General features: G+C 40.2%; 1 protein-coding gene and 1 long non-coding RNA gene across 2 annotated transcripts; one reads left to right on the forward strand and one right to left on the reverse strand.

Moving 5' to 3' along the window:
* Window positions 1–39,772: 39,772 nt before the first annotated feature.
* Window positions 39,773–110,275, reverse strand: TMEM260 (transmembrane protein 260). The gene is given in 17 exon segments (XM_006068137.4): window positions 39,773–42,096; window positions 45,972–46,062; window positions 47,516–47,569; window positions 49,304–49,480; window positions 54,220–54,368; window positions 57,465–57,636; window positions 59,958–60,127; window positions 62,567–62,681; window positions 64,497–64,580; window positions 69,902–69,942; window positions 71,479–71,658; window positions 75,269–75,382; window positions 76,550–76,727; window positions 99,369–99,520; window positions 100,252–100,283; window positions 110,100–110,226; window positions 110,228–110,275. Coding segments are annotated over 17 exon segments (2,124 nt in total). The 5' UTR covers window positions 110,261–110,275; the 3' UTR covers window positions 39,773–41,841.
* Window positions 110,276–110,391: 116 nt separating this feature from the next.
* LOC123328020 lies at window positions 110,392–111,368 on the forward strand. The gene is made up of 2 exons (XR_006542721.1): window positions 110,392–110,705; window positions 110,835–111,368. It is a non-coding gene; the product is annotated as an uncharacterized LOC123328020 (long non-coding RNA).
* Window positions 111,369–144,179: the final 32,811 nt, after the last annotated feature.

Here is a 144,179-nt window from a genome sequence, read left to right on the forward strand (position 1 = left end):
AAGCATCTTTTAATTTCATGGCTGCAGTCATCATCTGTAGTGATTTTGGAGCCCAGAAAAATAAAGTCTGACACTGTTTCCACTGTTTCCCCATCTATTTCCCATAAGTGATGGGACCAGATGCCATGAGCTTCGTTTTCTGAATGTTGAGCTTTAAGCCAACTTTTTCAGTCTCCTCTTTCAGTTTTATCAAGAGGCTTTGCTTTTTAGTTCCTCTTCACGTTCTGCCATAAGGGTGGTGTCATCTGCATATCTGAGGTTATTGATATTTCTCCCGGCAATCTTGATTCCAGCTTGTGCTTCTTCCAGCCCAGCATTTCTCATGATGTACTCTGCATAGAAGTTAAATAAGCAGGGTGACAATACATAGCCTTGACGTACTCATTTTCCTATTTGGAACCAGTCTGTTGTTCCATGTCCAGTTCTAACTGTTGCTTCCTGATCTGCATACAAATTTCTGAAGAGGCAGGTCAGGTGGTCTGGTATTCCCATCTCTTGAAGAATTTTCCACAGTTTATTGTGATCCACACAGTCAAAGGCTTTGGCATAGTCAATAAAGCAGAAATAGATGTTTTTCTGGAACTCTCTTGCTTTTTCCATGATCCAGCAGATGTTGGCAATTTGATCTCTGGTTGTTCTGCCTTTTCTAAAACTAGCTTGAACATCAGGAAGTTCACGGTTCACGTATTGCTGAAGCCTGGCTTGGAGAATTTTGAGCACTACTTTACTAGCGTGTGAGATGAGTGCAATTGTGCAGTAGTTTGAGCATTCTTTGGCATTGCCTTTCTTTGGGATTGGAATAAAAACTGACCTTTTCCAGTCCTGTGGCCACTGCTGAGTTTTCCAAATTTGCTGGCATATTGAGTGCAGCACTTTCACAGCATCATCTTTCAGGATTTGAAATAGCTCAATTGGAATTTCATCACCTCCACTAGCTTTGTTCGTAGTGATGCTTTCTAAGGCCCACTTGACTTCACATTCCAGAATGTCTGGCTCTAGGTCAGTGATCACACCATCGTGATTATCTGGGTCGTGAAGATCTGTTTTGTACAGTTCTTCTGTGTATTCTTTCCACCTCTTCTTAATATCTTCTGCTTCTCTTAGGTCCATACCATTTCTGTCCTTTATCAAGCCCATCTTTGCATGAAATGTTCCCTTGGTATCTCTAATTTTCTTGAAGAGATCTCTAGTCTTTCCCATTCTGTTGTTTTCCTCTATTTCTTTGCATTGATCGCTGAAGAAGGCTTTCTTATCTCTTCTTGCTATTCTTTGGAACTCTGCATTCAGATGTTTCTCTCTTTCCTTTTCTCCTTTGCTTTTTGCTTCTCTTCTTTTCACAGCTATTTGTAAGGCCTCCCCAGACAGCCATTTTGCTTTTTTGCATTTCTTTTCCATGGGGATGGTCTTGATCCCTGTCTCCTGTACAATGTCACAAACCTCAGTCCATAATTCATCAGGCATTCTATCTATCAGATCTAGTCCCTTAAATCTATTTCTCACTTCCACTGTATAATCATAAGGGATTTGATTTAGGTCATACCTGAATGGTCTAGTGGTTTTCCCTACTTTCTTCAATTTAAGTCTGAATTTGGCAATAAGGAGTTCATGATCTGAGCCACAGTCAGCTCCTGGTCTTGTTTTTGTTGACTGCATAGAGCTTCTCTTTGGCTGCCAAGAATATAATCAGTCTGATTTTGGTGTTGACCATCTGGTGATGTCCTTGTGTAGAGTCTTCTCTTGTGTTGTTGGAAGAGGGTGTTTGCTATGACAAGTGCCCTTATTTTACCTTTGCCCTTTATCTACTTTCCCTTAATTTGACCTCATCTCAAATTTTACCTCATCTCATCTTCTGCTTTGGAAAAGCTTTAATCAATGAGACATCATGGTCAGACCCAGGATACCACTGGACAATAGAGTCCAGGGCAGCTCTGTCCAATAGAAATAGAGTGCAAGACACAAGAATTACTTTAAATTTTCTAATAGCTACATTAAAAAGTAAAACAGAAATAAGTGAAATTAATATATTTTGGCGTTTTATACAAGTATACCAGGGTGGTTTGCCATTCCCTCTTCCAGTGGATCATGTTTTGTCAGACCTCTCTGCTATTACCTGTCCATCTTGGGTGGCCCTGCATGGCATGGCTCATAGCTTCACTGAGTAACACAAGCCCCTTCACCATGACAAGGCAGTGATACTTTTGAACTGCGGTGCTCGAGAAGACTCCCAAGAGTCCCTTGGACAGCAAGGAGATCAAACCAGTCAATCTTAAGGGAGATCAACCCTGAATATTCACTGGAAGGACTGATGCTGCAACTGAAGCTCTAGTATTTTGATCATCTGATGCGAACAAATGACTAATTGGAAAAGTCTCTGATGCTGGGAAAGATTGAGGGCAGCAGGAGAAGATGGCCTCAGAGGATGAGATGGCTGGATGGCATCACTGATGCAATGAACGTGAACTTGGCAAACTCCAGGAGATGCTAAGGGACAGGGAGCCCTGTGTGCTGCAGTATATGGTGTTGCAAAGAGCCGGACATGACTGGGTGACTGAACAACAACAACAACAATATATTTTACTTGAACCAATATATGAAGAAATTATTTCAACATATGCACAACTTACTTTATTCTGCTTTGCAGATAGTTTTGTTTTGTTTTTTAACAAATTGACAGTCGGTGGTAACTTGACATTGAGAAAGATTGTTAATGCTATTTTTCCAACACCAGTGGCTCAGTTTGTGTTTCTGCATCACATTTTGGTAATTCTCACAATATTTCAAACTTTTTCATTAAATTTGTTATAGTAATCTATGATCAGTGAATCAGTGATATCTAATGTTACTACTAAGACTCACTGAAGTCTCAGACAATGGTAAGCATTTTTTAGCAGTAACCTATTTTTAATTAAGTTATGTACATTGTTTTTAAAGATATAATGCAGTTATACTTCATTATAGATTACACTATAGTGTAAATATAATTTTTATATACACTGGGAAACCAAAAAATTTGTGTGACTTGTTTTATAGCAATATTTGCTTTATTGCATGGTCTGAAACCAAATGCACAATATTTCCAAGGTTTGCCTATAATTAATCAATAAAATTATCAAGATATTTTACTTTCTTTTTTCATATGGAATCCTCAAAACCTAGTGTGTATTTTACACACACAGCCAATTTCAGGTCAACCCCATTCAGTCCAGTTCAGATCTCAAGTGCTAGTGGCTACCTTCTTGGACAGCACATGTCTAAAGTCCTGTCACTGGCCCACCCCACCCCTCGAAAGAAAAAATGCTCTTCAAGTGGACTTATGCTAGAAAAAAATCTCAGGCATCCTTGAAGGAGGCAAACCACCCAAGAATGTACAGATGAAGGAAAAATCTCCCTTGTTGCTTACTTAGGTGGGAGTGGGGCAGATTGAAGGCTGTTGATACATTTTTTTGCAAGCTGCAGACCCATTGCCTTCTTCCTCAGTGGTTGTCTTTCCAAATCAGACCCTCAGTCTCTCTGTCTTAACCATAGCACTCCATATAAAAATTCAGATTTGCTAAGGAGCTAAGTGACTATTCAATTTAAATAAGAGTCTGCTTTACCAAAGGATTTGCTTCAGAATTGCTTAAGCCTGAGCATTTCTCTCATGTATTTCAAATACATCCACTTATTTTTGAAAGATTTAATCACATTTCACCAACATCTATTGAATGAAATAAATTATCCCTACATGTGAAGCCTTCCTAAAAGTTGAATTGGGGGATGAGTATAAGCACAGAGAAGAAATACTTACAGGATATCAGGGCTGTAAGAAAACATGAAACTCACAGAATCTAGTCCAAGGATGGCAAATGCAGGCACCTGGGTCATCACTTTTCTTGGCAGACAAATGTGATGGCCTACCCTCATGACAGTCCAAATATGGCCCCAGGAATCTACACCTCTCCCTAGGCAGTTGCTACTAATAGACCCCCCAATAGTGTTGAAATAAAATGTTATCTCTGTTCTGATAACTTGTGGGTAAGCTCTGGGATTATCCATCGGGCCCCCATCAGTATTCTGAAATTTTCCTCAGAGTTCCATCCAAGGTTGATAGATCTAGAGTGGGCATCTGATCTAAGGTGAATCAGAGTGGCCCTGAAATTCCACATTTAGACCAAGAGCACATCCTGGTGGCTGAAACTGTGAGAAGGAAAATTCAAGAGCTGTCTGGGTTCTGCTTTATCATCAGGGTAGGAGAGAGCCGTTACTCTGAAGAGAGGAAAGATAAGAGAACAGGGCCCTAGAGGTGTTCTCGGGGCTCTCAGTTGTTCAGCTCTCCCTTGATTCCACAGAACCACAGTAACCATCCACTGAATTATCTTTATCTTCAGAATGAGGATGACTTGATTTCTCTCATTTGTAAGTCTAGACTCATAACTAGTATACAGGGCTGGTTTACTGAATTGTGAGACCTGGGCATTTGTACAGGTCCCCAAACTTCGGTAGGCACTGATCTTGTTTGTATGCTCTGCTGTTGCCAACTTGAAATTCCTGAGTTTTTAATAAGGAGCCCTGCATTTTCACCTTGTATTGGGCCCCTAAATTGTGTAGCTGATCCTGCGAGTATACCTTAATTTCACAATTAAGGAATTAGTAAATGAAATTGAGATAAAGTCAGTAATTCATTTAAAGTTGCAGAGCTGGATACAGAATCCATTTTCAGTCCATTTGGAGTTCAGATTGGGACCAGAAACCATTATAAATGGGTGAAAAGGGAGGGAGGGGTTTGTTTCTATTGCTTCCTTCATAACACAGACACACCCTAATCCCAAACCTTAATGGCCATTGTTTTCCTACAGATAAGAAGGAGAAAGAGTAAGTGGAAAAAGGCTGGCTGGTGTCACAGAGCAATTGTTCTGAGAGAAGGAAACATTTGCCTTGTTGCCAAAGCCAACCTCACTTTCCACTTTCCCAAAGACCCAATTTCCCCAGCTGCTTTGTTGACATAGCAACAGTGAATTCTGAAAGGGCTGTTATAATATTAATATGTATTTCATGGTGGGCTTGCCCTGTGTTCTTCCCTAACCTTGTGATCCAGGTCTGAAAAGAGGTGCTTTTGGCATCTGGCCACTGAAAACAAGAAAGCCAAAGCCCAATTCTCCTAGTGGGATGAGAAGGCAGGGGCAGGTGCCTCTGTCAGCACATTTAGACAATGGATAGAAAGGTGGGGTAGCCCAGTCCCGCCTGCCTCGGAGTGAAGGGGCTGACTGTGGAGATATTCTAAGTAAAAGCTGCACCTTGGGATGCATTTCCATCCTCCTACTACTCAGGGTGGTAAATGTAGCACCTGTGAGCCATTGTGTAGAGAATCAATTACACCTTGGGCCCAGTGATAAGAATTCATCCCCCCTGAGCTCAGTTTTCAAAAGGCTTCAAAAGGCCTCCCACCTCTTTGCCTTTTTCCAATGCAAATGAGCAACACTTCGGAAATTTGCATGCCAAATTCCAACAAGGGTTTCAAGCGAGTAAATGGTCATATTTATTAGTAATAGCAGTATGTAGATGAGTAAGAGGTATTTAATAAATGTATGCTGAATGTGTAGCATTTCTATAGCACTTAACAGTTTTCAAAGCTTTTTTTAACTCCTCTGTACCTCATATATTTGATTCTTAAATAAGCAAACAAATCCAAAAGTCCCGTGATGAGAATGGAGGGGAATTATTATCCTCATTTACTGAAGAAAATAAGGCTCAAGATAGATTTTATTTTGCACAATGTCATATCCGTTGGATCATAGAAAAAGCAAGGGAATTCCAGAAAAACATCTACTTCTGCTTTATTGACTATGCCAAAGCCTTTGACTGTGTAGATCACAAATGTGGAAAACTCTTCAGGAGATGGGAATACCAGACCATCTTACCTGCTTCCTGTGAAACCTGTATGTGGGTCAAGAAGCAACATTTAGAACCAGACATGGAACAACAAATTGGTTGCAAATTGGGAAAGGAGTATGTCAAAGATGTATATTGTCACCCTGCTCATTTAACTTACATGCATAGTACATCAAGCAAAATGCCAGGCTGGATGAAGCACAAGTTGGAATCAAGATTGAAGGGAGAAATATCAATAACCTCAGATGTGCAGATAACACCACTCTTATGGCAGACAGCGAAGAGGAACTAAAGAGCCTCTTGAAAGTGAAAGAGGAGAGTGAAAAAGCTGGCTTAAAACTCAACATTCAAAAAATGAAGATCGTGACATCCAGTCCCATCACTTCATGGCAAATAAATGGGGAAACAAGGGAAACAGTGACAGACTTCATTTTCTTGGCCTCCAAAATCACTGCAGATGGTGACTGCAGCCATGAAATTAAAAGATGCTTGATCCCTGAAAGAAAAGCAATGACAAACCTAGACAGTGTATTAAAAAGCAGAGACATTACTTTGCTGAAGTGAAGGTGAAGTGAAGAGAAAGTCACTCAGTTGTGTCCGACTCTTTGAGACATGGACTATATAGTCCATGGAATTCTCCAGGCCAGAATACTGGAGTGGGTAGCCTTTCTCTTCTTCAGGGGATCTTCCCAACCCAGGGATCGAACCCAGGTCTCCTGCATTGCAGGCAGATTCTTTACTAGCTGAGCCACAAGGGAAGCCCTTGCTAACAAAGGTCCATCTAGTCAGAGCTATGGTTTTTCCAGTAGTCATGTATGGATGTGAGAGCTGGACCATAAAAAAGGCTGAGTGCTAAAGAACTAATGCCTTTGAACTGTGGTCCTGGAGAAGACTCTTCAGAGTCTCTTGGCCAGCAAGGAGATCAAACCAGTGAATCCTAAAGGAATGAACCCTGAATATTCATTGAAAGGACTGATGCTGAAACTCCAATACTTTGGCCATCTGATGCGAATAGCTGACTCATTGGAAAAGACCTTGATGCTGGAAAAGACTGAAAGCATGAGAAGGGGATGACAGAGGATGAGATGGTTGGATGGCATCACCGACTCAATGGACATGCATTTGAGCAAACTCCTGGAGATGGTGAAGGACAGGGAAGCCTGGCGTGCTGCAGTCCATGGGGTCACAAAGAACCGGACATGACTGAGTGACTGAACAGTGTCACACAGCTGAGTCATAAGTGTCAGAGTTCTGACTAGAACTTGAGTTTGACTCCCTGCCTTACTGCTGTGCCACATTGCCTCATAGTATTTTAGAAGGGACAGGAGTACAGAACAGCAGCTGTATTAAGTAATAGCAGGAAAGTGCTATCAATAATAGCTAAACTGTATCCCTAGGTTTCCCAGGTGTCTGTCATGGATATCCACTAGTTTAACTATTCATTTCTAAATATTTATTTATTTGGTTGTGCTGGGTCTTAGTTGCAGCACACAGGATCTAGTTAAAGCTTCCAAACTGAGTTGTGGCTTGTGAGATCTAGTTCCCCAACCAGAGAGTGAACCCTGGCCCCCTGCATTGGGAGCACAGAGTCTTTGCCACGGGACCACCAAGGAAGTCCTTCATTTAATTATTTTAAACTTTTTAGTTTGGGATAGTTGTAGATGCATATGCAATTGTAGGAAATAAAAAGACAGTTTCTTCCAGTGGAAGAATGACAGAGATTGTCAGACAGACAGTGTCTGAACCAGGATACTGATACAGTTGAGATACACTATTTCCATCACCCCAGGATCCCTCAGCTTGTCTTTGTATTCACACCCACTTCACTCTCTTCACCAAACCTCCTTAACCCTTGACAACCACTAATCTGTTCTCCATTTCTATAAATATGCTATTTCATATTTATACTATTTCAGGATGATTCCATAAGCGGAATTATACAGCATGTGATCTTTTGTGTTTCTCTCCCCCACTCAGTATAATTGTCTAGAGATTCATCCAGGTTGTCTCATGCATCAGAAGTTCATTCCTTTTTATTATTAAGTGGTATTCCTTGGTATGATGCACCAAGTTTGTTTAGCCATTCACTTCTTGAAGGACAGTCTGGGTTGTTTCCAGCTTGGGGCTAAGAAGAAAGTTATTATGAATATTTGTGTATAGGTTTGTGTGTCTTCATTTTTTGGGAAAAATACCCAGGGTTGCAATTATTGGGCTATCTGATAGTTACATGCTTAGTTTCTTAAGCCATTGCCCAGTGGTTTTATATTCCCACCAGCAATGCATGAACAATCCAGTTTTTCCACATCCTTACCAGCATTTGGTGTTGTCACTATTTTTTAATCTTTCTGATAGGTGTGTACTAATATTTCATTGAAGTTTTATTTTGCATTTCCCCAATGATGTGGAACAGCTTTTCATGTGCTCATTTATTATTTGTACATCATCTATGTTGAAGTATCTTTTTATGTCTTTTGCCAATTTCCTACTGAATTGTTGCTTGTTTTCTATTTTTTTTTTCCTGTTGAGGTTTGAGTTTTTGAATTTTGTATATTCCAGATACTAGTCCTTTATTGGATATATGATCTGCAGTGTTTTCTTGTACTCTGTAGCTTGTTTTTTTCATCTTAAGAGGGTCTTTTGCAGAGCAAATATATTTTGATGAAGTCCAACTTATTAATTTTTCCTTTCATGGATCATTGTTTTGGTGTCAAGTATAGGAATTCCTTGCCTAGCCCAAGTGGGGAGTTTTACCCACTGGTTCTCATTTCCCTTGGTCGAGGCTTGCTCCAAGGAGTGCTGACTCCCCCACACCTCCAGGTCTGCTCATGGAGATGCTAGCATGGCCATGCTGGCTCCCACAGGCAGCGAGGGAGAGGAGCACTGGGCAGAAAGTAGGAGTAAGGAAGCACAGTTGAGGGAAGGGACCGTCAGGCTACAGTGGGTGCAGGGGTGCCCCAGTAACAGCTGGAGCTAAAAGGTGGCCGGAGTCCACATGAGAAAGGACACAGAAACTATCTGGTGAAAAGAAAATGTTATCTGAGGGGAAATAAGGCACTACTGGGACTTCCCTGGTGGTCCAGTGGTTAAGAATCCACCTCACAGTGGAGGAGACACGGGTTCCATCCCTGGTTGTGGAACTAGGATCCCACGTGTCATGGAGCAACTAAGCCTGCACGCTCTGGAGCCTACATGACACAACTAGAGAGTCTGTGTATCGCAACGAAAGATCCGCATGACATGACAAAGATCCTAGTGCTGCAACTAAGACCCGACACAGCCAAGTAAATAAGTAAATATTAATATAAATAAGTCCCTGTTACATTAGGTTAGTGTCAGTCACTGGTTACATATATTCAGCTCTGATGAAGCATTGGTCGTATGACCCTGGCTTGCTCATTCAGGGTCCTCCTGAGAAAACAGTGAAGAGGGCAGTAAGCTCTGATAAATCAGTGGAAGGAGAACAGTTTGAGGGTGGAGAGGGAAGACCCAGGAGTACAACTCACATCACTGACTGCCTGAGAAGAATGCAGGCGGGAGCCTGGGGTCTCCTAAGCCTGGAGTCTCCTCTGGAAAGGAAGAGAAAAGTGCCCAAAGCAAATCTCTCCAGGGACTTCAAGAAGCGATAGGCTGACAAGTCTTTGAGGAGTCTGAGAAACTTGCATCCTTAGCATATTTTTTTGAACTAATACCACATTGCAAACCCAGGCCATTGCACATGCCTGAAACATAAGACGTGTTTCCCCAGAAGGCGAGGCCAGTTTCTACAAAGATTGGTCATAATGAATAGCCTTCTCATTGCTTCACCAAACTTGGGTCTCATTGGAATTGAGTTACACCCTTGCTGCTTTGAACATACAATACGCTTCAGCTGGGAGCTAACTCACTAGCTCGGTGGCTGGAGCTCTGTGCTCTAATAGAATAACTGTCAGAACCACTAGGCATCAGTTATGACTTCTTTCCTTATTGGTGTTGGAAAATACCATAGTTGTGTTTAAAAATAAATGCCCAAGTGTTTTATCCCAGAAGACCAAATATAGCCTGGAATTCTTCAAGTAACCTGGGCCCCCATAATAGCCCACATAGTTTATTTTTTGTGTGTGCAAACCTGCAGAGATCCACATGCATGGACCGTAACTCCTAAACCAGGAGAGGATAAAAGAGAGGAAAAAATCCACAAGAAATAGTTTCAAATCTCCGAAATCATAGCTTTATTAACTAAAGCTGCCATTTCTTGCATCCTTACCCTGGGTCAGGCCCTGTATAGCACATATCTTCTTGTTTAATCCTCAGGACAACAGCGTGAAGTAGGTGTCCATTTCCCCATTTTTAAAAAATTGAAGTGTAGTTAATTTTCAATGCTGTGTAAGTTTCTGGTGTACAACAGTGATTCAGATATATATATATTATTTTCATTTTAGTTTATTACCAGATACTGAATATAGCTCCCTCTGCTATACAGTAGGTCCTTGTTTATCTGTTTTACATATATAGTCGTTTGTATCTGCTAATTTGAAACTCCTAATTTATCCTTCCCCATTTCTCCCATTTTATAATCAAGGAAGCGTGATAAAGTAACTTGCCCCAAATCACACAACTTTAAGGGGAAGAGCCAGGATTCACAACTAGGTCTGATTCTGAAGCTCAGGCTTTGGACATTGAATGGCGAAAAAATGATGTTAAAAAACAAGAATAAAAATATACCCCATGAAAACACCTTCTCTCAGGCTGGGTTGAGATGTTTCTAATAATTTGTCATAATTGCTTCGGATTCTCAGCCTCATGAACAGAGATGATTTTGTTATTGTTGTTTTCCAGTTGCTAAGTCGTGTCTGACTCTGTGACCCCATGGACTGCAGCAACTCAGGCTCCTCTGTCCTGCAGTATCTTCCAGAGTTTGCTCAAATTCACGATTATTCTTTTACAAAACCAGGCCACCCAGCCATCCCCCACCCCTCCCCCAAACCACAACCAATTAGTCCTACACACTCCTGCTAATTATGCTGAGTTATTTAGGTCCTTTTAAAGGCAGAGGGAGTGGTGGGGTCGGTCGGCCATAAAATATCTTCCTTCTATGAATATTCCTCTCTGGGGCTGAAGAATATTCTTGGCTGCCTAGGGCTGGGAACATAGTCCATCCTGAGCTGGGTAGACATTTTCTTCCTTCTCACTTTAAATGATATTTGATTGCATCCTGTGGTGCTGAAAGGAGAAGGGACTGGGTAGATTAGTTGTCAATTTCGACTGTCTTCTGTGGTTAGGCCATGGCATGATTGATTTACCTCTATTACAGAGAGTTCCTCTTTCACACACATGGATGCCTACCGAACTCTTCAGAGACCACTTGTCAAGCAAAATGAGGCACTTGAAGACAACTGAATGAACAACCCCTCTTTTAAAAATTTTAATCGATTCTTTCATTTTGCCCTTGCTCTTGGTGGGTGACTTAGCATTTTAAATGCACACCTTTTCTCCATTATGCCCTCTTACCTGCTTATCGTGCTTTTCACCATCTTCTTGTGGAACAGAATCAATATTCTGTTATTCTCTGTCATTTGGATGTTACTTTGTGCAAACAGTAGTTTTTAAAAAAATAACATCAGGAACTCTGCTGTCTACACAAATCAACAACAACGAGAAACAAGAAGTGGATTACTACCGAAATCCTTTTTGTTCTAAATTGTAATCAACTATATTGGATGCGAGGTTTGTCCATTTTAAAAATTTAATAATGGGTTTTGGTCCTCTTGGTTCTATAAAAAGGGCATTTATAAATATTAATATGGAATACCAGGGAAAGAACAATACATAACAATAATGAGAATCACAAAATCCCATCACATTTGACACTGTCATATCACCAGCTTAAGGATTAGCAGGTTAACCTCAGAGTTAAAAATATTGCTTCATGATTAAAAAAAAAAAATCTCAGAATAAAAAAAGCTTCTTGTTGCATTATATATTCCTTTTGGCTTCCTTATTTTTCTTCAGGTTATGGGATCACTGCTTCGATTAACATTTTGGGGGAGAGTAGGCTGAGGGGAAGGTGGTGGGTTGACTTATCTGCATTCTTTTCTGCCCAAGTCGTGCTGGGCTTGGCTTTTGTCTAATTCTAACCTCTGACACTGCTTGAGTCAAAGGCCTGGTGACTAATACCCCTATTTTAGCTGTTTTTTTTTTTTTTTTCTATCCACCCGAAGCTCCATTTTAAATGATAAAGTTACCCAAGGTGTCAGTTTTCACCAGTATTTCTAAATATATCTAGTAAAAAATGCAGCAATTTCATAGAAAATCCAAGCTATTGAGATCTAATCACTGCGTAAGCTGTGGCTTTATTCAAATCTGGATCACCAATATGGCTTAAGATGTAAATGAAGTGCAGAGAGAAATAAAGCAAGAAAATCTCCGATGGCCTTTCTCTCTGCTATTTGATGCCCGGGCCCTTATCAGTCAATTAATGCCGCTAAACTTCAGTGGCGGCATCGGTGTAACAGCCCCAGTAGCTGCTGAATTCCTCTAGCCTTAGCCAAACAAAACGCACTTTCAGTAGCCTTAATATGAAACGGAAAAAAAGGTCAAAATAGACGGGCTTTGCCAAATAAATCCTGAAGATCCATTCTAATTTCCACCCATGGGTCTTTTAAGTCATCCTGGATGCTCTTTATGATACGTTGATCCACATTTAGTTTCATTAAAACTTTGTGACTTGGTATTTTTCAACCTGATAGCTTCACTGAACTGGTTCTCAGAGTGTTCCCTAAGCCGCTATGCATAAAACTACTTTGCTGTCATGGTGGCTTCTAATACCACCTAAAACGCAGGCAGTGGCTGTCCTGGAAATGAACCTGATCTACATGCATTCCATCTGAGCTGGGGAATTACTTTGCTTTCGCTTTGACTGGATGCCTTATGAGGAAGAGGTGCTGTCCTCTGCAGCCCCCACCCTAAGCCCTCCAGAAACCAAATGCTGAATTATCTAGCCCTCTGTATTTGTTCTGGAAGCAATCTACACAGAACACGACTTTCATCTGCTGAGGTTTCCAACCGGGATTAACAGATGCTAAAACATTTGGAGAGGAGGGAGAGAAGAGGGGCCCACAGAAGAGATGAAAATAAAATCAAGGTCTTTTCCAACAATGGCATGGCCAATACAGGGAAGATTCTGACTAGGCTGGAAAAGCAAGAGGTTTCTCAGAGGGGTGCACCAAGAACCTGGCTCTGCTACCATGATTTTAAAATAGTAAAAGAAAAGGAAAAAAAATGAAAATAAAACCCCACCACTCTGGGTTCTTGACTCGCCTGAAAATTACTTCCGAGCTGGCCAGGTCTCCCTCACAATCAGTGACCCCTCAGCTTCCCTCCACCCTGAGATCTAACAGAAGCCTTTATTTCTTTATCAATTGCTGTGGTCAGTATACATTACTGCAGTCAACAGAACTATTGGCAAAGGACTTCAAAAGAGGTGGAGATCATTTTTCTAGGGGAAAAGGGGATTAAACATAAAATAAATAAGCCAACAAGGCGGAATAACCAATTCCTAGCCTCACCTGAGTCCACAGTTGTCATGTTTTCAAGTAACAAGTTTGTCTCCCAAATGTGTTGTCCTCCCAACAAGACAGGTGTTCATGGCTCACATCTACTTGGGATGCACAGTGGGAAGCCAGCCCTCACTTTAGCTGACCTTGCCTTTCTTCGTGAGCTTTTTTCAAGGTGGGGGAGGTAGAGGCTGCGATCTGACACCAGGCCTGCATTTACACTCATAAACTCCCTGGCTTTGCAGCCAAATCAACCTGGACTGGAAACTTGACTCTTTTGTTAACCAGCTGTGTGACCCTGGGTACCTTCTCTGAGTCTCAATTTCTTCATCCAGAAATGAAGATGAAAGAAACTCCCTCTACTTGAGTTGATGAAATGAGATAATTTCTGTGAAGCAGCTAGCCTAGTGCCTGGCACATGCTTGATGTTTAATGTGCTGTGCTGAGCTGCTGAGTCGTGTCCAACTCTGCGACCCCATGGACTGTAGCCCACCAGGCTCCTCCGTCCATGGGGATTCTCCAGGCAAGAATACTGGAGTGGGTTGCCATGCCCTCCTCCAGGGGAATCTTCCCAACCCAGGGGTTGAACCCAGGTCTCCCACATTGCAGGCGGGTTCTTTACCGTCTGAGCCACCAGGGAATCCCATGAATAACTGGAATGTGTAGCCTATCCCTTCTCCAGGGGATCTTCCTAACCCAGGAATCAAACAGGGGTCTCCTGCATTGCAGGTGGAGTCTTTACCAGCTGAACTACCAGGGAAGCCCCTTGATGCTTAATACAGGACAGTTAGTGTAATGAAACTTATTATTGTTGTATTATGACTCTGCGAGTTCTGAGAACTGAATGTGACTGTTCACTTGGTCTGTTAAACAAAACAAATATATGCTTAAGCATAAACTTCCACTTTTCTAGTGTTGTTGAAAACCTCTCACTATTACAAACTGTGCCTAGATACCCCCATGACCTGGGAATCAAGAATATTTAATTCTTCACTCACTCACCACCCCTTCACCAGATTGTATATTGTATATGACAACCCTGGGCAAGCTTGAGTCCCCAGAAATGTTGGGAAAGGTGAAGAACCCCTAAGGAGAACTCTTAGAAAAGCAGAGGGGGTTTTACTGGGGACCCTAACTCCATCTGCCTTATTCTCTTTTTTTTTCCCATAGCATCTTTCAAAATGGCTGTAGGTGCTCTGCTTATGGGCCCCAACTGGCTCATTTCTGCTTTCCTAGCTGAGACTCCATAACCTTGGGAATCTGGTTCAGAAACCTGAAGCCTTGTGATGAGAAAGTGATGGATATAAAGGCCAGAGGTAGAAATAAAATCAGCTGCAGGATGTGTTTCCTGTAACCCCAAAGAATCTGTTTTAAGGTGTGGTTTTGGGCTTCCAGAGAAGTGTGCTGATAACCTTTACTGATTCATGGAAAATAAGTCATCTCCTTGTTAATAGCACTGAAAAGTTGCCGACAGCTTGGGGTGCTGGAAGAGTCTCCTTCAAAGAGGAGTGGGTGCATGTCGCAAGGCAACTAAGACTGTGAGCCACAGCTACTGAAGCCCAGGCACCCTAGAGCCTGTGCTCTGCAACAGGAGAAGCCACCACAATGAGAAGTCCACGCACTGCAACCGGAGGGTCCCCACTTGCTGTAACTCGAGAGAGCCTGCACACAACGGTGACCCAGCGCAGCCAGGAGTAAATTAAAAAAAAGACTACCCTTTCTTCACTGAGCTGCCTTTGCACCATTGTTGGAAATTAATTGCCTATTAAATGTTTGGGTCTACCTCTCAGCCCTTTTTTTCTGTTAAAAAAAAAAAGGAGTGGGTAGAAAGAGCACTGGATGGGGCCCCCATCTTTGCTCTGCCGTGTTATCATTGACTTCAGCTCTCTGAACCCTCACGTCCACATCTGAAAAACAAGGTGGTCGACACGTGTAACAGGGATTCTCTTTGAAGTGTGAGATTGCCGGGAGAGCTCTCCCTCCCCACTATGAACACCACTGCTTGTGTAAGAAAATTCTTCTTAACAACACACTTGTATTAGTTCTAGAACATAAACTTTCATTGAACATGAAACTAAAGGGCTAGGACAAGATACGCTCTAAGATCCAGAGGAGACGGTGTGTATTATTGTAGATGTGACCAAGTAAAGACAGTTTGGGTAGCCGGGGAAGCCTGCAAGCTTTGTAATGACCATGACAGGACAGGATCTGAAATGTGATCGTAAGATAATCCGATGAAATGGGGCCCCAAACACCTAGATTCTATTAAGACCTGATTCCCACTCATTGCATAACCATATGACCAACTCAGCTCCCTCCCCTAAGCTGCTGGCGGCACCATGAAATGGGATTCTAGGGGGAAGGGAAGCAACCAGCATTCTGTCTTGATTTGGAGAATGACTCCTATTGTTCAGGCTAGATTTGTACAAATCTAGCCTGAACAATAGGAGTCTTGCGCTTTGGGTTCGCTTGCACTTGGAAAATGGTGACCTGCCTCCCACCAGCTTTAGTCACGATACCCTGTGCCCCACTGGTCCAAGGTACTCTCCCTGGTACCTCTGCTTTTCTTCCCAACTCATGCCCATGCCCTTTCACCAACAGGTTTCACTCAGTAGTTCTGCATTTCAGACCTGGCTGCATATCAGGAGCACCTGGGTAGTCAGTTAATAACACAGATTCCTGACTCCTATCCCAGGCAGTTCTTCAGTAGATCTGAGAGGGACCCAGACGTCAGCACGGATTATGAAGCACTCCAGGTACTTTGGATGCCACCAGGCCAGTACAGTGATAACCACTGTGACACACTACCAGAGGATGTTTTCAGGGTTTCCCAGGTGCAGTGATCCAGGCCTGAAAACACAGCCACGCATGGGCAAACCATCCAGACAGGTGACCCTAACAGTAATCTCAACCTGCCCACACACCATCCACAGGTGGGTATTAGTGATGGCAACTCCATGTGGGTCACGGGTGTTTTGGCAATACCGAGGGTGCCTCTCCCCTGCCCTGGGCGCAGTGCACACCTCCCCTCGGGCCTCCCCCTTCCACCCAGTGGCAAGTTAACACAGATGGAACAAACGTCCAAAAACAGAACAGCTCTGCGGGAAGCATTCTTGGCTATGGGAGAATTCAGTCCAGTTTGCCACCAATATCAAGGCTGGCTTTTGATTATGTTGATGACAAAGACTGTAAACAAAACAGCCTTTCTTTACTAATTAACTCCCTTCGAAGAACTCTAAAGATCTTTAATTACACAGTTTGAAAAGCAGCGTTTACCCAATCGGGCTGATCAGCCTGTGCACTCCTCTCTCTGCCCACTGGAACGAAATATTTTGTTTTCCCTGCTTCACACACCTAGGATGGGCTTGCAGTAAATCCTGTCAACTAAACGCCTGACAAAAGTGCTCTGATGTCAGGTATAAAGAATGCCACCTACAGCTTAATGTCGGAAAAAAAATTTCTGAGGGCTGCAAACAATGAAGGTTTTTGTCTTCTTAATGCCCAGTATGCAATCGAGTGGAAATGCTACTTCCATCTGTAATCTACAAATGAAATTAAAGTTGTTGAAAGACACAGGGTAAACCAGAAGCCTTTGTTTCTTTGCAGAACGGGAAAAATTTAAACCACTAAATGTTTTAGCAGATTTACTAAATTTCCAATTAAATCATGAAATCTATGATTGCAAAGCTTGATGAGAGCTGTCTGCTCTACCCCGCCCCCCGACCCTAGCATACATATGATATCACAAATTAAACTATTCCCCCATATTTAGCTTCTTTCTGTCCCGCCTGTGGGGAAATTGGGGGGCAGAGTGGGGCACACAAGCTTGAAGGGGAATGTGGCCAGCCCAGCAGTGTTTGAGGGCATGGCCCAGGTTGGTCTTTGGGGAAAAAACAGCAATTTGCCCCACGTGAGGGTTCCAGGGCCTCCAGCTGGTGGAGGCAGCCTGGCTGGAGCAGAGAGTTCATTGGTGGGGAGGGAGTCAGATCTGCTATACAAGAGCACCCTCTGCCAGTTGGCACAGAGGGCTGGCTGGAAAGACCTGTGGTCCAGAGTTGGGGGTGGGGCTGCTGGAGGGCACTGGACTCTGCTTACAAAGCTGGCGGGGCTGGGGGACCAGGCAGGAAAGAGATTCTATCTTCAAAACTAGACAGAGCGCTCACCTCTGGAACAATAGCTGGTGCAGGCAAGGGTGATGCTGATTTTTCCAAGGGCTCTCCACATTAATCCGCCCCACCAAATGCAGCCACTAGGAGCCTGAATGGTCCTCCAGACACCCATTCAGGAGAAAATGACGGGTGATTTTTGCCCTTGTCTTGGGAGATCTCCCGTGAGCACCGCTGCTCTGGCTGACATGTGTTTGTAAAGATAAAACACCAGGCTACTTTGGGGGCCCTCCCAGGCTATTACAAAGAGCAAGTGGTGCCAACTTGGCCTCTGCATGGCTTTTTAGAATTGAGTTGTTAATTTTTTTTTTTTTTAATATGTACCTCTTTCTGAAAAAGGATTTGAAGCAACGTATAATAAAGGCAAACACAATAAGGTCATTCAACTAAAATTAGAAAAGCAAAGTGGTGGAAAGAAAGAAGAAGCAAGCATTGACTGTGAAATGTAATGGAGTTATTGTAATTTAGCATCAGATTAGGCTTTGAGCTTCCTGGCAGCCATGGCAAAAAGGGACATTCAATTAGTCCATACAACCTACTAGAAGAACAATTCTCCAAGAGAGGTATGCTTTTTTCTTGGCATTAAGTTTCTTGTAGAAGGCTTGGTAGAGGAACTCTGAAAACACACAGTATGTTTGACAGTCTAGATGTGGAGAGGTAGAGCAATAAACAAGCAGGCAAAGTCCTACTCGAGGGGTATGATCTAACACGACACTAGAAAAGAGCTTGGCATCCTCAGAGGGGTGGGGGGGAATAGCAGGCGAGTTCTCTTTAGCTTAGCTGCTGAATAAGGTCAGATGTAACAGATGCGATGTTTTCAGATGTAAGTCTCAGAAATCCCACCTCACACTGGCCTAAATAATAGAGAAATGTGATTTCTTTGGTTCAGCTGCTCAGTCATGCTTTCCCTGTGCTACACCAGCATCACCATCGGCTCCATCCTCAGGCTGATAGCAATATGGAGGCCGCAGTTCTGGGAGTCACACATTCAGGACAACCTTCACAGCAAGGCAGGAGATCATTTCTTCCTGTGACTTAGGATGGAGGGAATTTTTTATTGCTGCTGTCCCCATCCCATTCAACAGACTTCCTTTTTCATCTTACTGGCCAGAATTGGCCCACATGCCCATTCTTGATTCAGTCCTGGCAAGGGGGATAGGGCCACCCATAGACCAAGTAGGCCACGCCTATAGTTCTTGGCCAGGTGGGGAAGGAGAATTCTTGATCAAAATTGGGGTTGTGTTAGGTAAGAAAAAGGGCAGGAGATTAATGATTGCTGGAGTAGACAGCTAACACTGCCATTTTTGTCTTTAAATGCCCTCCCTGGATGTCAAGATTGGTGTAAGTAAATAGTTATCAAGGCTGTTGGAAGGTCCGTCTGCTTGGCTTTCTCAGAAAAAGAGCATCCTTACTATTTTCCGTATTTTTGAGTCACATTTAACATTTCCCATACCTTCTGCCTTTACTTACTTCTCTCAGGTCTTTGCTCCCACTTGTATACATTAAAAAAACAAACAAACCTGACTGCTCTTTTTCCATCCAATTTTACTCAGATAATAATCCTTCTTCCATACGGGTAGAACAATCTTCTTAAAAAATAAATGTACTTTAGGACTCCCTGGTGGCTCAGTGATAAAGAATCTGTCTGCCAATGCAAAAGACACGGGTTCTATTCTTGGTCCTGGAAGATCCCACATGCTGTGGAGCAACTAAGCCCATGTGTCACAACTCTTGAGCCTGTGCTCTAGAGTCTGGGAGCCGCAACCCCTGAGCCCATGCAACCACGAAGCCCATGTGCCCAACAGCCCATGCTCCACCGCAAGAGAATCACTGAAAAGAGAAACCTGTGCATCATAACTGGAGAGCAGTCCCACTTGCTGCAACTAAAGAAAAGTCTGAGCAACCGCAAAGACCCAGCACAGCCAAAAATAAAGAATAAATAAAATTATTAACAAATAAAATAGATGTACTATATTACTCCTTTGTTTAGCAACTTCTTCAACTTCCTATCATCTACCACACAACATCAACAATCTTTGCATTAGCACATAAAAATGAAATACTTAGGTATACATTTAACAAATGTGTACAAGATCTGTATGAGGAAAGCAAAAAACTCTGATGAAAGAAATCACAAAAGCTCTAACTCAGTAAATTGAGAAATATTTAATGGCTCAAATATTTCCTAGCCTCATGGCTAGGAAAGCTCAATATTGTCAAGATGTCAATTCTTCCCAACTTGATCTATAGAGATTTAATGCAATTCCTATCAAAACCCCAACAACTGAATATTAACAAACTGATTAGTAACATTGTATAGAAAGGCAAAAGACTTGGAAGAGTCAATGTAATATTCAAGAAGAGTGAAGTTTGAGGACTGATACTCCCTATGTGTCAGACCCATCAAAGTCCCTATCTTAAAGAAGCCCATAGTCTATCGGAGAAACAACAATTCAAACACCTTAATAAATATTTCACTAAAGAATTCAGCTACTTTGTCTTGCTGATTGTAGTCCACAGGGTCAGAACTCTCCTTGCAGTTATGGGATGGCTTCTGAAAGCTTCCCTGTTTTCTTCAGATGGTGATGTTGCCACTACCTAATAGTAGAGAGATGAAATGGCTATTGCAATATTAACTGTCATGTGTATTTCCATTGTATTTTTCCATGTAAGTAGTGTGCCCGTTCTACAGGGTTGCAAAAGAGACTCAGGGAAGTTCAGGAATTTGGGTAAGGTTGTTCTACCAGAAGACAGCAGAGCTGGTATTCAAACTCGGGGCTTCAGAAGAAGAACAGAATTCCTACCACCTGCTGGTGGCTTCAACCCACACAGAGACCCGATTAGCTGGTATGTGAGAAGGGAGGACGGCATCATGAGTTGCCTGGGCTCAGAGCTCATGCTCTTGATCACATGCCACCGGCCAGCTCCTCACCCAGGACTAGTGCTCCTGGAAGAGGTGCTTGGAGACGCAGACCAGGAGCTGGAGTGGGCAGTCCCGACTCCATCCTCATAACCAGGGAAATGCATGGTCATCTCAAGAAAGCAAACAGATTATGGTGGTAAGATGTAAAGGTGCTTTGGGTAACAGCCTTAGTGAGGAATGTTTGAAGGCTCAGCATGGTTCACTGACCTCTGGAAATACCTCAGGTTACAATAAAATTACACCTGTCATTCTGAATGTGTAGGTAGAGAGCTATGTGGGAAGCTTTCTGCCAGTCTCTGAAGGCAAAGAAAGGGGATGGAGCCAGAAAGCAGTTCTGGGTGAGGTGTCCCTATGTAGAGACCATGGAACTGTGGACGTTGGGGATTTCCTGCCTCTGTCTCCAGCAGTGAGAGGGAGGAAGGCAGTGTCTACCTTATCAAGTACAGGGCCTGAGCCTGAATGGCCTGGGGGCCGTGGGACAACATTGAATGAACTGTGCACCTCTAAATGGAACTCTGAGAGGAAGGGCAGCAGCATACGAATGATTTAACAAAGGAAGAAGTGTTGTGATGCTGAGGTCTTTTTATCTTTCCTGCTGCTGCTGCTGCTGCTAAGTTGCTTCAGTCGTGTCCGACTCTGTGCGACCCCATAGACGGCAGCCCTCCAGGCTCCACCATCCCTGGGATGTTCCAGGCAAGAGTACTGGAGTGGGTTGCCATTGCCTTCTCTGTTATCTTTCCTGGTATTTATCAAATTCCAGAACATGCAGAGCAATGTTAAGAGGTGACCCTGTGATGGGGACTTTCAATTACTACCAGGCTCTGAGGGCTCCAAACTTTCCAAAGGGATCTGTATGCTAAGCAACTGAGGCTCCAATGTGTGCTGTCTGAAAACACTTAGGAAAGATGGAGAGAGATGAAATACTTCTTCCTTTCTCTGAAGTAGGGATAAATTGAAGGTCAAGTTGAAGATCAAGCCTATGTTAACAGGTCCTAAAAGGATAGTCCATGATTGCTACAGGTAGGAGTGAAGAGGGCAGTGCAAGGGTTGATGCAGCCCCACTCAGCATGGGGACCCCTCCTATCATCCTGGGAGGTGCCGAGGACAGAGGATCCGGGGACTGTCTGGCAGTGGGGAAATTGCTAAGTCATCTCAAAGATCCCCTTTCAAGTCTTGGCTGAGACATGCTAACAGGGGAAGCAGGCTGTAGGATGGCCAGGGGCTCTTCTTGTATCTTCAATACTTGACTGCCCTTTGGAGGGCAAATACCACCATGCATGACCGGGAGAAAAAACATAAAGGAGAGGCCCTTCTACCCCAGATGTTTCTCTAACCTCATCTCATCCTCATTCCCCGATAAAGTCCAAATTCCTGTGGTTGGCACACCAAACCTTTCAGGAAATGGCTGCAATGAACCACTCCGTGCTATCTCCCTGCTACTTCAGTTCTCACTTCTGCGTGGGCATCACACAGACCTTATCCCCTAAACACAGCACATTCCTTCAAGCTTCTGTGCCTTTATCCATGCTGTCCTCTCAGCCTGGACCACCTCACCCTCTCTTAGGGTTCAGTTTAGTTCAGTTGCTCAGTCGTGTCTGACTCTTTGCGACCCCATGAATCGCAGCACGCCAGGCCTCCCTGTCCATCACCAACTCCCGGAGTTCACTCAGACTCACGTCCATCGAGTCATTGATGCCATCCAGCCATCTCATCCTCTGTCATCCCCTTCTCCTCCTGCCCCCAATTCCCCCCAGCATCAGGGTCTTTTCCAATGAGTCAACTCTTCGCATGAGGTGGCCAAAGTATTGGAGTTTCAGCTTTAGCATCAGTCCTTCCAATGAACACCCAGGACTGATCTCCTTTAGGATAGATTGGTTGGACCTCCTTGCAATCCAAGGGACTCTCAAGAGTCTTCTCCAACACCACAGTTGAAAAGCATCCATTCTTCAGCGCTCAGCTTTCTTCACAGTCCAACTCTCACATCCATACATGACCACTGGAAAAACCATAGCCTTGACTAGACAGACCTTTGTTGGCAAAGTAATGTCTCTGCTTTTGGATATGCTATCTAGGTTGGTCATAACTTTCCTTCCAAGGAGTAAGCGTCTTTTAATTTCATGGCTGCAGTCATCATCTGCAGTGATTTTGGAGCCCCCCAAAATAAAGTCTGACACTGTTTCCACTGTTTCCCCATCTGTTTCCCATGAAGTGATGGGACCAGATGCCATAACCTTACCTTTCTGAATACTGAGCTTTAAGCCAACTTTTTCACTCTCCTCTTTCACTTTCATCAAGAGGCTTTTTAGTTCCTCTTCACTTTCTGCCATAAGGGTGGTGTCATCTGCATAGGTAGCCCCAGATCAGCTAGCTCTGCCTCTGAAAAGCCTTCCATTTCCTCTAAACTGGAGTGGTGCCCTTCTGTGAACTCTCCATGCCCACCCCCAGGGCAGCATTTATTGCATTGCGATTACCCGTCGCCCCATCTGTTTTGTACTCCACTGGAGACTCGGCAGGGGCAGCACTCTCCCAGGTTTCCAATAGGCACGCAACTCCTTGTAGGAGGCCAATCACGTATTAGTTGGTTGACAAATGAAGGCTGAAAAGAGCAAATATTTGCTTAGTAAATGTGTAAACAAAACGTATTCATAATTCCAGTCACTATATTTAAGTTCCTATGTGATTAAGTTTTTGTTGTTGTTGTTGTTTGATTGGGCTACACTGAGTCTTAGTTGCAGCATGAACTATTTTTAAAATAAATTTTTAAATTTAATTAATTTATTTTGACTCTGCTGTGTCTTTGTTGCTGCATAGACTTTTCTCTAGTTGTGGCACACGGGTTTCTTCTTGTAGTGGCTTCTCTTGTTGCAGAGCACGGGCTCTCCGGCACATGGGCTACAGGCGTATTTGACCATATTGACTCCAGTAATCATCCTATCTCTTCTCAGTCTGATTTCTTGGAGACTTGTCCAAATCATCTGCTAAACTCTTGTCTGCATATCCTCCCTCTGACTCATTCTTCCACACTGAAATTGGACTGTCGCCTCTACCATCTCGAGGCTACCATTCTTTGTCCGCTTCCTCTCAGTCGTGTTTGACTGTGGATCCCTCCCTCTGTGGAATGCTCTGTACCCTTGGTGGTTTGATACCATACCAGCTGTTTCCTAGTCTCCTTTGAGGATACCACTTTTCTTTGTCCTTCTCTTGAAGGTTCATGTTTCATGGGACTTGGTCCTAACCCCCTTTCTCTCTCACTTTATGCCCTGCTCATGGGAGATCACATCCATTCCAGGAGCTCTGTATATCTATTATCTATCTATCTACCTACCTATCTGTCAGTGGCTTCCAATCCTCATCAGCCCAGAACTCACTCCTTCGTGCCAGACCCATAGTCTGAAGTCTTAATGGAATCTTATTCCTTTATCCAACAAACATTTTACTGAGCACCTCTTATCTGCCAGACATTGTTGCAGGTGCTGGATATATGTAGTGAACAGAACAGACAGAAAGTCCTGCCCTCATGAAACAAATATCTTACTAGAGAAGTCAGAGAGTAAATTAACCAGGAAAATAAATAGTATGTGGAAACCACAGGCTTCCCTGGTGTCTCAGTAGTTAGGAATCTGCCTGCCAATGCAAGTGATATGGTTTTGATCCCTGATTCAGGAATATCCCCTGAAGAAGGGAATGGCAATCCACTCCGGCATTCTTGCCTGGGAAATCCCATGGACAGAGGAACCTGGTGGGTTACAGTCCATGGGGTTGCAATGAGTTGGACATGACTGAGCAACTGACACATACACACACATGAGAGCCACCGGAAAGTGATAAGCAGAGAAGGGATGTCAGCCGCTCAAGTATCTAAAGGCTCAACCTGGCTGCTGTGTTACAAACAGACTGGGGGAGATGGGGAGGCAGAAACAGGGGTGCCAGTTAGCTGACCTCTACTTTTGAATGACGCACAGGCATCTCAGACTCAGAAATCCAAAAGTAAACATTCCCCAAACTTGCTTTTCCTCCCATGCTCTGCAGTTCAGTGAAGGACAACTGAATCCACCAAGGACTGGGGTGGGAACCAGGGATCCCTGACCACTCCTGCCCCTTCCCCTCATATCTAACTAGTTACAAATCCTCTTTTTTCTAGCTTATGAGTGCTTCATTCATTCCTTCGTTCATTATTTCACTCGGTTACCAGATGTTTACTGAAACTTATGTTTCAGGCCAATAAGGGGAGGTAAGCAATCAGATGTGTTCCCTGCCCTCTTGGAGCTTTGAGTTTACTATGGGAAATAAATAATGCAAACAAAAGTAAGCCAATACTCACATGACTTCCTCTCATGATAAGGACTATAAAAAAAATAAACTTGTTTCAACAAAGAAGAAAAATATGAGAGAAAAACTTAGACGTTGGCCAGTGAAGAGCCCCACAGGGAAGGCTCTGGGCTAAGAAGGGATGGGTCATGTGAGAATGGTGCCGTAGCAAAAGGCATAGACTGGGAGGCTGAAAACAACAGAATTTTATTCTCTCCAAGTTCTGGAGGCTAGAGGTCAGAAACCAAGGTATCAGCAGGGCCATGCTCCCTCCAAAGGCTCTAAGGAAGAATTTTTCCTTGCCTCTTCCTATTGCTTTTGTCCACAGTCCTTGGCTTAGAGACACACCACTCCAACTTCTGCCTCCATCTTCACAGGGTCTCATTCCCTCCATATCTGTATCTTTATATGCCTCTTCTTATAAGAAACCAGTCACTGGATTTAGGGCCCACTTTTACCCAGTATGACTTAATCTTAATTAATTACATCTACAAAGACCCTACTTCCAAATAAGGTCACATCTTGAAATTCTGGGTGGACATGAATTTTAGGGCCCAAAATCTGGGGACATGATTCAACCCAATACAAATGGCAGGATCTTTTCCAGGCAGGTGGAGAAGCTTTCACATGGGCCCTGCATGGAGAAAGATGCTTGGAGTGTTTGGGGCCAAACACTTATGCCTACTTCAGTGTGGCTAAAGTAGGCATAAGGCGCAGAATAGACCCAGAGAAGCTTGGAGTGAGAGGCAAAGCCAGATCACAGAGGAAAGGGGGGTGGGGAAAAGAGAGAGAGAGGGAAAGCCTGAGGCACCAATGATATGGAAGAAAAGTCCAAAGGATCAGCATCCTGGACAAGGTGGCCAGCACAGGATGTCACATTTGGGACAGAGTTGGTTTGTGATAGCAGGAAGGTTCAAAAGTGGAGAAGGGGAAGACTGGCAGAGGCAGGTGAGTGTGATGGTGAGGAAAAGAGAAATCCTTTCTAATGGCTCCTTTTTGCACAACTAAACAGGAGATAGCTAGAAGGTGGAGGAAAGGGAGCTGGAGTTTGGAGGAGAGAAGAAACTTGTGATGGTTGTCCTGGGGAGAGGGAAATCAAGCTTACCAGGATGGGTAGGCAGAGTTAAGAGCCTTTTCCAGGTTCAAGGTTCTCTAGTATGTGCCCATTTCCCTGCCTTTCCACAGTCACTTCCCCAGCTTTGGCCACATTATCGCCACTATGTGACTGTGACCGCATCCATCCGACGAGTTTCTCTTTCCTACCTTGCCCCTACTCCAGTCTGTTCCCAACATCGCTGTCACTTTGATTATGCTACACTCACATGGCATCACGCCCCAGTGTGGAATTCTTTTTAATAGTTTCCCATCGCCCTAACATACAACCTTAACTCCTCCATCTGAGTCTTCAGCTCCGTCATGGACTGGTCCACTCTTGCTTCACATTCATCTTGCCACTTTCATTTCAAATTCTGCATTTCAAATATCCAGAGTTACTATAAATTCCTTGAATGTGCTACACACTCTGAGACTTTGCACTCACCATTCCTTCTTCCTGAAATTCTCTTTCCCCTCTGCTCTCCCCTCCTCTCCTGTCTGCCTGCCTAACTCTTCTCCCCTTTCAGTGGTCCCCTCCTCTTGCAGCTTTCATCTGTCATTCACCCACTCTGAGTTTGGGTAGGTTTCCTGCATAACCCTCTATGCTTCCCTTTTCTTTCTCTTCAAAAGCAGATACCATATAACAATGTAATTGCTTCCTTATTTCTATTTGGCTCTCATAAAACAACATCCCTAAAGTACCACGTCTATGTTTTTCATGTTGCTTTCTACATAGTATTTTTAAAAAAACTATTAAAAAGGTAAATAAATGAAAAGATTAAGATGAATTAACGTTTGTGCTGAAGGTTGTGAGTAACTCAAAGCTTTCGAGCAGATGACTGCTTCCCCTCAAGGCACGACAATGCAACTGAAGTGCATGCTGGTGACATCAGGGAACCGCACTCTGCATGGCCATTGCAGCTCAGCTTCCTGTCTCACGCTCTGGTTCTCAGTTGGACTCCTGACTTTCCATCACAAATTGCACGCGGCTTTGTAAGGGTTCCCCACAGGATAATCTCTGCTGTGTCTTTTTGCTCTTTCCACCTCCTCCTGCAATCCGTGGTCTCTGTTATTTGGTTATAGGTTATGCTTTTCTTAATAAGTGGTCTTCCGGCTTCTTAAAGCCTTGGGACAGTGTGTGTATTGTAGTCTCTTGGGTCATTGGATTTTGAGTTCTCAGAAATTCTTTTTTTAAGCTGCTTTTTTCCTGCAGCAAAAACAGCTTTGTCCTCGTTCTAACTCTTGAGTGGTACTTCCTGCTCTGCCTCCCAGCAGTGGCCCAAGGATATACTCCCACTCATGCCCAAGTTGTCCTCAGATGGCTTCTCAAGTGACAATGGAAAAGAAATACAACGTGTATTTCTCTGTGATCGGCAGGCTTTCTGATCTTGTTGGAGGCATGTTGATTCCACTACTCCTGCAGGCAGATGGACTGTGACCAGTTTACATCTTTAACCCATTCCACTGATGATGCAAGAGTTTCTTTTCTCAGTTGTAGACTTCACAACAGGGGAGTCCACACCAGTTCCTGTGCCATTACTAGATGAAATAGGCTACCGTTTGCCCTTCTGCCCCATCTTCTAATAATGTACTGCTTACCATGTTCCAGATATCACATAAACAGATACAGTGTACTGACCTTTGTGGATTCCTCTATTGGTAGGATAGAGGAAATAAAAGAATTCCCATCCCCTCTTTCTTTGTGTGTTGACCTCAATACCTGTACATTCTTGTTGGGACAATCCTGCTTTAGGAATTTGTCCATTTCAGGATGCACATTTAATTTTGGCTCAGAAGAAACCATTTTCTCTTGTGTAGAGTTTGTAAATAAGCCTTTTCCAAAAAAGCATGTTTTCAGCACTGTAGTCTGTTTGAAATGTAGCAGACATAGCTTATTGATGTTTGACGTTTACTCCACTGCCTTCTGGAATGCCCTCCGTACTGCAGAGGACAGGAAACGAGAACTGTGTTTCCAGACACCAACCTTGCAGCTGGGGTTCTGGGGCCGAGCTCTGTCCAGCCAGTCAGATGCATGAGGTTTGGAAGGCAGGAGTGAGACACAGCCCTCACTTCTGCTCTCTTCACTGGGAAGCATGGTCACTCACGTTCAGTTTCACTGTGTCTGACTGCTGCTCTGTGTGTTGAAAGCTGTGGTGGGTCAGCTGTTTCTGGTGTGGATTCTAGTGGACACTTGGGTGGTTCTGGTTACAGCAGATACATGGGCTTCCTAACCATGATGGCTCCCCGAAGGCAGCAGTGGTGTTATGGTTCTGGGGTTGGGGCAAGACGTAGCTCGCTGCTTTGCCGGAGAGCTTCCTGGTGGTAGAGGCTGCAGCTCTGTTGGTGACCGGGCTCTGCAGAGCAGTGTTGAAGTCATCCTAGGAAGGATCAACGTAGAGCCTGTTTCTACTAATTTGTGAGCTATTTAATGTCATGTGCTAAGTCCCTTTCCGCTGAAGCTAGTTGGAATGGATTCTGAATTTTGCAAGGGGACTCTGACTGATATACCAATGGGAGTAGTTATTTGCAATATTAAACATAGCTTCTGCTTAGAAAGATTTTAGGGCAAGAGAAGCAGCTAAGAAGAGAGGCAAGAATCAGGCTTTTTGTTGGCAGCTGCAGCTATGTAGGAACCAAATTGAGGCTCTTGCTGTTTTGGGTTTGTATATATCTCTCTGTGCCAATAGGATTTTGAGTGATGGATGAGTGGGGTACAGAGCTCTGGAGACCCTAACTTTCACATTAAATTGAATTTATCCTGAAACTCACCCCCAAATGTATAAGCTTTCAGGTCGAATTCTCCTGCCACAACCTTTCTAATGATGAGCAGCTCCTCCCCATTCTCTCCCAGTCATCTCTCTCTTTCCTCCTCTCCCCTCCTGCAGGAGTTCTTCAGCACCTCCACCTAGTCACCCAGCTCTCTCTCTCTCTCACACACACAAGGGAGGACTCCATTTGTAGAAACAGATGATATAAATGACAAAGTTTCCAAGGACAAATGATACAAGATCTGCAGTAGAGTTTGCTCCTGAGAGAAAGGATCGTTCTTCCTACATGAAGAGCATGAAGAAGGGGAGGAAGTAAATGATGCGGCAAAGAGAGAGTTAACAAGAGCAGGTCTAGGAGCAGGCAAGCCACTCTTCCTCTATCTTAGGTTCAGGTTCTGTTTCTCTGCAATTTTAAGATTAGGCAATACCTGCTCAGGGCACAAAATTCAAAGCCAAAAAAAAAAAGAAAAAAAGGGCACATAACAAGTCTCCTGCCACCCTGGAGCCCAGACTCCTGGTTCCCCACTCAGAGGCCAGCTCTGTGGATTCTTCTCAATAGGGCACCTCTGATCTGGGGGTGGCACGGAAACCTCCAAAATGGTGCGGGAAAGCTCTGGGGTGAGGGAGGTGAGGAGGAAGCTCCGTGTTGGAGGCAAGGACGGGTGATGACAATCAGGATTCCACACCCAGCCGACTGGTGCCTGGCCGAGATCCGATCCCACAGTGTGGACAGGGCACCTGCGGCTGCCCCCTCCCAGCCGCCTGATCCTCAGGAAATAGCCCAATTCCCTGACAGGAGGCTGGCCTGTGACTTTTTCTTTTTAGCGTTATTGTCTGTTAGGCTTTTTTTTTTTTAATGTTGTGGTTTATTCCCACAGCTTTCCCTTCAGCTGAAAATTAGAGTGCTTCTGGATGAATGTTTGTTTATATATGTCATGTTGCTGTCCTTTCAGGGCCAAATACGTGCATCTGAGGCAGGAGACCATGTTTGTTTTTTAAACTAAGTGGAACTGCAAGCACCCTCCCCTAGATTATGGAAAGTTACCCTATCAGGAGTTTACAGAAGAAAAATCTCTGCCAGTTACAGCAGGTATTGAGAAAGAAGGAGGGAGGGAATGAGACAGAGACAGAAAACCTGAATAATCCTTGGCAATTCTGAGTGTGACACAGGATTCTCTTCTTTCTTAGCAATTCTGTGCCTCATTTCTGATAATTTTAGGGTCTGCTATGTCTCTTGCTATGAGAATTAGCATCAGCAGCTTTCAAAATGACTTACCAGTTAACCCCTCCAGAAATCTTAAGACATTATTCTTTTCTTCTCCAAATTTCCCATCCCTAAGCCTTCTAATTCTCCTTCAAATTTCCATCTGTAAAGTTAATACAATCCAATAAGAAAATAATGTGCTCTTGAGACGTTGACATGCTCAGAGCCATTTTATCCTGCCCTAAAGCCTGGAAAGTTTGAATTTTCCCTAGGATAAAAAAGTAAGAAATAATAGAATAATTCACTGTACTGTAACAATTAAATCCAGCAATTTAACATTATGCATTGGTAAATATAAAGCTCGCAACGACCCGAAGTCTCCCATGTATTGAACAGACAAAAACAAAGTTATAAATCTAAACCTCCTATTCCGAACCACATTCCTAAATGTAAATAAGCATCCAAGCATGCTGCTACATATCTTTACAGAAGCAATTACAAACAAGCCTTATCAGTCGCTAAGTCACCAACGCACACAACGCTTATCTGCTATGCCCTCTACTGGATAGAGTACACAAAGCAAGGCACATTATTTCCAATTAATTTTTGGCATCCTCTCTTCGCATCTGTTTTAGGAATGCAAGGCGTGAAATTTATAGTAGCAGGTTTAATATTCCAGCCAGCCAAAATTATTTTGCTACAAGGACTTACCTTCGGTAGAATATTTTGGGTTGGCACATTTTTTTTTAAATGCATAGATTGCTTCTCCTCTTCTTGCAACCCACTGTCCCAACTCTCAAGCTGTCACCAAACTCAGTACATGGCAGGAATAATTTCATGCTGAGTAAAATGTGTTTAATTTCACATCCTGTAAGAATAATTACTTAGCATAATGCCACTTAAAATGTATTTCTATCTGCAAATGCTAATGAAGCTACAAAAACCTGAATCATTTTTGGAAAGAATTAGGGAATTAAGGGTGCTTCGCCTTCAGTCCCTCTTCTCCCGGAGAAGGACCGCCTGAAGAGAGAAACCCGGACCACAGGAGTAATCCGAGGCGAGACCCTGCTGTCTTCAAACTGGGTTTGAGTCCAGTGGCTTTTCAGGGAAATTAATCCCACAGACCTCTCCTGAGCTCCCCCAAGGTGCTGAACCAGAGCTGCAGGCTCCCTGTTGATGCCCAGTCCTCACCCAGGTCCCAATGGAAGGCCCCTAGAAGGGGGCTCAGGCTCAGGGCCAGTGAGGACCACCTACCCAAATGGCAGGTCTGTGGTCTTTGCCCTTAAAAATCGTGTCCCTTTGATCATCAGTGCCCCCAAGTAGTAAAGACCATTGTGTTAGATATTGCATGTCTTGAGGTTTAAAGCTTTCAATAAGGAACGAAATGACAAGGACTAAAATAAAAAAGGAGCACGTTGCCTTAAAAATGTTCTTTAAACTCTTTTATTGTGAAATCATCTTAGAATTATAGGAAAGTTGCAAAAATAGCTCAGAGAGTTCCTGTGTATCCGTCCCTCAACTTCACCTAATTTAACATCTAACATGACTTCAGGGGCTTCCCTGGTGGCTCAGTGGAAAAGAATCTGCTTGCAATGCAGGAGCCACAAAACATGCTGGTTCGATCCCTGGATCAGGAAGATCCCCTGGAGGTGGGTATGGCAACCCACTCCAGTATTCTTGCCTGGAGAATTCCATGGACAAAAGAGTCTGGTGGGCTACAGTCCATAGGGTCCTAAAGAGTCGGACACAGCTGAAGCAACTTGGCACACGTGACCGCAGTAAAACAAAACCAAAAACCTGACATTAGTGCAATATTATTAACTACACGGCAGACTTGGGTTCAGATTCACTAGTGTTTCCACTAATACTTCCGTTCTAGAATCCAACCCAGGATCCCATATTCCATTTAGTTGTCACAACTCCTTAGTCCCCTTCAATCTGTGTCATGCTCTTGGTCTCTCCTTGTCTTTCACAACTGTGACCCTTTTGAAGTGTCCTGGTCAGGTATTTTGCAGAGTGTCCTTCCATTTGGGCTTGGGTGCTGTTTTCTTGTGACTACGCTGAGGTTATACATTTTGGGCAAAACTGCCATGGAAGTGCTGGCTCCTTCCCATTGCTTTGTGGATGAAGGACCTGTTCTCTTCCAGCAATGGAGAGAAGCAAGAGCATGTGCTGAGGGCCCAAGGGAGCCACTGCACCTCTTAGAACCTGGGGGTGGGTCCCAGGGAGCCAGGCATTGAGTCTAAAAGCATTCAGCATGCTTCTGTTACCTGACTTCTCCCTTCTTGGTTACCAAGCTAGCAATGCAGAAGTGAGGTTTCTTCTGTGTAGGCAGACAGCCCTAGAGTTTTTTTTTTAATCCAGTACTGTTGGGATCGGCAGAAACACAAGGTGTGGCCAAGGAAGGCAGAGTATTCTGGACTCTAGGCGGAAAAGAGGTGTGGGGAGAGGAGGACCAAGGGGAAGTGCGGGGAGAGGGACTGCTCTGCAGTCCAGTGCAGCCATGTCTGGGTTCATCAGGGCTCTCTATGTCCTAAGAATGAGACTTGGACATCTAAATGCGTCGGAAGCTTGTTAAACTATGTTGAAGCGGTGGTGGTAAACATTTTTCAATCAGCATTTGTAACAGTGAGAGATTTGCTCCGTTGGGTTAAATGTAGTGGAGGTGCCCAAGGATCCTCTGTAGATTTTCAGTGCTTGCATTTGGTTTTCTCCCTCTCTAGATTGGAAGCTCCCTAGGGGACCGGCTCCTGTCTCTCTGATTCCTACCTCTCCCCACTCCTCACCCTTCACCCCACCCCCAGCCCCACTGAAAACCTATTATCCAGGCCTGGAACACTGTAGGAACTCAAAAAGTGATTATGGATGAAATGAATTTTTAAAAATGAGTTGTAAAGCAGTGAGTGGATGAGGTCCTCATCTAGGAAACACCCTGATGGGCACTCCACTCCTTCCTTATTGGAAGTCTGTGGCCCTGGCCCCAAGATTCATTTCTTCATCTGTTTGGCACTTCTTGGTTACACTCTTAAAATGACCAGGTTTCCTTATAATTTAAATGACACATTTGTAATTATTGTAAAATGACACATTGTAATTTAAATGGAATTGCTTTTCAGATGCATGTTTAGTGAGAACTTTTTAATTACTCAGGAGAGAAGCAAAGCAACAGGAGGCTTTGAAGACTTGTCCTTGGTGTGTAGGCTGGATGAGCTCTGGTATTCGCATGCATTAATGAGGACAGGCAGCACCGTGAGCAGTAGCTCTGCGCTGGGTCTTCTTCAGCGCACTCCGTCTATATCAGCCCATTTCGTCCTCATGGACACACCATGCGGTAAGTGTGCTATAACCCCCTTCTACAGATGAGGACGATAAGGCATGCAGACTAAGTCATCCAGCTACAGAGTGCAGAGCTGGGAGTCCAGCCCTATCCACTGGGTGTTCTAGTACTGTCTAAAAAAGGCCTGTGCTTTCTGGAATAGCCTGTCTCCTGGACAGGTGAATGGAAGAGTTGGGAAAGACTAGGTTTCTGCTCTTTCAGGCACAGGAGTGCCCATGTGTGTGTATGCCCGTGTGTATGTGTGTGTGTGCGCTGCTTCATGCAGGCAAGGAGATCTTGAGTTGTCCCTCCCTCTATGGGAGGTCCCAGTGAGTTCTTACAGAGACTGCACACCACTGGGGGAGCTTTCAGATGACAGCAAGGTATTTGTTCAGGTATTTCTTTAATCCAGCAGCACTATAATAAAAAAGAACAAAAAATATCTATTTTACAAAATTTCAAGCAGGTCACATTTTTCACAAGATAGTTATTATTAATAAGCACAATTATTATGAACTCTCATGAAATTGCTTTAAAATAAAGTTCTAGTTTTGATTCTTATATAGGCTCCCATATTTACCTTTGGACTTCCCTGGTAGCACAGCTGGTAAAGAATCTGCCTGCAATGCAGGAGACCCCGGTTGGCTTCCTGGGTCGGGAAGATCTGCTGGAGAAGGGATAGGCTACCCACTCCAGTATTCTTGGGCTTCCCTGGTGACTGAGCTGGTAAAGAATCTGCTTGCAATGTGGGAGACCTAGGTTCAATCCCTGGGTTGGGAAGGTCTCATGGAGAAGGGAAAGTCTGGCCTGGAGAATTCCATGGACTGTATAGTCCATGGGGGTCTCAGAGAGTCAGACATGACTGAGCGACTTTCACTTTCACATTTATCTTGTACAAATTAGCTCATAGTTTTCAACAAGTTTAGGCTCTGTAGATCGACTGTTTCATTGTTCACAAGGGGATATGTGAAAGGAGAAAAGTATTGTCACATAAATTCGTGCAGCATGGCTTGTGTGGTCACATCAGGAGTCTTCGTCTTATGAGCACCACTAAATGTATTTGCCTCCCAAAGATGAAAAGCCAGACTACTTCCAATACTTGACAGTAAATGCAGAAATGAAGCCATTCAATGGATATTAAATGGAATTACTTGTTATGACAATAATTATTATTGTTATCATTTTTACAAATCACATACATGACTTCAGAGCCAAATTTGAAATAAATCACCTAGACACTGAATTGGTAAGGCTCATAATTAGGAAACCAGATATTTAGTTCTTCAAAGAGGCCCCTGACCTCATGGACACTGGTTTTTAATAGCGTGGCTGAACCAAATTGAACATCATGAACACTGGCTCTAGCTGGTTTTAGTTTATGGGAAGAAAAGTCTAATTCCCAATGAACACTCCAGCGGAGCTAGGACATAGTTCCTCCTGCAAAACATAGAAATACTATTATGTTTTGAACCCTGCATATGAGCGGGAAGGAATATATAAACTACTGGGACATTTTTCAAATGGAACTTTCAGCAGCTGATTCAGCTGGAATGTAATTTATGCTAATAAGTTCCTGGGTTTCAAAGTGACTTTTTCTTATCACACTAAAACCTTTTAATTTGGATATATATTCCTAAGTCCAGAATGGTAGAAAAATTCTCTATCAAAAGCCAGGGATACAACTGGCCCTGTGTAAAAAGGAAGGAAAAAAAAAAAAGAAATTATATTCCAGAATTTTGGAGGAGGGCAAGAAGGAAGTTCGATGTATGGCTTTTAAACAATTTCCTACAACATAGTTCTTGATTTCACACACCATTTACTGCAGGAAAAGTTTATCATAATTTTACTATGACTGCATAATTTGGGGATTTCAGTGTGACACAGAGTTGAGAGTAGAATGTAACTAGTTTCATTTAACTGTGATGGAAGAAGGGAAGTATACTAGATTGGGCCAAGAAGCGTGTGCTCTGGCTCCTATCTAGGTTAATCGCACTAGTTACATTAGATGATCCCTTCACCAATCTTTTTGGCATTAACATTCAATAAATTTGGATAAATTCTCTGAGTCCAGTGGTTTTCAGATTTATCCCTTACTGTGATCCACAATAAGAAGTACATTTTATATTAGGACCTAGTTCACCTACCTTTATAGATTTGTATGTAAATGTTATATCTATATCTCTCCATATTAATATCACTCAGTAAGATATGCTGGACATAAACCACACATACATGTACGTGAAATGAAACAAAGTTTTATAAAACAATAGTTACCCTCCTTACCTCTGGTGCATTATGATATCTTTTATTCTATTTCATTAAGAAAAAGCTTGTCAGTTTCCACTAAACTGACTTTATGACCCAGTTTGACAGTCACCTTAACACACACAATTGGTGACAGTCATAATCACCTTAACTAGGCAGTCCTGCACTCTGAAGAACTGCCTCTAGGTGAATGCAGGTAACTGCACAACTCTGATTACTGAAAGAGAAATTTTAAAATTGTGTAAATACCAGTCTACATATTGAAAGAATATGCTCTAATTTTAGTGAAAAATTATGACACACTAAATAAAAACAATGCCTAACTACTGCTAAGTCACTGCTAAGTCACCTCAGTCGTGTCTGACTCTGTATGACCCCATAGACGACAGCCCACCAGGCTCCCTTGTCCCTGGGATTCTCCAGGCAAAAACACTGGAGTGGGTTGCCATTTCCTTCTCCAATGCATGAAAGTGAAAAGTGAAAGTGAAGTCGCTCAGTCGTGTCCGACTCTTAGCGACCCCATGGACTGCAGCCTACCAGGCTCCTCTGTCCATGGGGTTTTCCAGGCAAGAGTACTGGAGTAGGGTGCCATTGCCTTCTCCAATGCCTAACTACAAGTACTCTCTATTAAGCTCTGCATAACTGAACTTTGGTTTTTCATTTTTCTATAAGCGAAATTATTTTTGAAACTTCTTTTCACCTGTTAGATTGGCTTTTAACTCTTCAAGCAGAGGAATCTAGTGTTTTGATAAATGAGTCATCTTTTTTTTAAATTAATTTTTATTGGAGTATAGTTGCTTTACAATATGGTGTTAATCATCTTCTGTTTATAAACAACACTTTTAAAAGTTCCTGTGGCTTATGCCAGAGTATTTTAAAAGAGCCTTTGATTTTTTTTTAATATTAACTTTTAAAAGCACTGTTAATAATAAAACAATTATAGGGAATTCCCTGGTGGTCCCATGGTTAAGACTCTGTGCTTCTACTGCAGGGGGGCCTGAGTTCGATTCCTAGTCAGAGAGCTAAAATTCTACAAACTATGTAGTGCAGCCAAAAAAAAATTATACAATGCTTTCCTTCTACTTTCAAAACCCATTTGGGGGAAAATACCATAACAAGATTTTAGTCCTTGCATATTTTACCCTGTCCTCTAATCCTCTGTTGCAGTTTTGTTAGAATGCCAGGGATTTCTTGTGTCTCAGACAGTACACAAGGATGTGGGGTAATAAGTGATTCATTTAGGTTCCTTCACACTACAGTCTAAGGGAGGGAAAATTGAGTCTAACTTCCCAAGCATTGTTCCCTCTGTGGCTTTAGTCACACTTTAGTTATTCAGTTGCTAAGTTGTGTCCGACCCTTTGAAACCCCATGGACTGTAGCCCTTCAGGCTCCTTTGTCCATGGGATTTCCCAGGCAAGAATACTGGAGTAGCTTGCCATTTCCTTCTCCAGGGGATCTTCCTGACCCAGGGTTTGAAACTGTGTCTCCTGCATTAGCAGGTAGATTCCTTACCATGGAGCCACAAGGAAAGCCCCTTTAGTCACACATACTTATGCATATAAGTGACAACCACAGGTATTAAGGGTATTTCCAATGGTTCAACCATTAGGGAATATTTTATTTATATGAGAAAAGCTCCAGAAAGATTTTCTTTAAAAGGTTACATTATTTTAAAAAACTCCTTAACATGTATTTATTTGGGGTCATAGTTGAGACACTCAAGATCTTTCGTTGTGTCGTGTCAGCTTTTCTAGGTGTGGCACCTGGGCTAAGTTGTTCTGCAGCACGTGGGAATCTTAGTTCCTCCACCAGGGATTGAACTTGCGTCCCCTGCATTGGAAAGTAGATTCTTAACCACTAGACTACCAGGGAAGTCCCCAAATAACTCCATTTCAGATAACATTTCTAAAATAGAAGATGGTTATGGTTTGCATATTTTAAAAAAGGACAATCTCCATTTACTAGTTTATCATATGTAATATATAAAGAACTTGCCAGTATAAAAATTATACTTCATCTATTCTTACCATCTCATACTACTTATAACAAATTCTAAACAACATTCTGAATGGGTTAAAACTTAGATATGGCTTATTTCTATTTATCTTTTATTAGACCTTTGTTTAACATAAACCTCATCTAATGGCACCAAAAAGACCTGTGACTACTTGGGTGCTCTGTGAAATTAGAGCATGTGGATGACAACATGGTCCATTTATTTGCCTTTGTGTTCGATTTATATCTTGAAACTTTATCAACTTTTAAAAAATCATCACATTATCTGTGCTATTGAAAATTAACCCTCACCAATAGCACTTGGGATCAGTGGAAAAGATCCAGATAATTCCATTTACAGGGCAACAATTTCAGGCTCTATGTTTACAGTTTTGGAACCTTTACCTGTCTCTCCCCACCATCTTTTTTTTTTTTTTTTGCAATATGATACAAGCTAATCTTTCCAGTATATGCAAATATATATTACATTGTTGAAGAGCAAGCAGAATTTTTTCTTAAGAAAAATCCCTTTCTCAAGATATATTCCTATTAGTTTACTTTCCAATATCCAGGTAAGCACATCGTGCTATTCCTGAGGCTTTTTTTATATCGTCCACGCTGATCCAAATCAAACAGACCTTTAGAGCGTGCTGACAATGACGTCTTCATTGAATATGATCGCTGCTGAGCTTCAGCTCCCTGTTTGCTCTGTAAGGCTGTGCCAAGATCTTGGCCTTTAGATGTTCCCAGAATCCCTGGAAACATCAGTTATTTGTTTGTAAGTATAAGTCTTAGGATGGGCTTGCATCCACAACAAGATATGAGGATGAACAAAGCAGTGTGAATCTCCTACTGGGTTAGACTTTCTTTACCGTTTTACCATAGGGCTCAGAGCCCGTTAGAAGAACAGAATTTTAAGTATTACTCCTCACTGGTGCTTTCACAAAATATACCAGAATTAAAACAGAATAAAAGGATTTGCTTTAATAGGATCCATTTTTTTCAATCTTTGGTATTAACATTTTTCTTAAATGTTAAAAGTATTAATATTTCTAAATTCTGAAAGATATTGATGGGAACTCTGAAAAATGACTCACATTGTTTAACTTTCAAAATACGAATTTAAAAAACTACTCTTCATATCCTAGTCTGATGTCTTAAAGAAATCAGCAGGGTATCATACAATAATCCTAACACTCAAAAAGAGCTTTATTTAAGTATCATAAAGGGTATAAACATCCTGGTGCTATCATTAGTAAGTACTAAGAATGCAGGCAGAAATAACATTTCGCTTCTATTAGAAGACTTCAAAATAGGACACAGGTCATTGATTCCCTTCTATTTTGGCTACATTTTGAATCATAGAACAAAGGCATTAAAAAAACCAAATGGATCCTTTGGAAAAACAAAGAGGAAAGTCAACAGCAAGAAGCAAGTATATCTCCCATCAGCGGCAACAGGGCTGGGGAGGTTTGTTAGCGAACATGGAAGCCACTACCCCCTTCTCCACTGGCCCTCTGGTGTGTGCCAGCCTTAGTGCTGGGCAGGAGGGCACTGCAGCCTGTGGAGAGGCAGACAGTGCTTCTGGCTCCAACTTGCTCCTTAGGCCAAAGTCCAGGCAGGAGTTGGCCTTGTGGGGTTCCTGTCATCCTGCCAACCCATGGCACTCCAGGGACACTGCTAGGGGAATGCTGGCCAAATCCTGCATGAGAAGTCACCTCCTTCACATTCTCTTCCATGTCAGGGGTTAGACTGAAGGAAACCCCTTCTGTCAGGTTTTATGGTGTTTGTGCACTAGCCCAGGAGAAGGAAGGGAAAGAAAAGAAAGCAAATGGTTTAACCTCACAAAATGGAAAGAATTCTTCAAAGTAGTTGATCTTGGAATGAAGCCCAACATCCCCAAATCTCAGCTCAGTTTGCTCTTTTTCCATTCACTGCTGGTTTTTAGAAATTTAAATAATTATGACCCCATCTACAGTGGGCCATCGTATCACTGCTTTCTCAAAGAGAGTGGTCCAAAGTCACTGTTGCACAAATACAGAATAATCTATGCAGCATCTGACAACAGTCAATATGCAAAGCATATTCAGATGTATATGAGGCATCATAGCATGGACATTTAAAATGCAGATATTTAAAGAGGCCCTCATTTGCCATACTTATGGCCATAAGTAGGAAATATTACTCCAAAACAAGATGTGTAGGTAGATGCTGAAATGAATATTTACATATTATTCCCTATACAGAATATAGATTTCAAAAACCAACATGATCATCTCACACACACACAGTGTCTCTTCTGAAAAAATAAAGACAGCGCATTTCCAGGGAATGAGTAAATGAATTTTATTGCACTGTTTAAAAAGAAAAGTAGAAATCATAATCTTACATAATTCTTTCAAATGGATCAACTGAGACAATTTCTCAGTGCTTCCTTAAATTTTTACACCACACTGAACTCCAACAGGTTTTTTGTTTTAAGGTAAACCAGGTTTTTGGTTCTTCCCTGTGGAGAAGTTACTTTCAAGTCAGTGAAAGTTCTTGGCCCATGATTAAAAGTCTTTGCCAATTAGTACTCAACAACTTCAATTCATTTTTTTCTGGTTCAAGATGAGTAGGAGCCTAATAAGGCTGTGATAAAAGGGCAAAAGGCACCGAGAGCCAAAAGCGGATTAATGAGCTCCTCCATTTATTTGTCTTCCTAACAGCTGAACTGTTACAACTATTGACACTCTTCAAAAGGTTCCGCTCTGAACCCTGTCCAGGCGCTGCAGGCTCCGATGGACATCTTCAAATCCAGAGAATGGAGGGGCAAGGGCTTCCCCTGTGTGGTGCCAAAACCAACAAAGCCCCATGGATCAGGTAATGAAACTTCAGCTTTTCCCCCTTTGAGATTTATTTACTGGCAGCTGACAAGGGGCAAATTCAGCTCGAATTGTGCAGTCAAGGCCCTGTCAAGCTTTTAGAGGCACCCTTGTCTTGAAGCACCTTCATGACTGGCATTTCACTCAAAAGCCCTCGGCACTGGTCCTTAACAGCTTATGACATCACAAAGGACACTCCAGACAGATGCCTACATGGCATCCTGCAGCATTTTAAAAGAGAATTAGTGGTTTTAATTATGGTCGTAGTATGAAAGGGAACCATGCAAGCTCCACAGGAGACCTTTGATCAGACCCTTTCGCTAGTACAATGCCACGGAACTGTGACTATTCCTGGTAAGGGGCCTTTTCTTGCTGAATGACTCACCAGTGATCTTTGAATGCAGACAAGCTTCTAGCCCTCCCTCTTCATTAGTGAGCATTTCTATACAGGGGCCTATATAGTGCTTGGAGTTTAGGAGCTATACAATTGGGGGAAAAGAATCCCTACAGATTCAGGCCTCTACTTAGGAAGTGCTGAAGGACTCTGAGTGACTTTATTCATTAAAACAGGTTGCTATTAATTAACTGTCATAATAAAATAAAGAACTATTATTTGCATTTCTTACTATGTTCTCTTTAGTAATATGTATAAAAGATGCTTGTAACAGAAATGAATTTATTGAACCACTTCCCCACACCCCTGAACCCCCACTGCCCCCCCCTTTTGGCAGCAGGAAGCCTCCTAATTATTGGGTCCAGATTTATGAGCCCAAATAGAAGTAAAACATGAATATAAAATTAATTAAGGAAAGACAAAATCCTTTTTACTTGCCAGTTTAAGCAACTGAAAAAAAAAAGCAAACAACAATTAGCTTTACTTTTTTAGTGATTTCAGAGAATGATCGAACACAATAAAACCTTAACTTTTTTCCAAAATATCATCTGGTTGGTATTTAGTTTGAAGTGTGAGATTATGTAACAACTACAGCTACTCAAAAAAAAAAAAAGAAAGAAAACCAATGCCCCCCATCCCCCACACCCCAAACAGTACTCTAGCTTGAAGTGTAACAAGATTTATTAAAAAAAATAATAATAATTTCATTTCTGGGAGCCAGAGAACGTCTTTGGTCTGGTATTAATATTTTAAGAATTTAATTTTAATCCCAATAAACAGGGCCCTTAAGATTCATGGTCGATATTTTAAGTATATGAAAATAGTTCATTCTTTGCTAGAATTTAATCAAGCAAGTCATTTGATGAAAGGTTGTGGAAGTAGGAAGATTTTTCAAAATATTCTCACTGAAATGCTAATTCAGTAATACAGGCTAAATAGAATTTGTGGAAATAGCACATCTCAGTTTCTAACTCTGCCGTAAAACAGTACCGTTACTGTTTTACTTATAACACCATGTTACTTATATCTGGGAGATGACCTTGTCTTCCGTTTTTTAATGCCATTTCTTTTTTGGAGGAAAAACTTTTGGACTTGGGAATTTTGGAAGCTGAAAGCTGAGCCGGTTTTTCACAGTTTGCTGTTTCAGCCATTTTTCATATTTCTCAGACTTCGTAGTTCCTTTCTTAGGTGCTTTACAGCAACTGAAATATCGGCCAGCTGGGGATCATTCTGGGCCTTGCGAGTGTAGAGACGGAAGTGTCTGATGGTTTCAGATAACAAGACTTCAGGGTCTGCACTTCTTTCCTGAAGGCGCAGCATCCGTTCACAGGAGATGGCGTAGTTCTTGTGCCAATTCACCGGGTGTTCCTTTCGTAAATAGACAATCTCCTTATAAAGCTGGAAGACAGCAAAAACATTGACATTCCATTGTTATCCCTTGACTTTTTAAAAAAGACTAGAAAACACAAAGGAATTAATAACACAAGGGAAAAATAAATGCAAGCAGCCTGTAGTAAAAATCTAGTTGTTGCTAGGCCATGCAGAAAATGCAAGGATGATACTGTAATTATTACAGTAGCAGGAGGCAAATGCATTTCATATAAAGCTGTTTCTGGGGTTTTTTGGATGTTGCGGAGGGAACTTTAGACACACTGGGTCAGGACAGAATGCTCTTCCTCCAGAAAGATGTTCTGGGAAAGGGATTTGGTTCTAATTCATGGAAAGCTATTTACTCAACAGGCAGAAAGGTTGAAACTCTAAATTTAGCTATTAAAGAAAAAAAAAGTAACTTTCTTTAGAAAACTGCATGGAAAAAGAACTTGAAGAAATTTCAATTTTGTCCCTCATTTTTACATAAAATTCTCTCTACATCATAAACAACAGTATTAACAATAGTAGCAATAGAAAACCTCTAACAAATCCAGCATCCAACAGGCTGGGCATAATATAATTTAAGAGACACCCTTAAAGTGAGATGTTGAAAATCTCCACAGTGTCCTAAAATAACAATTTTCATAGTTAAAACTCTGCCCCCAGGAATTCAGAATTTTGTTTTTCAATATCAGAGATAGTGTTGATTGGATAGAATTAGAATCTTTAATATTGAGTTTTCTAGAGGAAAAAGATAAAAATGTAACAAATAAACCAAAAAAGTAGATGCAAATCTACAAAACAATATTATGCTTGCTTATTGGGGAATTTCACAACCTTCTTGGGGATTATCAAATTGAAGTCAAATCCACAGGCACTTGAGTTAACCAGTAGCCTCCATGAGAGCACAGGACAAGTAATGATGCTTTCTCCAGGGACAAGGGCTTTTTTGAATTAGAACTATACTCATTACATCATTCAGTTGAAAGGGACCCAATTATATTATCTATTTCTCCAACTCCTTCTCTAGAGTAGACAAATGCATATCCAGTCTTTTTCAAAACAACATCCCCATGAAAAATTCCCCAATCTGTATTTTTTATGTCATTTTGATATTTAATAACTCTTAGTCCTGAAGCTGCCTATTAAAGCTATTTTTCCCTTGCCTTCACTCCATAAAATAGGAAAGAGTCACCTCGTACTTTTCACAGATTTCAAAGCTATTAAGTCAGCATTTTATTTTCTTGGTAAAATGTCCAAAGCTTCTCTACTTTTTCTCATAGTCTTTTTTATTTTCCCTATCTGCTGCTCCTCTTCCTGAGCCTCCCTCCAACGAGGGACATGTGTAAAATGCACGGCAGGCTGCCCTGCACAAAGTCGGCGCTCAAGAACTGCTCAGGTTCTTTTCTTAGCCGTTTTCAAAATCCTGATTAGATTTTGGAGTGCAAGATGGATGCCAGCAACTCAGTAAGCACTTTCCAATGGCTCAAGAGAATAAAAGGCTCACTCACGACCTCCCTGCTACAGTCTTCGGACATCAGAACAGCCATACTACCCTTTTCTAAAACACTCTGATCCTGGTGTCTCATCAGCTCATTCTGGATGGCCCATTAGTCACATGTGCTGTATCTTAAGAAGCTAACAGTCATTTTTCATCATGTGGGAATTGTATTTCCTCCTCTAAGCGTGAATCTTTGTGACACTAAGTTTAGTGGAACATATTCTAGTTTGGGGGGACATCTTCAGTGTATCAACTGTATTCCTAAAGATAACAGATCATTCTTGCTTTCCCAGTACACCTGAACTCAATGTTCTGGATAACTATTGAGCAGGACAATGTAAATAATAACAAAAATATCTTCTATACCTAACAAGAATGTTCTTGAAAAACCTGTACGAGGAGGTGATTTGTGTTGACTCATCAAGTATTTGAGCTCCTTTGTCTTGCAAATGATGTCACATACCTGGAGACACACGTGAAGGAGATACCTATAGACTATGTTACAGACTTGTGTTCACTGAACAGAGTAATGCCTGCAGGCCCAAAGGGACAATAAATCCATGAACTGGCTTTAGTGGTGGCCTAACGACTGACCACAGAACAGATCACTGATGAGAACATAAAATATTACTGTGTCTCGGATTCCTCCCAACTAAATACGACTTGTTTTTCACAGAATCACAGGGTATTAGAGATGAAATGGATCTGACATGGCCAGGATGTGAGAGAGAATCTATAAAATTTACAATCCACTTTTTTTTTGAAAGAAAAAATAGAAAGGTTAATTGGCCCACAGTTAACAATGAATGGTGGAGCAGGCCTTGAACCGGGACTCCCTGACTGCCAGTCAGAACTCCAGAACACTGCTTCCTGTATCTAGTCCCTGGCTGTCCTTGATGGGCACCTCGGAGGTGTCCACCTCTATCCCTGTGGTTTCCTGCACCACATGTGTCTGGCTGGCTTCCTCTGATCTTTCAAGATGACACTGCAGTGACATCTCCTGAGGCAGCTTTCCCTCCCTTCCGCGCCACCTCTCCCCAGGAGGCTGTGCTCATATGCCTCTCTCTGTCCCGCGGCACCTCTGCACAGCTTTTGTATTTCTCACTACTAACAGGACTTTATCTTCTATCTCCCTCTCTGGCGTGTGCCCATTTGACAGCAGGGCCAATGCCTGATCATCTCTATCACAGTATTTGGTGCAGACTGGGTGCTCCATAAATGCTCTGTGAGTAAATGAATACATGAGTAAACCATGGACCAATAAGCACACAATTGAGGAGTAAAAGCTGTCACACTAATTGGACACCATGCTATTTTGACTCAGTCCCAAACAAATGCCTTGGCTGAGTAGATCCACAGCAGCCCAGAGACGGCATAAATAATCACTTGCTTAGACATACAGCTCCTGGGCTCTGTTCTCACCGGCTTTTGCCAGGATGTCTGTTTCCTATACTGCAGGCTCCAAGACTATCTCAGAAGGTGGGGAAGAGTCCAGTGCTATAAATCACAGAAAAGCAGGGCCTTGTTAACACAGTGCTACAGCAAAGCAAGCCTCTGGTCTGTACCCTCGTTCCCATCACAGAGGACCAGCTAAGCAAGAGCCTTAGCGAGGCTGGCTGTTTGGCTTCCTGGGGTTATTCGTCACGACCCTTTCTCTCTCTCATGAAATCTCAACCAGCCATGGTCCAATCATTTCAAGTGTTGCCAGGGTCATGACTTTGTATAGAGGGCGACCCATCAGAACTGCTTTTAAAGAAAATAAAGCCATCATCTTAGTTTCCTATTACTGTTGTAACAATTCACCACAAATCTAGTGGTTACAACACAGCAGTTAAAACAATATAAATGTATCATATACTTCTAGAGGCTCTAGAATCTGTTTTTTTTTTTTCTTTGCCTTTTCTAGCTTTCAGAGGCTGCCTGCACTTCCTAACTTGTGGCCCCTTCCTCCGTCTTTCAGGCCAGCTACCTGGCAATCTTCAAATCTCTTTCTGACCTCTGCTTGCAATGCCACGTCTTCTTCTCTGACTCTGACCTTCCTGCCTCCTTCTTCTAGGGACCCCTGTGATTATATTAGGCCCACCTGGATAATCTAGGCTAATTTCCCCACCTCAGGATCCTTAATCACACCTGCAACGTGCCCTTTGTCATGTAAGGCCACATATTCACAAGTTCTGGAGATGAGGACATGGACTTCTTACATTATTTTGTCAACCACGGTCATTTACTTTAAATATTATTTGAGAGACACATGACTATTTTTCCATTTGTATTGATTTATAATGCCAAATAAAGCTGGAAACAAAAAAGTAAAAACTCTGTGATACACTCTCTTTACATCCCAAACAGTCACCACTACCCTCCCACCAGATGTATTTATACATGTAAAAGTGCAACATACGTTATAGGCGTGAGTGTAGAGTTGAGCTTTCACATTTGAAGGCAAACTTGCACTTTCTGCCAGGTTAAAGATGAAGAATGGTGTTTTCATCCTGGGAGTGGGAGGGTGTTCGCATCAATTTCACATTCAAAACTAAATCGGCCAGACTTTTCCATTGATGAGGATCATAGAGAACCCTTTATGGTATTCTTTTCACTTCTTTCATATTCACAGAAGTTTACTCCGAACCAACAGTAGCCCTCTCCCTGCCCCAAGACGCTGCATTCTGTTCATCATCACTATTGTGCATCACCTTCCCTCCAGATGTACATCTTCACTGTGCAAGAGCAGCTGGGAGGGGAGACTTGCTGAGTCTGTCAGCACATCCCTGAAGATACCCATCACGACGGCTCATGCCGTGTGTGACCAGTTCTTCAAAGGTGGCTGGACTCTTTGACCACATGAACTCATCCGAATTGTATTCAGCACTCCAATTAAATCAATACCTGCCCGAATAATGACCTGCTTTCTTCATGTGATTTCTCCCCCAGCTTTCCCACACTGTCACACTGAAGAATCGTGCAAACATTTGGTATATCTTTGATTAGTCCCTCAAAGCAAGTATTTGTTCTTATAACTGGGTTGATAACTTGAAATATGCAATTTTCTGACATTTCCAAAACATTACTACAAACACTTTTTTGTAATTGTTATTTTGTCAAGAACCATATTTCTTGACAATTAAAAAAAAACCCTCTTTAAACATATTACACCCTAACTCAATTCCTGGTGCACTCAGCCCCTGGCCCAGAGTGGGCATCAACCCATTTTTCCTGGAGGAAGTACTTCATACTTGGTACCCCTGTCTGCATCACTTAGGCCTTTTACATTTTAGGCCAAAGTCTGTTAGTTAGTGTTAGATATTTTGAATATTTTAAAATAATGGCAGGAACACAGAGAGACAAGAGCATCAGCGTGAAGTGCTCATTTCACATGGGAACAGGGAAGTCCAGCAGCTAGCACATGAACAGTCAAATCTCTTGGAACATGTCTGTCTGCTCCACTGACAATGGAACTGTGTCGTATCCCAATGGGTAGCCTCCAAGCCTAGCACGGTGCCTGGTCTCGAGGAAGTTTTCAATAAGTGCTTAAATAACTAACTAGCACATTACACATGGGACAGGGTGGTAATTATCAATCTCTCAATCAATTACACTGCCTTTGGTTTAGTGGAGGCGGGAGAGCACATGAGTGATGAATGTTCCAGTCAGAGAGATGTGAATTTTGGACTCTATTGGTAGAGCTATGAGGCCTACAAGTAACCTCACTGCCTTCAGTTTGTTCTTTTTGTAAAATGGGGTAAGATTGACTTCTCCACAGGTGGTTGTATGGATGAAATGAGATTATGCCTTAGTAACAATTAGTACAATGCCCCAAACAAAATAATCGCTCATAAATATTACTTTTATTATCACCATGCCCCACTGCTCCCCAAATGAAAAGTGCCACAAGCTACTTCTACTACATTAAAAGTAGACTGCAAACCGAAAGTATAAGTTAGTCACCTTGCTTGCCACATCTCTTCATTGGCCACAGATTCCCAGGAAGAAGGATCAAACCTGTAGTTAGAAGAAAATGGTAACATTTTCCTGCCAGTTACCTTTATTGTTACAGACATGTCATTTTTGTTTTATAATCTTACAAGGCAAATAAAATAGGTTGCATCTTGAAGAACAGATAGAGACCAAAATAACAAACTTATTCCCCTAGAAATATTTGATGGTTAGGAATCTGAGGTTCTGGTAAATGTATTTGTAATCTGCATGATGAGCCCCACTGCCTCACAGGAGCACACTAAAGCTCAGTGGGAAGAGGCTGGAGGCTTCCCGAGAGCTGTCAGGCAGGCATTGGGGTGGGGGTGAGGCCTGGGTCCCTCTGTGGGCACAGCTGAAAGCCATAGAGCTGTGAGGAGAGGGGACTCCTGGCTTTGATAAATCGTTGTTGGAGCTAGGATGCTGCTCAAAGAGCACTGGCTAAACCATTTACTGATTTTTTCCCACTTAATTAAAATTTCTCTTAGCATGTATCTACTTTGACAAAATGGAGGCAGTGAGTGATGCTGTGTACCTGTACTGTCATCGGCTGTTTGGAGAACAGGCGATTTTCCAGCTCTTCCTCACAATGGTCACAGAGTACTTTGATATACAACTACTTATCCAGCTCTGGCTGGAGCACAGCAGTGGGGTCTGTTTGCTCATATCGACTCAGAAATCTTCGGTAGCATTTGTTCATATGGTTTTGAGTGTTGCTCTTGAATTACAGACTTATAGCTCAGTTGGTAAAGAATGTGCCTGCAATGAAGGAGACCCCAGTTTGATTCCTGAGTCAGGAAGATCCTCTGGAGAAGGGATAGGCTACCCACTCCAGTAGTCTTGGGCTTCCCTTGTGGCTCAGCTGGTAAAGAATCTGCCTGCAATGCGGGAGACCTGGGTTCGATCCTTGGGTTGGGAAGATTCTCTGGAGAAGGGAACAGCTACCCACTTGAATTATAAGCAGTAATTATCTAATCTTTGCATAATTCATAATTTAATTTAAAAAATAGGCAATAGAGAGCCTATCTTTAGATGGTGATTCATTTTCCATATGGGAGAGAGTCAACTATAGGTAGAGATGCTTCCAGGAAGACTAATCAAAACAACAGAACGAGGCTGACAGCAAACAGTTGTGGAGAAAAGTTACTTAAATCCCAGTCTTCCTACAGAGAAGTGATCTGCCGTTCTTTTTTTTTTTTTTCTTGTTTTGGCCACACCACGTGGCATGTGGGATCTTAGTTCTCTGACCAGGGATGGAACCTGAGCCCTTTGCTGTGGAAGTGGGGAGTCTTAACCACTGGACTACCAGGGAAGTCCCTGATCTGCCATCCTTGAAGAAAAAAAAAAAAAAAACTGACACGTTTATGTGGGTGGAGACTATTAGGGACAACAGAGTGAGTTTTAAAGCTCTGCTTCAGTTCATGAATCTCTCCCACTTTTAGGGTCTGAGGTACAGGATGGTGGACCATGTAGCGTTACAGAGCTGCATGTGGATGGTGGCACAGATCTAACTCCGTGGTGCCCGCTTAACCATCACTGCCTTTCCTCCACCTCGCCATTGCTCTTCAAGCCCAAGGACAAGAAATAGAAGTTCTCCTTCTCTATCACAATACTCTGTGGGCAGCAGATAGCAATATTAACTACTAATAAAAAACAAAACAAAAAAAAAATCAAAAAAATTAAAAGGCATTTCAAAATTTAGTGAGTTTTTTAGGCACACAAAACAGCTACACACTGATGGCAAACAACCGCCCTCCATACCTTCCATAGCCTTCAGTCCAGTTATAGATGTTTCTCGTAAGTTTAATCCACTCCTCAGGGTTGAATACAATCTCTGAAGAAACTAATTTCTCACAAGAACCCCATGGCCAAAGTGAATAGTTCTTTTTCCAGGTTGGGTCGCCTTCGTGAATTCCTATGCAAACAAATGTTTCTTTTCTATTGAAGACAGAAAAATATGTATTATCAGCTTAAAGTTCTAAATGCCAAATACATATAACTCAGGAAGGGTCATTTTTTACTCTAAACCTCAGTTACCAATAAACCATTTGTGAACACTTTGGTGTCTTTAAATCTCTGCCAGTAGATTGCTTTAAATTTATATTAGCGGGGAAAAAAGCTGTCTGGAGATTGAAGGGAAGCACACAGACATAAATAATAAAACCTACCTGTTTTTGACACAGAAATCAGAAGAAGTCAGGTGGGGACAAACACAAGGAAAGAGTCTGTGGTTCTGTCTCATGTGTAAATAGACATATTATTTGCTACCTTCTAAACCTTATAGGTGGAAACATGTCTTCATATTAGTAGTACTACTAATACTAGTAGTCTTTCTGTCCTCCAATTTCCATTGCATTTTACTTTTAATCTCTTTTAGCATTATTTTATTGAACCTACTATTTTCATTTACAAATCCTTCTGAGTAGCCCAGAAGTAGCCTGAGGATAGGCTCTTTATCTCTAAATTAATTCTGAAATCTAAACATGGAACAACTATCTGAAGACTCTGAACAGTAAATGGTAGAAAGAAGATTGAGGGAAGAAAGCAGAATTCTGAATTCCACCAAATCCGTGGTGAGTTTACCCCTGTTCATCTTCCAGGATTACCTGGCCTGAACTCAAGGAAGCCTGAAACCCAAAATACATACCAAGTGAGAACAAAAAGATCTCAAGAGAAGCCTTCCCCTTGCTTTTTTCCCGACTCCAAGGAGCAGGAAAAGGAACTTGTAAGGATTGGAAGAGCAAAGGAAATCCCCGGAACTCTTCCCCTTCCCTCCTTCCCTGGGCACCAGACAGCACTGCGCCAGCAGCAGAAGCAGCAGCACAGTGGCAGCTGGGCAGGTTCCCGCAACTCTGTGGAAGTGGACCTGCTCGCTAACCAGAGGAGCCGTGGTTCCAAAGATTGGGAGCAAACTCCCATTACTCCTCCACTGGATGGGCTTCATACAATTTTAGAAAGACAGAATGTGTGTCAATGAACTTGAAGCTAGATCAAGAGAAATTGTATAATTTAAACAAAGAGGAAAAAATACTGAAAGTATAGAGTCTTAGGTACCTGTGGAACAATATCAAAAGGTCTAACACTGGAGTCATCAGAATCCCAGAAGAAGAGAAAAAAGGTAGAGCAGGAAAAGTACTTAAAGAAATAACGTCAGAAAACTTCCAACTTTTGTGAAAGACATAATCGTTCAGATTCACGAAACTTAGTAAATCCCAGGCAGGTTAAACTCAAAGAAATTCATGCCCAGATACATGATAATCAAATTGCTTAAAATTAAAGACAAAAAATCTTGAAAGTAGTCAAAGAAAAACAACACATTTCACACAAGGGAAACAATGATTTGAATAACTGCAGATTTCTCAACAGAAGCCATGCATGGCAAAAGGATATAAAATAACACTGTTAAAGTGATGAGAGAAAAAAAAGAACTATCCAACCCAGAATTCCATATCCAGAAATATCCTTCAAAAATGAAGGTGAAATAAAGACTTTTTTGGGTAAAGAAAGACTAAGAGAATTCACTGCTAACAGTTTTGTTCTGAAAGAAATGCTAAAGGACTAACTTCAGAAGGGAGAAAAATGATACAAGATGGAAAGCTCGAACACCAGGATTGAAGGAAGAGCAACAGATCTGGTAAATATCTTAACAGATATCTAAGACTACTTTTTCTCTTAAATTAAAAAACATATGTTGAAAACAAAAATTATCACATGTCTAATATAACATGTTTGACAACACAATCAAAAGTGGAGTAAAGGAACTTACACGCCACTAAGATTTCTACAGTTCACTTGAAGTAGTAAATTGGTTTAGTCACTAAGAGATGTCCGACTCTTGTGACCCACGGACATTGCCCGCCAGGCTTCTCCATCCGTGGGATTTTCCAGGCAAGAGTACTGGAGCGGTTTGTCATTTCCTTCTCCAAAAGTAGTAAATAGATTGTGATAGTTAAATATGTCTGTATACTGTAATTCTAAGAGCAACCACTGAAAAAAATTTACCAAGAGACACAGTAACATGGAATGCTAAAAAAAAATCAAATTATCCAAAAGAAAGCAGGAAGGGAAACAGTGGAATGAAAAACAGAAGAACAAACAGAAAACAAGTAATAAAAGGATAGATGTACATCTAAAACATGTCAATATTTACATTAATGCAAATGGTCTGGATATAAATGAAATGATAGACAAATTGTCAGAATGGATAATAAAACAAGAGTCAAATATGTGCTATCTACAAGAAACCCACTTTAAACATGACATAGGTGGCTAAAAGCATAAGAAAAAAAAAAGATGTGCCATGAAAACCCTAATCAAATTAAAACCAGTCAAAAACCCCAGAAGTATTTTTTTTTTGTAAATACAGAAAAAGGTGCAAATGCAATTAAATGAAGAAAGAATATAAATGTTTTCAACAAATGATATTAGGACAAATAACATTCATAGGCAAAAATATCTTTGTTCTAAGCAAGCCCCTTGTAAAAATTAACTCAAAAGTGATTTTTGATCTGAAATATAAAACATAAAACTGTAAAAGTCTTAGAAGAAAACATGAGATAATCTTTGTGACCTGGCAGTAGGTAAGAGTTGTTTGACAGGAGATCAAAAAGTATGATCCATAAAAGAGAAATATGATAATTGGATTTCATCAAAATAAAAAAAAATTACCTGCAAAAGACACTTTGAAGAGAACAAAAAGACTAGGAGAAAATATCACATGTTTAATAAAAGATTTGAATCTAGAATAGACACAGAACTCTCAAAACTCAATAGTAAGAAAACAAACAATCAATAAATCCAATAATCCCACTCCTAGGTATGAAAACATATTCATACACAAACCTGTACATGTTTATAGCAGCTCTATTCACAAATAACTGGAAACAGCCCAAATGTCCTTGAATAGATGAATGGATAAACTGCAGTACGTCCATACAAAGGAATACTACTAAGTAACAAAAAGGAATAAACTATTGATACACAACAGTAACTTGGAAGGATCTCAGAGGCATTTTGCTAAAGTAAGGGATGCTAGTATCAAAAAGTCACATACTTTATGAGTCCATTTATATGACATTCTGGAAAAGGTAAAACTATAGTAACAGAAGAGGCCTGGCATGCTGCGATTCATGGGGTCGCAAAGAGTTGGACACGACTGAGAGACTGATCTGATCTGATCTGATAGTAACAGAGGATAGATTCGTGGTCGTGAGGGTTAGGGGTCTGGGGACAGTACAACAACAAAGGAGCAGAAAAAGGGAGTTTCTGGGGTCATGGATTTGTTCTGTATCCTAACTGTTCTATCTACTTGGCAAATTCTTTCTTAGTCTTTGAGTCTCCAAAGTTCATTCATACCAGTATTATCATGCTTACCGGCTGATACTATAACTTATCTGTTTCACATTTAAGGCATCACTTGACATCTGTCTCAAAGATGGTAACAGCAGGGATCACACCCATCCATCTGCAGCTAGTACAGGTGTTGGGACATTTTGAATACCCAATATTTATTAAATAAATGCTGAATGAATGCCCCTCGGCAAAATTAATTGCTTCCTCATCCATGGTCCCAGAACATTTGGCTTACACTGTCAGTTAAGTCATCCATTTAGTAAACACACATTGAACATTTACTGTGTCTTACACTTTACAAGGCTTTGTTAGTATAGAGCTTTATGGCTAACTGTATTCATATCTATGTATATATACAACTAGATTGTAGTCTACTTAAATCTGGAACTGAGTCTCACTTTATTGCCTAATACAAACTGATCGATAGTAGGTTCAATTAATGTTTAAGAGGTTCAATTAAATAAACTGCACCAAAAATGCCTATTTGGAGATGTTGTTAATATTTTATTCCAAAATAGAACAATTAATTATTACTCCACAGCACATTTATACCTATTACCTTCATATGACTTCATGAGCCACAGTAAACTTCAGGCTCTGAACACCAAAGTACCACTTCATTATGTTCTTAGTGAGGGACAGTTTAACTTTGGAATTTACAAAAATTTCTGAAATCCCCTTTAAAAGAGAATAGAAATTATGAAATAATTTTGCTTCTTCAGGCTCTGGACAATCCCAAGCATTTCAGAGACAGGAAAAATATTCAACAGTATACCACTAAAGGAGTTATTTATTCTTGACCTTAACTATGAATAATTTTATGTTCTGAAGTATAGAATTCACAATTCTCATATGTTATCTCAGTCAGCATAACTGTAGGTGTTTTTCTTATTTATAAAAATGCCTTATCCTTTAGAAAAAAATCCTTGAGCTATTTTTATATAGTGATTATTCCCGGAAAACATTTGCATTAAACTTAAAAGGGGGCCATGGTGTTGATCAGGGGGAAACTATAATTGCTTGCGATCTACCTGCAATGATTTCAAGTAGGCAGGCACATCTCCAATTTCTCTGAATTGTACTAAGATCTTATTTGCTATTCTTGCTAATCTGTCTTTATTTTTCCTTTACCCAGAACAATAACATTTATTTCTGCCTGGTCTCATTTATGCACAGATATTCAATTTAATTACAAAGATAATCTCACCGGTGACAGGGAAATAGGTGTAGAAAATTGGTCTTCTGGATGAAGCACAGCTGCTACATAAACAATTTTAGAAAAGCTTAAGATTTTAGAAAAGCTATTATATGAAAAGAATGCTTACTGTTTATTTACTTCAAGAAAATGATAAAGATTAAATGTGACCATTCCACTAGGTAATATTCCTTCTACAGGATTCCACCGGTTCCCAGGAAACTTGACGCCTGGTAAATGCTTTGCCATCTTGGGTAGATACCACTCATAAGTCATCATCTGCCAGAAAGATAACATGTGATATCATGCTTTTAATATGTTTCTTTAAAAAGAACCAAGTTTATCAAGGATGATGAAAAAGTTACCAAATGTGGAGTTACTCATTAAATATAAACATAATTGAAAAATACATACAAATGCAACCAAGGTATGTGCCACTATTCTTCTAATGACTCAGACCTTAGATTTTATGTCTTAAGTTATAATTATCAGCTATCAATAAAATCAGCACCTAGGACCAGAAGGACCTCCTGTTCTTATACCTAGGGAGTGTACTGAACTTTGAGAACCAGCTTAAGCATCACTTCCTCTAGGATGTCCTCCCCAGTTTTCACAGCAGAACAAGATGCTCCTGTAGCACAATGTAGCTACCTTGATTATAGCTTCTAGCCTATTCCTTACTACACTGAGAGCTCCTATAGGAAAGAGACTGTATCTTTTCACCTCCTTGCCTCTACACCTAGCACAATGCCTGGCACAGAATAGTTCCCAAACTATGTTTGCTGAAGCTGAAATGCCTTTTTGATGGCCAGACTAGACAACCTAGGCAAAATAAAGAGATGTGTCATTACTCTGTTCTTTCATTCATTCATTCAGAACACAAAAACAAGTAGTGCTTGACCTATACTGAAGAAGATATAATCCCTGCCCTTGAGAAGTTCAATCACATAACCTAGGTGTCAAAGTTAAAAACCCCTTGGTAAATAATCTGAATTTATTAATAGCTCCAAGTTAATTACATGTCCTTACATATTCTTTTGGTTAAAATAAATCATTAGTATTAATTTTTTTAATTCTATACTTAATATATACTTCATCCTACAATTTTATATGTACAGATTTCAGTTTTTAAAGAAGACTTCATTAAAGTTTGGATATCATCACTTGAGCAATTATGTTTATATTTTACCTGTCTCTACAAGTCATTTAACTAGAAGTGACCAATTAATTTTAATCTAAGTATGTAGAGGGTGCTTCCCTGGTGGCTCAGTGGTAAAAAATCCACCTGCAATGCAGGAGATGTGGGTTTGATCCCTGCATTGGGAAGATTCCCGGGAGGAGGGCATGGTAACCACTTCAGTATTCTTGCCTGGAGAATTCTATGGACTGAGGAGCCTGGCAGGATGCAATCCACAGTGCTGAAAAGAATCAGACATGACTTAGCTACTGAACCACAACAACATATTGGAAATACTCAAAAAATACTTACTGAATTAGAGTTTATTTCCTAATAGTTTCAGTATTTGAGAATCAAAAGTCAAAGTCAAAGCCGCTCAGTCATGTCCGACCCTTTGTGACCCCATGGACTATACAGTCTCTCCAGGCCAGAATACTGGAGTGGATTCCCTTCTCCAGGGTATCTTCCCAACCCAGGAATTGAACCAGGGTCTCCTGCATTGCAGGCGGATTTTTTACCAACTGAGCTATAAGGGAAGCCCCTATTTGGGAATAGTAACATTCATTAAATAACCACTTTGTACTAGGACCTTACTGTTTCTCATTCAATTCACATAATAACCTTAGGTGAGAATAATTATTTCTGATACTGTTTGCCCACTCAACAGCCAATCCTTCTTTTCAGCTAACACAATCCTGGTTTTAATCAGTGAGTTACAGTCATTCTCCTTTGCTAGTGAGTAGTTTTTGGAGTAGTCATGTGACCCAATACTGGTTGGTGGGGCCTGAATAGAGGTCTGGCGGGGGCATCTGGGGCACATGTTATTCCCAATACAGAGAGAGAGAGAGAGAGAGAGAAAACTCAGAAGAAGCACTTTGCATGCAATGTTTGGAACCAGGCATCCTTCAATTGAAGAGACCTGCAGAAAAGCTACCCTAGAACACAGCCATCATGGAACTGCTTGTATTATCAATCCTAAAAGCTCCTTTCTCCAGACTACTTGTTTCCTGAGATTAAAAATCCCATAGTTTAAGCTACTCTTAGGGATTTTGTTTCTTACATTCAAAAGCATCCTAACTTACTTATCTAATGATTATTTCCATTTTATAGACAGGGAAACAGAAGTTCTGAAAGGAAAACTCTTTAGCCCTAAGTTATACATCCAGGAAGTGAGAGGATAAGGATGTGAATTCAGGTTGAATTGATTTTGAAATGCAAGCTTCTCAACCATAGTACCTGTATTTAAAATCATGGTATACCATATTATTAACAAATGATCTAGCTTTTGTCAGATTCTAGATCATTTTAATCAAGACCAAATGAATCATCAGTGTACATGACATAAACGCACACTGATTATAAAAATATGTGTGATTTTCAAATTTCCCTATATTTGCAAATTTGTTTAAAGTGTTGTCAAAATTTTTAATTATTTATTAATTGAATGTAATTTATTCAATACGTATTGTTTTTTCAAAAAATTTTAAAAATCAGTATTGTGCCTATAATTTGCTCAATCAAACTAACAGTACTTTTTCGAGGTTAAGAATTTCTCTTTTCCTGATGACTGTTCTAAAAAGAGTGGAGATAGATTTGTTCTCTTTAACTATTTATGGCTTAAACAATAAAGCCTATAGTTTAAATACATTTTTTTTAGTTCCAGAAGATTGTTTTAATAGACCTTGAAATTTTTACAAGTCCTTTCCCAACATACTTTTGTCATAAGATCTATAAAATTTACAAATTCTATAACAGAATTGTGGTTAATAATTTCTATTTTGAGTGAAATGTTTACTTACTTGCAGTATGACTTATTTTATAGTCAGCCTAATTTATTTTAATCCCTGGACCAGTGGGCAGTGTTAATTTGAATGGCTGAGCTGATTGGATGTAAAAGAACAATTTAAAAATAAATTTACAACACAGTATTGTCATGGTCTGCCATGTGAACTACAGACCTAGGATGTTGTTTGAATCTGAGACATATTAATTCTTAAAACACTCAATTTAAAAAAGAAAGAAACACATGACTTATCCTATTAGTTACAATAAAGGAAAGAATGTGATATATATTTTACCTCAGAGTGATCATGAAAACTGTACCCATGCACTGTTAAAAAAAAGAAATAGTTCTTTAAAATACACGTTTTAAAACAATTGCTACTACTATATTTTAAGTATATTTCTCACATACTTACTTCCTGATCCACTAATGAAATATCTGGCCTCAGTCCCTCACAATAATGCATGTAACGGAGAGAATTCCCTGGCAGATCTCCTCTGAGTAAGATAATTGCATCACGAGGCATGGAGGATAGAAGGTTCTTTGCAAATTTATCAATCACATAGTTGGTCCTTTGGTCACAAATGCTAAATAAAAGGATTTAAAAATATTAAAATAGCAACACATTGTTTTGGTTTTAATAAGACTAGGTTTATTCCCTACTCCATTCCTTTCCCATTATACAATCTACACTTAGTGTTTTAAATATTCTAACATATCTTCTAAGAGGACGCATATATTTCAAAGGGAACACTACTAACTGGAGAAAAAATGTAGAACTAATTGTGCTAGTGAAAAAAATCAGCGTACTGCTTTACTTCTGGAATTTATAATCATTTCCATAAAAAGGGAACCAGTTAGTACTCAATAATGAGTACATTTTACCCCTAAAAACATATCCAATTTCACTAAAAAGAAGTAAGGTTTCTGATTCCACTTGGAGTATAAGGTAATTTCATGTTAATTCCATTTAGTTCAAAGGGATTTTCAGAAACGCAAAAGGAAATTTGCCAGTTTCTGGCATAAATTTGCACATTTGTCTGACTCTCTTGCATGTAGAGGTTGATCCTTTCTACCACTTCCCTGGACCACTGGCTCTCTGTGTTCCTCTCTCCCTTCTAGACTGAAGCTGATTATCACTAGGGGATGAACCCAATGAGAAAGAAGGGAAGGAATAATTTGCTGAGATATTTACTGCTCTTCAGGCATTATTTACTGTTGCCAACAATAGCAGTATAGCTCTTTTCGATGATGAGTGGACTTTATAACTTCAAAGGAAAAACTGGCATGAATTCTCAGAGCCTTCCACAAAAAAAGAAAACGAATACAAGAGAGAAAAAGCATCAAATAACTGAACAAGTAATGTCCTTCCTCTTATTATCAGGTCCATTACATGTAATGGTGATAAGAAACACAGCCTAAAGTTGAATCATTGAGTTAGCATCACAAAGCAAATTAATACTTCCAGGAACAAATACTATCCCTGCCTTTGTAATTGATGATGCAAATGTTTCCTACTGTGATTCCCTACTTTGCAGGGTGATGCCTCATCTTTTGCCACCCAGCAAAGTTCCATTCACCTGGGGGCAAAAAAGAATCCAAATCAAACCAAGCCACCCAGTCTGTGCAGGCATCCCTGGTGTGGAAACTGAGTTGCCTTAAAGAACTGAGCCAGGAGAAGAATGGGATAAAAGAGGGGTGGGAAACACACTATGGGCCTGGCAACCCATATGGGTTGGCAACCCATGCTATGCCATGCCATGCCTGGCAACCAGCTATGGAGTTGTATCAGGAATCTGCCTCCCCTTTCTGAGCCAGCTATGGAGTTGTATCAGGAATCTGCCTCCCCTTCCCACAAGGCCTCCTGGTGACACAGAGTCCCTAGCATGGCTGCTCCTCAGCATTATAAAGTACCAATCAAATCTCACTATAACAAAACTCCAGCGGACTCTTCCACTTCTATAAAGTTTATTCAATATTACTGCAAATAAATGAACTATTATCTAAGTCTTTACATCTTTTATGTTTGACTGATATTTACATTATAATGGTCATTAAGCAGATTTTGAAAAATACAAACAACATTAATAATGCATAAGGGTTAAGAAACTTTCAGAACTTTGAATATTCAAAATATTTAATATATACTACTACAGAGTATACTAGATAAGGGCCAAGGATTACTCAAAAGATAAATTCTTTGAAGCACAAAGTGAATTATTTTAGGGCATACAAAAAAAGCCCAAATTGGGACTTCCCTGCCAGTCCATGAGATGGTTGGATGGCATCAATGACTCCATGGACATGAGTTTGAGCAAGCTCCAGGAGTTGGTGATGGACAGGGAAGCCTTGCCTGCTACAGTCCATGGGGTCACAAAGAGTCAGACACGACTAAGCGACTGAACTTAACTGCCAGTCCATTGGTTAAGACTCTGTGCTTCTACACAGGGAGTGCAGGTTTGATCCCTGGTTGGGGAACTAAGATCCCACAAGCCTAGTGGTATGGCAAAAACAAACAAAAGCAAGACTTCAAATGTCTTTACTCTCCATCTAAGTGGTATTTTAGATCACGGAATTTTACATATACTCCACAGAGCTTGCTCAAACTCATGTCCATGGAGTCACTGATGCCATCCAAGAGTCTATAAAGTAGCTCTAGGATCCCTTTTAGTGGAAAATACACAGGTAGTTTACACGCACCACTTGAACGCCTGTTTGCAATGCCCTGAAACTACATATCACTCATGCTGAGATTCTTATTCAAAAGTTTAACAACCACTGCATTCAGATCAAGCTATCTCACTTTGAAAGCTAGTGGAAGGTAAAGATAAAACAAAGCCCTAGAATCTAAATATCCCAACTGTCTCTGGCTGGAAAGCTACTTTTCATAAAAATAACCATGTATTACCTATAGTTAGAATATATTTGGCAAGTTACAAAAAGAATTGCTGAAAGCCATTCCAGATACTGAAGCCCGCTGGTGTTGAGCACTCGGTTACTCTCAGATACAAGGGCAGCCAAACCGATGCCAGCAAGGACAGCCACCACTGCATTGCTCTGCATCCAGAATCGTTCCACCTGTGAAGGAGGCATGGGAACAGTGCATCCAACTGACTGTTTTATGTAATCAATCAGGTATTTATATATCTTAAAAATATACTGCATGCATCTAGTTGCTTATGCCTGTGTCATTTATGTCTTCTTAACTGACTTCCCCAACTCAACTCCACAGCACTTGATTTTTCCATTTTCAAGCATTCTTCCTTCCCTGTCTGACATGTGGATCTCCCTTTTTGGATCCACAAAGTCTTTTCTATACTGCATACTTAGTCTTGAATTCTTTATCCTAATGTGCAAAGTTGAAGAGGTGGAGAAATGCTTTTGCTTAACTCCTGATGTTTCCTTCCATGAGAAGCCCCACCAGTATAACACTCTTTCCCTTCACTTATTTCTCCTGGAAGGACTGTAGGGACTGAGCTGACTGGACAGTTTGGGAGTTGGGCCTGAAGAGCTCTCCTCTTTCCTCTCTCTTTCTCTTGGAAGTGAGTCGCCCACAGACTCTGGGGTGAGGTGAACTGGGGAGGGAAGAGGCCCATCCTGAGCAGCACTGCTTGTGACTAGACTGTTCAGGGATACAGGATGAGGAGGCTCCATTGCCCACAGGTATTAACCACATTCTCCAACCCCATCGTTACTGGTAACAAAGGTGATTCTCCCACCCAATGTACTGGTTTATCTTGTTCTCAACTGATTCAGAACTCAGGTACTCAAATAAGGTATTATTCATCAGGTCTCTTGGAAATATACACACACGGTTGGTTTTGGCTGCTATCTACATTTACATAGTTTCTGTTATAAGGAGAAGAAATACTCTAATCTCAGATATCGTAGTCAGGGAAAATTGAAATATACTTCCTGTTTTGTGCAGGTGTGGACTGGTGAGGTAAGAAAATAAGGGAATATGTTGGTAGAGACCCTAAGCACAACCCATATTTCTTTGCTATTTAACAAAGTTCCAGAAGAAATGTGAAAAAGAAAGTGAAAGTGTTAGTCACTCAGTGCTGTCCAACTCTTTGCGATCCCACGGACTGTAGCCCACCAGACTCCTCTCTATGGGATTCTCCAAGCAAGAATACTGGAGTGTGTTGCCATGCCCTCCTCCAGGGGATCTTCCCAACCCAGGGATTGAACTCGTGTCTGCTGCACTGCAGGCAGATTCTTTACCAACTGAGCCACCAGGGAGGCTCAATCCCCCAAAACATTAAATTTAAATACAATTTCAAACTTCTCATCCTTCAACGTGTAAAAAACCATTGAAAACACTATAACTAAACCAGAAAGGAATATTCCTAAGACAGTCTTATTAGAAACCTAAACTTCAGGATACTGCTCAGTAGCCATAGCCATTGTATAACCAAATACCACCAACATCCCCCTCTAAAAAAATTAAAAACACCAATAATCCTAAAAAAGAACCACCAAAATTCAATACGATACCACAACCAACACTACCACTTACAATTAACATGAAAGTGAAAGTGAAAGTGAAGTCGCTCAGTCGTGTCCGACTCTTTTCGACCCCGTGGACTGTAGCCCACCAGGCCCCTTAGTCCATGGGATTCTCCAGGCAAGAATACTGGAGTGGGTTGCTATTTCCTTCTCCACAATTAACATGAGCCCCCCATAAATAGGTGAAGAAAACCCCACAAAACCAATCACAAAAATAGTACTTAAATATGATGGATGTTATCATTATTCTTACATGGAATTTACCACAAGTAATGATATGAAAAACCATCATTGTTATTCAACTATAAGAACACTAATGACCATCATTTGGAATCACACCCACTAATAAAAATCATCAACAATGCATTCATTGATCTCCCCACACCATTAAACATTTTCATTAAGCTATTTTAAAAAATTCCAGAAGAAATGTAGTGGTTCCTATTAACATATCTGCAAGCACACATATAAAATGACTAACTTAAATCTACCTTACATTTATTTTTCTATTTAACTATTGTGCTAATGAAACAATGCTTTTTTCCCCCCCGAAGAGGCCTTAGCCTTACTTATTCAATAATTTAATTTTGATTTGTGATCATGTATACACAATATCAGGGCTTCACTGATAGCTCAGTTGGTAAAGAATCCGCCTGCAATGCAGGAGACCCTGGTTCAATTCTTGGGTCATGAACATACCCTGGGAAAGTGATAGGTTACCCACTTCAGTATTCTTGGGCTTACCTTGTGGCTCACTTGGTAAAGAATCCTCCTATAATGCTGGAGATCTGTGTTCGATCCCTGGGTTGGGAAGATCCCCTGGAGAAGAGAAAGACTACCCACTCCAACATTCCAAAGAGTTGGACATGACTGAGTGACTTTCACTTCACTTCACAACAATTTTAACTATTTCTAAGATTGGTTGCCCTTCTACAAGATTCATGAAAGACAGATTTGTACATTCTTCACGAACTTTCTGGTCAAAGGATATATCTAGGCAAAACTTACCACACCCATGAAAAGCGGTTTTGAAATATCTAAATTTGCCCTCCAGGCAAAGAACAATGAATAAATGCAAAACATTCCAGTAAAAAGCCATACTAATGATGGGCTTTGTCTGTCCCTATAAAAAAATTAAAATATGTCAAAAATTACTTATGTGACATGAATATTAATAATATTACATTTACAAGCTATAGGAAAAATATTTGGAACTAAAAACCTTTCCATTTTAAAATAGGAACAAAGAAAGACCTTAGGCTTAAAAATGTGAGTTGGAATAGATAACCAGAACATAGTAATAAGCCACACTGCACTACATATTATAAGCATAACTTGGAACTATGCAGCAAAAAATATGAAATTAAAATCTGCAGAAGAAAATATAAATTACTAATCCTATTAAATTTAAGCTTAATTAAACATATGCAAAACAAAAGAATAATTTCATGCATCAAAATAATACAAATTTTAAAATGACAAATCTCAATGCTGGTGAGAATGAAGTTGTATGAGAACGTATGTTAGTACAATGTTCAAGGAAAATTAATTTGATAATATATCAATATATCAAGAGCCTTAAAAAATATTCACATTCATTGACCCAGTAATTTGCTATGTGGGCATAAATCTTTAAGAACCAGAAATACTGGATAAGAATTAATCCATAACAATGCCTTGGTATTTATTTACAGTAGTGGAAAAAGTGGAAGCAATCTAAGACTCTTAAATAGGAAAACATATAAGTTAATTGTCCCAGGTCTTAGAATGGACTATTATACAGAATCTTAAGTATTTGTCCCTTCTTTTCTTTGGAAGGAATGATGCTAAAGCTGAAAATCCAGTACTTTGGCCACCTCATGCGAAGAATTGACTCATTGGAAAAGACTCTGATGCTGGGAGGGATTGGGGGCAGGAGGAGAAGGGGACGACAGAGGATGAGATGGCTGGATGGCATCACTGACTTGATGGATGTGAGTCTGAGTGAACTCCGAGAGTTGGTGATGGACAGGGAGGCCTGGCGTGCTGCGATTCATGGGGTCGCAAAGAGTCGGACATGACTGAGCGACTGAACTGAACTGAAGTATTTGTTATGGTATGGAAAAATGCTCACTATAATGTTAAGGGTTAAGGAAATAAAGCAATAAGTATATATTCAAATATACATTTATATAAGAATATACTCAATAGACTAGAAAGTCAGTAAACGAGAAATTAACAGAGGTTCAGTTCAGTTCAGTCGCTCAGTTGTGTCCGACTCTTTGCGACCCCATGAACTGCGGCACACCAGGCCTCCCTGTCCATCACCAACTCCCAGAGTTTACCCAAACCCATGTCCATTTAGTCGGTGATGCCATCCAACCATCTCATCCTCTGTCGTCTCCTTCTCCTCCTGCCCTCAATCTTTCCCAGCATCAGGGTCTTTTCAAATGACTCAGCTCTTCTCATCAGGTGACCAAAGTATTGGAATTTCAGCTTCAACATCAGTCCTTCCAATGAACACCGAGGACTGATCTCCTTTAGGATAAACTGGTTGGATCTACTTGCAGTCCAAGGGACTCTCAAGAGTCTTTTCCAACACCACAGTTCAAAAGCATCAATTCTTCGGCACTCAGCTTTCTTTATAGTCCAATTCTCACATCTATACATGACTACTGGAAAAACCATAGCCTTGACTAGATGGACTTCTGTTGACAAAGTAATGTCTCTGGTTTTTAATATGCTGTCTAGGTTGGTCATAACTTTCCTTCCAAGGAGTAAGCATCTTTTAATTTCATGGCTGCAATCACCATCTGCAGTGATTTTGGAGCCCAAAAAGATAAAATCAGCCACTGTTTCCACTGTTTCCCCATCTATTTGCTATAATGATATAGTGACTATATTAATTCAATTAATGAACATGGAAAAAATAACAGAAAAAGGAATTACTTTTACTCACTTTCTTGTTAAACATATATTTGCCCAAACTGCAAGGGCTTGAATGTTGAATGAGAGTTGGGTCCTCATATTTGTCACTTGAGAACTGTAAGAGACAATTTAATTTATTATTGGCAGAAAACAAACTTGCTAGTTCCAAACAAAGCATTCTTTACATACTATACCTGATAATGCAGTAAATAAGTCAGATTTTCAATTATTTTGTGTTCTTTTAAATTTGGGAGAAAAAGTACCACAAGAAAGAGCTAGACAGTTGTAAGATGTTTTTCAGTTGTAACGCTAAATTACCAACTTATAATATTTGAGCTAAGAACAAATAATTATTTGGTATTTTTGATATTGGTCTACTATACTGATATTATACACCAGTTTGTATCCCAGATTAGTTTGATAAGAAGTCATGTGAAACTGAAAACAAAACTAATTCAAATAATTCTGGAGATCCAATCATGGAGAAAAAAGGAAAGAGAATTGATCTCCAACCATCCTTTTTGAGGTTATCTCCTTTCTTAAAAGTCTTCCTTGTTTTCTGTATTATTTGGTACAAAAAGTGTTTAAGAAATCTCCAAGAAATGTATTTCCCCCCTATAATTAAATTCTTTCATTAACTAATACATTTTCCAAGTATTATCTGAGTTTTCAAATGGCTCTGGCAATCTCCAATTTTTAATAAAAAAATGACTCTAAACACTATCTCAAAGAACTTTCTTCTCCCTACTGGCAATTTTATTGGAATAAATGTAATGCCATAATTATGGAAACAACACAATGTGTATTTTATTAATGGAGACTCATCTACTATGAGAAGATAGCCTTACTCAATTGATTCCAGCATGAGGCCCATTTCAAACTATCCTTCAAAAGGAACGAAGTCAGTCTCTTGTAGAGATCTGTTGCTTAAATGTAAACTTTAAAATATGGTCACTGCCTAGGGTTAGATTAAATAATTTCCAGTATGTAATCCAACAAGATGGCAATTTAAAGATATGCATGGAGAAAGAATGCAATTTGCTTGACTGGAAAAGGTAGATGATTAGGTTCTATCATGTTCAAGAATTTTCTAGTAGGTTAATTATGAGTTGCCTTTCTTACCACTCCTGTCCACCTGAAACAATTAAAGACTAGAAATTCTCTCCCTCAGAGAGTGCTAGGATTATATCCCCATTCCACATATGATTTCATTAGAACAACAGTGTGGGTGTGCGTGGGCATCACTTTTGTCAAGTCTTTTTTTCTGAGTATGTGACCTAACTGCTATTAATGTAAAGGAGACCTTTGAGTTCCCCCATAGATGACTTTTACATGCAGCTAATGAAAGTTAGATATATGGTCTAGGATTACTCTTGAGGCGTCTCTGGAGTTCATGTGGGGTTTGTTAAGACAAAATATATCAATGATCCTGAACGTGATGACAGTTTTGGAAGGTAGGTAGAAACAGCAGGCTGGGAGTCTTGGCTTGGAGAAAAGCCCCAAAGGAGAAGCCTACAGACACTGATAAAGGTCCTTTGTCTTTAAAAGGGGAACTGAGCTTCTTGCTGCCTTCTCCCCGACAGAAAAGAAAAAGGAGCCACAAGTCTAAATGGTGGCAGGGAGGTATTTTCAAGATATAGTATTAAATGAAAAACAGCAGGCTAACAAAACAGAGTGTATATTATGATTCCATTTTTAAAAACAAGCAAAAATATAAAAAATATTGGAAGGATATAGACAAGAATGTTAATGGATTAAGAACAGTAGTTATCTCTGCATGCTGGAATTATAGGTGATTTTAATTTTCTTGGTTTTCTTACCTGTATTTTCTAAATTTTCTATTAATAATTATGTATCATTTATTTAGAGTAGAAAGAAAGTAATTTAGAACTTCCCTGGTGGCACAGAGGATAAGAATCTGCCTGCCAATGCAGGGGACACAGGTTTGATCCCTGGTCTGGGAAGATTTCCTATGTCTTGGAGCAACTAAGCCCATGCACCACAATGACTGAGCCCAAGCTCTACAGCCCACAAGCCGCAACTGCTGAGCCCATGAGCCGCAACTACTTAAGCCTGTGCTAGAGCCTGTTTTCTGCAACAAGAGAAGCCAATGCAATGAAAAGCCCGTGCACCACAATGAAGAGTAGCCTCACTCACTGAGACCAGACAACACTCACACAAAGCAATGAAAACCTAGCGCAGTCAAAAAATTTAATAAAAGTAATTAAAAAAAAAAAAAGAACAAAGTATGGAAGGAAGCAAGAAAATTAGCAAATAAACAAATTAGAAATTGTGAGAACATGTGAGCTACCTCACATATAGATTTTAAATATTTTCCCCATATTTTTAAAAGTTTTCAAGTTGTCCTGTGAATTCTGTATTAATACTGAGGAGATCACTTTAGTGTCAGGTAAACCTATTCATACTTAATTTTATATTGAAATACTGTAAGAATATTACAAAATTGCTATAGATAATTTTCAGTTATCTTAATCTCCATAGGTTTTAAAGTAAATATTAACCCATTTTTCAAAGAACACTGAAAGATAATATAGATGAAAATATATTAAGCTGGTTCTAGTAAGGCTGGATTGTTAAAAATGTGTCAAAAACAGAGCTTAAGGACAGCTTAAAGGAAGTCTTAAAACATTTAATAAATTAATATTTGAAGAATTAAATGAATATTGTTGTTCAGTCGTTCAGTTGTGTCTGACTCTTTGTGACCCCATGGACTGTAGCACACCAGGCTTCCGTGTCCTTCACCATCTTCCAGAGTTTGCTCAAACTCATGTCCATCGAGTCAGTGATGCTGTCCAACCATCTCATCCTCTGTCATTCCCTTCTCCTCCTGGCTTCAATCTTTCCCAAGATCAGGGTCTTTTCCAATGAGTCAGTTCTTCCCATCAGGTGACCAAAGTATTGGAGTTTCAGCTTCAACATCAGTCCTTCCAATGAACATCCAGGACTGATCTCCTTTAGGATGGACTGGTTGAATCTCCTTGCAGTCCAAGGGACTCTCAAGAGTCTTCTTCAACACCACAGTTTAAAAGCATCAATTCTTTGTGCTCAGCTTTCTTTATGGTCCAACTCTCACAATCCAAAAATGCTAAGTTGCCTCGTTGTGTCCGACTCTGTGCGACCCCATAGACGGCAGCCCACTAGGCTCCCCTGTCCCCGGGACTGTCCAGGCAAGAACACTGGAGTGGGTTGCCATTTCCTTCTCCAATGCAGGAAAGTAAAAAGTGAGAGTGAAGTTGTCGCTCAGTTGTGTCTGACTCTTAGCGACCCCATGGACTGCAGCCTACCAGGCTCCTCCGTCCATGGGATTTTCCAGGCAAGAGTACTGGAGTGGGTTGCCGTTGCCTTCTCCAATCCATACATGACTACCAGAAAAACCATAGCCTTGACTAGACAGACCTTTGTCAGCAAAGTAATGTTTCTGCTTTTTAGTATTCTGTCTAGGCTGGTCATAGCTTTTCTTCCAAGGAATAAGTGTCTTCTAATTTCATGGCTGCAGTCACCAAATGCAGTGATTTTGGAGCCCCCCAAAATAAAGTCTCTCACTGTTTCCATTGTTTCCTCATCTATTTGCCATGAAGTGATGGGACCAGATGCCATGATCTCAGTTTTTTTAGTTTTTTGAATGTTGAGTTTTAAGTCAGCTTTTTCACTCTCCTCTTTCACTTTCATTAAGAGGTTCTTTAGTTCTTTGCTTTTTGCCATAAGGGTGGTGTCATCTGCATATTTGAGGCTGTTGATATTTCTCCCAGCAATCTTGATTCCAGCTTGTGCTTCATCCAGCCCAGCATTTCACATGATGTACTCTGCATATAAGTTAAATAAGCACAGTGACAATATACAGCCTTGATGTATTCCTTTCCCAGTTTGGAACCAGTCTGTTGTTCCATGTCCAGTTCTAACTGTTGCTCCTTGACCTGCATACAGATTTCTCAGGAGGCAGGTCAGGTGTCTGGTAATTCCATCTCTTGAAGAATTTTCCACAGTTTGTTGTGATCCATGCAGTCAAAGGCTTTGGCATAGTCAATAAAGCAGAAGTAGATGTTTTTCTGGAACTCTCTTGCTTTTTCTATGATCTAATGGATGTTGGCAATTTGATCTCTGGTTCCTCTGCCTTTTCTAAATTCAGCTTGAACATCTGGAAATTCACGTTTCATGTACTGTTGAAGCCTGGCTTGAAGAATTTTGAGCATTACTTTGCTAGTGTGTGAGATGAATGCAATTGTGTGGTAGTTTGAACATTCTTTGGCATTGCCTTTTTTGGGACTGGAATGAAAACTGACCTTTTCCAGTCCTGTGGCCACTGCTGAGTTTTCCAAATTTGCTGGCATATTGAGTGCAGGATTTTAACAGCATCATCTTTTAGGATTTGAAATAGCTCCACTCTAATTCCATCACCTCCACTAACTTTGTTTGTAGTGATGTTTCCTAAGGCCCAGTTGACTTCACATTCTAGGATATCTGGCTCTAGGTGAATGATCACACCATTGTGGTTATCTGGGTCATGAAGAACTTTTTTGTGTAGTTCTTCTGTGTATTCTTGCCACCTCTTCTTAATATCTTCTGCTTCTGTTAGGTCAATACCTCTTCTGTCCTTTATTGTGTCCATTATTGCATGAAATAAAAACCACAGCTTTGGCTAGATGGACTTTAGATGGACTTTTCAAAGTAGTGTCTCTGCTTTTAAATATGCTGTCTAGGTTTGTCATTGCTTTTCTTCCAAGGAGCAAGCGTCTTTTAATTTCATGGCTGCAGTCACTGTCCACAGTGATTTTGGATCCCAAGCAAATATAGCCTCTCACTGTTCCCACTGTTTCCTCATCTATTTGCCATGAAGTGATGAGACTGGATGCCATGATCTGTGTTTTCTGAATGTTGAGTTTTAACCAGCTTTTTCACTCTCTTTTTTCACCTTCATCAAGAGGCTCTTTAATTCCTCTTTGCTTTCTGTCATGAGGGTGGTGTCATCTGCATATCTGATGTTATTGATATTTCTCCCCGCAATATAGTTCAAAGCAAAAGAACAAGAAAATGATTGTTTAAATAGTGCTAAATGCAATGTTCTAAAATGTCTCCAAAAACAAGAAGATATAAACAAAGAAAAAGTTATTTATAAAGCCAAAATATATTGGGTAATTTTGTATTCAACTGAAAGTTGAAACATTTTCATTTTATAGATTCTATTTAGTCTCCTAATAGTCTTATTCACTGTTGTATTTAGTGCTCATTTCAAGCTTTATGTTATTGATGGGATGCTAGAATATTTGACATTATACACAAAAACTGTTAACCACAAAGATGAGAACTACTTCTCACATGTACTGCTTCACAAAGTGATAAACTCAGAAATCCCTAAAATCATTTAAAGGAATTAATAAAGAATTCATTTAAAAATAGTTTAAAATATTTCATACTCACAGCAGTATTTCGGACATACTGGATCCTATTTCAGATTTGGCCTGAACATAAAGAGAAAAGTTTATTTGGACAAGTGTTAAACTGAAACTTTGGAAGGCTATTGTATTTCAACTACCCTGATTTAAAAGATACATGTTTTAAATATATGATGCAACTCCTCTTTCATTCAAAGTGTTTATTTCAGAGTCTATTTGGATTTTTTAAGAGAAGCCAGTGAAAACTAAACACAGACATTCCTTAGGAATCATTTCAGAAATAATAATTGGCTAAAAATCAGTTAAACTCTTCCAGCAGGAATGATTAACACATTAATGAATTAACAGACTTTACACTTTCATTACAATGTCTCTTTAAGCTCTTTTTTGGGCACTTTGATTAGAGCTCATTATCACCTGCCTATAATTTCACAATTATGTGTGAATTATACACGTTTTCAAATCTGCAATGGCCCTCAAGCGATATTTCAATGGAATAACCAATGTAAGTAAACCAGAGTATAAATTTAAACCACCAAACCTTCTCAGTCAAAGAATAATAACTATCCTTTTATTAAATGATTTTTTAGGAAATATCTCATATATAAAAACATATATAATCTATATTTAGGGGATAAAGAGTTCTAAAAAAATCTATAGACTCACCACTCATTGAAGAAACAGAACTACACAAATACCATATTTCACAGAACCCTTGAAAGGGGCTTTCTTACCCCCTAGTGGTAACTATTATCTTGAATTCTGTGTTAGTTATTACCCTACATTCTAAAACTATATAGTGTTACTACCTTTTATGTATTATTGAGTAACAGATCATTAGTTTTTGCACGGTTTAAAAATCTGTATAAATGGTATTCTTTAACATTGTAGTCATCTGAGATTTGCCTAATTCAAGTAAGACACAAAAAGCACAAATCATGAAAGAAAAATCAGACATAACTGTCTATTTAAAAATAAAAACCCATCTGTATATCCTTGCAGTTTTCAGATAACCATTACTCACAAGCGCATTTAGTGTTTTACCCTCAACTATGTCTTAGGAAAAGCAAAGTCTTTTGAAATTCTCTGGAACAGACTGTTTCCATTGAGTGAGATCATATTTTATGAAGTATTAACATATTTAGGTCTCCCACTAAATACTAACATGAACACTGTTCATCAAATATTTGAAAAAAAAAAAAAAAAAAAAAAGAAATGTTTTGGTCAAGGTATATTAAAGTTTTTGAAATGTTTTTCCTCTAATTGTTTCCAAATATTTTTAATCATAGACCAAGGGCCCAAAATGATACCCAATGATAAAAATACTGAAAAGCTTCAGCTCCTGGGAGCAGTGTCTTTTGACTGCTTGTTATCTTGAAAAATACATTCAGGATACACAAAAGGATGATGTCAGATTAAGTGAGTCAGTTTTTTCGAACTCATGTGAAAGGCTACATTCCAAGGGGCAAGTCTGTGAGATAAATAACGAAGAAAATTCTACATGCTGTCATGTATCATTTTTTTTTTTCCCACTCATGGTCCAGGCAGAACACTGAAGTTTTGCCACTTATTTCCTTAAAAGTGTTTGAAATATAAATTTACCAGACTGAATGTTCCATATTCTTCCCTGAGAAAATGTGTCAAAAATCCTAGCAATGTCGTCTGGTCTCCCCAGGTCCAGCGAGCTTGATTGAGGTAGGATGAGACAGGCAGGTAGATATAGGGCAGCAGACCAGCAGAGAAGCACAGACTCAACTTCAACAGGGAGCCTGGGGAGAGTTCCTGCATTAGAGCACAGGGAGTCACATGTATCACAGTGTTTATTTTAGTCAGATTCATCCTGGAACTTCAAGAACATATTGAGGAAAACATCAAATATGTTTACTCAGAGCTGATCTCTCAATTTATATCAAGTCACCACGGAAGATGATGTTAAACCTTCTGATTACTGTGGATTACCAGGAAATTGCATCAGCCTGAACTCCTTTGCATGGCAAGTGAAATCTGAGTGAAGCAAATAATATTAGCAAAGACATGATTTTCATGTTTATTGCATCCTCTACATTTAAAACCATGTCATGACATGCAGCACTGCACAGCTGAGACTACCCACTTGGAAGTGATTACAGTGTTGATTATGGTGTTTGACCGTTTTCAAAACTGCCCAAGATATTGTTCTAATACTGATTCACTTCATTGTCATCATCAGGAGTAGGCTTTAACTATATACTATATTATGACTGCACGTTAATAATATATTCTTTCTACAGGGGTTTTGGACATTTCATGGAAATCCTTAGCACAGATGAAGCTAGTTTTTAAGTAACATTCAAGTTCATCCAAATGCTATTTTTTTCCCTCAATTTACATAGGAAAGAAGGAAATTTGTTGTCGTATGCAACAATCTTGCCTCAAACAGAATATATTTTTCATCTGCAAGTTTCTTCTTTGCTTTTTCTTTTTTGGCCATGTCATGTGGCATGTGATTTTAGTTCCCCCACCAAGGAGCAAGCCTTGAAGTAACTGAAGCACAGAGTCTTAACCACTGTACTGCCAGGGAAGTTCTGCTTCTGCATGTTTCTAAGACCAAGGGAAACTCTGCCAAATTTTTACAAAGATTGAGTCCAAAAGAATTCCATGGTTGCTTTAGTAATTGGAAATGTTGCCTCTTACAAATATCGTGAGTGGAAATTGCCAATTTTTTCTTTATGAAAAAGGGAAATTCATAGGTGACAATGAATATGAGAACCAAGATTTCCGTTCCCCAGAAGTAGAAAAGTAGTTGACTTACACTAGCATTTTCAAATAAGCATTCTTCATTGAAAATGGAGTGTTTTTATTACAGTACTGATATTGTTTGACATTTCTAAAGTGGTAATGAGATTCATACAAAATGATGGGATGAAAAAAACGGAAGAAATAACTAATTGAAGAATATGCCTTTGCTATTCTTAAAAGTAGCTTTAAAGAAAGTAAATGTTTAGATTTTAGCAGTTCCTGCACACTATAAAGTTCAGTTTAGAATGGCAAGACATAGTTGCTGCAGAATTTTCCTTTTGTGTGGGAAATAGAGAAACAAACACATGAGAACTATTTCAGAGCGTGCAGGAGAGTGGCTCTGAGTCCTAGCTGCATGTACACTGGAATCACCTGGGGAACTTTTAAAACTATCAGTCCCAGGGCCTCACACCCAAATAAATCAGAATTATTTTAGGGTGGTGAGAGCACACAAAGGCATACACACACACAAACAGCTATTTACTTTCTTAAATCTTTCCAGATAATTTAAGTAAGCAGTTGGGGTTGCAACCAACTAATTTCCTTCTCTGCCTTAGATCACCTGAGCAGTCAGATCCAATTCCCTATCACTTCACTGGTAGATCTTATTTTCTAGACTCTGCTCTTTAAATAATAAAAATAAAAGGTGCTCTGAAGAGTCACACTTTCCCAAATTTCATCATTCATCAGAGGTTGATCTAAGTACAAGGTAAACAGGCTCTCAGATCAGGTTCCTAACTTGTCAGCTCTGGGTCTTGTATGTTTTACATGAGAATATGGCTCTCCCTCCAAAGACTTAAAACAAAAGATTTGCTTTTTAAGTTCATGCCAGAGAATGTATTTCTCTGATATCAAAACACACCTTCCCTGATATCAGACGCCTGGCTAAGAGTGACGCCATCAAGATGGCAACATAAGTAATCCCAACTTCAGTCCTTCCCACAAAACACCATCAGCAACTACCTGTAGACAAGATACTGTTGTGAAAATCCCAGACACTGGGGTTGAGGCTGAAGTCCTGGACCACAGAGACTGAGAAGGACTGCACTCGAAGTTTTGAGGGGCACTCTGACCATATCACTCCTCCCCTAGGCCAGCACAGCACTGCATTAGAGGACTCCCCTCGGGGTACACTTTTTCCAGTGGGAAAAGAGCCCCCAGGGTGGAAATCCAGCTCCCAAGGCATTGCAGGATGCTCCCCAGGCACTGCAGAATGCTCCCCAGGCATTGCAGGATGCTTCCCAGGCATTGCAGGATGCTCCTTAGGAGACTCACTCTACTCTCATTCGCAGGGACCACTGCGGCGGTGTGGGCTGTGTGGGGGGGTGGGGGCATAGATCTTTGGGACTCAACCACTAGGGATCAGACAGAGATGGAGAAGGGAAGCAGGGCTTAGAGCGACCGGTTTCCAATCTTGGGAGAACATATTCCTGTCTGCAGCGGTGCCAGAGCAGAGGTTGATCAGCCAGCAGTTCTGTGCATCTACAGTGCCGAGCCAGAGGCTGATCCTACTCTAAAATAATTTTGATTTAATTGATGTGGGGCATATATTAACATGATGAAAGTCACATATGACAAGGCCACAGCTAACACAATACTCAATGGTGACAGACTGAAAGCTTCTCCTCTAAGATCAGGAATAAGACAAGGGTGCCCACTCTCACCTCTCACGTTCAACATAGTACTGCAAGTCCTACTCAGGGTAATTAGTCAAAACAAAGAAATAAAAGGAATCCAAACTAGAAAGGAAGTGAAATTGTCTCTGTTTGCAAATGACATGATCTTAAATAGGAAATCCTAAAGATTCTATGCTTTTGAACTGTGGTGTTGGAGAAGACTCTTGAGAGTCCCTTGGACTGCAAGGAGATCCAACCAGTCCATTCTGAAGGAGATCAGCCCTGGGATTTCTTTGGAAGGAATGATGCTAAAGCTGAAACTCCAGTACTTTGGCCACCTCATGCGAAGAGTTGACTCATTGGAAAAGACTCTGATGCTGGGAGGGATTGGGGGCAGGAGGAGAATGGGACGACAGAGGATGAGATGGCTGGATGGCATCACTGACTCGATGGACGTTGAGTCTAAGTGAACTCTGGGAGTTGGTGATGGACAGGGAGGCCTGGCGTGCTACAACTCATGGGGTCGCAAAGAGTCGGACACGACTGAGCTACTGAACTGAACTGACTAAAAGATTCTATCAAAAAGCTGTAAAACTTAACAAATTTAGGAAAATTACAGGATATAAAATTAGTTGTGCTTCTATATACTAACAATGAACTATCTGAAAAAAAAAAAAAACTATTTCATTTACAATAGCATAGCATCAAATATAATAAATAGCTTAGGAATATATTTAACCGAGGAGGTATTAACGAAATATCTGTATACTGAAAACTATAAGACACTGATGAAAGAAACTGAAGAAGACACATATGAAAAGATATCTCATGTTCATGGATTAAAATAATTAATATTGTTAAAATGTTCATACTACCCAAAACCATCTATAGATTTTATAATATCCCTATCAAGCCTTGTATGAAACTAATAAATAAATAAACCCCATGTTTTCTGATGCCATAAATGTCATATTGGGCATTTTTACTCAAAAACCTACCTTCTCTTTTAAAAGCCGAAAGAGAATCCACGGTATTATGCACAAAACATAGAGTATTATTGTGTGCTGATTACATAAGCTAAGGCCACAGCATAAAGCACCAATTTTAGCTATCTGAAAAATAATAAAAGCAAATAATCCAAGTTAAAAATTCACTGAAAACTAAGAAAGCACAATAGTAAAAAGCTATTCTTTTTATTAAAACTAAGCATTTATACAGTAAGCCAGGTTAACATCAAACTTTTAATGTAAACAATCATGCTTTAATACTAATTATCTATCACCATTATTTTATTAATATTTTTCATTCTTATCAAATCACTGCAGTCTGATCTTAAATTACTGTCTTCAAACTAGGTTTTAGGAAGTCCTATATGATGACAAGTTCTAACACTAATAGGACATAGTATAGTTCAAGTGAAATCTAGAACTAAAGTTCAGCAATTCTTTGTCTTACATTTTCTTCTATTAAATTAATTAAATATAACACTTTTATTTAGAAGCCTGGTTCCCTATGGGTGGTCTTTTTGCTATTTTTGAACATGTGTTATTTTCATAATCATAAAAGGGTTTATTTTAAACAAAAAATAAACTCTAATATCATCACAGGCTTGTGTATGGAAACCACAGATAAACCTTGATGTTGTTTCTAAATTTTTTAATGACAAAGGCTGCCCATATATTAAGATAATCCAGAACTCTTCAATGTGTAGACGGTAAGCCCTTAGAAGACAGGGTTCGTCCACATTGCAAATTATTTTGATGATAGCAGTGGTCTTAGAAGTCATTATAATCTCTTCAGAACCACTTCATTTTACATCTGATTACTTTCCTTTTAGTGAAAAAAAGTACAAATTATTTGATCTTTTGTGAAATTAGAGAATAAGCCAATGAACCATAATGGTAAATAATTTAAGGTGGTCAACCTAGAGCTTGGCATCTTAAGATCACACACACACACACACACACACGAGAGTGGATTAGCTAACAAGCCTTTCTTTCCCATAAGACTCAAAGGGGATTTTGTAATACCCTCATTCTCCAAAAAACTTTTGAACTCTGGGACAGAAAAAGAATTCTCATGTTTTATAAAGGCTCTCATAGTTTACAGTAAAAAAAAACTGAGAGTGTTTTGAGAGTGCTTTTTCTCTCAACATGCCTAGATTACCTTGACAGTAATCAGAATAGATAAACAGTATCTAAACCAAAGTTAAAAAGAAATAGAGCATCTGTCTAAAAATTAAAACAAAAAGTGATTTCACTTTGATCAAAATAGGTTACCTTTGATCTTTCATGTGCAGTTGCTGCCTCCTCAAAATGTACAGTAAGAGCCATAAGCAGGCCCACAAACAGATTGTTTAAGCTAAAAACCTCTGCTGCAATGGACCACTGCCATGTTAGACGAGAAAATGAAAACACCCCCGCAGCAAGGATTCCTCCAGCATATGAGCCAGAAAGCCTGCAAATACAGATAACATGAAATCTTCTTTCCCAACAAAAAGAACTGACTTTATTTTCCTTTTTATAAACTGTAGCAGCAGAAATTATGACAGCCGCCCAGCACTATCCCAACACATTAGATGGTTAATACATTACTTCGTGTAATAATTCCTTTCAACAGATTTTAATTACAAAGTCCATATATTAACCTATTAAGAAACAAATGAACAAACCTGCTTGGTATCTTATGAACTGAATGAGGTTTAGTTCTCCAATGTACTCTTTAGGATTCAAGCCATTTCATAAAGCCTCAAGAGACAGAAACTGGAGAGATAACAAACCTGTGCCATTTTTCTTGCTATATCTAAGAAGAAAAATGATCATGACTGATTAAGACTGAAAAATTAATAAAATGGCAGAGTACCTGTTTGGTAGAAACAGACTTACAGACTTAGAGAATGAACTTATGGTTACCAGTGAGGAAGGATGGGGTAAAGGGATAGTTATGGAGTTTGGGATGGACATGTACACACTGCTATATTTAAAATGGATAACCAACAAGGACCTACTGTATAGCACAGGGAACTCTGCTCAATGCTATGTGTCAGCCTGGATGGGAGGGGAGTCGGGGGGAAATGGATACATGTATGTGTATGGCTGAGTCCCTTGCTGTTCACCTGAAACTATCAAAATATCACAACATTGTTAATCAGCTATATCCTAATACAAAATAGAAAGCTTTTTAAAAATAAATAAATAAAAGAAAGAAAAGGAATATCTGTTCAGGAACACTCAGTCTCATTTCTTGTGGTATGTTTGGATCTAGGTACTTTCTACATTTATCTCCCAACATATGGCAAAGTATGTCTTGGTCACAATATTTGGTGATTTTAAGATCTTGTAAGCTAAATTCTTAGATTCTAATGATTTCTTCTTTACACAAAGTCAAAGTTAAAAATGATATTTTTTTTTTTTAAAGAGAAGGGTGGGAGTGTGAATTTTAGTAACACAGAAGAATCAAATGCTACACTTGGAAACAAATTCCTCACTCTCAATGCCAACAGAAGCCCACATTTCAAATTAATTGAGGAATCTGGATCTCAATTTAGAGATTTGTTTTGAGAGGTCAAATCATAGGTCATTACTTTTTAGCTGTATTGTTTTGCATAAAAATTATGGAGTAATTGTATAGGTTTTAATCAACCTTAGTAGGAAAAAAAGCTAACAAATTTCAATATCACCAAACCTGTTTTTCTCTGAATTTCTCTTTACAATTTTCCTGTTCTCTTTCCCTTATAAAAATCATCAGTTTCCTGTTTCTTGCATAATACTCCATTCTCCCAGTTTTCCTGATTGAATAACCTAAAGTTATTTCTTCCTTCCAAATTCCTTTCCAGATTCTTTTCCATTTGTATGCCTATTGCCTTAGATTCAAAGTAATAGTTTCATAACTTGCCTTACATTTTTCTAATCCTTCTGCACTGTAACATCAGATTAAACTTTCTAAAGCATACTCTTTGTGAATACTCGTTATTCCTACAGGATGAATTAGAATCAACCTGGAATCCAGGCTCCTAATAAACTGGGCCCCCTATACACTAATTACCAACATGACCTCCCACCAAGTAGTCAAGCTCCTTAAAATTCCCTAATAAGACTTGCCTATTCCTAGTTCCATACGTTTGCCCATGCTGTAGCCCTGAACTGAAGGTCCTCCCTGCTCCTTTATTAAAACTCTACTCTTCTCTCAATTTTCTCTTCAATTCCCAGGTTTCTAGCTCATCTCTGCATATCAATGATTTTTACATTGTTTTCTGAAATGTGAACTGGAGCTAAACTTCACTTAATTGGAAGCATCTGGCCCCAAGCACAGAAAGGAAACTTAGCAAATAAAAGAATGAATTAATCTTAAAGTATTAGTAACAATTTAAAGAAACTTCTAAGTTTCAGCTGTCAATATGACTTTGGAAAGTCAGCAAAAGATAACAAGATTCCTTCTTCTACTTAAAACATAAATTAGCACCCTTGGAGAAATGGCTGATTCCAGGATTGAAAAAGCTCAAGTAGCAAATGAATTAGAAACATTTTGGGACACAACTAAGGAAATGCTCAAATAGAGACATGACCAAAGAGTATATTAGCCAGCTTACAGGACTCTCATTGGCCAAACTGGGGAAAATTGAGCATAAAAATAATTGGAGTAACAGGCTGTAACCCAATGAATAAATAAGAATCTATGAATCTAAAAAAAAAAAAGCTATGGATCTGTAGTGATATAAAAAATTGGGTGAGAAGGAAAAGTCCATGGAAAGTCAACTAATAACTATAGAAGAAATTAGAAGAATTAGAAATCCCCACTTGACAACCATCATAATAATAATCAATGGATACCAAGGTAGAGGGTAAAGTTTGGAGTAACAGAAATATGTACACTGTCTGAAGGTATTTCCCTGTAAATAATTACAAAAGAAGAAACTGTAATTACAGTGGCAAACTGGACTGACACAGTCTTAATCACATCATCAAACTTAACAGCCCAGTAATGGGACAAAAAATCACCATATGCTTCTTTATCTATTGCAAAAAAAAAAAAGAATACAGCATCATTTCTATGGTTTTCCTGCCAAAAATGCATTACCTGAATTTAAGCAAGAGGACAGACAAACTCAGACTGAAGGACATTCTACAGAATAACTGACCTGTATGTATCAAGAAATGTCAAAGTCTTTTGAAAAAACAAAACCATCCTGAGGAACTGTTCCAGATTAGAGACCAAAAGGATGACAATAGAATAAAAGGTATTATCTAGGACTTTCTTCTACTATAGTTCAGTTCAGTTCAGTCACTTAGTCGTGTCCGACTCTTTGCAACCCCATGAACTGCAGCACGCCAGGCCTCCCTGTCCATCACCAACTCCTGGAGTTTACTCAAACTCATGTCCATCAAGTCGGTGATGCCATCCAGCCATCCCATCCTCTGCCGTCCCCTTTTCCTCCTGCCCCCAATCCCTGCCAGCATCAGGGTCTTTTCTAATGAGTCAACTCTTCGCATGAGGTGGCCAAAGTACTGGAGTTTCAGCTTTAGCATCAGGCCTTCCAATGAACAGCCAGGACTGATCTCCTTCAGAAGGGACTGGTTGGACCTCCTTGCAGCCCAATGGACTCTCAAGAGTCTTCTCCAACACCACTGTTCAAAAGCATCAATTCTTTGGCGCTCAGCTTTCTTCTCAGTCCAACTCTCACATCCATACATGACCACTGGAAAAACCATAGCCTTGACTAGACAGACTTTGTTGGCAAACTATCTCTGCTTTTGAATATGCTATCTAGGTTGGTCATAACTTTCCTTCCAAGGAGTAAGTATCTTTTAATTTCATGGCGGCAATCACCATCTGCAGTGATTTTGGAGCCCCCCAAATTAAAGTCTGACACTGTTTCAACTGTTTCCCCATCTATTTCCCATAAAGTGATGGGACCAGATGCCATGATCTTAGTTTTCTGAATGCTGAGCTTTAAGCCAACTTTTTCACTCTCCTCTTTCACTTTCATCAAGAGGCTTTTTAGTTCCTCTTCACTTCTGCCATAAGGGTGGTGTCATCTACTATCAGATCAGATCAGTTGCTCAGTCGTGTCCGACTCTTTGTGACCCTATGAATCGCAGCACGCCAGGCCTCCCTGTCCATCACCAACTCCCGGAGTTCACTCAGACTCATGTCCATCGAGTCAGTGATGCCATCCAGCCATCTCATCCTCTGTTGTCCCCTTCTCCTCCTGCCCCCAATCCCTCCCAGCATCAGTCTTTTCCAATGAGTCAACTCTTCGCATGAGGTGGCCAAAGTACTGGAGTTTCAGCTTTAGCATCATTCCTTCCAAAGAAATCCCAGGGCTGATCTCCTTCAGAATGGACTGGTTGGATCTCCTTGCAGTCCAAGGGACTCTCAAGAGTCTTCTCCAACACCACAGTTCAAAAGCATCAATTCTTCGGTGCTCAGCCTTCTTCATAGTCCAACTCTCACATCCATACATAACCACTGGAAAAACCATAGCCTTGACTAGACAAACCTTTGTTGGCAAAGTAATGTCTCTGCTTTTGAATATGCTATCTAGGTTGGTCATAATTTTCCTTCCAAGGAGTAAGCGTCTTTTAATTTCACAGCTGCAGTCACCATCTGTAGTGATTTTGGAGCCCAGAAAAATAAAGTCTGACACTGTTTCCCCATCTATTTCCCATGAAGTGGTGGGGCTGGATGCCATAATCTTCGTTTTCTGAATGCTGAGCTTTAAGCCAACTTTTTCACTCTCCACTTTCACTTTCATCAAAAGGCTTTTGAGTTCCTCTTCACTTTCTGCCATAAGGGTGGTATCATCTGCATATCTGAGGTGATTGATATTTCTCCCGGCAATCTTGATTCCAGCTTGTGTTTCTTCCAGTCCAGCATTTCTCATGATGTACTCTGCATATTAGTTAAATAAACAGGGTGACAATATACAGCCTTGACGAACTCCTTTTCCTATTTGGAACCAGTCTGTTGTTCCATGTCCAGTTCTAACTGTTGCTTCCTGACCCGCATACAAATTTCTCAAGAGGCAGGTCAGGTGGTCTGGTATTCCCATCTCTTGAAGAATTTTCCACAGTTTATTGTGATGCACACAGTCAAAGGCTTTGGCATAGTCAATAAAGCAGAAATAGATGTTTTGCTGGAACTCTCTTGCTTTTTCCATGATCCAGCAGATGTTGGCAATTTGATCTCTGGTTCCTCTGCCTTTTCTAAAACCAGCTTGAACATCAGGAAGTTCACGGTTCACATACTGCTGAAGCCTGGCTTGGAGAATTTTGAGCATGCACGTGGAAAAAATTGGATCAAGTCTGAAGATTAGGTAACAGTGTTGTATCATTGATAATTTGTTTTGAGACCTAAACTGTGTATGTAAGACAATGTTGGTTTAAAGAAACATATCTTGAAGCATTTAAGGGTAAAAGGACATCATGACTGCAGCTTATTCTTAACTGGTTAAAAAGCAAAATAATACATATATATCCACTGAGTCAAGGATAAAGCAAATGTGGTAAAATATTAATATTTGGGAACCTGAGTAAAGGGCAAACAGTGAGCCATTCGTGCCACTTTTTTATAAATCTGACATTGCATCAAGATAAAAAGTTTAAAGAAATCAGCAGATTTCCAAGATAATTTGCTAACATTTGTTGAGTTTCTTGTTAGCCATGTTTCAGGTATTGTTCTATTGCCTTCTTTATATTCATTTAATTTTCACAATAACCCTATGAGTAGATGGTGGTTTGTCTCCATTTCTCAAATGAAGAATTTGAGGCTCAGGGAGGCCAAATAATTTTTCCAAGGTCCTATAGTAGGTAATTAAGTGGCAGAACCAGGATTAAAATTGTTAGTCTAGTTATTTAAAATAATTACATTATCGGTAAGAGATGGCTATTTTAGTTTTAATGTCAAATCATTTATCCCAGACTAATGATATACTTCCCTGGTGGCTCAGATGGTAAAGCGTCTGCCTACAATGCAGGAGACCAGGGTATGATCCATGGGTCAGGAAGATCCTCTGGAGAAGGAAATGGCAACCCAGTCTAGTACTCTTGCCTGGAAATTCCAATGGACGGAGGAGTATGGTAGGCTACAGTTCATGGGGTCACAAAGAGTCAGAAACAACTGAGCAATTTCACTTTCAATGATACATTGTACATTTATTTAGTTAAATATGCACCTCTGAGTGAAGAACAGAAGTTTTGTCAATTATTAGAATTGTATTTATGTCTATGTGTTATCTAAACAACACACTACCAACCTGAATTGTACACACCTCTCAAGACTGATATTAACCTTTTTTTTTTTTTTTGAAAGGGCAGTTAAAGTTTAAAACCAGCAAACAGTTAATTAAAGAGAACTGATATGTACAAATCCTCAGGAAGAAAACTCATGACTCACTAATCTACAATGATTTTTAGCACATTATTATGCTCAGGAAGACATCCTAAAGCGTTTGAATTGTTGACATTATTGGAATTATGAACTATGTTAACTGCCTTTTCATATATTTCATAAGGTTTTAGAAATTGAAGACAGTATAAGTAAAATTATCAGTGGTAAAATTTATCCAGTCACCTTAGACTATTACAGATACTTATGTACATTAGCATTTTATTGAAGACTAATCCTACATCAGCAGTGTCTAAAATCTGAATTTTTCCCATCTCACTTCTGTCCCATATCACCCCTCCTGCCAAGGACAAGATTGTTTTACAATGAATAATCCATATACTCTTTCACCTGATTTTTCTGGGTATCAGAGAAATAATTTGTGAGACTGCTGAGTAAGGTTATAGAAGAGAAGGTAACTGATTATAAAGCCAGTAAAGAAAACCAAACCTATAATCTTGATCTTTTTAGCATCTCAAAAGAGCTTGCTTAGAAATCAACTCAGTCTATAGACTGAAGACAAGAGTAGTGGACCTTCTCTTTTCTTTTGCTACTCAGCATCTAAAATCCTTTCATATGCTTGAAGGATACAAGCTTATGAGGCACAGCCCCTCATTACACACACTGAAATATAGGATATTTTTCTAGTCTTCATTGCAGCTAGAGCATGGTTATATGACCTGGGCTCTGCCTGTCAGAATCACCTGCTCCATTCTTTGAATTGGAAATTCATGAGGCCAAAGAGCAGGTATGGAGACAGAATCAGACATGGTGGGTGGGATTTGTGCATCATTTTCACAGACAATAATGGCAGCACTTTCAGGGCTAGTGCTCAGAATCCAGGTCAGTGTCAGTGATGTGAGCTGGGGTGCCTGGTGCCCAGGGATGGCAGCCGCGGTGGTTTCACCAGCACATACATGCCTGGGACTCTGAATATTTTGGGATCAGAGCCTACTAATCCAGCCTTCCCAGAAATTGTGCAAGCTTTCCAACTTCCTTTTTTTTAATTCTAGATTTGAATATTTCCTCTTTTAAAAAGCTTTCAGTTCAGTTCAGTTCAGTCGGTCAGTCATGTCTGACTCTTTGCGACCCCACAGATTGCAGCATGGCAGGCCTCCCTGTCCATCACCAACTCCCAGACATTACTCAAACTCATGTCCATTGAGTTGGTGATACCATCCAATCATCTCATCCTCTGTTGTCCCCTTCTTCTCCTGCCTTCAATCTTTCCCAGCATTAGGGTCTTTTCAGATGAATCATTTCTTCACATCAGGTGGCCAAAGTATTAGAGTTTCAGCTTCAGCATCAGTCCTTCCAATGAATATTCAGGACTGATTTCCTTTAGGATGGACTGGTTGGATCTCCTTGCTGTCCAAGGGACTCTCAAGAGTCTTCTCCAACACCACAGTTCAAAAGCATCAATTCTTCAGCGCTCAGCTTTCTTTACAGTCCAACTCTGACATCCATACATGACCATTGGAAAAAACACAGCTTTGACTAGATGGACCTTTGTTGACAAAGTAATGTCTCTGGTTTTTAATATGCTGTCTAGGTTGGTCAAAACTTTTCTTCCAAGGAGTAAGCGTCTTTTAATTTCATGGCTGCAGTTACCATCTGCAGTGATTTTGGAGCCCCCCAAAATAAAGTCTGACACTGTTTCCACTGCTTCCCCATCTATTTGCCATGAAGTGATGGGACCAGATGCCATTATCTTAGTTTTCTGAATGTTGAGCCTCAAGCCAACTTTTTCACTCTCCTCTTTCACCTTAAGAGGCTCTTTAGTTTTTCTTCACTTTCTGACATAAAGGTGGTATCATCTGCAGACCTGAGGTTATTGATATTTCTCCTGGCATTCTTGATTCCAGCTTGTGCTTCATCCAGCCCAGAGTTTTTCATGATGTACTCTGCATATAAGTTAAATAAGCACGGTGGCAATATACAGCCTTAATGTACTCCTTTTCCTATTTGGAACCAGTCTGTTGTTCCATGTACAGTTCTAACTGTTGCCTCCTGACCTGCATACAGGTTTCTCAAGAGGCAGGTCAGGTGGTCTGGTATTCCCATCTCTTTCGGAATTTTCCACAGTTTGTCGTGATCCACACAGTCAAAGGCTTTGGCATAGTCAATAAAGCAGATGTTTTTCTGGAACTCTCTTGCTTTTTCTATGATCCAATGGATGTTGGCAATTTGATCTCTGGTTTCTCTGCCTTTCCTAAATCCAGCTTGAACATCTGGAAGTTCACAGTTCACATACTATTGAAGCCTGGCTTGGAGAATTTTGAGCATTACTTTGTTAGTGTGTGAGATGAGTGGAATTGTGTGGTTGAGCATTCCTTGGCATTGGCTTTCTTTGGGACTGGAATGAAAACTGACCTTTTCTAGTCCCATGACCTAGTCCTGCTGAGTTTTCTAAATTTGCTGGCATATTGAGTGCAGCACTTTCACAGCATCATCTTTTAGGATTCAAAATAGCTCAACTGGAATTCCATCATTTCCACTAGCTTTGTTCGTAGTGATGCTTCCTAAGGCCGTTGACGTCACATTCCAGGATGTCTGGCTCTAGGTGAGTGATCATATCATTGTGATCATGTGAGTCATTAAGATCTTTTTTGTACAGTTCTTCTATGTATTCTTGCCACCTCTTCTTAATATCTTCTGCTTCTGTTAGGTCCATACCATTTCTGTCCTTTACTGAGCCCATCTTTTCATGAAATGTTCCCTCAGTATCTCTAATTTTCTTGAAGAGCTCTCTAGTCTTTCCCATTCTATTGTTTTCCTAGATTTCTTTGCACTGATCACTGAGGAAGGCTTTCTTCTCTCTCCTGGGTATTCTTTGGAACTCTGCATTCAAATGGGTACATCTTTCCTTTTCTCCTTTGCCTTTTGCTTCTCTTCTTTTCTCAGTTATTTGTAAGGCTTCCTCAGACAACCATTTTTCTTTTTGCATTTCTTTTTCTTGGGGGATGGTCTTGATCCCTGCCTCCTGTACAATGTCATGAACCTCCATCCATAGTTCTTCAGGCACTCTGTCTATCAGATCTAATCTCTTGAATCTATTTCTCACTTCTACTGTATAATCATAATGGATTTGATTATAGGTATGACCTATAATCCCTACTTTCTTGAATTTAAAAGTAAAAAGCTTTATTGAGATATAATTCATATACTGTATAATTCATTTTAAAATGTACAATTAAAGATTTTCAGTATATTTAGATATATGCAACTAACATTATAATCAATTTTATAACATTTTCATCACCTCAAAAAGAAACTCTATCTCCTTCAACTATCTCTCCAATCTCACTGCCAGGCTTAAGTAACCACTAATCTTCCTTCTGTCTGTGAACTTCCCTCTTCTGGGTTTTCATATAAATAGAATCGTATAATATGTGGACTTTTGTGTCTGACTTCTTTCACTTAACATGATGTGTTCAAGGTTCATCCAACTTGCAGTGTGTCAGTATTTCACTTCTTTGTATAGCTGAATTAATATTCCACTACATAGCTATTCCACATTTTGCTTATTCATTCTTCCACTGATGGACATCTAGATTGTTTCCATCTTTTGCCTACTACGAATAGTGCTTCTGTAAATATGTGTGTACAAGTTTTTGTGTGGACATGTTTTCATTTCTCTAGGGTATACACCTAGCAGTGGAATTGCTGGATCCTAAAACAACCAATTTAATCATTTGAAACTGCTAGACTGTTTTCCAAAGTGGCTACACAATTTTACATTCCTACAAACATTGGATGAGGGTTCTGATTTTTCCACAACCCAGTAAACACTTGTTATCTGACTTTTTGATTCTAGTCATCCCATTGGGTGTGAAAGGGTATCTCACTGAGATTTTAATTTGCATTTCCTTAATGGCTAACAATGGTGAGCACCTTTGCAATTGTTCATTGGTCATTTCTACATCTTCCTTGGAGAAATGTCTTTTCAAATATTTTGCCCATTTAAAAAATTGCTGTATCTTTCTTATTACTGAGTTGTAGCATTCTTCCCAACTTCCATTCAATATGCTTCTTTTCTGCTAAACACAGCCAATCGCTTGCCACTGAGAATTCTGACTAAAACTATCTGCCTTCCTTCTTTATTACTTCTATTGTCTTCAAGAAAAACTGTGTGAGGAAATTCTGAAAATAAATGCTGCAGTTGTCAAAGCTTTGTGGAACATAGAAAAGAAGGAAGTATGCCTAAGGGCAAAAAGTTATGCATGCATCCATATAGAGAATATAAAACGTTTTGGAGGCCTCATTTTATTAATAGTATCTCTAATTTCCATAAAATAATGTATATAGGCTATACTTTTGAGAGTCTCTTTGCTTCCAGCCGTCTTTTATATATCAAACTGTACATGTTCCTTCAAATGCACAGGTTTGAACACACTGCCTTTAAAAGCTTGTTCCGTGCTAAAACTCAGAATCAATCAACATTTACTAACCATGTAACATGTACAGTCTAGTGATTAAGAACAGTAGAGATAATTTGAATCGTCTGCTCTGAGAAAACTCTGCAAGCTAAGGAGGGCTACAGAACAAGGACTTGTAAATAGCAAATAAAGTGTAATAAGCACTCAGCTGAGGCTGGAGACTGTAGAAGCTGTGGATGTGGGGTGGCAGCCTTGGTCCACATGGCTGTGGCAAGGTCTGTAGCAGCCTGACCTGGGCTGGGGAAGGCTGGGGAAGGTTATAAGGAACCAGGGTGAGTTTTACTAGGTAGGTAGGGCAGAAGGACAAGAAGAAAAGGTGTTAGAGCAATGAACTATGGGGTCTACACTGAATGTGGAAGGAAGCAGAGCCAGCAGGGGGCTGACAGAGGAAATCAAAAGGATGACCAAAGGGATCTAGGTCTCAGTTCAATGGAAGACAAGTGTAGGGGCACCAAGAAATTGAGCGAACTGAAAGCTCAAATCAGGCAGGGAGTGGGAAGAGAGATGGAGGAGTTTAATAAAGCTGTTCTCAAAATCATAAGATACCCTTTAAAATTAAGCATTTGTCTCAAAAGACAAGCAGTACATGGTATATTAGTAAGTCTGCAGGGTGAGTGCAATGTAGGAAGAGAGGTGTGTGGTCTAGTGCCACAATGTCACAAGCAGGCAAGCAAGCAGATGTGATGTCCCACATCAGCCTACAGCAAGCTGAGTCTGTGACTGGCTGACAGGTCAAAGGATAATGTCAGCAATGGTGAGGATGAAGAGCTTCTGAAGACTTCAGAGACGGTCTCCAGTTCATTCACTGACTCTGCAGGTCGGCAGTCTTGTTACATTATTCACGGTATATGACAATATCTGTGCATGCTCTGTTTCCCCTTATTGAGATGGAAATAAAATGACTTGCGGGCAAGCTGATGTCGAGAACACTTTCCTGAAGGCAATTTTCAGGGTCACAGTCAGGCTCAGGATTGGCCTCACGTTGTCCCCATCTGCATCCTCCATCCTCTGTTCTCACCCTAGTTCTCTATTGGAATTGTTCTCACTGGGGTCTCCAGCGACTGTCTAACCACCAAACGGGGCAGGCTCGAGGAACCTCTCTGCTGTGTTGATCACTGCCCCAGCCACACTCTACCAAGTTGACCATCTGGACTTCACATCCTCTGGTTTTCCTTTTATGGCTCTGTGTCTTCCTTTTGTGTTTTCTCCAAATGGCTCCTCTTCTTGCATTTAACACCTTTCAAGCCAGTGTTTCTCAAAGATTTAATTCTCAGGAAATTGTTCTCACTCTACTTGCCTGGGTGACTTTATTCACTATCTTGACTTCACCTGCCAGCGACAAACTAAAGAAAACAAATCTGTCTCCAGCACCGCCTCTCCCTTAGTTTTGAAATTAATCTTTTCCCCAACTTACTGTTGTACCCTCACCACAAAGCCACCCCAACTCTGGATGTCCCACAGAACCTCACGGTCAGTACGTGCAAAATTCATTTCTCATCCTCTTGCCTGAAATAATTTCTTGTGTTCCCTTAGTGAATTTCATTATCTTCCTTGTTTAGTTATCTAAATTAAGAGCCCTAGGAGTCATCATCAGAGCTCCTCTCCCTTTCCAACATCCTGCCAATTAGACTTCATCAACATTTTATAAAATCATACTCTTCTCTCTACCCACACTCACTTCCCTAGGTCAGCTCATCTGACTCCTCACCTCAGGCTCACACAATGTTGTAGGTTTATGTGCTGCCTGCTTCCAGCCCTGGGCCCACCACTGCCACCAGAGAGAGGGATCTAAGGCACACCTGAAGTTGTGCTTTTCTGTTTACAACCCTTCAAGGGTTCCTCTTTGATTATAAGACATATTATAAGCGTCCCATGACAACAGACATGGATTTTCATGATCTGGTCTCAGCCCACCTGTAGCTTCATTTTCGACACAACCTATTTTGAACTGTGTTCCAGCAACACTGAATGACTTCTCCCTGTGCTTACAGGCTGTTTCTCTTCCACCTCAGAGTTTCTTAGCACAGGAGATTCTCTGTATCTGGATCACGGCTTTGCCTTCACTTGGCCACTCCCACTGATTGATAGTTTACAACTCAGCACAGGCTTCACCTTTTCAAGAAGTTTTTAGAAGTACTTTCGCAAAGACTAGGGCAACCGCCCCTTCTCCAGACTCTCATTAAATTAAATTTATTAATAATATTTTATTATTATTATTAATGATTGATTATTAATTAAATATTAATAAATCAGAATACAGAGATTTTTCTGTATTTCTTAGTAAAAACAATCTTAAGGAATAAAATATTTTAACTGTAACTTAATCAAAACATAGTTAAGAAACCAGATGTGAGGAACTTAAAACTCTAAATAAAGTATTAACAAAGCCAATAGAATTTTTTGGACTACTGATACCACTAGATAGCTGTGTCAGTATATTAGCATATTTAAAAGTTAAAAGAATATCTCATTTTACAAATTGGATGATCTCCTGGAGGTGAAAATGGCAACCCACTCCAGTGTTCTTGCCTGGAGAATCCCATGGACAGAGGAGTCTGGAGGGCTACAGTCCATGGGATTGCAAAGAATCAGACATGACTGAGTGACTGAACACACACACACACAGAACAAAGCTATGCAACTTTTGGAAACTAAATGTTTATATAATATATATATAAACGTTTATATGTTATATAAACGTTTATATATATATATAATTTCAGACATACTTTACCTTCACTTTTTATTGTTGTTGTTCTTTATTCATATTACCTTTCACACTGATGTGTAAAGGGAGTTCCTTGTATTTTCTCAAATTTTTGTAAATCTCAAACAAAATACCTCAAAGTTTCCACTTTGTATGTCTTTTTGAGCCAAATATCAATGAATCTTTCATATCAATAAGCCACTGTGAATTCTGGATAAAGACATTAAATGTGCAAAAGACTTATCTAAGTGATGCTGCAAAAATCACATTGACAAATATGTCTGAAGGTGAATCTGGTCTTAGACTTGTTAAGTAAGATGACTTAGCAAGTACTTTTATTGTCTGTTTATCAATTTTTTTTTTTAAGGCAAGAATTCTATGAATCTGCTGACTTCTGAAAATGTCCAATTAATCTATTATCTGTTTTGATTGCTAGGGTCTTTGTTATTTTATGAGTTTGACCAATAATATTCCCAATGTGGGTGATTGAACAAATTAGTTGTAATTTGCTCTTTTGGGCAATAATCCTAACCAGAACACACACTCTACAATTTTTTTCCCCTGAAAAGGGTACAACGTACCTTTGCAAATTTTGGGCAGAATTAGATTATATAAGCATAGTGAAACACTATGCATGAATGCTGGTAAATGAACTGTAGTTCAAATTTCTGGCTAAGCAATATTTCTTTTAAAAATATAGGGAAGGAATGTTTAATCTGACCTTGTTATTTAATCATGAGTTTTAAGTGAAAATGTTGTTCTGAACCCACAAAACAAGCTGTTTGGTATCATCCATAAAGTCAAATGAATAGATGGAGAGTAAATATAAATAACTCTCAAATAAGACAAAACAACTGTCTATCTACAGACTAAGCCTGACTCTTTTTTCAAAGAAAAATGACATAATCAAAAAACACCAAGGTGTTTTCACTTGGCAATCAAGGAGGCCTACTTTTAATTTTCATTTCATTCTTTTAAATAAATATGCTTGTACACCCGTGGCGGATTCATGTCAATGTACGGCAAAACCAATACAATATTGTAAAGTAATTACCCTCCAATTAAAATAAATAAATTTATATTAAAAAATAAATATGCTTAAGTAGTTATTTTTTATAAAGCAACTGAAGAACAGATATATTTATTTACATTTAATGTGCTAAAAGTGATATCTTAAAATTAGCTCATTTAAATTTAAAAGACAAAGAGTTTTCTACTGAAATTGATGAACCTGCTACTAATAGGAAATTGGAGGAAAAAAGAAATTCAAATGAAGTTGTGAATAAAATGAGAACTGTTTTCAGCACAACTCACTAATAAATTGCAAAATAATCTAAAATATTTTCCACTTTAATTATGATAAATTTTATATATATATATGAGAAAAATGTTTTCTATTCTCAATCTAGAGGCTCACAGAACCTCACAGAAGGATATCAAGGGAGCTATTTCTTCAAGTAAAATACATATTTTACAATCTAACATGACTTATAGAAAGATAACATCTTATAAGGCCATATAAAGAACACACACTTTAAACATTTCTATGAAATTTCAGTAAGACAGCCATTGTATTTTAAAAGATGTCAACAATCAAAATCAAGTTTTTACACTATTAGAGAGGCATGCTTAATTTTTAAGGTCTCAGACTAACAGAATAAGGTAATAATACAGATGATTCAAAATAACAAATAACCTAAAAGTTACTGAAGTTTGTTTTGTATAAATAAATCCATATTACATATATGTGACACATAAAATGTACTTTGCAGTATATTTGCAATAAATAAATTTTCCTCATTGCCTTTTACTTGGGCTAAGGCTAAAACCATGGAGTTCACATTCCAGGGGATCACAGTGGTCAGTCACTGAGGAAAGATATACCAGGAGTATGACAGATAGGATAAGAAGGGTTCCCAAGTATTTAAAATTTCACCCAGAGAATGGAAAAATTCTCTTCTAGGCTGTGGAATATGTGATGCTTCTCAGAGAATCCTAACAAATGTGAGGCTCAGAATTCTATGAGACCTAGACAAGAAAGGTACTGATTGTGCAATAGTTTTCTCACTGATGGAATGCTATTCATCTGTTGACACAATAGATAAGTTGAGGGGGAGGGGGTTACAATTTACACCATTGACACAGGTTTGCTATTGATGATAAGGTGTATTTTTCTTTCTGCTACACAGTATTTGATTTTCATGTGTAGTCACATGTTTGTCTAACCCGTAATCAAAAGACAAATAACAGAAAACTGAAATTCTTTCAGAACATATATTTGACGTGCTTCATAAAATTCATGAATGTATTTGTCTTCAGTGTGCAAAGAACCCAACATGGAGGGTACACTATGCTCCTGGAACATTTAAAACTCCTACTTGAAGTAAGTACAATAGAATCAAGTAGGAAGGCCACAATGCATCTGAGCATTCTTGTTAAAAAAATTATTTTTAGTGTCAACTCATATTGATGACTTAAAATGCATCAGATTACAGGGAAGAGATACAGTAAAGCAGGATACAATTAGTGGCAAATCTACTGCTCCCATCCTCCCAAGTTCTTATCTTTCTGAGTCTTGTTCATGGAGAATATACAAATGTTACCTCTGGCTCTCATTTGCAAAATCATCACCCATAGATTTCTCTCTTCAATGTACCTGGAGATGTCAAACTGGGAAACTAAGCTATTGACAGCAAAGATTTTCAGTTTCAGCTGAGCTTCTCTCATTCAGTGGCAGTTCACTCAACACTCTTTCAACAAGTATGTACTGACTATCTAATATGTGCCAGGTGCTCTATGGACAAATTATGCACACATGTGCTAAGTCGCTTCAGTCATGTCTGACTCTTTTCCACCCTATGGACTGTAGCCTGCCAGGTTCCCCTGGCTTTGGGATTCTCCAGACAAGAATACTGGAGTGGGTTGCCACACCCTCCTCCAGGGGATCTTCCCAATCCAGGAACAGAACCCACATCTTTTATATCTCCTGGCAGGCGGGTTCTTTACCCTTAGCGCCATCTAGGAAGCCGGGGCAAATTATAGTCAGTGGGTATTTGGAGAGCAGTAGAATCTAAATGTTTTTCTTGTCATTTTCAAGTTTAGACCTAATGAATATCAATCAATAATTTAGGGCCTGGTATATTAAAGTTCTATCTCTAAAGCCACCACCACCATAAGTAAAAAAATGTTAAATATTTGCATCTTTAATAAATTTGCAAATAAGCCCATTTTCCCGTATTCTATAAAAATTTACTTTCACTCCAGGTGAAATCCTACCAAGGTTTATTCTATTCCATGAGACTCTATCAATAGGAAAAAGATTGTTCTACCCCGAATTTTCAGCTACATAAATATCAACTACCAGTACGCTGAAAGGAAAAGTACAAAGTATTAGTCTTGATTTTAAAACCACCAAATAAAGTTGGGAAGAAAATGGGAAAGCTTTCATAAAGGAAAAGGGCACAAGTGAAACAGAGGGAACAAGATTATGAATAGTTCTCATAAATAAAATACAATCATGCAATTTCCATTAGAATTAAAATTTGTAAACTAATAAATGATGAAGCTATTGGAGGCTTAGAACAACTCATCTCATCAATTTATACCCAAATACCTAAAAGAAAAACACTGAACTGAGCCTTATAGGAATCACCATCATTTACTTTACATTTGACCAAGTGTCCATAGTATGCCAAATAACTTGCACTATGCAAGGCAATATCCTCTTAAGGTACAACCTAGCTTAAAATAACTCCCAAACTACAGGTTTTCATCAATTTTGCTTGAAATGTTTAAAACCATGCAAAGCCTCAAGATGAGCTTATTACTCAATCTGGATAGTATATTTTGTATTTGGTAGCAAAACTGAAATTGGTTAAGGGTATAGTTCAGAATTATTATTCTCAAAGTCCTTTTTAGCTGAAAACTTAGAATTTTTAAAATGTTAAGATTCTAAAGGTAAATGAAGTAAACTTAAAAGATCCAAATAACTAAGATCAACAGAATGGGGATATTCAACTATTTTCACTAGAAACACTAACCAACTTACTAAACAATAGAGATTTAAAACAAAGTTGTCTTATTATGCAAAGTTATAAAGTATATAGTAATATTTCAATTTGTTGAGTGTTTTCTACTTTTTATGGCTTTGAAAAGCAGGAAATCTATGAGTTATGATTTATCATTTTATTTGCAACTTTAAGAAATGTATACATTTATTATTATAGCCATAATGACAGATGACTAGTTCCAGTGGCAAAAATCTCTGCAGGAAACAGATTTAGCAATTTAAATGTTTTATAAGTTTTTGTAATTGGGGAAACTTTTCATAATCTGACATTTGTTAAAACCACTTATTAGAAATTATGCAGCACAGTAGCTGTGGAAATATGAGCTAGCTTCACAATTATAAAGTCAGCCTATGTAGCCCTTTCCTATTGTATATAGTGGCATAAACCCCACGGCGGCCTATCAGCTAACTGGCAGGCAGGGGGCTGCTCTATTCAAAGTGAGAGATACAAGCTGCAGGGCAAAAACCTGGCAGCTCCCATCTGACCCCACAATCCCCTACTGGTGACAGCTCCAAGCTCCATGGCAAATTAGGCCTTCTCATATTACAATTGGAGAAGACAGATTCCATTAGCAGTATCTGAAATTGAGTGGAGAGCTGCACTGTTATCAGACTTGACTCATAAGCACTGCTATTAATCAGAGCTATGATAGCATTTATATATTTCAAGCTATCTGCTGCCGCTGTGATATTCTGCTACAAAGGGTTGATGGGACTTAGGAAAGTGAACAATAGAGCTTTCTGGGAAAAGCAGAGTAAATCAAGAAAGTCTATGACTTCCGCACATTCTGAAGGGATTGTGGTTTACATAAATTTTCTCCCAATTGGAGATTGAGCTCTTCCTCATCTTACACATGGGATTTAGTTGTCACTCAATGGTAACAGCTGTGAAAAGGTGAAGCGGCCCACCGCTCAGAATATTGCCTTTGCTTTTAAAGCAATTAACCCATGAACAGGAGGATACCTGGTGATATCAAAGGGATTAGGCCAGGCAGTGCATTATTAACATTTCCTTGAACTAATTCTAACTCTGACTAGCTGTCAGAAAAGACTCTACAGTCTTAAAAAAGAGTTTTTGCCCTGCTTTTTTCCCTTCAAAATGAAGTGCTGCTATTTGAGCCTAATATGGCCCTCTACTTATAAGAAAATGCAAATGAACCAAGCTCTTAATATGCTTAGCCAGTCTGAGTCAGTGCAATTTTAATACAAGTATGAGAGAAATATATGATCAATTAACCAGGGATCAAGACAGATATTCTCCTGAAAGGAAATTAATGCTCCAGTACTTTCCATTCTTCTTCAACTACAAAAACTTGGCGACTATTTGTTACTTATGCATAGTTACCTCTGAAATTAGGAAGAGCTTCACATTATTCTCTATGGCAATAATCTAAAATACTCTTTGAGCTGGAAAATCCAAATGTCTCTTAAGCAGGAGATTCTACATACTCTAAGGTATGGCATTTTAATTTTCAATTTTTTATTGAATGGAATCTTAGCTGAAACCCTAAGAATAGCAGACACAGTGCTCAGAATCAAGTGTTCCTATTTCAAAAGTTTAATCAAATTAATTTTTAGTAGTGGCAGAATGTTTAGAAATGTTTACATAACTTATAAGAAATAAAATATTGCATAAACAAAATACTGGCACAAAACAATCTACCAGGAGATATTTAAATATCACTGAAATTGGCTGTAAGTTCTTTGTAGTAAGCAAGCAGCGTTTCAAGATACCTTTAATTATAATTAATATTCACATATTCTAGGGAACCTGCTTGATATTAAGAGATCTGATTTCTTACTGTAAAACCTTAATGGAGTTATAAAGTTTTTTAATGCAAGCTTCCTGAAACAGTGCCTTTTAGAAAAAGAAAAAAATTTATTAAAAAAAATTTTATTTAAGAGTAACTTTACCTTTCTCTAAAATAAGCACTGAATTTGATTATAAAAACTAAAAAAATTTTACTTTCAATTCAAATGAGTGCACAACAAATGTTGCTGAATGAGTTTCTGCTACAGTTCCATTTGGCCCATACTAGTTTGAAAAGGATATGCTGACTCTCAAGCCTGTTGAGAACATATTCCCTGCCCTGGAACTTATCAAAAAAATAGGACACTAGAGATGCTTTCATCTAAGATCATAAGCAATTTAAATCTTCCCTCAAGTAAAGGATTGTTATATGATACTATCAACAGAGTCCATTCTCTGCCAGTGATACCAGAACATATACAATGGAAGCATGTTAATGACAGTGAGTTCAGTACTCCTTCCTTCCTAAGTACATGTTGATAGGATCTAGTTTGAGGTTTTTAGAAAATAAGTTTGAAATTCATGTACTAAGCAAAGCTAAACAATGTTCATATTAGTGATTTATAGGACCTATAACTTTTACATTTTTGTATTAATAGGATTTGCAAATTTCAAATATGACACTTTTAAATACCCTTCTGTCAAACTAAAAAATCATTTACTTCATTGGCCTTCAAAGGAAAAAAAAAAAAAAATCCCAGTTCCTCTAAATCACTTAACTGTAGTACAGAGTGTTAAATGCACAGATGTACACATTAATAAAATGAATACTACTTCCTATAAATGAAATGTATTAGATTAAACTCCTTTAACATAATCATGCTTTAAAATATCCCCAAAGGGGACAATACATAAATAAATACATGCAGAAACAACTGCCCCAATCTTACTATTCTTAATTCAATAAAGTACAGTGACACATACAGCTTTCAAGGTACTGTTTTACTCATATCCTTTCTACCTCAGCAAATATAAAAGAATTCTTGCCAACCTTTAGGAAAGATTGACAAAAAATGCAGTGTTAATGACATCTTATAGGCTTTTAAAAGCCAAAGAAAGATGAAAGAAAAGCAAAAATTACATAGTAATTGGAAACAACGAAGTAACTGGTCTTTCAATCCAAGTCATGTTTACTGAAAAAAATGGAGCTTTTTACATCAACATATTTAAACAGAAATTTGCTTTTGAAATACAATCTTTGTTTAAAAGGTACAGAAGGTCTTTATGTCCACCCCAAGAGCTAAATATAGTGAATGCTCTCTGAACAATTACCTGAAAAAAACCTAAACCTGTTAAAAGAATTAATTTCCTGCACACCAGTCAGCACTAATCCTACATGTACAGTAATGTTCTCTTAAGTGATGGGGGAAAGAAAGAATAAAACTGTCTCCAGGATCAAAACCCCTCAATATTCAACAAGAAAATGGAATGATGACTTGGTCGGTAGATAAATAAAGTAGTGAAATGTCTTCTGAATGAGTTCTGATGAAGGAGTCAACCTGTGAGGGAATACATTTACTGTACGCTAGGGCTGGAAAAAAGCCGTCACTGTAATGGCTGCACAAAAACCGCATCCTGCTGTTGGGTTTATATTCACAGAAGGAAGGTTTTAAAGGTTAAGTTCAGGTCATTTGACAAATGAAATTGTAACAAGCCAGCTGACATTGTATAATGTCTTCTTCCACTCGATCAATAGGCTACTGTTAGTCCTATTACCATAGAGATGGCTTGCTCTTTCCCGAAGGGTGGCCATTGTTTGACAAAACAGATTTGCCACTTGAACTAGGTTGTTCCCAAAGGACGTGTACCTTGTCAATTATTTGTATTCAAAATAATGAAGTATTTTCATATTAAAATTACATGAGCGATAATATTGTAGGACACATTTCAGAAGAAAGTAACTTTTCCAAAGTACTAGATTACTAAAACTAAGCAAATATCCAGTCTATTAAGAGTTTTTGTTTTAAAACATGTCAGAAAGTATACGAATTTATCATTAAGACCGTATATTAAAATAAAATGGACACAGGTCTGTGTGCTGATCTAAAACCCATTATAATCAAGCATAATAATTATAGCTATTTTAAAATGCAGACAACTCAAAGGAAAATTACTGTCCCAAACTATTCGGATTCTGGAAAGACAAAGAATTTATATATGATTTTTTGCAGTGGTTTTTATGTGGAAGGGCATCAACAATTAATATAACAAAAAACCATGGAAAAGTTTTAGAAAACAAATAGCTTTACTTGCTTTAAGAGACAGCCACAGCATTTAATATGTGTATATGTTGTAGAAATAATCTAAAATACAAATGAACTAGCAAAACAAATATTAGTTTTTTTAAAAAAAATGGCTTTGTCTTAAATATCTTATGAAAATTAGTAATTCATTCATTTCATACAGAACTGGTATGTTCTAAATTTCACCCTAGATATTTAAAATAGTTTTTCTCTCAATGAAAATAATGATACAGCCTTAATTATAAAATAAGACCAGAAGGAACAATTCTAATAATAATTACTCTAATCATTTAGAAAAAGTATTCATAATACTAATTAATCCAAGCAAAAATGTTAAACATTTAATACTTAAAGATATGGCTATCACTGAATACCTGTAAGACTGAAATAAAAACAAATTAAATAATACAGATAAACGTTTAGTCAATGATCAATAATTACAATTTTGAATCTGAAACTTTCCACAAATAGATTTAATAGTAATTTTTAGCCATAGTTAGTAACTTTTACCTTCTTACAAACAAGCGAAGGGAATTTAGAAAGAATTTAGTCAAAGGGCAGTAATATGACAAATGTAAATAAAACAGTCTCCAAAAATGACTTTTGAAATTTTCTATTCAAATTATACTATATTTACATACAAAATTATTTGTTTTTATAATAAAATCTGCAATACTTTTTGAAAGAAATGTTTTAACTTGGTTTTTCCTTTTTAGAAAGTATAATTGGTAGTTTTGACTATAATCCTTTCAGGCGTAGGTTAGACTGTTAGTACTGAAAGCGAGAAACAGCAAAGACAAACGTAGATTACCAATACCCTAAACTAATGACCTGTTGTTTTAAAAGTAGGGTAGCCTTCCAAACTAGGAAAGTCTTTCATTATGAAGTAAGTGGTGTCTCATTTGCTTGTTTTCCCTACAGCTATACTGTAACAAAGTGAAACCTTACTAAAACTACATTCCCAAATTGATTTCCTTAGTTAATAGCCTCATTTCAAAATGTATGCATGTGCATATTTAAAATACAATATAATTAGGTATTAGCTCTGGACCTGATAGGCAGCTGCCTATCAGCAATACTGTGAGTAATTAAATAATATTTACCATTTACCAAAAGAAGAACTTCATACTGTTAAACTGGCCCATCTGCATCTTCCTAAAATGACAAACATTATTAATTTCTGTCTAAACAGAGAATTGTGATAATGAACTGGTGACACTTTCTCTCCACTGTATGAAGCAGAACCAACTGTGTAATCATTTGAGGGTCAAACACATATGAAATTACTGTAAATTGAGAAAGTGAAATCACATGAGTGATTAGGAAAACCATTTAAGCAACAAAAGGTGTTCTTTGGGGTTTTTTTTGTCATGTATGTACATGGGCCATAAGAAAGCTCCATCTCCAATTAGTTAAAATTAACTTTAACTAATCAACTACTTTACCTGAAAACGGTGAAAAAAAGTAAAGCTGCAGCTGCTGCTCCAAATAAGCCACACAGCAGATTGACTCGGTAGGCAACCGAACCAAAAGGAAATAGAAGAATTGCCAGTTTAGCCACCAGAGTAAACAAAGGGTAGCCAGGAGGGTGGGCAACCTAAGGGAAAATTAGCAACAGTTAGGAGGGTTCCATCTAGTTTTAAAGGAACAGTCGCACTGGCTTTCATTGAAAAGTAGCCCTTTTCCCAGGCAAGTATAAAGATTAAGAGACAATGACTAAATGTTTGAATAGTGGTTTTCTATTGTAATCCTCTTGTGCCAATACAAATAAATATTTTCTTTAGTGGATTTGGCAGCGTCTATCACATGGTGTGTCACCTAGAGAAAGGGTGACATATTTCATTGTCAGTTCTTAAGCAGTTTGTTCTCTGGGTTCACAGTACATTAGGGTCATTTAAAAGGCTATTGAAAAAAAGCGGGTTCTGAAATATCGCATTGGTTAGAAAGTTGAAAGACCACACTGCTATCGGATTACCACCATGCTGACAGTCCTAAGGTCTTGCCTAAAGGGATCATACACCATAATAAAGTTTATTAAATAATAAACTTATTAAAACTGTTAACCCGATTTATTTTATTCTCCATAGCTTATACAAAATTTTGGGTGATAATAAGCCAGCTACTGTATATATAGTAAAGGCTTTGCTTTATAATTTAGTTTAATTGGATTTAAAACTTAAAGTAAATTGTCATGTACTGTACTTATAAGTTACTAAAAACTGGGGTTTGAAAATAAATTAATCTACTTTACTCCATGCTTAATTAAACTTTCTTAATTCCTAAAACTGTTAATGAGAGCATTGATTAAACAATAAAACTAATACTTACTCCAAGCTCATGTGCGGCTGTGATCAGTTCCCCTGTGAAAAAATAATGTTAAACCAATAATTACTATTAGAAAATGACACTCCTCCAAAGTTTTCAAAATCCAAATGCTTGCATTGGGGTTTTGCATTAATTTGACTGGATAAAACTGTAAATCTGTAGAGATTTAACAGCATGAAATAGTCTCAGAGTATTTTCTCCCTTAGGTCTCATTGAACAAACTATCTTTGACAGTTCTTAATAACTGGTCAGTGGAAATATAGGTGAATTCTAGTTTCTAAAAATGCTTATTTTAAACAAGCTCCTACTATAGGAGGGAATAATATCCAATATCTTACAATAACCTATAATGAATATGTAATATGCATAACTGAATTACTTTTCTGTACACCAGAAACTAACACAACATTGTAAATCAAGTATACTTCAATTTTTTAAAAAAGCTTACTTTCCGTCCTGAAGGTTGTTTACACTTGCAAATATATAAAAACTCTTACAGAGCATTAGTGTAAAACGCTGTTATCCCTCAAGAATTTAGAGCAAAACTGCCTGTAAAAATGCAACCTTATATGTAAAATGAGCAGAAGCTGGATTTGAACAGTCTATAAAATGTGCCTTTTCACCCTAAGCTGGCATTTAGATACCTTCTCTACATTCATTACATTGGATATTTTTAAACAATTGCCAAATGCTTATTAACTGCAGGTTATTTTGGCAAGCTTTGATTACCACAGCACATTTTTTTCAAACCATTAAATCACCATGTCATTTACATAGTTCTTTGTAATTCCTCAACATTAGCAATTACTTCTAAAATTATGATGTAGTAATTCAGTGCCTATTTGATAGTCCTTTTAGTATCCAGGGACTATTTCTGACTCATTCCTATATACATAACACTGTATAGTTTAAGAAATCAATCAATATCAATATTAACTGATTTATGAAAGTTAAAAATTATCTATCGGAAAATGTATTAATGTTTATTTTCTATCCTTCAGTGGCTATCAATGTCCTTCATTTCTAGACCCCTAATCATATTTTAGACCTTTTCTCTTGTCCTGGGCTATGGCAGTAGCTTTTGACCAATATTCTATTTCAATTCATCTCCTTACTGAAATCACTAATTACTGCCACCCCCACCCGCCCCAGAGGTCAAGATTGTTTTCTTAGTCTAAAATTTCTCAATGGCTGCTCTCTGCCCACTGAATGAAGTTGATTTCTCATCGTGACACCTAAGCCCTCTACGGCTTCTGGTTCCTTTCCCAAGGCTTATGTCCATGAAACTTAGGCTCACCTCTGTCAGATCAGGCTCCCCACTGTTACTCTGAAATGGTCCTCTTTTGCACCTCTTATCACTCACTTTCTCACCCAGCATTCTCTCCTAAATCCTTCAAGGCCTGGTTCAATTGTTACCTTCTCAGTGACACCTTTCCTTACACATACCCCTCCCCAGCTTCACCCATCAGAATTAATCACTTCTGCCTCCTTCATAGAACCTGCCTGAACCTATTTAGCACTTCTTTAGATTGCTTTCTATTCTGGTTAGTTGTTTTCATTTGTCTTTTCCACTAAGTTATCCATTTTAGGGTTCTGTCAAGAAGACATCGGCACCTCTCCCTCCTGTGCCACCCAGAAGAGTCCCGCACATAGAAGATGACAAAAAGACTCAGACATCCCCATCAGGTGGGATAATGGCTCACTTCAGAGAAGCCCCACAAGGGCATGAAAGACAGATACTACTCACTTAAGTCACTTGCTTAAGGACATCTTTGAAGTCTTCCAGAAAAATTCAAGAACATCTTAGAAGACAAAAGCCCTTTTTGTATCTTACACAAATCATTCATGGTTTTAAAATGCTTAAAATAACCTTCCCTTTGTAGATAGTTACCAAAACTGTATTTATCATTTTATATTCCAAAATGGGTTTGCTCTTATGTCTTCAGTCCCAAAAGGTTTTAATTAATTTCTGATTCTTACATTTCTGTAGGTGCAATGAAGCACAGTTCAGTTCAAATTTTCAAGGTCGCTATTCATTCTCCTCAAATAAAAATGTATTTAGAATTACATTTAACATGAAGAAAAATGCCCTATTTTCTCTTTTTACCATTGAAAAGTCAATATACTATTATTCTTTGTGGGAGTTGTTGGTAGAAAGATGAATCTTGAATGTTACAAACCTCCATCACCAACTCTTTTTGTATGTGAATTAAAATCTAAATAGAAAAGATGCTAGTGTTCAAAGTCTATTATGTACCCTTGATAAAAAGCTAAAGAGAAGCACTACTCTTAAAATTGAACATGAAAAAAAGAGAAATAGTTAAAAAAAAAAAAAAGCCTTCTGGCACCTTGCTTTCCCTCAATCAACCCTTTACACTAGGGTTCGATGGGTCAGTGGTATAGTGTCCACCTGCAATGCAGGAGATGTGGGTTTGATCCCTGGACCAAGAAGATCCCCTGGAGAAGAAAATGGCAACCCACTCCAGTATTCTTGCCTAGGAAATCCCATGGACAGAGGAGCCTGGCAGGCTATAGTCCATGGGGTTCAAAAGAGTTGGACAATACTTAGCAACTGAACACAAACAATTTGTCAAATATAAGTCCTACTATAACCTGTATCAGAATTACCTGGATGCCTTTTAAAAATGAAGATTCCTTGACCATAACCCAAATCTACTTACACAACACCCTCTGGAATCAGGGCCCATGTTTTCCAGGCAATTCTCAAGTATCAATATATTCAAGCTTGAGAACCACAACTTTGTCTGGGACACAAATGGGTGGCAAACTCAGAGTAGTTAGTAGATGTTTCACCTTTACATAACCCAGATCCCTCTATATGTTAAAAATATATAAATATACATATAAGCTAATTTATTTTTCCCAAGAATAACAAACACAAGTGAAGGCTAGATTCCCAACCTTTCCTCTAAATGACCAGGAATGCTTTTGCCCATAAATCAACAATGTGTATCAAGTGGTACAAAAAGTAGTTTTGGCTACGTCACACAATGTGATGGATTCATGAAGTATAATTTAAGACTTATCAGGAAGAAGAGTATATGCTTTATGTTGGTCTTGAGATGCATTCTGTTTATTGGTTAAAAAAAATTCATAAACATGAAATTCAAAGAGAACAGTACATTAAACACATAAGCAAAATTATCAAAGATGTGATTTACAAATTTTACTGGCAACATTGGAAAAGTTTATTTAGCATTCTCAAAAAAAATGAACATAAAAATATTAGAAGCAACTACTATCCAGCATCAAATTAAACAAATCAGAATTCCTAAAAAATCTGATAACTCTAAGTGAATAGATAACATTATTCTTTTGGGAAAAAAATAAAAGACATTATTAACGAAAACAAAGCAACAATTGTAATGGTGTGGGGCAGGCGCCAGATATAGCAGCCCCGCTCAGATACTGGTCAGCACCACAGTGGACCCTCCCCCTCTTCTGTATAAAAGGAACCCAAATTCAGGTTGTTTTGTGTGTGTGTGTGTATATAAACTTTTTATTTTGTATTGGGGTGGTGGTGGTGGTGGTGTAGCCCTCATAATTAACAAAAGAGTACAAAATTGTACTTATACAGTACTTGGGTGTAATGTCAAAAATGACAGAATGCTTTCAGTTCATTTCCAAGGCAAGCCATTCAACATCACAGTAATCCAAGTTTATGCCTCTACCACTGAAGCCAAAGAAGCTTATCAGTTCTATGAAGACCTAGAAGATCTCCTAAAACACCGAAAAAAGATGTTCTATTCATCATTGGAGATTGGAATGCAAAAGTATAAAGTCAAGATATACCTGGAGTAACAGTCAAGTTTGGTCTTGGAAAACAAAATGAAGCAGGGCAAAGGCTAACTGAATTCTGCCACGAGAATGTACTAGTCATAGCATACACCCTTTTTCAACAAATCAAGAGACTACTTTACACATGTACATCACCAAATGGTCAATACTGAAATCAAATTGATTACATTCTTTGTAGTTGAAGATGGAGAAGCTGTATACAGTTAGCAAAAATAAGACCTGGAGCTGACTGTGGCTCAGATCATCAGCTTCTCATAGAAAATTCGCTAGTGGCTCAGATGGTAAAGAATCCACCTGCAATGTGGGAGACCTGGGTTCAATCCCTGGATTGGGAAGATCCCCTGAAGGAGGGCATGGCACTCTAGTATTCTTGCCTGGAGAATCCCCATGGACAGAGTCCATAGGGTCGCCAAGAGTCGGATACAACTGAGCGACTAAGCACAGCACAAAGAAAACCGGGAAAAACACTAGGCCAGTCAGGTATGACTTAAATCAAATCCTGTTGAATTCGTAGTAGAGGTAATGAATAGATTCAAGGGACTAGATCTAGTTAACAAAGTGCCTGAAGAACTAAGGACAAAAGTCCATATATTCTATAGGAGGTGGCGAACAAAACCATTTCAAAGAAAAAGAAAAGCAAGAAGGCAAAGTGGTATCTGAGGAGACTTTACAAATAGTGGAAGAAGGAAGCGGAAAGCAAGGGAGAGTGGGAAAAGTATATCCAATTAAATGCAGAGTTCCAAAGAAGAGCTAGGAGAGACAAGAAGACCTTCTTCAATGAACAGTGCTTAATAATAGAAGAAAACAAAAGGGGAAAGACAAGATCTCTCCAGGAAAATTGGAAACATCAAGGGAGCATTCCACCCAAAGAAGGGTGGAACAATAAAGGATAAAAATGGTAGAGACCTAATAGACCCTGAAGAGACCAAGAAGAGATGGAAAGAATACATGGAAGAACTGTATAAAAAGATCTTAATGAACCGGATTACTATAATGGTGTGGTTAGTCACCCAGAGCTAGACATTCTGTAGTACAAAGTCAAGAGGGCCTTAAGAAGCACTGCTGCTAATAAAGTTAGTGGATGTGATGAAATTCCAGCAGAACTATTCAAATCCCTAAAGGATGATGCCATCAGGTTTTGTTTTCATTATGTCAGCAATTTGTCACCCTGCTGATTTAACTTATATGCAGAGTGCATCATGCAAAATCCTGGGCTAGATGAAGCACAAGCTGGAATCAAGGTTGCCGGGAGAAATATCAATAACCTCAGATATGCAGATGATAGCACCCTTATGGCAGAAAGTGAAGAACTTAAGAGCCTCTTGATGAAGGTGAAAGAGGAGAGTGAAAAAGTTGGCTTAAAACTCAACATTCAAAAAAGTGAAGATCATGGCATCTGGTCCCATCATTTCATGGCAAATAGATGGGGAAGCAATGGAAACAGTGAGACTTTATTTTCTTGGGCTCTAAAATCACTGCACATGTTGACTGCAGCCATGAAATTAAAGGACACTTGCTCCTTGGAAGAAAAACTATGACAAGCCTAAATAGCATATCAAAAAGCAGAGACATTACTTTGGCAACAAAGATCCATCTAGTCAAAGCTATGGTTTTTCCAGTAGTCACGTACAGATGTGAGGGCTGGACCATAAAGAAGGCTGAGCACCGAAGAATTGATGCTTTTGAACTGTGCTGTTGGAGAAGACTCTTGACAGTCCCTTAGACTGGAAGGAGATCAAACTAGTCAATCCTAAAGGAAATCAGTCCTGAATATTCACTGGAAGGACTGATGCTGAAGCTGAAACTCCAATATTTTGGCCACCTGATGCAAAGGGCTGACTCATTAGAAAAGACCCTGATGCTGGGAAAGACTGAAGGCAGGAGGAGAAGGGGATGACAGAGGACGAGATGGTTGGATGGCATCACCGACTCAATGGACATGAGTTTGAGCAAGTCCGGGAAGATGGGGAAGGATAATAGGAAAACCTGGTGTGCAGTAGTCCATGGGGTCCCAAAGAGTCAGACATGACTGAGCAACTAAACAACATCAGCAAATCTGGAAGACCCAGCAGTAGCCATAGGACTAGAAAAGGTCAATTCTCATCCCAATTCCCCAGAAGGGTGGTACAAAAAATGTGCTAACCATTGGACAATTGTGCTGATATCCCATACTAATAAGGCCATGCTTAAAATCCTGCATGCTAGGCTTCAGCATTATGTGAACCAAGAACTTCCAGATGTCCAAACTGGGTTTAGAAAAGGAAGAGGAACTGAAGATCAAGTTGCTAACCTTAACTGGATTATAGAGAAAGTAAGGGAATTTCAGAAAAACATCTGTTTCATCAACTACACCAAAGCCTTTGACTGTATGGATCATGACAAACTGTGGAAAGCTCTTAGATGGGAATACCAGACCATCTCACCTGTCTCCTGAGAAACCTGTATGCGGGTCAAAAAGCAACAGTTAGAATCCTATATGGAACAACTGATTGGTTCAAGATCAAGAAAGGAGTACGACAGGGCTGTCTGCTGTCACCCTGTTTGTTTAACCTACACGCTGTGCACATCATGAGAAATGCCAGGCTGGATGAGTTATAAGCTGCAATCAAGATAGGTGGGAGAAATAACAACCTCAGATATGCAGATGATACCACTCTAATGGCAGAAAGTGAAGAGGAACTAAAGAGCCTCTTGATGAGGGTGAAGGAGGAGAGTGAAAGAGCCAGCTTAAGACTAAATATTAAAAAACCTAAGATCATGGCACCTGCCCATTACTGCATGGCAAATAGAAGGGGAAATGGTGGAAATAGTGACAGATTTTCTCTTCTTGGGCTCCAAAATCACTGCAGATGGTGACTGCAGCCATGAAATCAGAAGACAATTGCTTCTTGACAGTTAAGCGATGACAAACCTAGACGGTGTGTTGAAAAGCAGAGACATTACTCTGCTGACAAAGGTCCATATAGTCAAGGCTATGGGCTTCCCAGTGGTCATTTACAGTTGTTGAGAGCTGGACCGTAAAGAGGGCAGAACGCCAAAGAATTGATGCCTTCAAACTGTGATGCCAGAGAGGACTCCTGAAAGTCCCTTGGATGCAAGGAGATCAAACCAATCTTAAGGAAGATCAACCCTGCATATTCACTGGAAGGACTGATGCTGAAGCTCCAGTATTTTGGTCATCTGATGTGAACAGATGACTCACTGGAAAAGTCCCAATGCTGGGAAAGATTGAGGGCAGAAGAGGAAGTCAGAGGATGAGATGGCTGGACAGCATCACTGATGGAATGAACATGAACCTGGGCAAACTCAGGGAGATGGTGAGGGACAGGGAGGCCTGGCATGCTGCAGTCCATGGGCATAAAGTCAGACATGACTAGGTGACTGAACAACAACCACCTTTTTATTTTGTATTGGGGTGGTGGTGGTTTAGTCGCTAAGACGTGTCCTACTCTTTTGTGACGCCATGGACTGTGTAGCCTGCCAGGCTCCTCTGTCCATAGGATTTCCCAGGCAGTACTGGAGTGGGTTGTCATTTGCTTCTCCAGGGGATCTTCCCAATTCAGGGGTCAAACCCTTATCTCCTGCAATTGCAGGTGGATTCTTTACAGCTGAGCTGCCGGGGAAACCTGGTATAGTGGGTATAGTGGATTAACAACATTGTGATATTTTCAGGTGAACAGCAAAGGGACTCAGCCATATGTATACATGTATTCATTCTCCCCCAAACTCCCCTCCCATTCAGGCTGCCACATAACACTGAGCAGAGTTCCATGTGCTATACAGTAGGCTTTTGTGGGTTATCCATTTTAAATACAGCAGTGTGTACTTGTCCATCCCAGACTCCTTATCTATCCATTCCCCCGGCAAACCGATAAGTTCCTTCTCTAAGCTTGTGAGTCTGTTTCTGTTTTCTAAGTTCATTTGTATCATTTCTTTTTAGAGTCCACATATAAGGGATGTCATGCAATATTTCTCCTTCTGTCTTACTCAGTATGACAATCTCTAGGCCCACCTATGTTGTTGCAAATGGCATTACTTCATTTTTTAATGACTAATATTCCATTGTATATGTACCAAGGTTTTTTTTTTTTTTTTTTTTGAGATGCTAGTCAGTCATCTTTTCAGTCTGCTAGCTTTACAATTAAAGTGGTTATTCCTTGCTCCAACAACTGTTTTCCCGATTTACTGGCCTGCTGTGCAGAAAGCAAAATGAGCTTGGTAACACAATCATAAATTTTAAATAGACTTCATCACTAAATACATGATGATAGATTTAAAAGAATTTAGAGCATAGGCTAGTCAAGAGAGCATGCTCTAAATTCAGTCCACTTGGGTTTTTTTCCTCTTGACTGCCTCTATCTTCTACTTGTGTGATTCTGGACAGAGCTTAACCTTAGTTTTGTCATCTAGAAAATAAATGAGTACCTACCTCACAGGGTAGCAGCTGGGAGAATTAAAATAGCAATCTATGTAAAACACTTTGAACAGTGCTTGGCACTTAGTAAGTGCTCAACAAGTGTTATTATTATTCATTCTAATCTCATCCTTCAGGCTCAAACAACCATAGTCAAGAACTTTTCAAAGGTACAGAACTATTCAACTTGTAAGTAATACTCTCCAATATCAAAGCTCTCACAACTATAAAGTTATTTCTATTATTTAGTATAAAACTTGAAAATAATTCCATTCCCCACTATACTAATGAAACACTGCTCCTATTCAATAGGATCTGAAAGAAAAAATAAAGGTAATGATGTGTAAAAGGAACATCAGGGATCTTCAATGTGGTAGGCAGCCTGGAAGACAGCCTCTAAAACTCCCAAATTCCAGTATTCTCACTGGATAACCCTCTGCCGCTGAGTATGGGCTGGACATACTGACTCACTTCCAAGAATAAAACAGGGCAGTGGTCTGCCACTGCCAAGACTGGGTTACAAAATGACGGAGCTGTAGGCAAGAGGTGCCATCTCTCTCTCTCTCTGTGTGAAACCCCCACATCAAAGAGCTGGATGAGGTTTAGAATTTAATCCTTGTTAGGTTGAACCTTTGAGTTGACTGCACCCCAGCCCATACCAGGACAACAAACTTGTTCTGGATAAGAGCACCCACTTAAACTGCACCCAGATTCCTGATCAAAAGAACATGTGAGAGAATAACCGTTTGTTGTTTTAAGCCACTCAATTTGGGGGTATTCTGTTATGCAGCAACTAAGGTGTTCAGTTTTTTTCAGTCTATAGATTCACTACCCCAAGTTTCAGCACCATTCTGACAAAATCACTGATCATTATTATGCAGTATTAGATGATCAGTTTGACAACAAAACAAAACCTGCATCTGCCTCTCATCCCAAATACGCAACGATTATTTATGTGATTTAAATAGCCCCCGCGTCACGCTTTTCAATAGAAGCAGCTTTAAGCCGCAACTGGTTTCCACTATTTTAAGTGTTCTCCCGCAAATAGTCTGCAAGGCTGGTTGCTTTTCAACGTTCAGATTTCAACTAAAATATCACCTCCTTAGAGGCCTTTCCGTACTAGCCATCCGGATAGAGCCATTGCCTACCCAACTATCAATCACATTTTCTTCTTACTGTCTCCAATAACTTCTCCCAATACGTTGTGTTTATTTAACAGTTTGTGTATTGTCTCTGTCCGCATTACAACACTCGCCATGAAACTTGTTCGCGGTTCCTGTCAGCCCTTTTGTCTGGTACACGACAAAGACTCTGTAAGTAACACTGGTATCTGTGGACGAAAAAGGAATGGAAAGCTAGGAAGACGATCTGGAGAAGTGGAGCGGTCAGTTAAGTCCCATCAGGCGAAAGCAACCAGCCCTGTCTCGAAAGGCTGAAAACTACAAAGAGACCAGAACTACAGGAAAATTACAGAAATCAAAACACACAAACTGGTTTTGAAACGCAAAACCCTGCGGGGGGCCCCGGCGGGAGGATGGAGTGGGCGAACTAACCAGACCTCGTGGAAACGGTCAGAATCAAGGAGGGGGCAGGAGGGACGACCTTGAGAGTACATTACCCGAGTCGCCCCCCGGCAGCGAGGGGGGCAGCGTGAGAGTGAACACGGCGGCCACAGCGGCGAACACGGCGACGCCGCCGCAGAGGCCCCCAGCGCCCCGCGCCCCCGCTCGGGCTGCCTGCCCCCCAAGCCGGGCCCCCGCCGTCGCCATGGAGACCCATGGGCCAGAGGGGACCAAGGAAGGAGGACGCGGCGGGCCCCAGAAGTCGGGGCGCCAGGAGCCCACAAGGCGAGAGGCGAGCTCGGCACTAGGCGGCCGCGGCAGCTTCCGGGTCGGGCCGGACCGCACCTTTCTGCGCCGGCGCGGGGGTAGAAAATGCGGGGTCTCGCGGGAGCCAGGCCCGGGCAGCCGTCAGAGTGCCCGGGGTTTACAGAATTATAGTGTGCTTTCCACTAGCGCATCACAAGGGACAAGCCTTCTTTTAACAGAGGAAGCCTGGGCCGCCGTCGCTATGGCCTCCCCCACTTCCTGGCCACTTGGTCGGGTCTGACAGAGACGAGAGCCGGGTCGCCAAGCGGGCCGAAGGAAGGGTAGCGACTTCCCCCTGAGGTGTGGGGTGGAACTGCACGAGGGGCCCCAGCCCGGCAGCCCGCAGTGTGCGCCTAGTAAGTCAACATACACCTAAATCACATGTTTACTGCGAGTAATTATATGCCGGTGTGCTAATTGTTAAATCGCCGAGTTATTTTCAGATTAAAGAAAGCTAATTGGTCTTATTTTTTCTTTTCTTATAGCATGAGGAAAACTTGGGAGATGAGTTGAAAAACTTGAGTTTCTGAGGTAGTACAAATAATTTATGTCATGATAAAATTGTCTCCTACATTGATGAGGAGGAGTGTTTCTGTGAAGCTTTGACCACGCGGTGGAAAATGAAATGAAGTCACTGCATTTTCCAGTTGGCTGCAATACCAAAAAGAATGGGGACTCTTGCACCCGCACAGAGAATGGTTCTTTGTAAAGTCTTGAAGCTTACTTTATATAGTATTGTAGCAACTATTCTGGAGTGGGAGGGGAGGTGGATATCTCCCTGGAACGCATCTCAAAAGACACTGATCAGTGATGGTCTAAAACGTGTTATAAGCAAGCTGACAGGAAGATAGAGTCTCAAACGTAGAGTGACTTAACACACCTGTGTAGACTGGCAGCCATGGCGCCAGCATTACCTTGGTCTTTCTCAGGTACTCCATAAGGCTTTCTCTGCCAATCTCTCTCCAGGATTGAGAGTCCCTGGAGAACCGGTAGGAAGCCTCTAAAATGCTCCCCATAATCTGACTCCCTGTATTCACTCCGTTATGCAAATCCTCTCCCCTTGAGTGTGGGCAGAACCTAGTGACTCACTTCTAGCAATAGAATAAGACAAAAGTGATGGAGGTCACTTTGGAGATGAGGTTATAAAAGACTGACTTTTCATCTTTCTTGCACTCCCCACCATGGGCATTACCTCGCTGCCCTCCCACTTGTTCACTCTGATGAAGCCACTTAACCAGGTTGTGAGCTGTCTTATGGAGCCATCCACATGGCAGGGAACTGAGCATCACCCCCGGCCAGACAGCCCACGCAGAGCTGAGGCCCTCAGTTCAACAACCTGTGAGGAACTGAATCCTGCTAATCCCTCCTAAGGGAGCCAGGAAGCCCATCCTGCCCCATGGGATCCTTGAAATGACTTGCCTCCGCCAAGGGCTTGATTGCAGCCTGCGAGAGACCCAGCTAAGTCTCACACAGATTGCTGTCCTGAAAAAACAGGACAGCAATAATAATAAATAATAAATGCTGTTGTCCACTAAATTTGGGGGTCCTTTGTTGCTCAGCAATAGGTTACTAAGACAGCCTGCCTTCCATTTCTTTTCTTTTTTTTTTTTCCTTTATTTTTCTGCTCTGCGTCTTTGTTGCTGCACAGGCTTTTTTTAGTGGCCAGGAGCAGGGGCTACTGTTTTGTTTGGGGGCTCGGGCTTCTCCTTGCAGTGGCTTCTCTTGTGGAGCATAAGCTCTGGGGCTCCCTGGCTTCCGTAATTGCAGCTCAAGTGCTCAGTAGTTGCAGTTCACGGGCCCTAGAACCCGGGCTCAGAAGTTGTGGCGCGTGGGGTTTAGTTACTCCAAGGCATGTGGAATCTTCACAGACCAGGGATTGTCCCCTGCATTGCAAGGCAGATTCTTTCTACCAGGGAAGTACCGTTCCATTTCTTTTCCGAAAGAACATGCTAGTGAGTAATACTGACTGAGCCAAGCATATGCTTCTTTCTCTTTATATCCATTTCATCTTTTGCTCATGAGCTTTATAAAAGGATAACTTTTTATCACGGCAAATTCCACAAGAGCATAAGTATTTGCCCATGTTTGAGAGGTAGAGCTCAGTGTTGGAGTTTGAATTTGGGAATTGTCACATAAGAATGAGATGAATGAATAAGTTCCCAGAGCAATAATGTAGGGAGAACAGGTTGAGGTCAAATATTAGTCGACATCTTCATTTAGGGCATGAAAGGAGAAGAAAAGAGAACAGTGAAAGAGAGGAATGCACCACAGGGAACTAAGGAAAAAATGACATCAGTGATGTTTACCTGGGCAGGTTGTTAGAGAGAGGAGAAGGATGGTGAGGAGAGCCACATCTAGGTTTATGGGGCTTAAGTTTATCAAGTTGGAGAATCCTGTAAGCAAAAGGATACAAAACTGCAGATACAAAATTAACTATGGGCATTGGAAGGAGCTTGTACTAGTGACAGGCTGTGAAGTTTTTTTTTTTAATTAAAGTATGGTTTATTTACAATGTTGTGTTAGTTTTAGGCATACAGCAGTTTTTCAGATAAATATATTAGTGTGTATTCTTTTTCAGATTCTTTTCTGTTATATGTTGTTACAAGATATTGAGTCGAGTTCCCTGTGCTATACAGTAGATCCTTGTTCTTGATCTATTTTATATATAGTAGAATGTTATGTTAATCCCAAACTCCTAATTTATTCCTCCCTACCCCTTCCCCTTCGGTAACCATAAGATTTGGGCTGTGAAATATAAGCTTTGTTAGCTTCATGGCTAATCTCTTTTGAGGATGGAGAACAACCAGTTCTCTGTGTATCTGTGTCTGATTACCTCTCAGTAAGCATGCTGACTCCTCTCCACCCTGAAACTGTTTCTCCTTCAGGTATCAGTGAAAGCACAATTCTTTGACTTGCCTTTTGCCCTTGGCCTTTCTGCCCTGGATCACTTCTATCGAGCCTCCACCTAATGAGAGTGCACCAGGCCTTGGTTGTAGACTTTTCTTTCTCTTTCTGCCTTCTTTCCCAAGATAATCTTATTGAGACTTTAAATAGTAACTCTAGGCTGATAAAGGGCTTCCCCAGTGGCTCAGCAGTTAAAGAATTCACCTGCAATGCAGGAGACGTGAGTTGATCCCTGGGTGGGGAAGATCCCCTGGAGAAAGAAATGGCAACTCACTCCAGTATTCTTGCCTAGGAAATCCCATGGATGGAGGATCCTGGTGGGCTCCAGTCCGAACAGTCAGACATGACTTAGCGATTGAATATCGGTAATCAGGTCCTAATTGTGGTCCTAACTGGTTGACCTGCCTCTTGAGAAACCTATATGCAGGTCAGGAAGCAACAGTTAGAACTTGACGTGGAACAACAGACTGGTTCCAAATAGGAAAAGGAATACGTCAAGGCTGTATGTTGTCACCCTGCTTATTTAACTTCTACGCAGAGTACATCGTGAGAAACGCTGGGCTGGAAGAAGCACAAGCTGGAATCAAGATTGCCAGGAGAAATATCAATAACCTCAGATATGCAGATGACACCACCCTTATGGCAGAAAGTGAAGAGGAACTAAAAAGCCTCTTGATGCAAGTGAAAGAGGAGAGTGAAAAAGTTGGCTTAAAGCTCAACATTCAGAAAACGAAGCTCATGGCATCCGGTCCCATCACCTCATGGGAAATAGATGGGGAAACAGTGGAAACAGTGTCAGACTTTATTTTTCTGGGCTCCAAAATCACTGTAGATGATGATTGCAACCATGAAATTAAAAGACGCTTACTCCTTAGAAGAAAAGTTATGACCAACCTGGATAGCATATTCAAAAGCAGAGACATTACTTTGCCAACAGAGGTCCGTCTAGTCAAGGCTATGGTTTTTCCAGTAGTCACATATTGAGGTGAGAGTTGGACTGTGAAGAAAGCTGAGTGCCAAAGAATCGATGCTTTTGAACTGTGGTGTTGGAGAAGACTCTTGAGAGTCCCTTGGACTGCAAGGAGATCCAACCAGTCCATCCTAAAGGAGATCAGTCCTGGGTGTTCTTTGGAAGGACTGATGTGAAAGCTGAAACTCCAATACTTTGGCCACCTCATGAGAAGAGTTGACTCATTGGAAAAGACCCTGATGCTGGGAGGGATTGGGGGCAGGAGGAGAAGGGGACGACAGAGGATGAGATGGCTGGAGATGGCTGGATGGCATCACCAATTCAATGGACATGAGTTTGGGTGAACTCCGGGAGTTGGTGATAGACAGGGAGGCCTGGTGTGCTGTGATTCATGGGGTCGCAAAGAGTCGGACACGACTGAGTGACTGAACTGAACTGATGTTTTGGGCAAATCATGGTCCCAGAGCTTGAATATGTGGTTGTGTGGGTTTGGAAGGACTGGATTCATTCTATCAGTGACTTCAGCTGTCAGGGGCAGGGGTGGTGGTGGTAGGAATCCAAGCAGTGGGAAGAGTGATGGGCTCCCAGTGGTCCAGAGGACAGAGGAGGAGCAGAGATGTATATCTGTGACCACAGATTCATAGGAGCACGTCATGAAACCCCTCAGCAAGGAGTGGGAAAGTGATGGAAGGGACCAGGGTGAATTTGAGGGAGATTCCTTTAGTCAGGGTGAGAAAACAGGCTCATTAAAGAAAGACCAAGAGTGGCCAGTTTTCTGAGGTAGTCTTTCTTAAACCTGGCTGATCATCAGAAACATTTCGCAGTGCTTTAAAAAAAAATGTAAATTTTTGGGCCCACTACTGGAGATTTTAATTAGTAGTTCCAGGTAGGTCTTAGGTATCTGTATATTTTCAAACCTTCCCAGGTGAACCTGTTGATTAGCTTGGCCTGGGGCCCACTGACCTAAAGTTACAACCCCTCAGTTTACAGATAAGGAAGCATATTCTAGGGAGGTTAAGTGTCTCACCTGAGCCACACAGCTGGTTGATAGAAGTGGAACTGGGCTTTAATGCAATGTTCTTTCCACAATACTCTACCCTCCTGTCACTATATTGAATAGGTAAAATCCTTCCAGGGGAAAAACTCTGAAATATAAGGTGTTTTGGTATGCAGTTATCAAATAGTATTCATCATTTTAAACTGCAAGTAACCACAGTTATGCACAATAAAGTCAATGAACAATCTGTCCTCACAACTTCATAGTGTTAGTTCTAACTCCAAGTGGAATGTGAGTGGCTCAGAAGTTGGAACCATATGTTTTAAAATTTTTATATCATCAGTGTCTCCCATGTTAAATAATTGCAATTAGTTTTAAAAAACCAGCATATATTCAGTGGTGAAAGCTCTATTGTGGTAGGAAAACATTTATTTTTGTGCAAATCTCAGAGTTCTTTTTTTTCAAATCTGTCAAAACTTTGTTGCTTTTGAAATTACAGCTTATTTGGTAAATAATATAAACTCAAGAAGGAATAATACTCTTCTTCCTTTTTAAAGGCAGTTTTGACAAATGGGATTGAGGAAACCATTCTGTAGATTGAAGAATTCTGAGTTAACGGCGCCGATTTTTCACTTTTGGTAGCGTTATGCTACACTCAGCCTGCTTCTCATATCACCTGTCTTTTACAAAGAAGGAAATTGAGGCCCAGAAAGTTTGAGTAAACCTTGATCACACAACTGATGAACTAAGGAGTTTGAAGCCCGTGCTCTCTCCATACACAACATCACACTGTGAAGTTTGTGTTCATTTTTCCTGCCCAAGGAGTGCAAGTCACAGGAATACAAGGCTGAGGAACTCTGAGAGCAAGGGAAAAAGCAGGACCTGCTGGGTGCCTTTGCTCTCACGCAGATCATTCTCATGCGTGTTCTCAGAAGCCAGTGAGATATTTGAGGGGCTCCTGGCCCTCCCTGATAGAATCTTGGGGTCAGGAGTAGGACAGGTAGTGCCCCTTGAGGTTTAGAGACCATAGAGGCTGGCTGCCCCAGGTTTCTGGAAGAGGAGTCTGAAGGAGCGACTGTTCAGAGTTGCATTGGAAGAAAGATGGCTCATTGGTGTCTACGTTGATGGGGCTTTGTTTAGAAGCTGGAGAGGCTTCTCATCATATAACTTGGCTTAAAACTGTACTGATATAGCAAGTGCACCGCCTTTATTTAGATTCTAATTTTATTTATGGTGGCTCTTTTTTAAAAAATGTATATTTTTTAATTTATTTGGCTGTGGTGGATCTTAGTTGTGGCATGTGGGATCTAGTTCCCTGACTAGAGATCCAACCCGGGGCCTCTGCATTGGGAGCACAGAGTCTTAGCCACTGGATCACCCTGGAAGTCCCTATTTGGGGTGGCTCTGAAAGGGCCTTCTCAAAGAAGTGCCATCTTACTGGCTTCTGTGAGGTTCTTTTTTAAATTTTATTTTATTTTTAAACTTTACATAATTGTATTAGTTTTGCCAAATATCAAAATGAATCCACCACAGGTATACATGTGTTCCCCATCCTGAACCCTCCTCCCTCCCCATACCATCCCTCTGGGTCGTCCCAGTGCACCAGTCCCAAGCATCCAGTATCGTGCATCGAATCTGGACTGGCAACTCGTTTCATACATGATATTTTACATGTTTCAATGCCATTCTCCCAAATCTTCCCACCCTCTCCCTCTTCCACAGAGTCCATAAGACTATTCTATACATCAGTGTCTCTTTTGCTGTCTCGTACACAGGGTTATTGTTACCATATTTCTAAATTCCATATATATGCATTAGTATACTGTATTGGTGTTTTTCTTTCTGGCTTACTTCACTCTGTATAATAGGCTCCAGTTTCATCCACCTCATCAGAACTGATTCAAATGTATTCTTTTTAATGGCTGAGTAATACTCCATTGTGTATATGTACCACTGCTTTCTTATCCATTCATCTGCTGATGGACATCTAGGTTGCTTCCATGTCCTGGTTATTATAAACAGTGCTGCGATGAACATTGGGGTACACGTGTCTCTTTCCCTTCTGGTTTCCTCAGTGTGTATGCCCAGCAGTGGGACTGCTGGATCATAAGGCAGTTCTATTTCCAGTTTTTTAAGGAATCTCCACACTGTTCTCCATAGTGGCTGTACTAGTTTGCATTCCCACCAACAGTGTAAGAGGGTTGGTTCCCTTTTCTCCACACCCTCTCCAGCATTTATTACTTGTAGACTTTTGGATCGCAGCCATTCTGACTGGTGTGAAATGGTACCTCATAGTGGTTTTGATTTGCATTTCTCTGATAATGAGTGATGTTGAGCATCTTTTCATGTGTTTGTGAGCCATCTGTATGTCTTCTTTGGAGAAATGTCTATTTAGTTCTTTGGCCCATTTTTTGATTGGGTCATTTATTTTTCTGGAGTTGAGCTGTAGGAGTTGCTTGTATATTCTCGAGATTAGTTGTTTGTCAGTTGCTTCATTTGCTATTATCTTCTCCCATTCTGAAGGCTGTCTTTTCACCTTGCTAATAGTTTCCTTTGATGTGCAGAAGCTTTTAAGGTTAATTAGGTCCCATTTGCTTATTTTTGTTTTATTTCCAATATTCTGGGAGGTGGGTCATAGAGGATCCTGCTGTGATGTATGTCAGAGAGTGTTTTGCCTATGTTCTCCTCTAGGAGTTTTATAGTTTCTGGTCTTACGTTTAGATCTTTAATCCATTCTGTGAGGTTCTTGTAGCAAGCCCTTGCTTGGTGACATTTATTGCAGGGGAAGGGGGGCCTGAAACCTTCCAAGCTACTTCTCTGTGACTCCATTGTGCTAGAGAACTAAAAGAGCACTCACCACCACCTCCCAGCTGAAAAGGGGGCTGGAATACTGTCTATTCCAAATCTGAAGTTCATAGGAAGAAGCATAGGGGAGGTTAAACTCCTATGTGGGTCTCTCCAGGGGCAAAGGAAGCCTGATGCACTGGGAGATCTCAGATAGTTCTCTGGGCTGCAATCTCTTTATGGCCGGTCTGCTTTAGGGTGGCCTCCGGAGCAGGACCTGAGATAAGCCTCCATCTGTCCAGGCCGACTCAGCCACATAATGCTCTGAAAGTGGTCCTGGGCTGTCCTCTGGTCAGAAGGGGAATGTGAGCCCCAGAGTTTGTGGTCACAGAACTCTGGGCTACAAAGACCTTGTTGCAGACTTTGCAGAAGCAACTATACTGATGCCCAAAGAAGGAAGTTGTGTTGGGTCTCAGGTTGTTCAAAGACCTTGAAGCAAGAGGGATCAGTGATGATACAAGGGGGACTAAGGGGCCACTTCTTCTGGGGGAGAAGTAGAGATGAAAGCACCCTGTTCCAATGTGGGAGCTGCAGGGGGAGGAGGTGCTGCTGAAACATGCTAGAATCACCCTCCAGCATGACTGGCCCCCAGTGGAGACTGAGACTGTGCTCCCATCACCAACAGAGCATCCAGGACTAGGGGAGGGGTCTTCTGACAGAGTCAAAGTGTGAATTCTTCCTAAGTCCCTGCCACTATGCATCCATTCCCTGGGGCCGTAGTGATGGTTATTTTATAAATCAAAAGAGTTATTGCCTGAAAACATAGCTTGTAGATGAACAGGGAAATATTTTTACCATTGAACCTAAACGAGGCTAATTCAGATACAAAAAATGAACTCATCCAAAACAGTATGCATTAATATTGAAGGTAAAGTCTCCAGATCCACTTTAATCAACTCCACGAACATAATCCAGCCTTACCAAGACACTTAAAAGGACACTTGTAAAATTAGATGCCAAAGGCTTTTTTTCCTAGGTGGTTTATCCATCTACCTTTCCCACCTCCTAAAGAAAACGTTCTGAATCGTACAGCACTAGAGCACACTCTAGTGGTGGTGAAGCACAGCAACCACTTCCACACTTGAATTTATCCACTGCGAGGGCACACTAGATAAACATTCCTTGTTTGGGCAAAAGGTTATGTAGGCTTGCCTCAAAACAGCTAAGGGAATTAATAGAACATTTACAATGCCTCCAAGCCGTCTAATTCTCTAAGAATAGGGCAAGTTCTGTTTTATCCAGTGTTCAATGCCAAAGGCAAACAAATAAGAATTATTCAAAATCGTAAAACAATCTGAAATAACACCTTACCCAGTGAGGTTTTAGGAAAGCTTTTGTTTTTTCTTCTTAAATCCAAGCCACATGCAGACTTTCTCCTTGGAGATTCTGTTTAAAGAAAGGAAAGGAAGCAGATAATAGATATAATACCTAAAACAAACTCCCTTCAGCCATGACTGTGTTAGTACAAACTCGAGTGAGTACCATTATTGCAGATAAATAAAAACAATGGACCAGAACCAATTTTACATAAGGAAATATTCAATTTGTTGCAAGCCTTGGTTTAGACTTTTCTCTGATCTGTCAAGTGATGGTTAATATAAATAAGAATGTCTGTCTTTGCTTATAGATGGCATTCTTAGAAAAGAGCTCAAATTCATTTAGCCAAGTAACAATGTTGCCATTTTTTATGTGTGTCTCTCAACCAAAAGAAATAGATTCACTAGTTTGAAAGGTAAATTATACTCTTAAAATCAAACAAACACAAACTGGAGGAAAAAATACAACACATATAAAAAAAGAAAAACTTTTTTTAAAAGCCAGAAGCTTTGTGTTCTATTGTGTTTAGACTTAAAATATGGAACTATTTAGAAAGAATTAAAGAGATTATGTTTATTTGATTTCAAGTTATCTCAGCAAGAAACACATTTTTCCTACCTCTTTGGAAGAACAGCAGGTCAAATGACACATTTGTGAGTGCCTGCTTGAAATATTGCAGCCACGCTGCAGGGTCCACCTGACCTGAGCACCATAGATTGAGAGAACAAAGCCTTGTGTTTTAAATGTTCCTTTAAGAGCCTTTCTGGGGAGTGGAGGGAAAGTGGGAAGCTGTCACAGGCCTTGCTTTTTATTTTTATCCTATGACACTAATCAGTTTAATTATATTTCTAACCCATGACTTTAGGATCATAATTAATTTTTCCAAATGCAAACATTATATAGCATAATTCTGCAACTTTGCAAGAATAATACAGTCAGTTTCAAAGTCACCCACATCCTTAAACTCCAAAGAGTTTCCCAATATGTGCAAATTCATTCCCTGCTTTGAGTAGGTTTTGCTTGTGAATCTGTTCAATAGCAAAGGTAGGTCTTTTATTCTCAATGCTAAAACAAGGAACAGAATGGGTTTATGAAAGAAGAGATCTGGGATCTGAGAACGTAATTCACCTTATTACTTGACTAAATGAAAATCGTATCCATGTCAGGATCGGTGGGGCTGCGGTTCCCTTATTAAATGGAACAATTAATATTACCCGTGTCTGAAGATCATGCTTGAGAGGACTTCTCTTGACATTTCGAGAGTTATCATTCCAAACACAAAGCAGAGCACAAGCCCTATTTAAGGTGTAACTCAGTATAAAGACTTGTGAGTCAAATGTTGAACCCTTTAGAACGACAAACCTTTGTGGCCTTGGTAAAGAAATTCTCACATCTCCATTTAAAGAGATAGCTTGCCAAGGCCTAAATGAAACGCCAGGACCTAAAATGAAAATGGTTTGACCTCGCTGCTACACTTGATACTTCCAAGGCTGATTTCCTCCAAGCTCCCCTTTCTTCACCTCCTTTGCTCTAGGCTTTCATAAAGCCAGAGAGAGAAAAAGGAATTTCACTTCCCAAATGCTAGAACTGCTGGTGCAGAACGTAACTAAATATCAGCAGCTGTGCCAGGGCACCTGGGGCCATATAAGGAGACTGACAAAAGACTTAGCTATGAACAAGATCCCAGTTCTCTGCTCATCATGGCTTCATGTGCTTCAAGAAGGGCAGGAAGAATTGGAGATTTGCAGCTATGCTCTTTTTTAAAAATGTGTATGAGAGACATTCTTAGGAAAAAGGATAAAACAGATATTCCTAAAGCAACAAAGTGGGACAGACATAATGTCAATATTGCTCCTGACTACTGCTTCCAACTTTAATGTGTAAATATTCTATCACCTGGGGATTGTGTAAGATACAGATTGTGAACCAGTAGGTCTGGGGTAGGGCCTCAGACTCTGCATTTCTGACAAGCTCCCACAGGATATTGGTGCAGCTAGTTTGAGGACCATATTTTATTTTTTAAGTTTTTTTTTATGTGGACCTTTTATAAAGTCTTTATTGAACTTATTACTCATGTGTGCTACATGTGTGTTACAACTTTTGTTTTATGTTTTGGTTTTCTGGCCATGAGATATGTGAGAGCTTCCAGACCAGGGATTGAATGCATACCCATTTCATTGGAAGGCAAAATCTTAACCACTGGACCACCAGGGAAGTCTCTGAGGACCTCATTTTAAATAATTAGGGGCTAGACCAATTTACTGGCCTTTCAAATACTTGCCCCTCAATACTATTTCAAAGAAGTTTCATTTAAGAATTCTTACTCAACTCAACAAGAACTCTCCTGAAGACAAGCACTGCATATTCTAGCTCCCTGGTAGATCTCTTAGCACCTAGCATGGCGCCATCAGCAGAACAAAAAAGATGAAGTAACTAACAGTTTCAGAAGCAAACCTTTCCAGAGGCAATGCAGCACAGATGCAAGGAAGAAGACCTAGGTTCAAGGACAATTTGTGATATCAGCAGAAAAGGTATCAGAGAGCCCTCTTGTCTTTACAGTCTCTCATGAAGAATGTTTGAGAAGAGCATCTCTGGTCTCTCTACTTCTCTTTGCAGTGTTTATGGTACTGTCCTTCCAGGAGAGCAGCAGTTAGACCAGGAAAGGATGAGGTTTGGGGGCAGGCAAATGGCCTAGACTGTCTATGACTGATTTGAGTGTACTCACTTCTCAAAGCGGGATGAGCATACCTATCTGCAAGTCAGATGTTAAGGCCTGGAAAGAATCCGTGTAAAGTGCCCAGTGCAATGCCTGGGGATAGTAGTTGCTCAATAAGTATCAGGTACAATTAACTCCCATCAGGGCTTGCTCTAATCCAGTTTTCAAACTTGGCACCTTGGCAGCTGCACGTAAGAATCACCGGAAGGAGTTTGGAAAAATCCCAATTCCGCCTCCCCACTTCCACCATACTGCAGTCCAATTAAAAGATACTCCCTGAGGGAGTCATCGAGGCAGAGTATTTTAAAGCCTCAGGTGGTTCAAATGTTCAGACTAGACTGAGAATCACTCATCTACCTGTAAGCTAATGAGCCTAGTAATAGGCACTGGCTAATTAACCTTCCCCAGGGGTGGTGTAGAGAGAGGAGGAGGGAGAGAGGCTGCCCCTCTCCTCCCATACACACCCCTAAGGCTTCTCTTTCTTCTTTTTGATCTTACCTGAACAGCAATCTGCCAGCCATCAGTGCTAATCAGCATCTCCCTAGTTATATCTCTGCTCTGGGGACATCAGCACTGCACAGCTCCATCTCTTTGGATATTTGAGCTAGGACTACATTGTTTATTTGTGATTTGTGATTATCTTCTCCTTAACCCAGTATGGTTATTATATAGTCACCTGTGTTTTCTGAGGTTTCTCCAGCCAATGAAATCAAATGGGCTTTGATTAAAATAGCAGAATTTTCTGCGGTTTCTCCAGCCAATGAAATTAAATGGGCTTTGATTAAAATAGCAGAAAAAGTTGCCCCAATATTTAGCACCTGGGAGATCACCCCACAAACATCTGTTTGCTGAGGATGGGGTTGGGGGTGGTGCTCATGTGTGTTCTTGAACAAATCCAGTCTGTTACCTTCCTTGTTCTGTTGCATTGTATCTGAGTCCTCAAGCTACCTCAAAGGATTGTGAATAGTAAATAAATAACATACCTAAATTACATTAGCCTAGTGTTTGGAACAAGGTATGTTTTCAGTACATGTTAGGGTTTTTCTTTACCATTAATAGGTGACACATGCTGGGCTCAGCCACCCAACAAGGCCCCATTTGGTTGGCAGGCCCCTAACACTGCTGTTTCTCCCCCATCAGATAGTTTCCTCATGATGCTCCTACCATGGTCTGGAGACCACACTGGGGCTTATGGCAAAGATGGGAAGAGTCCCAGCCTTTTGGGAGATGAATTTTGTTACACTGTTCTTATGGCAACACTACTTGTGTTCCAAAGCCTCACTAAGCTTTTACTTTCTTCCTTTTCACTCTCTGACCCAGGCGCAAGTCCTTACCTTGTACTCAGAAGTGTATTCCACCCTTTATTCCTTAAATGTTTTTACCAGATCATACTTAGTGGCCCGACTTCCTCTTTGCCCCACCTGCACTCATTAGACATTGCTGGACACGCAGAACTGAATCTCTGCAGGGAGCACAGCTTGGGTCAGGCTGGGATGCTCTTTCCCTCTGCAAGAGGAGTAGGGCCTGTGGGGGCACATTGCCATCCCCACCCTCTTCCACCACCAGCTAATCAGTAACTGCACCGGTTAGGTCATTCAACAAGTGATGGATGCTGGACCCAGACCTGTCCTTGTTATGTTCTCTTTGAGGAGGAACAGGATGTACAGAAAGGAGTAATTAGCATTTAGTTTGTGTTTAGATAAGGGCTAGTGAAGATGGACAGAGTATGATGGCTACAGAAGATCTTCGCAGACTAGGAGTTGGCTTGACAGGGGCTGGTCAAAAAGTTGTGACAGATGAGATGAACCTAAGAAAATAGTTGAAGCAAGAGCCATGGTGTACCAAGGGGCAGGGAGAGTGGTTACCCCAGGGTGCAGGTAAAAGGAAGGTGTGTTTTCTGGAGAAAATCTAAAAACAATAAAACCAACTAAAAGTCCACTCTTTATTATCATGGCGTATCAGCAATTCTAGACAATAAAAGACTGTCTGGTAGTAGTCCTTTATTGCCCTAGTAATTCTTATGAAACAGTACGTGCTGTGTGCTTTTATATTACTCTCAAAGAAATCAGTAGTCTTTCTTAAGTATTGGATTTCCCAATTCCTTCTGTCAGATAAGTTGTTTTATTTTCAATCTCTCACCTCACCTTTTCTTGAAAAGTCTAGTGTAAAAAGTCAGATCATCATTTGAAGTTAGAATGAAAATGTGACATCAGTGAGAGGACTGTGTATGTAAACAATATTCAGGGAATGGGCAATGGGCCTAGAATTCTAGAATTTTTCTTTCAGTTTTACTTTCAGCTCCCCTATATAAACCTGCTGTACTATCCAAAAATCAGTAAGCCCATGGTGTTGTGGATAGCAGGGGTGTAACCCCATGTGAGTAGGTGTCCTTTCTTTGGATTGTTCACTTGTTTCCCCAAAGCATCAAGGTTGGTGCTTGGCCAGAGGCGGTACTCAATAAATATTTGTTGTGTTGGAGGGAAAAAGAAATCGTTCAAGTGATCCAAATAGAGGTTAAAGGCTTTGTTCAGCTGATGCAAATCTGGCCCTAAAGACCCAGAAACTCTTGAAAATGAAGCAGTATTGGCATCTTATAAATTGAGAAGCAAGGAGTAGGTGACCTTGTGGTCCAGCCCAGGTTGCAATTTTCTTGATCTCTAACTGTTGCAAAATTTTCCTTGCAACAAATGGTCAGAGATTACTCTGAGTGTTCCTGATTCTTGCTGGAGATCACTGAGCAGTCTCATCCCAGCAACTATCAGAACAGTTCTTTCAAGAGCTGTTTTTGTAAGCTTAGAGGTTGTCTGTTAATCAGAGTCATGAATGGGGGAGGTAGCCACAACGGGATGGGCTGGAGAAAATAAAAGGGATAAAAGGGAAAGAAAGGAGGCAAAGTTTGAAGCAAGGAAAATGAAGTCTGTTCTAATCCTTTTAGAAGCAAATGAATGACTTGCCTCTTTAACCCCTCAGCCATGCATTTGCACTTGGAAAGTTGCTAGAAGTTATCTGTTAGGTTATTTTTTGGATCCACATATATATCCAAAGCAGCTGGTGCAGAATATCCTCCTATGAGCTCTGATTTCACATAGAAAATTGCTACTCCTTTAGTTTTCAAAGCCTGTGTTTTAGCAGTCATGGTGAATTAAAGTCAGATTCACTAGAGGCATTTTAACATTTCCTGAGCGATGAGATCAGGACTTGGGGTCCCCACCGAACACTTCAAATGTACAGCTGAGAGAGAGAGCAAATTAGCCAAGTTCTACCAAGTTTTAAATCCAGTCTAATTTTGTGATTGTGTGTAACTTTGATCTGTTTTAGGAACACAGCCTGCACTTCTAATCTGGGCCCCATGGTCCTGCTAATAAGAGATGAAAAATGTGTGTCCTGTTCATAAGAGATACTGAGAAAGAAGGGGTAAATCGATCAGGGCAAGACTACCACCATCACCCCTGGGAAAAGCACTTCAAAGGCATTGCTGGTGATAGGTCAGCATTGTACCTTTAATAGGAAAGAGCCTTCTGTAGCTTTCAAAAGTATTCAATTTATAATTAGGACTGTGCTTTAATTGGGGGTTGATAAGGGAAAAGAGATAGGCAAAAATGCTATTTTACTTTTTAGGAAGACCTCAAAAACCACACCAGCCTTTTCTTCTTTTCAGATACTTGTTGAATGAATCTTCATCACTTGTAGATGTATTCGGTGGTATCGATATCAGCTTGCACTGGCTCACAAGAGCCAGTTGTGAACATTTCTCTGCCACCCCCCTCCAGTATTCTTGGGCTTCCCAGGTGGCTCAGATGGTAAAGAAATCACCTGCAATGTGGGAGACCTGGATTCGATCCCTGGGTTGGGAAGATCCCCTGGAGGAGGACATGACAACCCATTCCAGTGTTCTTGCTTGGAGAATCCCCATGGACAGAGGAGCCTGGCAGGCTACAGTCCATGGAGTCGCAAACAGTTGGGCACAACTGAGAAACTAAGCACAACACAGCACTCTCCCACTTCACATTCAGTAAAATCAAGTTGGTAGCTTTCAGTCAACCATGGTGGGAGTACTTGTGGAAATCGCAGATGCTACAAATCAGGATACCCCAGCCCACCAGCACACCCCTGCTCCAATCCATACATCTTCCATGAACCAGCTTAATACTCGTTTCCTCATAAAGCTTGAACTCCAACTCAACAAGGACTCCCTGCCTGCCATGGCTTGAGAGCATGTGTACAATCTATTCCATTTATTTAACACTTAAGCAATATATTGTGGCTTAGGATATTTCAGAGTTATCTTCTCAACATTTTTCCATTTAACCTTAAATGATTCTTCATGTGGATTGTAAGCTCCATTAGAGCAGGAAGAGTGTGCTATCTATTTACCACATGGGGTTTGTCAGCATGAAAGTGAACGGGTGGTGCTCAAGATTGTTGTTCAGTCACTAAGTTGAGTCTGACTCTCTGTGACCCCATGGCTGCAGAATGCCAGGCTCCCCTGTCCTTCAGTGTCTCCTGGAGTTTGCTCAAACTCATGTCCATTGAGTCAATGATGTCCTCCAACCATCTAATTCTTCGTCACCCCCTTCTTATCCTGTCCTCAATCTTTCCCAGTATCCGGGTCTCTTCCAGTGAGTTGGCTCTTTGCACCAGGTGGCCAAAGTATTAGACATTCAGCATCAGTCCTTCCAATGAATATTCAGGTACGTTTCCTTTAGGATTGACTGGTTTGATCTCCTTGCAGTCCAAGGGACTCCCAAGAGTCTTCTCCAGCACCAGTTAGAAAGCATCAATTCTTCGGAAGTCAGCCTTCTTTATGATCTAACTCTCACATCCGTTCATTATTGAACGGAAATACCATTCAATATGGAAATACCCATATCTTTGACTATATGGAACTTTGTTGGGAAAGTGATGTCTTTGCTTTTTAATATGCTGTGTAGGTTGTTCACAGCTTTTCTTCCAAGGAGCAAGCATCTTTTAATATCATGATTGCAGTCACTGTCCACAGTGATTTTGGAGCCCAGGAAAATAAAGTCTGTCACCATTTCCATTTTTTCCCCATCTACTTGCCATGAAATGATGAGATCAGATGCCATGATCTTAGTGTTTTCAGCTCAAGACAAAATATATTAAAGAAATGAGTTACTTACTGATAATTACATGCTAGAAAAACCGAGGCAGTTGAATGGAAAATGAATACATTTTAAACACATAAAATCATATTTCAGATGATAATTTAACCATATAAATAGCTGTTGTAATGCTACTTCCAATTTGTTAATAGAACTGATTTATGCTTTTTTAAAATTCAGTATTTCTTTATAACTATTTCTGTCATTACAGTAAAAATTGGTTTATGCTTTTTGGAGACTTTGACACGCCTTTTGTGCTTATTACCACATTGTTTGGTCATGAAATCTGAACACTGGTGTGTTGGTTGATCATGGCAGATGTCCTTCACTGCTACTGAACACATTCCAAGGCAGGGAAGCAAAATATGTCACAAGGTACCCTCTTTTTAAGCTATTGACTTGCTAATCAGTTCTTAAATGGCCATCAACTCTTTGCTACTAATTGAAAAAGTGATGTAAGTCATTATCTGTATCCCCTACCCAACTTCACATATAGTCATGATTTCTACTCAGTGTTTTTGGGGTCAGGGTATGTCTTAATACCAAGAAATAAAGCTCCATACGTAATGTACCAGTAATGGATACACATGTTTTAAAATATATTTTAATACTAATGTCAGATTATTTAGGTCTAATCTGCCCTATTGATTGGACCTAGTATCAGTGGAAGGATAAAGATTTCTATCCCTACATTAACACATTTTATGGGTTGCAAAGCCACTTTTTCTCCACTAAAACATAAGGTCGTGAACTAATAGTATCCTCACTTTCTGAGGGTTTCATTTGGCTTTAAAAAACATTTTTAGAAAAGATTAATCTGCAGAATAGGCTTGTGGAAGAACTGGATAAATAAGACATCTGAGTTTTAGGAAATGTTGCTCTTAAAGTAATGTCTGCTCTTCAAAATATTTATGTTAAGTGGAGTAGTGTTAAATGGAGTAAGTGTTAAGAAGCACTCTGCTCAAAGCTACTTATGTAACTGTGCTGTCACAGATTAGAACTGTGACTCGAGGCAGTCTCCCCAAAACAAAACAAGACTAAAAGGGAAGACTGGATTTTTCCATATCCTTTTTCCTTCTAAATGGCTAAAATGTCTATCTTATGGTCATTAATAGTTATAATACTATATGATTTATTTTACTGATTTCATTTTTCTTTTCATTTCCCCGTCTATTACATGAGTCTTCTCTATGTGTCCATTTTTACATCAGTAAATGACAATTTTATGGATTAAAAGAAAAGTGGGACAACAGTATAATTAGCACTGTTTCCAAAAAGAAGATGGTCCCCTCTCCTCTGTGCGTGGTTACTCCCAATCTCCCACCTGACATTACAGAAAATTTTCTTTCTTTTCTCTGTTTTTTTCCTTCCCAATTTCCAGGGTTCTACTATATTCTACTAGTTTCTTATCTCTCCAGAATGGCCCATTTGCTCTTTTCAGTGGGGACTAGGACCTGGATGACCTGACTCTGTTTTACCACTAGTCCTTCCTATCTGCTGCTCAGGCTTCTGACAGCTGGTTCGGGATTCACATTCTTAAGACCACCCGAGTCCATCTCCCAAGAAAACCTGGGGCAGGTATGTCTGTGCTTTATCGATTTGCTCTGATTGTACCAGGAAGAATAAATTGCAAACTTTCTGCGTTTGAGGTAAGAAAAGGCTACTGTAGGGCCATTACGAGAGCTGAAACAAGTTTCAGGTGTCTAAGAAATTTTATTTGCCCTGTAAGAATTTAGTAAACACTGGGTTTTAGTTTTCAAGGAAAAGGAAACCCTTTACAGTTTTCCCCCAGAAGTAGTTTTCCCAGTGAAACAATGGAGATAGAGAGACATCCTGTGATTTGTCCCAGTAGCTTTGTGTTGCTATTTTTCTCTGAACTGTTATGTAGCACATTTTCTCTTTTCTCCTAAAGCATCTGTTAGCAGTGCTTTCTTCTCTATCCCCATTCCCGGGGCATTTTCTTTCCTCTACTCCTGTTGGACCACCTATATCTGGTCTTGCCACATTCAAAACCTTCTTCTGCATAGCCACCTGAGTGATCTTCCCCAAACAGAAACTTTATATGTTATTTCACTTTTAAAAACTCCATAACATCTAAGTTCTAGTTCCTTAAAATGGCAATCAATGGCATGGTTGTTTGAGAAAGTAAAAACATGTGAAGCAGCTCACCTGTGATGTTCTCAACTGTACATAAACCGCTCACAGAACAGTAATCAGCTTCCCTTTATAACCTTGTCTAAAACAGGCAAGGATGCTTTGCAGCCACTGCTGCTGCTGCTGCTAAGTCGCTTCAGTCATGTCCGACTCTGTGCGACCCCATAGATGGCAGCCCAGCAGGCTCCCCCATCCCTGGGATTCTCCAGGCAAGAACACTGCAGTGGGTTGCCATTTCCTTCTCCAATGCATGAAAGTGAAAAGTGAAAGTGAAGTCTCTCAGTGTATCCGACTCCTAGAGACCCCATGGACTGCAGCCTACCAGGCTCCTCTGTCCATGAGATTTTCCAGGCAAGAGTACTGGATTGGGGTGCCATTGCCTTCTCCAATTTGCAACCACAGAGGCAACTAAATATCCCCTTTTCCCAGCTAACATGGGAAACTTTACCACAACAGTGTTAACTCTGATTTAGTCCATCCAGCTCCTTGATCACATTATCAAATACCCAACCACTGAATAGCCCTTGTTCTGGATGGCATGCCATCTGGAACAAGTCTGCACTTTCTTACTCCCTCCTTAGACCTGCTCAGCAGAAGCCAGAGTGAATCCCTCACAACTTCCTTTTACCTTCGCTGATCATTCTCTCTTGCTGCAATGAGCCTGATAAATTTGCCCTTTTACCCAGGTTTAGGTTCTCGATAATTTTGGTCCATGGGCTTTAACACATCTCTCCCTGCCACAGCAGATGCTCTCGTCACAGCAAGCCCACATGCAGTTTCCCAAACTTGTGTCATTTAGCGCAGGCAGCTCCCTTGGCTTCTAAGAACTTTTTTCTCCCTGTCTCCACATAGAAAATTCTATCTTTTCAAAATCCAGCTCCTATGTCAACTCATGTGTGAACACTGCCAAGAACCAACATTCTTCCTTGGGTCAAGTTCCCATTGTTTGGTGTTGAGTCTCAGCCAGAGCCTATGATGCTGCTAGGTCGAGTCAGTTGTGTCCGACTCTGTGCGACCCCATAGACGGCAGCCCACCAGGCTCCCCTGTCCCTGGGATTCTCCAGGCAAGAACACTGGAGTGGGTAGAGCCTATGATGGAGAGGTTCAAAGTCTGTGGACCTTGATATCGGGGAAGACCAGATTCAGGTTCTGGCTTTGGCAATGCATGATGTTGAGAAGCTTACTTATTACTCAACTCAGGGCTGAACTAGCAAATGCTATTCCCCCAACAAATTCTGTTTGATTATTACCACCATCATTGACACTTAAGAAATGACCCTGAAACCAAATGCACACATATTAACAGTCTTGGGGCTGAGAACACTACATCTTTTCTTATTTGGAGCTTAATAAAAGAATGCCCAAGATGGCTAAATAAATCGTGTTCCTTTTCTTTGCTTCTCTAGTTTGTAACCTGGGAATTATCAATTTGATTTATTCTAGTGCACAGGTGTAAAACAACTATGAAGAATTGGCTCTTAAGAGGCATCAGCAGAGGGTCCGAGGATTATACCCAGGTCTTAATCCTCAAATTCTGTCCTGACCACATGACCAAGCCAGAGGGTCTCCACCTGAAAATTTGTGATAATACCATCTTCCTCTGAGAGTTAATCGATGAACTGTGTGAACTTTCTAAATCAATGGTTCTTGACCTGTGGTGCACATTAGGATCACCTAAGGAGCTTTTGGCGGAGAAGGCAGTGGCAACCCACTCCAGTACTCTTGCCTGGAAAATCCCACGGACGGAGGAGCCTGGTAGGCTGCAGTCCATGGGGTCGCTAAGAGTAGGACACGACTGAGTGACTTCACTTTCACTTTTCACTTTCATGCATTGGAGAAGGAAATGGCAACCCACTCCGGTGTTCTTGCCTGGAGAATCCCAGGGGCGGCGGAGCCTGGTGGGCTGCCGTCTGTGGGGTCGCACAGAGTCGGACACGACTGAAGTGACTTAGCAGCAGCAGCAGCAGCAAGGAGCTTTTGAAACCTGCCTGGATCTGCCCTCTAAATTCTGGAGGGCTACCTGGGCATGAATAACGTTTTAAAGCTTTGTAGGTTTAATTTATGGTCAAGGCTGAACATCACTTATCTGGATCTTGGCAGGGAAGTTCCTCTAAAAACATAAAACATTTACTAGGACTGGGGAATGGATAATAAAACAGGTGTGGAAATCTATATCCAATAAGTGATTGATAAATGATCAAATTTTATGAAGAGCCCAGGCACACCTTCATAAGGGTAGTGCTCCTTCAAACTAAAAGGAAGTAAATGATGTATAGATTCACAATGAAATCCACGTGGTAGACATTTAAGACTTTAACAAATTTGGAAATGTATACTGTTGCATAGATCAGGGAATGTTGAAATGGGGCCAGAAGCTAATTAAATGGAAAAATTCCTATTTGCACATTTCTCCAGAAGGCAAAGTAGAGATTGCAACCAGTATATCTATACAAGTGACAAGAATATTAAGTTTTCTGTCATTCCCTTAGTACACTACCTTTCTCAGCATGTATTTTGTCCTAGTTCTTGTGAAGGTGAGAATAATATCAAACTCATTAATTGTCTACATTTTAGATACGATAAGACTTTAGTGGATGGTGTTAATTAAACTACAAAACAACTCCTCTTGCTGTGGTGTGCATTCCAAGTTAGAGCAATTAATTCACTCACTTAAACTGATCAAGATTTAATTACCATCACTCTGTGCAATTACTCCATAATTAAAGTAATTTGGTTCATTCCACTTGCTGACAGTGTCATTGAACAGCCATTCACAGAACCAAAAGAAGTGATAATTAACTTAAAGAATAGCTCAGGGCAGTTTTACTCAGACAAGTTCACTGTTAGTTTTTCCTAAAATACCTAGAATGAGATAAAGTGTGGAGAGAAAATCCTGCAGGAATTTTAAAACAAAAATAATGATAAACAATACTTGAGGGATTTTTCTCTCCCACAAATGAAGTCCCCAGCAATTTAAATAGCCAATGTTATAACCTAACCATAAATTAGTGTCATGGGCAAAACAAACAGAGCTTAAAAAAAATTAAGCACTTAAATATTGGTTAGGGCTAGTCACTGTGGGGGATTAGTACCTACTTGGGGGTTGGAAGGTGTGGTACAAAAAGAACACCCAGAATCTTTACAGAAGCACTGAGAAGGAGTTTGAGACTGGCAAGACTCAAGTTTGAAAGCAGCAGCTTTGGCACACACACACACACACACACACACACGAAGATCAGGAAGATGAACAATTGTTTCTACTCAACCAAAAGAATCATTGTTTTATGGGGACTTCCCTTAACACATGTCTCAGTCTTGTCTTAGAAAAATTCCTCCTGAAATCCTTTCTCTTTTCTGATCCCATTTGAAAATATTAGAAGGGTATGATGTTAAAATATCATTCAGAGGATAAAATATATACCCTCAGAATTTTACTCACAAATTAGTTAAATTATCTATTTGTTATTAAATTTTTTTCTGAATATAAGGAAAAAGGTTTTAGGAATCTATGTAATGATAAGAGAGGAGAGTGAAAAAGTTGGCTTAAAACTCAACATTCAAAAAACTAAGATCATGTCTCATCACTTCATGGCAAATAGAAGGGGGAAGAGTGGAAGCAGTGACAGATTTTATTTTCTCGGACTCCAGAATCATTGCAGATGGTGACTGCAGCCATGAAATTAAAAAATGATTGCTTCTTGGAAGAAAAGCTATGACAAACCTAGACAGCATATTAAAAAGCAGAGACATCACTTTGCCAACAAAGGTCCATATAGTCAAAGCTATGGTTTTTCCATTAGTCATGTATGGATGTGAGAGTTGGACCATAAAGAAGGCTGAGCACTGAAGAACTGATGCTTTTGAACTGTGGTGTTGGAGAAGACTCTTGAGAGTCCCTTGGACAGCAAGGAGATCCAACCAGTCCATCCTAAAGGAAATCAGTCCTGAATATTCATTGGAAGGACTGATGCTGAAGCTGAAGCTCCGATATTTTGGCCGCCTGATGCGAAGAGCTGACTCATTGAGAAGGACCCTGTTGCTGGAAAAGATTGAAGGCAAAAGGAGAAGGGGGCGGCAGAGGATGAGATGGTTAGATAGCATCACTGACTCAGTAGACATAAATCTGAGCAAACCTCCAGGAGATAGTGAAGGACAGAGGAGCCTGGCGTGCTGCAGTCCATGGGGTCGCAAAGAGTTGGACACAATTTAGGGACTAAACAACAACCACAATGATAAAACTAAGGTTTAAATAGGATAATCTCCGAGTGAGGGATTAGGCTCATAGGACTTCATAGCTAGATGTGGTTGTGGGAATTAAACTGACAACATAATTTGTATATGAGGAAATGGTTGCCTAGAGCGGTGGTGTGGCTTGCCGGAGGGCAAGTGGCTAACTAGTTGCAGAGCTAGGACTAACTCAGGTATCCTCACTCTAACCCGGGGAACAGTGGTGAAAGTCAGATATTTGAATTAAATGTAAAACTTCAAGTTTTCTGAGGAAATATGCCGAGGCTTCTGTGTGTTAAAGGCACAGGCTCTTCAGCCAGACCGCTGGAGCTGGACCCCAGACCCACCATTTCCTGACCTTTGTGTACCTCAGTTTAACCACAGGTAAAAAAGGGGGTAAAGACAACACCTCCTCACAGAATTACTATTGTATTAAATGATGAATTCCAGCAGAAGGCTTAGCAGGCTGTCTGGCTCATGGCACCCAGTAGACAGTGGCTACTCTTCTCACTCTCCTTGGTGAAGAGAGGCTATCTCAGCAGCCAAGTGCTGCCTCTGTGCTGGTGTCTCTGGCTCACTCCAGCTTTGCTATTTTCTAACATAGACCCCTGAGCTTCTCAATGTTCTGACACTTCTGGGTTGGAACACAGTGTACTAGGAGAATGTGCCAAACAGAAGCCTCAGATGTCAGGTCAGCTTACTCATGAAATCATTAACCCAGATCCACTGATACGGCCACAGTTCCAGCCAGGTTTATCCACCGATTGAAAAACCACAGCTGTTTTACCACCAACCTTATGGGCCTCCTAGCTAATGAATTCTCTTCATGTAACTGTGCATGCGTGATCAGTTGCCTAAGTCATGTCTGACCCTTTGCGACCCTGTAGCTTGCCAGGCTCCTCAGTCCATGGGATTCTCCAGGCAAGAATACTGGAGTGGGTTGCCATGCCCTCCTCCAGATGGACTATTTAATCATGACTTGAGTTCCAAAAGTATTTCCTGCTATGTATAAAAGCAAAATTCTCATTGAAGTACGTTGCTTCCCTTTTTAAAATGTGTGTGTGAATGTGCCAGTGTGGAACTGTACACATGTGTACAGTGTGCAAAAGCACTGAAAGTAGGAATTTAAGGACTTGGTTTCTGGTACTGATCCATCCTTGACTGGCTGTGTGACCTTAAGCAAGTCACTAATCTCTCTTTGCCGTAGTTGATTCAACTCTAGAAAGAGGAGGTTGGATGAAATGCCTTCCGTATTAGTCGGGGTTCTCCAGAGAAATAGAACGAATAGGATATTTATTTATTTATTATAAGGAATTGGTTCATGTAATTATGGAGGCTGGTGAGTCAGCAGGAAAGTTGATGGCATAGTTCCCATCTGGAGGCAAGCAGACTTGAAACCTGGGAAGAGCTGATGCTTCAGTTTGAGTTTGAAGGCAAAAAAAAAAAAAAAAAAAAGCTGCTCAGTTCTAAAGCCTTCAGACAAAGAATTCTGTTACTTGGGGAAGGTCAGTCTTTTGTTCTGTTTAGACCTTGATTGGATGAGGCCCACCCATATTATGGAGGGCAATTCAGTTTACTCAGTCAACTGATTTAAATGTTAATTGTATCTGAAATTTCCCTCACAGAAACATCATTATGTTCTACCAAATACCTGGATACCCCATGGCCCAGTCAAGTTGACACATAAAATTAACCATCCCACCTTCTGAAGGCTCTTCCAATTTAAGCCTCAGTGATACAAAATTATATTTATCACTAGTAAATAAGGAACAATCTCTCTTATAAGCAGAATCAGTGCTCTGTCTCTCTAGCCATTCCCTGCGTGCAGAAAGGCCAACAATTACAGTAAGGCTGCTGCTGATGCTGCTAAGTCGCTTCAGTCGTGCCTGACCCTGTGCGATCCCATAGACGGCAGCCCATGAGGCTCCCCTGTCCTTGGGATTCTCCAGACAAGAACATTGGAGTGGGTTTCCATTTCCTTCTCCAATGCATGAAAGTGAAAAGTGAAAGTGAAGTCGCTGAGTCTTGTCCGACTCTTAGCGACCCCATGGACTGCGGCCCACCAGGCTCCTCTGTCCATGGGATTTTCCAGGCAAGAGTGCTGGAGTGCGGTGCCATTGCCTTCTCCGTACATTAAGGCAGGTGCATATAAAACATGACGGGGAGGGAGAAGGAGCCCTTAGTTCTGAGTAGGGCACTCTTCATCAAACAGGTAAATGGCTCAAAAGTAGGAAATATTTCCTTCATTTTTTATAGTCGGTATTAAATAGTACATATTTATTAAATTGAAAGATACAAAATGAGTAGAAATTAGATAGCTTGGGGAAGGAAACACTTTGAAACATTGAAAATGGTATGAAATTATCTGGTCAATAGGATAAGTTGGACTGGGAGAAGAAAGTCTGGCCACTAATGGCTATTGTGTACTGAGATGTACTGTTGTATATAAGACATACTGGAACAAAGACTTAATCTGAAAAAGAGAAAATAAAATACCTAAGTTTTTCATATTGATTATGTGTTGAAATAAAATATTGAGTTAAACATAATACTAAAATTAACTGTTTCTCTTTTTTTAAAAAATGTATTTATTTATTTTATTTTTGGTTGTTCTGGGTCTTCATTGCTAAGCACAATGAAGTGGGCTACTCTCTAAGTGTGGTATGCGAGCTTCTCATTGTGGTGGCTTCTCTTGTTGTGTAGCATGAGTTATAGAGCGCAGGTTCAGTAGTTGTGGCTCGAGGGCTTAGTAGCCTCTCAGCATGTGGAATCTTCCCAAACTAGGGATCAGACCCATGTCCCCTGCATTGACAGGTGGATTCTTAACCAGTGGACCACCAGGAAAGTCCAAAATTTTTATTTAAAAAATCATTTGTGCGCATTCATATGTGATCAACCATGGACATGAAATTTAGTTTTGCTGACATAATACTCTAACAATATGTGTTTCATTTAGATTTCAAATTGAAAATGATACACAGAAGCATATGGGCCTGTTTTTCTTCCTTTCTTCCTTCTTCCCTCCCTTCCTACCTTCCTGCTTTCCTTCCTTCCCTGCAAAGGAAATGGGTATATCTTAGCACTGATTTTTTTTCTAATTGGAAGGGAAAAGAGCAGGAGGGGAGACTTGAAACTTTTCTGCTGCTGCTGCTAAGTCACTTCAGTCATGTCCAACTCTGTGGGACCCCAGAGACGGCAGCCCACCAGGCTCTGCCGTCCCTGGGATTCTCCAGGCAAGAACACTGGAGTGGGTTGCCATTTCCTTCTCCATGAAACTTTTCTAGAAGATAGCATTTCCCCAGTGATTACAGTTTATTTTCTGTAATAAATGATAAACTACCAGGAACTTATATCTTCATCCGGTTGACTCAGTTGTATAGCCCCTCATAGCATGGACTTAAGTACTGATTTGTATCAGGAAACTCGGGTCCATAGGTATACTAGTCCATATTTTGAAGGCTTCAAAGAAAGTATTTTAGAAAATAGAAAAGACGATTCCACTGAATCGATTCAATAAGCTTTCACGCAAGAGTAAGGCACCTCTAGTAATAGGTGGATGTGGACATAATTCACAGTAACCTTGCACATTTAATACCATTAATTTGTCAAAACTAATAATATTAATTCATTCAAAAATGAGATTAAACCCAGGCTCCCCTTGCAGCCCATAATCCGTGACTGATGGCTCTGTGACACGGACAGCACAGCGCCTCCAGCAGAGCGAGCCACACACGTGTGGCCCATTGCGATGGGAAGCCACCTAGTAGCTCCTGTCTTCAGCTAAAGCATTTTTTTAAATTGCCCCTCTCTCTGCACTCCTTGAATGTTGTATTTTAGCAGCCAAACCAACGATTTATATTTAATGCCAACAGGGCAGAGTCACACAATTATTTTTCTAAACAGCATTTAATGAAAATCAGCAGGTATGAAGAACCCGACCAGGCTCACAAAATGATAGTTGCTGCAGTTGACTTTATTTCTGACCGTGTAAATCAGGTGTGGACATCATTTAATGTAGCCATCCAAGGATGGTGCGGTGTGTTCTTTGGTGTCACTCTAAATTATGAAGGACATCCACTTGTCCCTTTTCTCAATCCCTCGATTGCTTCTTTGCAACACCTGTACTATTCTCCAGTCTTTTCTCTGCTATTATTCATTCTATAAACATTTACTGAGCACCTACTATGAGTGAGGGATTCCAAGTAGGACTGGGTATATGAAAATTAATAAGAAAGGGCAATCCTTCCCATGGAGATCTTTGCCTTTTGAGAGGTACTGTGGTACCTGGAAAAGAGCACAGGTACTAAAGTCAGGTGGCTCCAGCTTCTATGTTCCAGATGCTGGAATTAGGATAACTATCTATTCAACCTAGGGTAAATAACTTAGCCTTTCTGAGCTTCTACTTCCACCTCTATCTCCTGTTTCCATCTCCTATAATGCTTCATAACATGGTCATGAGGATGAACTGAAAAAAACAGATGTAAGACAATTAGTACAATGCCTCAGTTCTGTTCAGTCACTCAGTCATGTCCGATTCTTTGCGACCCCATGGATTGCAGCATGCCAGGCTTCCCTGTCCATCACCAACTCCTGGAGCTTGCTCAAACTCATGTCCATCGAGTCAGTGATGCCATCCAACCATCTCATCCTCTGTCGTCCCCATCTCCTCCTGCCTTCAATTTTTCCCAGCATCAAGGTCTTTTCCAATGAGTCAGTTCTTTGCATCAGGTGGCCAAAGTATAGCAAATGCTTAGTTTTTAAATGATAGCTAATATTGTTTTTAATTATAATAAAGTACTAGCAAAGTACATGAGTGAGGTAGACACTCAATAAATATTCACTCCCTTTTTCCTTGTTATTTAAGATGATAATTTTCTCAGTGCCAGCCTTAGAGAGGGATGAAGGGGGAGAAATTTGACTGGGCACGTTCCCTCTTCTCATGCTCCTCTCCCTCCCTGGTGAGTCTCTACACCCCTTTGTCTTCTGTTTAAAGCATCTATTTTCAGGAAGAAAAATCTAAACTTTCTCCAGGCTGAAATATGTAGGTAAATGACTGTCAAGGGGAAAGGAACTCTAATAGTAGCCTAGTTACCAGGCTATATCTAAGGATGCTTTCTGCTTTTACTAGATGCCAGGCACTGGAGATAGCAAAATACCTCTACCCTCTGATTCTAATCACTAGTGGGGTCATCACAAATGGTGTATTCTTGTGATATTAAAAAACAAGTAAAAAAAAAAAAAAAAAGAGGCTTTTGTGGTCCCATATTCTATAGTGAAAAGTGAAAGTGAAAGTCACCCAGAATACTGGAGTGGGTAGCCTTTCCCTTCTCCAGGGAATCTTCCCAACCCAGGGATCGAACCCAGGTCTCCCGCATTGCGGGCAGATTCTTTACCAGCTGAACCACAAGGAAAGCCCAAGAATATTGGAGTGGGTAGCCTATCCCTTCTCTAGGGGATCTTCCTGGCCCAGGAATCAAACCGGGTCTCCTGCATTGCAGGTGGATTCTTTATCAACTGAGCTATGAGGGAAGGCATAATCTACAGTAGGTATTTATTAAAGTATTTTTTCCAATCAAAGAGAGTTTTCTAAGACAATTCCTGTGATAGTTGTTAAAATTAAAAATAAGCTTATGAAATTACATAATAATAGTACAATTTATATGTTCTGTGTAAGTATATAGTGTGGAATTTTTCATTAAATCCTTCAGAACTTCTAGGAGGTAAGTAACTTACTGCTTTTTACAGATGAGAAAACTGAGGCAAGAGAAGCAAAATATCTCTTCTAATTGAAAAAGCTAGGATTTCCAGGCCCTTCTGAATGAATGCAGAGGTGGTATTCTTTATACTGTCCTAGGAGTCATTCTCACAAAGCTGAGCCTCAAAAGACTATATGAAGTGAAATTCAACTTTTATTTCATGTTGTGTTATGGATGAACTTTTCTTTATAGTTACTTTTACTGATAAAGCAGATCACACAAATAAATCTGTTGGGAGCAGCCGAAACTCAAAAGCTATTATGTCTCGCATGGCTGATGGAGGGGATTGTGGACAGCCCTGGAGGGAGAACTCGTAGACAGTGTCCTGCATTGCGGTATAATTTTAGTAAGCTCAATTCAGTCTATCGTTTCTTTTAGGTAGGAATTAGGGGCAAGCCATGTAGATAGTAGTGTCCATATAGGTACCATAGAGACTTCCCTGGTGGTCCAGTGATTAAGAATCCTCCTGCCAATGCAGGGAACATGGATTCAATCCCTGGTCTGGGGAAACTCCGCATCCCACAGGGCAACTAAGTCCTCTTGCCACAACTACTGAAGCCCAAGCACCCTAGAGCCCAGGCTCCTCAACAAGAGAAGCCACCACAATGAGAAGCCCACGCATCACAACTAGACAGTAGCCCCCACTCACTGCAACTAGAGAAAGCCCGCACAGCAACAGAGACCCAGCACAGCCAATAAATAAACAAATAGATATTTTAAAAAGAGGTACCATGGCATGAAGGTGCTAGGTTAATGTGGGGTGTGTGGTTAGAAGGAAAGTTATGACCAACCTAGACAGCATATTAAAAAGCAGAGACATTACTTTGTCAACAAAGGTCCCTCTAGTCAAAGCTATGGTTTTTTTCAGTGGTCATGTACGGATGTGAGAATTGGACTATAAAGAAAGCTGAGTGCAGAAGAATTGATGCTTTTGAACTGTGGTTTTGGAGAAGACACTTGAGAGTCCCTTGGACTGCAAGGAGATCCAACCAGTCCATCCTAAAGGAGATCAGTCCTGGTGTTCATTGGAAGGACTGATGTTGAAGCTGAAAACTCCAATACTTTGGCCACCTGATGCGAAGAGCTGACTCATTGGAAAAGACCCAGATGCTGGGAAAGATTGAGGGCAGGAGGAGAAGGGGACGACGGAGGATGAGATGGTTGGATGGCATCACCGACTCAATGGACACGGGTTTGGGTGGACTCTGGGAGTTGGTGATGGGGTCGCAAAGAGTTGAACATGACTGAGTTACTGAACTGAACTGAACTGATGGGAAATAGTTTGAAACAGGGATACATGAGATTAGGTGAGTGAAGACTAAAATGAAAGGACAGACTGGGGCTTGATTTTTAAGGGTCTTGATTACCAGTCTAAGGGATTCGGGTGTTACCCCATAAGAGTAGGGCGCAGTTGGAAATGTTTAAGATAAAAAGTCATAAATAAGCTCTGAGTTCTATACCGCCTGGGCAGCAGAGTGGAGGATGGAGGGAAGCTAGAGGTATTGGAGTCCGAAAGACCCATTGCCCCTTGAATCTGATGGGCTACCTTAGACCTGCCAAAGATTGAGGTATTGGAGTCCGAAAGACCCATTGCCCCTTGAATCTGATGGGCTACCTTAGACCTGCCTGGATGAGAGTTTGCACAAGGTACATGAATAAGACAAAAATATATATTCAAAAGATGTTTGGAAGTAGAATGGTGAGAGAGAGGGAGGCAGCCTCCTGATTCCTGTTTAGAGTTTGGGGGTCATGTAGAAGGCTCAGGATAGCTCGGAGTTTCTAGACCAGAAATGACAATCAGATTTCCTTTGGAATGCTAAGAGATTCTGAGGTGGCTTAATGATTTTGCCACAGGCACAGGAAGAGCAGTGGCAGCATACTTGCCAGGCATATGTCATCCTTTCCAGCCTAAATGAGCGGTTTGCCGTGGAGAAGGCCTTTATCTTTGAAGGAAACTCATAATATTGCCTAATAATGATGTTTTATTGGTCATCTTCAGCATGAATGCTACAAACCAGAAGTTCCAACAAGATAATGCAGAACCAAAACATAACTATCTGCAAAGCTGAGTTAAAGATCAGTACCAGGAAATATCAAAAATATTAACCAAGTAAGAAAATATGTTACAAAGTTACCACCAAACCTTTTCAGGCAAGGTAAATGTAAATTACAATGTGCTATAAATATAAATGTTGGAAAGCTAAGAGCTGACTCCAAATCCTTCCAGATATTTTGAAAAATTGACTATAAAAGACTCATGCATTCCTATTATACAGAGCGAAGTAAGTCAGAAAGAAAAACACCAATACAGTATATTAACGCATATATGTGGAATTTAGAAAGATGGTAACGATGACCCTATATGCGAGACAGCAAAAGAGACATTGATGTAAAGAACAGACTTTTGGACTCTGTGGGAGAAGGCGAGGGTGGGATGATTTGAGAGAATGGCACTGAAACATGTAATAATATCATATGTAAATTAGATCGCCAGTCCAGGTTGGATGCATGAGACAGGGTGCTCAGGGCTGGTGCACTGGAATGAACCTGAGGGATGGGATGGGGAGGGAGATAGGAGGGGGGCGTTCAGGATGGGGAACTCATGTACCCCCACTGCTGATTCATGTGAATTTATGGCAAAAACAACCACAATATTGTAAAGTAATTAGCCTCCAATTGAAAAAAAAAAGACTCATGCTGTTGTTTTGCTCATCTTCTCTTAATCTCGTGGGTAGGAGAGAGAGTCTTACCCCAAGGTTCCGGGGAGGACTGAATATGTGATACTGGACAGAACAGATGATCCTGACAGCAGTTTTCTGGTCCCATATACTCACACCCTGGGGAGAACACCACATACCATGCAGCGCCACACACAGGCTGCAGAGCGAAGCAGCAGGGGCTGTAGGAGGCTGGCTCTGTAGTAACAAGAGGGTGGGATAAGTCTGGTTCCCACAGGAGGCTTGTTTGAAAAATGCCACAGGCTTGCAGAAAGGTGAAACTCATTAGGTGGAGGACCATGTGGGGAGCAGCTGGTCTGGCTGCCAGGGGAACTAGCTGGATAGGAAGCCTTTCCCCCTGAGGGGGAGGGAGGCATATCTGGCAAGAGCAGGAGAACTGAGTTAGGACTTGGCCTGTGAGGCGCAAAGAGATCAAGGCAGCACATGAAATTTTAGTGCTTACAATCTAAGAGGTTAGCCACTGGCCACGTGTGGCATTGAACACCTGAAATGTGACTAGACTACACTGAGATGTGCTGTAAGTATAAAATACACACTAGATTTTAAGTATTTATTACCAAAAGGTAAAAAATATCTCATTAGCTTTTTTATTGATTACATGTTGGAATGGTAATATGTTGGATATATTTTTAGGCAAAACATTATTGAAATTAATTTTACCTGTGTCTTTCTACTTTTTAAAAAATATGACTACTAAAAAACTTAAAATTACATATGTGGCTGGCATGTGTAGTTCATACTGTTTCTGTTGGACAGTGCTAGCAGTACAACTTCCTCTAGGAAACTGAGCAGCTTAAAATACCTCAGAATAGTGGACTGGAATTTTTATAGTATGGAAAACTGCTTTACTGATGGAGAGACTCATTACAGCTTTTTTCTCTAGTTCAGTTCAGTTCAGTCGCTCAGTCGTGTCTGACTCTTTGCGACCCCACCGACTCTTTGCGACCCCATGCACGCCAGGCCTCCCTGTCCATCACCAGCTCCCGGAGTCCACCCAAACCCATGTCCATTGAGTCGGTGATGCCATCCAACCATCTGATCCTCTGTCGTCCCCTTCTCCTCCTGCCCTCAATCTTTCCCAGCATCAGGGTCTTTTCCAATGAGTCAGTGCTTCGCATCAAGTGGCCAAAGTATTGGAGCTTCAGCTTCAACATCAGTCCTTCCAATGAACACCCAGGACTGATCTCCTTTACGATGGACTGGTTGGATCTTCTTGCAGTCCAAGGGACTCTCAAGAGTCTTCTCCAACACCACAGTTCAAAAGCATTAATTCTTCTGTGCTCAGCTTTCTTTATAGTCCAACTCTCACATCCATACATGACCACTGGAAAAACCATAGCCTTGACTAGATGGACCTTTGTTGACAAAGTAATGTCTCTGCTTTTTAATATGCTGTCTAGGTTACCACTCCTCAAACAGGCTGCCTAGCAAATAGAGGCTCTTTTATCTGTCTTAGACCAAATCTCACCCTTCATTGATTAACATTCTTAATTCAGTTAGCTGAAGTTCAGAAAAAAAGGTGTTATTGTTATTGGGCTGAGTTGTAGGGATGTTCTATATCACCACACATGATCAAAATAATTTTTGAGTCCCTTGTAATGTTTGTGCTAGTCCAAAAATCAACAGCCGTCTCCTGAAACTAATTTATACAAGTTGAAAAAGCCACAATTGGTCATTTTGTCCTCAAAATTGGAACCAGAAAGCCAAAAGCATATCACATTAAATAAAGCAGAGTTACGGCAATTGCACATACTCAAGGAAAAAAAAAAAAGAAAATGTTATCTTTAGAGGCAAGAATCTGTTGTTCAGAGAATATTTCTCTGGCTTTTAATTGAAATGCCCTATTAAATGCTAATTTTGCAGTTTGCTGCAGTGATTATTGTGTCAGGAATGAAATATAGTCAAGGAATTTGGTTTCAGTATAAACAACGCAACAGCTTGCTGAGTGTTAGAAACAGCTAATATGCATTAGCAGTAAGCTAGAAAAATCTCCTAAAGTAAGAACAGAAGGACGAAGTTTTTGGATATTGACTATTTATAGATCATCCTACTAAACTAAGGCTTCCAACCCAATATGACCTCAA

The sequence above is a fragment of the Bubalus bubalis genome, chromosome 11 (genome assembly GCF_019923935.1).
Source record: "Bubalus bubalis isolate 160015118507 breed Murrah chromosome 11, NDDB_SH_1, whole genome shotgun sequence".
NCBI lineage: Eukaryota > Metazoa > Chordata > Mammalia > Artiodactyla > Bovidae > Bubalus > Bubalus bubalis.